Here is a 144,179-nt window from a genome sequence, read left to right as displayed (position 1 = left end):
TATTTTTTTTTAAATTTAGCTGCTCACAAAAAATTAAATTTTTTACAGAAAATTTAATTTATCGGAAAATAATTTAAAAAATTAAATTTCGACTTTTATTTCAGTTTGTATCTGTCTTCGTTTTTTTTCTTTTCTTTTTTAAATAAATGCCTTTTTAGAATGGTATTTCTAAGAGGAACGTACATCACGCACATAAATTATTTTATTCTACATACGATTTAATTACATATTTACTTATCTTAGTATGCTTATTATCTTATATCTTATGTAGCTACAATCTGTATTTGTTTTTGATGTAAGTAAATACAAAGAATGTCTTCTAACATAAATAATTTTGGGAAAATTGGTATAAGTAAATATAAATTCAGTCTCATGTATCACAAAAAACCAGAATTTGTCAAGTGTATTTTTTTAAAAATCAAAATTGGTTTTTAGTGATTGATAACATCAGGGGTGTCCACAGAATTAAATAAATATGGATGTTGTGTTTTTTTTTTTTTGGATTTTTTTTGGATTTTTTTAAATAGTATAAAATCCAAAAATTACAATTGTTTGGGAAAAATTTGAAAACTTACAATTTTTGGAAAAAAATTTGAAACAATAAACTTTTCTGATAAAAAATTTGAAACAATAAAATTTTTCTGATAAAAAAAATTGAAATTTTTATTCTATAAAAAGATTTCAAAAATTTCAAAAATCCATACCTACTCTCAAAAAATGTCAAAAATCTAGAACTGTTCACAAAAACTGGAATTTTTGAAAAAAATTCTAAAATTAAATTTTAAATATGAAATTTTTCGAAGAAAAATTTCAAAAACCCCATAGTTATTCTCAAAAAATTAATTTGTTTAAAAAAAAAAAAAAAAAAGTTTTCTTGAAAAAAAATTTCAAAATCCATTGCTATTCACAGACAATTAAATTTTTTGAAAAATTTAATCAAATTTCAAACGTATAATATTTTTAAAAATAATTTTAAATATTAAATTTTCTAGTAAGAATCAGAAATGGTTTAATTTCGGGGAGGGCTACAGGCCCTCCAGCCTTGCCCCTGCGGAGGCCCTTCACATGAAAGTTCTATTAATGCATATTTCATGCCAGACGACAGATGATTAGCTTTGGCGGTAAAAGGGAACCTTATCCAGTTATGTTTTTGGTGAGTACTATCTATGGGAAACACTTTTTAAAATGCATACTTTTTAAAGAATATTATTCATCATTATTTGCTTTGATGTGAATAAATGTAATGTCGATTTAAATTATATTCTTAGAAGCCATCTTGTGACCCCCACTATGGAGCCATTTCTCCACTAGTCTTCATATATCTTTACAACCATTCCCCATAAATTATATTCCCACGTTTTATACATCAATTAAATAAGAAAATATATGTTTAATCAATTTTCTACAGAACATTTATGTACTTTTGTCTATCTATTTTAATAATCTCCATATAATATAAATCCTATAAAGTATAAAAATCCCATTTGAAGACCTTATACTACAAATTAGTGTTGAGACCCGGTGCAAGACCGAAACATTTTCTAGACCAATTTGAATGGACATATAATCGCCTTCATTTTTTTTTTTTTTTTTTTTTGCTCTTAATATACAGCGTGTGGTTTTACAATTAAGAATTTTCGAGACCATGACATAAACATTTTTATTTCTTAAATTAGTATAGATATTTACAAATCCATATACATACAAACGAAGGGATCCTCCATCTACCTAATCATTCAATCCAACCACCCTAAGCCTCAACTTGGCGCGGAACCTGCTGCACGCCTTGATCAGGTGATCTCTATTCATATTGTTCACAGCCTCAATAATGGAGACTCTCAGAGAAGCGAAATTGTTTTGAGCACACTTGTTGGACTCCCTCTTCAAGACGCCCCACACGAAATAGTCCAAAGGATTGCAGTTCAGGGAGCTAAGGGGCCACATTTCCTTAGACCAGGACATCTCCTAATTGTCCGAAAGCCAATTTTGTACGCAGATCGACTGCCTTTTTCTTTGCTGGTGTTCCCAAACCCTTCAGACTCCTTGAACTCCTTTGCGACTTTGTTCACTGTGGCAGAAAACAACTTGAAAGTCGATTATATCTTTGGGCACAGGCCTGCATGGAGTTCCACAATGATTGCTCCACAACGGTCGTACTCGGAGGACATTTTCAACACTTTGTAACCAGAATTATACAAAATTGTCTGCTGAGTCTAATAAACTGGTTTTTAAAGCTGTACGACACAGGGTTCCAAAGAAAAATCGGTTTAAAAAAAATCTTAATAGTAAAACTGCACCTTTTATAGAGGGGTTGGATTTTAAATCCGGGAAATTTAAGGATCACAAATCTTTTGATCTTATATGACGGAACCGAGGTGAAGTCTATCACTCAAACCAACATCCTCAAGCTTTAACCACAGCCTCCAACCTGGCACAAGCCGCCTTGATGAGGAACTTCTTTCCCATAAGTAGTCTAAGTGCACGTTTATTTGACTCTCTCTTTCCATGACGCCTCACTCACCGTTCCGGCGAGCTAAGAGTCAAAATGTCAATTCGTATTTATCGTGTATTTCATTAATTTATAGTGCATTATAAGCCCAAAACGATCATAAGTTTTCCTTGCAGGTGACCCATACCATTAGAATGGAAGCCCGCAAAGAGTCAAAAGTGCTATGTGCATGTTCATTGGACTCCTCTCACAATGTAGTCTAAAAAGGTTAAAATCCAGTTACCTAGGATGCAATATTTCCTTGGCCAAAAACAAGAAAGTCTTGAAAAATTTTGTGTTTTTCGGAATAAATCCGGCTACAATTGTTTTTGGACAAACCGTACCAATTTCAAATTCTAGCATGACACCAAATATTTTAACGCCAATTTAAGCTATCTAACATTATTATCTATGATTATGATATTGAGTTCTAAACTTATTCCTGGTTTCAATCTATGGAACAATCTATTTCCTGTTTTATGAGTCGTACTCAGTTGATTTATTCGATATATTATACTTAATAAAATGACGAAATTGTACGTTCATGTTCAGAATTTTTAAACACAACTGACGTTATCCACTATTCCAGGGACGTCCGCAAATTTATGACAGGAAGTACAACATCTCAAGCAGGGGCCGGCAACCTTTTGGAGGGTAGGGGCCAAACAGTTATGTATTATCATGGCTGAGGACCCAACAGCTATCGCTGAAGTGTCATGGTAGAAAACCATGTTATGGAATATATAATTGAATTTCTGTGCGTTTAGAGAAAACAAGGATTCTATTTAACTTTATTTAAAGCCTTATTTTTATTTACATGATTTATAATTAAGAAATGAAATATAAACACAATTTAAAAGAAATATCTATATTTCCCTTCTCTTATCTGCCCTCTTCAGGTGCAAAGAAGGATATTTCTGAAGGTTCTCAACTGTCATTTCGTATTAGTATGCCTATATTTAGATTATAGTCCGTGCTAAGACGGAATGCCGGTCAAAATTCACTCGCGTGCCGGAGGTTGCCGACCTCTCATCTTAATTAATTTAATGAAGGAAGATGATAAATAAATTATATGTTCATCGATTAAATTTCTGGTTGTCTGTCTGAATAAAAGAAGAGAAGAAAATCAGTTCTACCTCTTCTCACTAGATGGAGTTTGCCTCGCTCACCATCTAATTTTCTAAATTGTACATTTTTAAGGTCCTATTAAGGGAGAGTTCTGGAGTTATTTCTTGATTTTTTAAACGACAAAAATAAATACGATCTTATTATGTCTTCTTTTGTATGAAGGGCATTTGTATTAAACATGGATGCTTCAAACATACTTCAAAGTAGAATAGAGTGAAAAATACTATTAAGTAAAATGCTCTGCTCGTTATATTTTATGTAATAATTTAATTATCTAGCTTTAAACAATGTGAAATTAATATATTTAAGCAGAGTCTCTTTCTTGGAATTCAACAAATGGCTTAATTATTCATCATTTAATACTAATAATTATCTATAAACTCTACGAAATTGTTAACGAATAATAATTATGACTCCATCGAAAATTGATTAATTAATTGTGTTTTAATACTATAAAATTAAACCCATACATTTAACTTGAATAATTAACTTTAGCCCTTAAAAATGCTGAAGATAAAATCGTTACAAACAACCCATTTAATCATAAAGTAATGAAGGTACTCGTAAGCTATTATTATTATCTTAAAGCTAAACAATGTAAAAATTTTAGAAGCTCCTAACAATTGAGGTATGCAATAGTTATTTTCTTTATAGCGGCTGTTTCTGTTATCTGCGCATAATATTCTTGTTAAAAAAACACAGAATTCTAGCAATTTTCTGCTTCATGATTAAATTAACCTGTAAAAGAAGGCAAAAGTGACCAATATATGTAATAGATAGTAATTGTTAGCTAGGAAATTCTTTTACGCCGCGATAATAGACAAGAGGAAGTTTATATTTGATTAAAAAATTCGAAAAGATAGTATTTTCCGCTCTAAGGTCCAACATTTTTTTAATTTTTTTTAAATTAAAGGCATAAGTATGTTTTCGACCCTGGTATCTCATTCCCAAGGAAGGAGTCCACTCTACTGGCCTAAGAGGTCTGGTAGTGTTGACTCTTTGCTAGTATACTCCCATAAAAAAAGGGGATCACCTAAAAATTACAAAATGGAACAAAAATCCTTGGGGATGCATACTTTTTAAATATGAATTGAATATTTTTCTATAATATAATACAAAGAGATTCCCCATTACTAGTAATTATAAATAAGTTATTAGGGTCTAAAGAAATCATAAAAAACCATTTTACAAAAGTTTTAATCATCTTACTTTTCTTTGGTGATTGTTTTATGGGTAAAAAATGACGTTCAACGATAATTTAAATAGAAAATAGAAATACAATGTAATCGGGTCATCAAAATAATGTAATCAAAATGTTTAATGAAGATATACTACGTAAATTGACTTCGACGATTTTTATCCGTTACAGTAGATTTGAAAACGTCATAACTCAATGAAATTGTAATTCATTATGAACCTTATTCTCAGAATAATAGCTAATGAAACGAAAAGAAGAGTATTTGAAATATATTGAAGCTCAAAGTTTAAAAAAAAGGCTTTAATTAAATATAATCTACATACTAAAAAATAAACCATCATACATTTCAAGTTAAATATACAAAATTAAACAATTAGAATCATATAACTAATAATAACAATAAATTATAAATACAGAATATTGAAATAATAGATTGATCCAAATAATATCTTCTTGTTCTAACATCGGAATTCAGTTCAATATGTCATAACTTGAGGTTGCAAAATACAAGCCAGACGTGGAGTTTAATCAAAAGATCATCACCTTTTTTCCTTATGTGCAAGTTGCATATACAATTGTACACAGGATAGATATATTTCTACCGATGATATTTTAATAATTATTAATAATAAAGTAAATCATAAAATAATGTTAGATTTCAATCCATATCTTCTTCCAATCTTAGTAAGAACAGCTTTTAGAATCCCACTTTCATTTATTTCTTATTTATCTATAAACATGGAAAAGTTAATCCATGCAGTCAAATTTAACTGATAAGACAATTCAGGCAACCATTCTTGACTTATTGTAGTTTTCTAACATGGCATCGTAAAGATTTAGAGCAAAAGCTAATTATGTAGTAATGTCCGGCGATATTACTCCTTATTAAGAGCATCAAAAAGATTTTTTTTTCTCCGCTATTTATGCTTATATAACAACATATATACACAATTGGTAATTATAATGCTACACCCAATGCAACTACCCCGTTGTTGTGACCATTTAAGCAGTTTTTGCCTTTTTTTGCCATTTTTACCATAGAGTTGTGTATCATATTTATTCTTCATATGTTTAGCTTTAAATGAAAAATAGAATCATATTTTATGTGTCAGTTTTTAAAAAAAATTGAATCTTACTGTGAGATAGTACAAATTTAAAAAAAGATTTCCATTTCGATATTCGTAAGTACTTTTTACTGATAACTTGATCATCATTTGGTGTGGATGACTCAAAACATTTTTATATGTATTTCTATAAATGACATCAGTACCAACATCCTCCATTAATTTAATGATGGTTCCTCGGGAAGGGATAGGTTTACCCTTGTATTTCTCCATAAATTTTTTGAACGTAGATGATTAGCAATGGATAAGGTTATATTACATGCAATAAGCATGGTTGTGAGATCAAAGTTAAAGTCTGACTTGATGTATTCATCGTCAAATTGATTTTATAGATGAATATCCATACTCTTGTTATGAGATGAGGATAATGAGTGGCGTGTAATTCTAGACATGGGACTAAAGGCACATTTATATCGACAAATCCGACAAACCATCTGTTTCTCATCCGGTAAGTATTTTCCAAATTCCTGGGCCTCCATTTTCATAAATCCAGACAGAAGGCGACGTCATTTTGGGGATTTTATTCAGTTCTCTATCGACTATCACCATCTCATATTATATTAATATTGAATAATAAAGGCGGTAATGATAACGTTCATGATTGATAGAAGAAGATGTATATTATTTAATCAATGATGCCATAAGTAATTCTTCTTTTCTCCTCGCACGCTTTTCTATTCTTACCAAAATTATCACCCTTACGTATCGGGTGCTGGCCAAGAAAAGAAGATTTTGACCAATCTAATATGACATCAATACTAAAAGCGTGGTGGATGTCAAACATCAATCGTAAACACCTTATGGCCATAGATATATTAAAGGAATAGAGTACTGATTTGGAGAAAAAAGTGAGATTGTTCAGCTGTCGAGGAAAATATTGCGCCCAAAACAAAGAAGTCGTTATTTGTACTTTTCCAATACTATTAATAATTGGAACTTTGTTATTTAAAATTCATTTATCATCCCTTATGGATTTTTGTACTCCCTGTTGGTAAGTCATTAATATAGTATATTCCTTTAACTATATGTTACGCTGATTATTTTCGCAATTTGTAGGTTTACAATGCCTATTTGCGTGGCACCTCCAGAATAGGAACCTTTTCTCAGTCCTTCAGGAAATGGAACATGATTATACTGATGTACCCGATCCTACATGCAGCATTGTAATTTTTGACTACAAGAGAGTAGTCATTACTTATGTAGCAGGGTTTGTAGTTAAAAAATTATAACAAAAAATATTCTGTGATACATGTCAAGCATCTTTATATTGTCATGACAACCAGTCAAAGGATTATGCTTTAATAAAGAGTCCGGGAAGGATTTTTTCAGACGGCATTAAAATATCCGATAAAGTTTTACAAAGACTATTGAACTCGACAAGTGATGGATGCACTGCCGAGAGACTCAAACTTAATTTTAAAAATTTATATTGCTGTAGTAAAAAATATTGGTTTTAACCAAAAAAAAATTAAGTCTTTCAATCTCTTAATGACTATGTATTTGATTCATCTCCCGAATCAAATCATTTATTTTCCCTTATAAAATATCCCTTATATCGTTTGGGCAAACAAGAAAGTGAGAAGATTCAAGGGATCCGAGTTAGAAGTATTCTCACCAATCTCGTCAAATTCAAAAATCAATAATTTGTAACATTGTCATTAATATTTTGAAAGACTAAATCATATTTCAATTTAATAAATTAATTATTATAGTAAAATACTCTTTCGAATTATGTTTATTACTTTTCTACGAAATATAAGGAAAAATACTTGCCAATTTATAGAACATAAATTTTCATACTTATTACATAATTAGGTTGGAGTCGATTCCAAGATACTTTTAACGTTTTATTGCTCATGAGGAGTTGATGCGGTTTAAGCTGCAGGGATCGTTCCAAAAGAATCAAAAAATTAATGGCATTCTCATGCAATCCAAGAGGTTAATCCTTCTTAGTATTGGAAGATTGAGTGAAAATTACCGTCCTAGATGTGCAATTGAACGCTACACAAATAGGCATTTTGAACCTAGAAATTGTGGATATAATTAGTGCAACAGGGAGTTAATGGAATACATATATAATAAGATAACTTATGAAACCTTCTATATTTAAAATAGAGCTAGTGGGGAATAAATAGTATATATATTTATTTTATTATTCATTTTTAAAACAATTTTCACTAGAGAAGGAGATGATTTTTCCTTCAGAGGGAGATGTTAACACCTTCACTATCATCTATTGGATAATAGATCTGTTTTCATTTTCTAATGGCTAAACTGTATTTTTTATCTACAAATCTCCTATTTATACAATAGACAAACAAAATAATAACTTAGGCTAAAGACTAGATTAACCTAATACTCAAATATTGACTAAAGCATGCGGTGTGTATGCAAATTCGTCACTGTTGCGTCTTGACGAGGGAGAGACACAATCTTATTTATAATAGGAGAGATCCAGGATGACCGGGAGACATGAGAGGAAGAATGACGTGGAGGAATGATACTACACTGATTATATGATCATGTGTCTTCTAAATATACTCTGATATATTTACAAAAGACGACACTATTTATAATACGTAAAACTCAGTACTTATATAAGATGATAAAAACCAGAAAGGATATATTAAATACATAACAGTCACTCAGTAATACCAGGGGTATCACCAGGGGGAGGGCTGGACCCCCCGAAGAATTTTTGTTTTTACTAAAAAAAAATAATATTTTATAAATAATTGTGAATTTTGAAATTTTTTTACAATTAATATTTTGTGAATATCTTTTGATTTTTGAATTTTTTTAGCAAAAAATTTAATATTTGAAATATAATTTTGAATTTTTATTTTGAAAAAAAATAATTTTTTATGAATAAATGTAAATTTTTGAATTTTTTCCCCTAAAAATGTACTTTTTTGAAAATGGCTATGGATTTTCAGATTTTTTTTCAAAAAATTAAATTTTTTCTTATTAGCTGTGGATTTTTGGAATTTTTTGGAAAAAAATTCCAAAAAACAAAAATAGAATCTTGCAGACGCCCTTAATACATACTTGAACCAAAAAATGAATACAATGTACAACGCAGCAGTAGAATTTGACAAATGTAGTAGTAAATTTTATATTTGAGTTTTTTTTTCTAATGGAATTTCAGGCATTTCATTTTATCTAGCTATTAACATGCTTCGTCAATTTATGACTTGCAGACGCTCAAAAAATGTTGCTCCCCCTCAGTTTGGCCAAAGTAAAGCAATGCCAATGTATGTAGTATTGTTAACAGTAAACCAGGTCTGAAATGAAATTTTGGATTAGTAACTCAATCCAACTCTATGTTTTGAGTCTTTAAAGATTTCAATACGTTGATTTAGTTTTTGTTTTCATTCAGAAAACATGTTCCTCCTTGATGTCATCGAGAAAACATTGGAAAAGTTGTTAGTAGATTTGTATAATGTAAATTACACTTTTATTGTAAAGGAAACCTTAACTCTTTGAACTTGATAGAATGGCAAAATAGCCTCATATAAAAAAGTTCTGTTCAATCGATTTTTTTCTTATAAAAGTCATCATTGATTTTTACTCTAAAATACCATAAAATTATTAGTATGGATGTAACAACTACTAAAAATTTATTAAAAACTAAATTTAAATATTATTGTTTTTTTTTTTTTGTATGCAAATAAAGGACATTATACCACCTGAGGACATTATAATTGGAAATAATGTCGACTTTGTACTATTATTATTTTGTACTCACCAAACAACGTATTTCATTTAATAAACGGTCTCGAACGATCACTTATTGCTCTCTACAATCAAGGAAATTAGAATCAAAAACAAAATTATAAAATCCCTTTTTAATCATAGAAATATATTTTTTAAATTACATGTCCTCAAAATAACCTATATCAAAAGGATTTGCTGCAACCTTGATTAGAAATTGCAATTGCACAAGGCAAAATTTGCTGAAATTTTTCATTTCTCTTCAACTTACCTAGCTACAGTACAAAAATTAGTGTCCACTGATTCTGAAAAGAATTTCTAATTTCAAGGGCAACTCCCTGACCCTAGTGCACGTCCGTCACATGTAGACCTTGATTCGTTTATAAATATGTTTGCCAATCCAACGGCTCTAATGTTACTTGTTTCTGAGCCTCAATTTTGACTTTATTTACCGCAAAAATGGGAATTGAGACTATTGAAATAATATCTTTAAATTGATTATATATTCGATTGTATTTCTTGGTTGTATTTCTAATTTTGTTCCTTTATTTTTCAATATATGTATAATTAAAATCTTTATTTTTGATGAATATAGTCAAATAACTGTATGGATTTTATATGGCCTTTTAGTCATTTATTTCCAAAAAAGAAAATGAACTGCAAATTTTATAATATTCATCTCCCAATGTGAGGTGTAGGGGCCGCATATTGTCTATCCACATATTTTAAGGGTCGAACTCAAAAAAAAAGTTTGAGAGCCACTGCTCTAGACTGAGGTTTTTGACTGTAGAAGTTCTCACGGAGAAAGTAATTTGGGAGTCCTATAATTGCTTTCAAAGAATATCATCGCTACAAGTCTAAAATGAAGAGGATATTACGAAGCTCAAAAAATGAGTTAACTCTTGCTTTGTTGTGTGTTCCTCTATTACGCAAGAAAGCGCTTGAGGGATATTTTTGTATATATATTTTAAAGGCATGATACATATCTGTATGAAAATCATTTTTCCCAAAACGAACATGAATCAAAATGAATCCCACGACTTGTCAATACTATAATATATTCATGGTATGTGAATATTAATATGTTCATTTCATTTGAAAATGAATATAATTATTATAATGAGTGAGTTAATACATGACAAAAGCCATTCTTCCTCTGAGTTACGTGAAATTAGTGTTGAGATTCTACCAAAGACCAAAGTTTCCCCTCGTTTGGTCAAACATGTTTTTTTCTAGACGGATTTGGACCGATATTTCCGTCAAGACTACAATCACAGACCGTAGACCAAAAGGGTATATTGTATAAGTTTGCTAGAATGTAATACTTTATATCTCGAAATTGGCGGTATCGACAGCGGATAGTTGAAATTGAATTATCACAACCATTTAATACAAAGGAAACTACATTGCCTAGCAAAGAATATAAAGGTTGATCTTATAGAGTGGTAACATTTTATCATTTTCAATCCAGAATCTGCACTTCCACTCTCACAATGTAGATGCTTACATGGAACTGCTGGATAAGAAAGGGCTTACCTTGGGACAGAAAAAAAAAGTTAAGGGAGCAACATTGTTTTCACTCAAGACGGAGCTGTGTTCTCTTGCCCCTAACACCAAGGCCTTCCCGAGATACAACTTTCCGGACTTTTGGAACCTCAAATTGTGGCTGCCATCCTCTCCAGGCGCAAGCCTCTTGTACTACTCTAAACAAACGCGTCTGGAGGAGAGATTGTGTGATACTCCTCGCAGGTGTGTCCAGTATCTAGAGGTTTCCATCAAGAAGGAGTGGATCAAGCTTGAGTCTGACTAGATGGTCAATGTCTGAAAGGGATTTAGGCCTCGTAGTGAGGCCATTATTAGAGCTGAGGGTTCGGCATTACCTTGATTCAATAATTGTATTGAATCAAAGTTGTGCCGAGCACTATGTACAAATGATTTTGTTCAATAAATGTACTCACAAAAAATTAAGTTTTACTCTTTTTACTCTTGAAAAATCGAACTAAAAAAGAAAATGTAAACTACAAGATAGGATCAGTCCTGTATTATTAGAGGCGGAGGAGAGAGATCTCCCCCGTTAGATATATTTGAAAGGGGGGGGGGCTAGGATTCAATATGTGGACTGAGGGATGATTGTATATTCCTATATGCCAACTACTTATTCGAGCAATTGCGACTCTTCCTACTCGAAAATTAATGTATTCTTCACTTTGCCAAGTTATTTTTTTTTTAAAGGTTGCAAAGACTGAATTTCGATTATTCGAGATAGAAAGATATGGTATGACGTTCGGGCAAACTTATAAACACAATGTTCCCGACCAAAATTTAATTTTAATCTCAATGGACCGATTTTCACCCCATTCCTGATTTATGAATTTTACAAATATGATTTATCATTATCATTATGGATGTTCCATTGCAAAGCAATTAGTTTACAAAACAAAATTGACCTCTCTAATTTACGTATAAGTCGAGAAAATCACACTTGAACGTGATCGACGAATTGACAGTCGTGTAACCCAAGCAATTAAGAGTCTCTAGGGCCACCGTCTACAATATACAACGTCAGGATGTCTGGAAAGAAAGAAGGGCTCAGGCAAAAAGGCCAAACTGTACACGGAGGAGTTATATAAAACAGCGCAGGCCAATCTCCTCAAGTTCATGAGGCCCCATGCAATAGATCTTTCTTTAACTCCTCTGGGTCCAGTTTGGTCTATTTGATAGAGCATTGCTTCTTTTCTAACGTTCTGGACTTGCTGATGGCGTAGACAGTGGTCTTGGAGAGGCCCAACTGATTGGAGTGCACGAATAGAAATTCGTCGATCACGTTCAAGTTTATTTTCCTCAACTTGTACGTATGCTAGAGAGCTCAATTTTGTTTTCTTATAACTAATTGTTTATGCTTAATTATATCAGAATATTAATGAATTTTTAACAACTGAACATTAATTAATTATTGAATACGTAAGTGTTCAGATTTCAATGGACCACCTGGTTTAGTTCATTCAATCAAGCGTTAGATACATTTGGAAGAATCCCTCTGTTTAATGTTATGCATTGCAAATGATGCAGTGTATGCATTCATTATTAATAAGTGATGCCAACAAAGTACTTAAAAGTTTTGTACGTTACAATTTTGAACAATCTTACAAGTTCCCTTTTTATGCATGCATATTTGAGTCAAACATCCGGTTAAATAAATAATATACTTATTGCACGCTTCATATTTGAAAAGAGAAAATGTTAATAATAAGAATTAACTCAAAAAAAAAAAAAAAATCATACATATATGTGTCAGGTAAATGATTTCTAAACCGTTCCATATCGGCACAAACATTCCGTAATTGGAGTATCATATGTGTTTTTGAAACAGTTTGAAATGTGAATCTTCAAATTTTTATAACATGGATTTTAGTGATGTGGCATTTAACTTTTAGCTTGCGAGTCCAGTTGTGTATTCCACAATTATACGTCCCCAACTGGATACAAAATTAGTCCGTTCCTCGTTACAATTTAAACTTTTTGTTGCCGGTGTTGCGGAATTCCGCAAAGGGTATCCCCGGCTGATGTCTTTGGTATGTTTGAAAGAAAATTCAGAAAATACCCATGATTTAATAAAGGTATTAGTTGGTATCAATGTTCAGGTTATTATTGCTTTTATGAACCATTTATCCCTATTTTGAACATTCAAACGTATAGGACAGCATGCTTTTATCGTATTTATATTGATCTCTTGTATTGTTCAAATAAATAAAAAATATGGTAACTCTGACAATTTAAAGAAAGTTTTGGAGGAAACAAGCAAGAATCAGCTGTGACAAAGGAGGTGGGGAAAGGATAAAAAAAATGACATTGGCTAGAATTATTCGATGTCGATCTCAATTATACTCTGAGTCTAACAAGGACTTACAATTACTACTCTGCAACAAATCTCACAGGTTGCTGCTCTCCGTCTTTTATGAATATTTTTTAAATAATAAACTGCTAAGGAAAATAAAATTTATTCTTCAGATTACAAAATCCGAAAAAACGGGGCAGCTAAAAAATATACAGGATTTACATCCCGAGCGATCTCTATCAGCAAATATGTCGTCCATCAAAGTTGTCAAAACATACTTTTCTATTTGATTTATACTAAGGAACATTTAGACGTTTTCAAACTCTTTAGCATAGGTAAGATTTTAACTTTAAAAAAAAAAAAGATGTTGAAAGGAAGACCACTTGATCAATATTTGTACAAGATAGGAGGGGTGTCCGCAGGGGAGGGCTGGAGGGGATGTAACCCTTCCCCAAATGAAGGAATTTTTTATTCTTACTAGAAAATTTGATATTTCATTCAATTTTCAAAAAAATCCCAAAAATTTTCATTGTCTGTGAATGGCAATGGATTTCTGAAATTTTTCTCCAAAAAATTTAATAATTGAAACTTTTTTCCAAAAAGTTCTATTTGTGTATTTAATTTTAGAATTTTTTTGCCAAAAAATTTCATTTTTTGTGAACAGCTCTGAATTTTTGAAATAATTCTCCCAAAAATTTAATAATTGAACTATTTATCCAAAAAGTTCTAAATCCGAAATTTAATTTTAGAATTTTTTTTCAAAAAAATTCATTTTTGGTCAACAGCTCTGGATTCTTGAAAAAAAAATTCCAAATTTTTTTTTTTTTTTTTTTTCTATTCTTTTTTCAAAAAAATTCTAAAACTAAAAAAAAAAATAAAATAAAAAATATATATATATAAACCTACAGACGTCCATGGATAGTACCCTTAAATTTTATAGATTTAAAATCCCCATCTTTGTTTAAGATTGTTTCTATATAATATGTAAAAAAAAAAAAAAAAAATTGCGTCAAGAACTGATGTGCAATATGAATATAAATATTGGTTTGTATAATAAGCACACAATAAACTGGCTTATTTGATAAAAAATATCGGTCTATAGTATGTCAAACTACATTACATTACAATGTTCTTTGATGAATAAAAAATAAATTGTTTTTCCTTGCCAAGAAAACATAAATATAATTTATTGATCCAATGTATTATCCGGTCTTTATAGGCAAATACAATCCTATATAAATTCGTTACAATAACATTTAGCAAAATTAAATTTCTAATTTTTCTACATTCTCAAAGACAATAAGGGCCTTTGTTAAGTAATTTCAATTACAATTAGTGATAGGACGATGAATCGGAGAATCGGACTGGCATCCGGAAAATAATATTTAATTTGCCATTCCGATTCTTATTGATTAATGGTATTTAACTATTTATTAATTTTCTAAGTTAATAATTAAGAAAGTTTTGTTAAGTACTAGAAAAATTAAATATTTGAAAATTAATTCAATTTTTCAATATTTTGTTTCAAAAATTTAATTTTCTATGAATAACTATGTTTCTAACAAAATTTAACGAATACAATCTTTTTTTCAAAAAATTTTATATTACAACTTTAATTTTCGAATAACTAATGTTTCTCCCAAAAATTTAAAAATTTATTTTTTTTCTTTAAGAAATTTGATTATTTTTGAACAGATGTGAATTTTTGAAAAAAATTTGAATATCAAATTGTATTTATGAAATTTTGCAAAAAAATTCCAAAAATTAAGCCCCCATCCACCTCCTAAAATATAATTATGCGGATTCCCTTGTTAGCAAAATGATATTTTTTAACTATTAGTTAAAATAATTAAGAATCTGAATGGGCAGCCCGGATTTTTTTTTTGGGATCGTCCCATCACTAATTACGATATACTTTATTCATGGCAGAAACCCAAAAATGTATGTATATAGGGTATATGTTGTCATTTGTCAACGTTTCCGTTTCTTTTCCTCTTAACAGCTGTCTGAACGGGGATTGGTTGAAATTGAATCAGCACTTTGTTGATATTTGTTGATTATTGTACATTATTGAGCTAAAATGGACTAACTACCAACCAGTGGCACGTGAGCCTTAGGGATCAAGGGATTAGTGACCCCCTCCCCCCACACACACGCACTTTTGATAAATTCTTATAGTTAACAAAATAGACTAAAGAAAAGTTAGTAGTTCTCACTAAGAGTATTCCATAAAATAATTTAGAGTTGCAAAAGAAGATTTTTGTCATTTTCAAAAATGTCATTTATTTTGTCAAATATGACATTTCTAAAAACATATTTGAAATTCTTAATAAAGTACATATTTTACGAACCTTTAGTTCAAAAATCCGTCTTGTTCTTTTGCATCAAGTGTATTTGTATTCATTGATTTATGGAAAAAATTCCATTTGATATATAATTTTTTTTATTTTAAGCTTTCTCCTTAAATTACGATGCAGTTTATGATGCCAGTTAAAATAATCTCTTACGATGGAGAGAATAAGATTCTTTTGTCTAATTATCCTACTTTTTTTAAAAAAACCTAAATAAACATATATATGTATATTAATTATTATGGAAATCATGCCATTTTGAAGAATTTCTTGGGCATTTTACTTTGATTATATTTAAAAATCAGTTTTAATCATTGGCATCTAAATGTATTCAACGCAGTTGTTAAGCCTTTTATATTCTTCAAGCCAACTGATGAAGTTTTATCAAAATGTATAAGACATTTATCAACCTTGAATCTCAAGATTATGTCTTCTTCAATTATTATACAATTTATGATGTTGGTAGAAATACTCTATAGAGCGTTTTCATCTCACGTTCCGTGAATGAGATCAAGAAATAAATGTATATGTAAATTTAGAGAATATTTCGTAGAGATTTTCAGTACATATTACTTTAATTTTATTATAATTTCAGTGTTTATCATTGATCGTCAAGTAGTATTCAATGTAGGTTGTAAGTCTTTCTTTATTCTTAAAGCCATTTAATTAGCCTTTTTATGAAGACTTATTGGAAAGTTGTATATTTTATGTAGTAAAATATACAACTTTAAGCTTTTCAAGATGGCATCTCCTTAAATAATGATGCAATTTATGGCGTCAGTTCTCATACTCTCTTACGATGGAGAGAATGAGATATTTTGATCTAATTAACCTACTTTTTGCCACCCTCATTGAAGAAAAATATATGAATAATTGTACAAATCTAGCCATTTTAAAGGATTTCCAGTGGATGTTACTCTAATATAATTGAAGTATTAGTGTTTATCATTGGTAATCAAGTAGTATTCAATGGAGAAAGGGCTTCCTGCTAGAATAAAGTTAACGACGTGTGTTCAAACAAAACCTTTAGCACATAGCGAGAACTTTTCAACGTGGGAATAAATATCACATAATAATAATGATACAATTATACTAAAATATACAAGAAAGGATTCTTGTAGAGCATAATGTTATGTATATATACTATAAGTACATTATTTAATGTTTTTATTTCAACAAGTTTTCTAAGGCTTTGCATGCAGGAATTAGTACATAAAATAAGATGATTAAATATTCTGGGATTGTAAATGTTATGGATTTTGTAGGTGGAAACATTTAAAAAAAAGGAAAATGAGTATAGTAACTCTTCCAATTTGATGAATTATCTGTTGTGGCATGTTATTTGATCAGCTGCGAGCAGATATAAGATAAAGGAAATAAATACAAAAGTCACACTGCATCTAGTAATGAATTATAGGAATTACTCCGAGGTCGAACTTTAATTATGTTATTGTTATGTCAATATTGATCTGTGTATCCATTAAGTAGGTATGCTTAGAGTATTATATATGCCATGTTCCTGTTAATTATCAATCGTTGTTTATATTATATCTAATCTTGCTCCCTGCGTGTCGTATGAATATAGCATAAAAAAGCTGAAAGGTCACAAGCTTCAGTATAGATGGCGCTGTGTGTGTGTGTGTTTTTTTATAATTCGCCTCATTTTCAGTTAATACCAACCTTCAAAAGACGACTGTTAAAACTTCATGAGAATCTGTGCTTTAGTTTCTTAGTTATTCTGCGAAGTGTGACTCTAATTTTGTAATTTCTAAAACAATGGATCACTAACAAATTCGTTTTTATTTAAATTTTACACTATTTCTTGATGAGAAAAACAACAATTAAATGCCGGTTTGCTGACTTCAGACGTGGTTGTAGAGACACAAATGATGGAGAACGCAGTGGACGTTCAAATGAAGCGGTAAGAACAGAAAACATTTAAAAAAATCCGCATGATTGTTTTGAATGGGCGGAAAGTGAGATTGCGTGAGTAGGCTGATATGGTAAAGATATCGAATGAATGTTTTGCATTCATATTGCATGAGCATTTCTCCATGAGAAAATTCTGTTCAAAGTGGATCCCGTATTTACTCACAGTTGACCAAAAACAAAAATATATTGTATATGATAATGAGCAGTGTTTGGCCATAATAAGCCATAACTTTTGTGTTGGTAGTTGGCAATGGATTATTCAAGGATCCATTACATCATTTTGGAATGAAAATGATCATCATCTGAGTGGGCAACAACTGGTGAACCTCGTCCAATATGCCCGAGAGGACAATAATCAGCCAGAAAGATGGCCAGGGTATTTTGGGATGCACATTACATTATATTCATACACAAACTTTAAGGAAAGGGGGGTATCATTCAAATTGAATATGATAAAGCGTTATTGGGAAGGTTGGAAATCAAATAAAACAGCCTCATTTTAAGAAGGAGAAAGGATTCTTTCACCAGGATATTGCAGAGTGTCACAAGTCAATCAAAACAATGGCAAAACCATTATTTACTTGTATTATTTTATTTTTCAAAGCAATAATAATTATTCTTGAAGAAAGAACATATTAGAATAGTGTAATATAATTTGTTGAGGAGATATAAGTAATTCCTTGTTGGACTCGAAGTAGAATTGAGTAAGGTTGTACCCTTATCGGTTTAGCGGTTCAAGCAATTCAAGCAGTTTCGGTTCTTGAGTCGTTAGAACCGGAATCGAAAAAGTTAATTGATTGATGCCCATATGGGGGCCAATATAAGTCCCTTAAATCAAATAAAGATTCAAGGAGGCTATAGTTTAAATTCTTGAGTGCGTCTATGAAAGATTCCCCTGAATGTATTAAATATTTCTAAATTTACCAAAAATTTACCAAAACTTGTAATCAAAGCCTTTGCAAACTAGCCCACTCAATATGGCCCCCTGTAGCATTAATCACAGGCTTTAAAAGTCCAAGTAGGGGGGATTGCAGGAGTTGATGACAAATTCCTTCGACAAGTTGTCCCAGACAACCACCTTGGTGGCATTCAGTGAGTCCCCATTTGGGTCTGTATTTTTTTGGTTCCTTCTCCAATGTGCCCAACACAACAAAACCCAGCCAGTGTAAATTGGGCGAGGAAGGGCCCACATTTCTTTGCCTTTTACCTTTCAACCCTCCTGGCCTTCATGACCTCTATCCTTAGGTGTCGTGGGGTTTTCATGTATGAGGATAATCCCAAATTACCCTTCATTGCCCCTTGATGGTATCAGAAGTGTCTGAAAAGTCCTGTGCGAGGCGATTCATCGATTTAGTAGGTTTTTCATTGATCTTCTTCTCCAAGCTGAAGAGATACTCCAGATTCCTCTATAAATTGTTCCTGGAGAGGTATTCTCTATCATTCTTAATCTGGGCCACCTTGAAAACCAGGCTCCTCGAGCACTTCACATAATCCTCACAACCTCAACTTCAAATTCTAGGATATCAGAAATGCGCTGAATTTGGGCTTTTTGCTTAATTATGATGACAAAATGACGCAATGTTTCTTATAGTTTGTTTTTGGGAAAAGAATGGTGAACCAAAAACGTCAAAAAATACTTCAAATAATAATGAGAAAATGAACAGTTAACGTTTTTCTGTCCAATCCTGTATATGAAGTAAAAAAATAAAATGGGGTTCTCTCTTTTTCTTGATTTGTGCTCAAGACGTACCACAAATCAATTGTACGAGAAAGGGTTGTAAATATGTTTTTAAATACACAGATATATATGTATTATTAGAAATATGAAAAGTCCATTAATAAATGTCAAATCAATATATATATATATTACACAGTGGAAAATAAGTTTGTGTATTTAGAATCAATGTACAATCTTTATGCTCCGTCTTTTCATCTTAAAATGCATTCACATACAATGACGAAGTTAGTAGCTCTTCACTATCTTGCAGCAAGGCAATGATTGGTAGTCTGCTGTTTTAGCTAATTTATATATAAGATTGCATGGATCTGTCCTTCTTCCAAAAAGAGAGTGAGGGACAGGCCCCAAAAACCAGGATCCCCCATCCCCCCAAAAAAAAAAAAAAATATATATAAACCTGGGTACACCCCTGATCAGACTTCACTGTCTTGCTCCATGGTCTTTCTTGGTAGTCTGTTACTTTAGCTTCTTGATCATTGACATTTCAGGGATCTATGTTGACTCCTCAATCCTTCTTCCAAAAAAAAAAAAGAGAGATAGAGAGAAAGTACCCAAAATCAGTTGATAATGAGCCAATTCTTAAGCGTAAATATGGAACCATTCTTCTTCTAATTGTATGAAATTGTTCACAGCCCCTTCCAGTTCAACATAGAACCGATTGTAATGTCTAAAGGGCTTTATGAAAAGACAGAATCTGTGGTCATTTGTAGGATTTTTCTTTATGAGAGGAGTAGATTAGCTCATAATTTTTATTATTTAGGGGACTTTTTTTTTTGTTTTCATACAAAATTTGGCAGAATTTTAGTCCAAAAATTTCATATATTTTTATATCTTTTGAATAACAAAAGTAATTTCTCTTACGGACATCTATTAATCAGATTTTGGAATATTAAACGTTTAAAAAGTGTATTCTAGTGGGGGAAGTAAAGTATCATTGATTTAATTTTTTTTTAAATGAAGAATTAATAATCAATAAAAATATCCTTAATTGTTACTATATAAAAATAACTAAGAAAATTAAAATTTATGAGGATTGACTTTAGTGATACCGATGAATTTAATTCGACTTCTTTTGCAGCCGGGATCCAGGACGTGTCATCAGCATTGGGGTTTTTAAAGGAAAGAGTGGCATATCTAGCAGTTGATGCCATAAAAATGCTCTAAGTTTGTAAAGGGTCATAGGATGTAAGCCTTCCAGCAATGAATGTCTTAGAGCTTAATAAAGATAAATCAATGGCTTTAGACTTTTGTAGAGACAGCTACATCCTTTGAGATAATCCAAAGAGTATAGAAGCTTTGATTGAATTCCAAGGTCCATTTTCCAGACTCTTGATGTTGATGAGGATAAATCTTTGCAGAATTTTGACAGCCTTGCAATCCACAAAACCAATAAATAAATCACAAAGGATTGAGCTTCGTCTGTTGGTTGAATAAAAGTCATGATAAGATGCCAGGGTCTAGAAATAACCAAATCTTTTGTTGCTCTTCTTAAAGGGTAGTAAAAACGACCATCGCAAAGAGGATTTGCGCCTTTAGGTCATGAAGGGTTAAAATATTTTTCCCCAGGGTTTCTTGCTCTAATTTTTTTAGAGTGTTAACATTCCTAAAGAAGACAGGCTTCTTAACCTTTCCTCGGATTATATCCAGAATATAATCCCCATTGAATCAAGGAACATCTGACCAAATAATGAGTTGAGCTGCATCCCATACTGGGTAGTGAGCAATTATTGTCTCGTTGGTGATGTCAGTAGCAATCACGAGCCTGTGGTAGAACTCGCTGTATGAAACCTGTCTCCTCCATTCAACGTCCGGTTTCATGAACATATTGATAAAAATCTTGATATATATTTTTAGAATTATATTCACTAAAAGTGCAATTCCACATCCAATGAGTAATTTCGGCCTTTTGATGGGGGTCAATAGCATTGATGAAAAAGCTTTTAAAGCCACTGTTGTTCCTCTTATATCAGCCTTATAGGAAATTGAGGCCAAGTAGTGGCTTTATGTATAACTAAGTAAACTTCTTTTATGTTTTATCTCGATAAATTCTATTCTGAAGATCAAATTTTTCTTCGGTAAATAGCACAATTTATAAAATGCCAATTCAAAATATGAGCCCCTTGACACTCCCAAAGTACCTCCAAGATATCAATTTTATTTTTATGTGAGAACTTCTTACTTTTTGATCCTCACTTGTCTTCCTTCAAAGTACCCAAAGGAAGAATGCATGTCCTTTGCCTGTTGAGTCTTAAACCAGATCTTTTCTCATACGTTTCGAAGAAGTCAGGCAGGATTTTGATTCTTTTGAGAAGCTGTAACTCTGAATTAGCTTCTACTGTTAAAGTGACATCATCTACAAAAGCATCGATCAGATGTAGTTGACAATTTTTCTATTCCCAATATGCACAATGCGCTGTGCCTAGAATTGGGATTGATAACCCGCAACTATGGAGCCTCATGCGTCTCTTTCATTCTGATACTGCAGCTTTTGGATGAAGTTAAGTGAAAGGTAAGATAACTAGACAAAAATACTTGATAATCCAAGTTCAAACCCTTTACAGTTGTTCTCGAAGAAGTTGCTCATCGCTTGCTCAGAATCACTCTTGGAGTGATAATGGGAACCTCCAAATACGGGATACATTTGTATTTGAAACATGGAATAACATCCCCGATACCAACATAGACAAAAAGAATTGCGGATTTAGAGTCTTGTTGATCTTCGAATCCACATAAAAATGTGAGAAGCTATTATTTACCATGAACTTTGTTAAAAACAAACACTGCTCACACCTCATATACGACAGCTTACAAAGATGATAGTGACTTCCAACAGACATGACTAGCAGAAACTGTTTATAAGTATCTTTTTTAAATTTCGGAGTGGCCATATGGGCACAAGTGATGCTGAACGTTTTGGACGCATTTTTGAGCTTAAAAATCCAGAAGTTATTGATAAAATCCATTCTAATTTGATGGATGACAAAAGAGTGAAGGTGTGTGAGATTGGTAGTGCTACGGGCATTTCCTGTTGGAACCTTTTTTTTTAACCCCAACTGCTGAGATGGTAGCTGGTGAATTGCCGTGATAGAAAATTCTTTTTGTGGTCCAATCGTGGTTGTATTTTTTAGAGCTCAGTTTTCAAACAGTCCAATACTGATGCATAATATGCAGTTACAATTTATTTACCTTTTTCCAGTTAGTTGATGACGATTATTCCTTGCAAATCCCAAAGAGAGTCGGCATAATCTTTCCGGTCGTTCCTCGCTTCAAACGAATAGACTGATCTGGCTGAAAATTGGTGTGTGTTATTCCAAGAGATGATACTAACTAAGCATAGGCTTTATACGCGCTTTTAGTGCCATCTCTTGGACTTTCCACGTACTTTTCAAACGTCCCTCGTATAAAGACAGAAAATTTAAGAACATTTTCTTCTCCTTTTCTTGGTTTAAGTTCAAGATTGTTTTTATTGTGTGATGTTTTGGGTAAATCATTATGTAACACGTAGGGATTGAATATCTTGATCCCTTCCTCCGCTGTTTATTTCTATGAATCTAATATGTTTTAGTGTGTATGTATGTTATATGAAAGGGTCATTAACGAGTCTGTGGTCTTTTTATGTCTTCCAATGAATTTATGCTTAGTTTTACAATGTATATTGTATGTATATAATAAAAAGATAACGACTGACAGGCTAGTCAACAGTGTGAGAAACAGGTTTTTATTTTTTAAGAAGAACAAATACATGGCTATGCACATATGACCATATAGACTCTTTTATAATCATTATTGAATATTCAGATTATGTTTACACATAATCATATCTAATTATCATACACATCACTACTTGAGCCATTGAGAGGATATGCAAAAGACTGTTCCATTACCTTCAACTGTTGATTTTAGTATGCTTCAGGGAACGTATTTGGCTTAAGCGGACATTAATTCAATAGGCTTCTGTTTTTACGGTTTTACATTACTAATGTCGTTATCTTTATTGCATTACGCAACCTTCCCGCCGAAAAGAAACAAACAAAAGGCCCAAAATCATCTGGTAGTTAGCCAAATAAGTCCATCATACCAACTCTCTTATGTGATCAATTACATTATTTCCTCGCCATTTTTAAAAGGAAATGCTTATTATTAAAATCTACATAGTATTTTATTCGATACTGTATTGTAATATTGTTTAATCATATTTAATTAAAAGAGTAGTTACGAGTAGTTCTTATATTATTTCTATAAAGAAATAGCCAAATTTCTTCATAGAAATAATTAAATGCCCAATATAATGTATAAACGACGAGGGATCAACGAGGAATTGTACTCCTGTTCTTTTTAGAAATGGAGCATACGAATAGAATAACTTATTACTTTGTTTATTAATCCAAAAGAATAAAAATTATGAAATAGCCATGACTTATCAAGGAGGAATCGACAGCTGGCAACAAAATATATTGGGTATTTCGTATTTTGGGTATCGCCGTTCACTTCCACAAAAATATACAGTGTATTTCGTTGTAGGCCATAACATAGAAGTATAGAATATAGAGTGCTTACTCATTAGAATTACGATGACAATTTATTGAAATGGTCAGCTGATGAGCAATAAAGAAACATAAGGATCAAATTGTTCAGTTGTTCTGTCAACATGAGCCTTTCAATTATCAATAATATTTCTTAAAATCTTACTAAATAAATAATTAGTGATAAAATAACCTACTAAACCTACAAAAGAAGTTTGGTATTAGGTAGGTTTATCGTAGTAGATATCATTGGAACTTGATGCATTCTTATTTTTTTACTCGGTGAGTTCAATGCCGGCTTGCATTGCATTCAATTGTACTTCAAGAAGACCGGTTTTTATTGATGCATAGAGCACGATTTTGCTATTAAATTGTGGAAGAAATGTGAACTTAACCACAATTATGTGAAAATAAGCTTTTTTCCATAAGTATTTTCAAAACTTTATGAAGCAATCATATGTTTTGCCATCTTTATTAGTTGTTACTGAATTAAATATTCCATATATACTATAACCATTTATTTTCAGATGTCCTAAAAGTCCAGTGCTCTTTTAAAGCCGGCTTTTAAAAGCCGTACTTTAAAGTTAAGTGATCTCTTGTTAGTTGTTGATGGAGCAGAGCTCCCGATTTTTGACTTTCTAATGCCTTTAAAAAAAGTGGAGTCCCATGGACGAATCTTAAAGCGAAGAACTTATAAAGAAAACTGTACTAAAAAAATGAATTCTGATGACATGATTGAAAAAAGGCCAACTGTAAATAGAGTCATTACTCGTACATATTCCCTACTTAGTACAATGGAATCCTGGGGGATTGCTGAAAACATAAAGGAAAAAGAGACCTCCTGAAATCATCAAGATAGCAGTTATATTTGATAGTTGCCATATCTGATTCAGTTTAAGAATCAATCATTTGAAAAATATCAATGATAGGTTGAAAGACTTAATTTTATTATAATTTAATATTTTGTAGAATAAATGATACTTTATTGATTACAGTTTTATTTGTCTCAGACATTCTAAAAACATAAATGTATTGAAATAAGTATTTACGAGAACAAATGAGAATATTTGGAATTCATAAGAAAAAATCAATTATGAAAATGTTCTTCATAATGCTGTTATATGCTTCATGCGATTCAAGGTGAATTTAAATACCAATCATAGAGATTCCTTTAAGAGATCATACTCCTTCCTAAGAGTGAAAATTAAGATAACAATTATTATAACAATAAATTATTTCGCATTTTCCAGATTTCATATTTATACTTGCCATTTTGATAAGATAAAAGAGGAAATATGAACTATGTTGAGTATCCTCATTATCCAATAGGCCCTTAAAGTCACATTATTACGTAAGACAAAACGACTATTTACTTTATAATATTTGAATGTTTTGACCCTTTTGTATTCATCAGCTGTCTCTCTCTTCATTTTTTCCTCAAGTAAACTCCACTCTATATTTTTATCGCTATAGGATTTAGACGTTTCTCCTTCTTTCCTCCTAATCTGTGCTCTGAACGTTGATTGGTTCAATAAAAATAAATTCTTGAAAAGCTGTTAACTATTCCAAAAATTATTGAATAATTATTCCATAGATGGAATAATTAGCCTAGAAATGTCTAGCTACCAACTGATTTAAGACATTTTTCCTGTTTATTTTCCTATGAAAGGTTGCATGATGCAAAGAAGGTAACGACATGAAGAGAGTGAGGAACCCTGAGGATTTGTTGCAGAATTATAGCTGTAAGTCCTTTTAGGACTCATAATAAAATGTGGATTCGACATCCGAGTAATTCTAGCAAATGTCCTTGTTAATATCCGTTTCTCCTTCCTCTCTTGTCACAGCGGATTGTAGCTGATTTAATGAAACGTCATGAACATTATTCTTTTTCTCCTCCAAAACATTTTGCAGATTTTGAGAGTTAACATGTTGATTTTCGGGTTTTTTTCTTTTTTAACATGCCCATTCTACACTGGATTTTCATCATTTTTATATATAGAATATAATATAATATGTTTCCTCCCCGACTTCTCTCTCATTCTGGATTCTCATTTTGTAGTTTGTGTCTAGTCAGATGCAACATTGGCGAGGAGTATGGAATCAAGACAACGTGACCTCCCTGCTGTGGGATCGTTTGCGAAGCTAGCCTTACTGTACGTGAGCAGCCATTTTTCGCCGACTTGGAGAATCTTACTTCGTCTCGTAATGTAATGCTTATGCCTCGTAGAAGGTGTAAGGAAACGTGATGACAGCTAAATATTCTTCAAATTAGCAGGGGCATAATGTTAATTTTTGGTTTCTACTTTTTTAGGGAGAAAGGTTTCGTGATATAATTAATGTAACGACATGTTTTCCTTCGGATTTTAGCATAACATCTACTTGTATACACAACACAACAGGTGTATCTTATTTATATAGATCGGAAGATATATTAATCGCCTCACTAGCTAAGCCAAGTAGTGTTGTGTCGGTCCTTATATAGTACCTAGGACTGCAGTCCAGTCCAATTCATTAAGTCCAGTCCCCTTTAGGTTAAGGTAAAATCGATTTTTTGTTATTCCGTTATATAATATAATAAATTGATTAACTAAGTAACAACAATATGTAACAATGCTTTTATTATAATGAATATAAGAATATTTCCTGCATATATGTTTAACGATCTTAATACATATCAAGGTGTCCTCTGGAGGTGAGTTGGAGGGCTGAATCCCCCAAATTAAGATTTTTTTTTTTACTATAACTTTTTTGATCAAGATGAAACAATTTTACGGGAAAATGGGGATAATTTAAAAAAAAAAAATTGACATTTTATGTGAATAGCTATGGATTTTTCAATATGAAACAGCCCCTCCAGCGAACCTTCTGTGTACGCCCGTGATTCCTGATGAATGAGTGGGACAAATTTAATTTTGCAACAAATATAACTTGATACGACGTTGTTGTAGGTCGAAGTCAAAAATTCATCTATAGAAATTGGTCTGGGCCGTATTTGAATGATACCGATCAAAACCGACTTTTTCTTTGAATTGGATCTAGCTCGAACTTTCCTTTGAGATCGGTTCAGACCGAATTTCTTTAAAAACTGAATTAGTCCTAACTATCTATTACGAGTCTAGGATTTTCAGATAAAAAAACATCACTAATATATAAGTGTATTGATGCGTTCTAAAGCCTTGAACGAAAAGGATGCTGACGAGTCATTTTGTTCAATTGTTTCTGTTGTTCATTCGTCTTCAAAATAATCTTATATGTATGAAGTGTTGTTGTATTATCCATCAAACAAAGCGTCATAATATATCATCAATAAAAATAGTAGTAACTACTACATGATCAAATAACTATATTTAGTATTGTACATCCTGAGGATATTTTTTAAGAGACAAGTATATTTACTAGAACTGTCCTTATTATTCTTTTATTCTTGATGAGAGAACAATAAGTATAAAATAAACACAAGTTGTGTGAAAGATATAGAGTAATTCTGTGGAGATATAAGTCTACTACTATTCAGGATCCAGCCTTAGCTTCATACGGGGTGGATACTAAGAAAACTGCCCTCGAGAAAATTGCCAGTGGAAGATTGCCCTTGAGAAAATTGCCCGGGAGACTATTTCCAGTATTTTGTTCAAACTTAATGAAAAAACATTATAAATTCGCTTAATATTATTAATGACAAATATGTATCTTAACATATTTGTTTGTTCCAACCTCCAAGGGAGTACGTTCAAGTGTGAGTAATATTATTGCAAGGCAATTTACTGGCAATTTTTTAAATTCAATGTAATCTTCTACGAAATGGATCGAGAGGATTCGTAAGGAAGGAGGGGGGATAAATAACTTAGGGCCTCTTAAAATATGGTTGAATACCCTCTGCCATCAGATTGGCCTGGGGATAGTGCAGGATTGCTAAAAACCACTGGTAATATATCCAAGAAACCCCTCTAATACCAAAAAGAATTCCAACACCTCTAATACCAAAAAGAATTCCAACCCCTCAGGTTGAGCGGGGTACCTGGGGTACCACTGGATCCTTAAAAACCACCGCCATTACATCCAACCAGACCCTATAATTCCAAAAAAATAGTTTAACCCCTCGGCTTGCAAATTTGAAAACTGCATTTTTTTCTGTGTTTTTACGCAATTTAACCCTTTTTTCATATGGATGCTACGGTACATGCAAATAACATTATTTCTATTTCAATAGTCATATCAATAATTGTTTTTTCTTTAAATTTGTAATTTATAATGTTTTATTATTTATCATGAAGTTTAACAATTTTCCTCCAGGGCAATCTTCCACAGGCAATTTTCCCCGGGGCAGTTTTCCGCACACGTACAGTGTGGTATTTTATGTTTATTTCCTTCATCCCACAAGTGAAAATTCATTATAGCTAAGCTGCTATCCTCTAGATTATTCCCTATTTTTTTAGGGAGATCACATTAATTTTACAGTTTTTTTTTTGTTTTTTTTTAACATTGCGGCATTTACTAATATTCGAATCTCTGAATATAAGTATATAAATATAAAAGTATATAGTTGGACTCGAAGTTTATAGAAATACAAAGTTATACCATCATTTAACCGGACTTGCAAGCATTTTTTAATCTGATGTATTTTACCGACTGCTCGGTAAGATAAGCAGATTTTGCCCAAAACCCGCAACCACTCATAGTCTATGACGTCATTATTGCTAGAATTTTCAATCTCATGTATTTTACTGTTGAGTAGGAAAAAGAGATTTTGAATAAACACGCAACCACTAATACAATATGACGTCACTAATAAAAGTATTGTGGAAATTAAACATCAGTTGTACAGGCGTTAACCTTCAGTTAAAATGCCAGCTATTCTACTTTTACAGATCGAGAGAGCAAACTCCAAGGCTTCTGTGTTTCTATTTGTAAATACCAAACATGCTCAACACTAATTATGTCACTTACTGGAGCTTGTTTGTGGAATTTCATTATGTCCACTATAAAAAAAAATGTAGCACTAATATTTTTTAGTAGTTGATTGTTTATACGTAACAGGTATTGTTTTCCTTCCTTCTAATAATTTAATTTAGTATAATTGCCCATTTGATTGAACAAATGGGCAATTATATTAACTACACATTGCCAAACGGACACTTTGCTGAATGGCTACATAGCCTAACCATATAATACTCGATACCTTTAAGCAAAGGCTCAAGCACGCTCACTACAAATGCTGAGAAATTACTTTAGTGGCATAACTTAGATCCAAAGGTCATTTGTCGACCATTTGTCATATTCTTAAGGAAAAAAATTATTCAAACAGTTTAAATAGTCAAATATATACCTATATAAATCACCATTTTATTCCAATAGCAAGCCTAAAGGGCTACAGTTGACTATTCGTATGAAATAAATGAGTCTAATCTTTCACGCAAATATTTAACAAAATGGCTATATAAAATTTATGCCTTGTCCAATGATGTAAATCCGGTGTGTGTGTTTTTTTTTTTTTGGCTGGCCCGTTAATTTGTAATTGGTAGTATAAAGAAGGAATCTTCTTTTCCTGAGCAGTTGTCATTATTATTTCATTCCTGAGTAGTAAACAACCTTTCCTAAATAGCTTCAACTATATTCAAAACCTGTTTTAATGTTCGTGTGTGCTCATAAAAGACAGAGTGTAACCCTGAGGATTTGTTGCAGAGTTATAATTGTAAGTCCTTGTTGGACTCCTCAGAGTATAATAGGATCACAATTGTAGTAATTTAAGCAAATGTCTTTGTTTATATCCTTTTCTCCTTCCTCTCTTGTCACAGCAGATTGAAGCTGATCTAATGAAACGACATGAACATAATTGTTTCTCTCCTCCAAAAGATTCTTCAAATTGTCAGGGTTACCATATTCATTTTCGGTTTCTTTTTCTTAACATGCTTATTCCACACTGGATTTTCTCCTTTGGTTATGCACGGACTCCTATAAGCATGAATCCAAATACGCTTGCAACAAGGGTCTATTGAAAAAAAAACAATGCAACGTATTTGGTAAAATAATAACTAATAACTATTAGTTACTTTGTGGACGCCATCTTTATTGTGTTTTGTAATTCCAATCATGCCCACTAAGTGTTGTGCTCCAGGGTGTAGAACGGGCTATGACAACGACCCACAACAGCCTGGTGTTACGATTCATCTGTACCCAAACAAGAGAGAACCTCTGGACTTGATACCGACTGGCTGAGAGCCATTCCAAGAGAAACAGATCTGAAAAAGACAGATAGGGAATATCCAAAGGTACAAAGCTGTGTTCCCTGCATTTCAACGACTCTGATTTCATATGTGAGTCTAAAAGAAGTCGGACCCTTGCCAAGGCTCTAAAGAAGAGGTAAGGCTGCTTCTCATTTTTGATGCATTCTATACGGATTACCGTTTTACAATTGATAATTTGTAAAAAATGTTGGGAAGATAGTATGCTTATAACTGTCCTTCTTTTACAGGTAACTCAAACTAGATGTAATACCATCCCTATGGCCAAACTCCCCCAACTACCTATCAACTCCTAAAGCGTCATCAATGATAATATTGGTTGTATCTATAAAAAAGACAAAATAATTATTGTGGTAGAAATATTTGTCATACAGAAGACCCCAACTGCGATTGCCAATGACCTCAAGATCAGGCTGATGGCCAGTAATTGCATTAAAAAGCGATTCGAACCCCAAGGAACAGTTGCTAGAAAGTCTGGGCATTGTCAGAAAAGAACAGTAAAAACAAAGACCTTACGTATCAAATTTCCTTACAAGAAATCGAGTAAGGAAGATCCGTAGTATGGCCAAGAACATGAATGTGAGCGAAGTTACGCTCCAAATCAATAAAGATAACTTGGGAGCAAATCAAGAGAAAGAAACATCTCATTATGACGACGACAAAGGAGAAGAAGTTGCTTAGACCCAAGCTTCTTTTAAATATATATAAGAACATGTTGCCCCCTGTCCTTTTGATTTTCTTTGTAGTCCCCCATCAAGGTCAAAAGACAATACCTTTTGGGAATCTGTAGTAGAGAAATATAATAGTGAGTATTCTCATTTTTGACAAAGGCAAAAATAATACAGTTAAATAACAAATAAATAAAATAATAATTTGTAAAAAATAAGGTATTCTACAAAATGATAGTTTATATGTACTTGTAATCTTTTTCATAATCGACAATTTTCTTTTTTTCTACTACCTAACTGCATTTAAGACACCTTTTGATCCGAAACAGAAACTTGCCTATAGACAAATTTCTCCGGAAATACTTTTACTGCTTCCCTACTTTTTATGTATGTACATGCTACCTGCCTCGAAAAGGCTTTGTTTTGTATTGTAAACAACCTACATAGATTTGATTACTTCATTTTGAATATATCTTTCGAATATTATGTAACTTACATATACTTACTTACTAACCAATGATCACAAGCTCTTATGCCATTGGTCAAATGTATCCTCCATTTTAAATTGGTTGGATTTTACACCTAGCAGCCATGTCTCTCAACCTACTATATATATTATTAACTAACATAATACTATTGCATTTAAATCCATTACTTACTATTATATAATGATGACTTTTTATAATGATCATGATTAAGGGTCCCTTCCCCTCATCCCTCACTGTGTCTCTGACCAGGGAAACAAGAGAGAAACAACAAAGACTACAAAAAAAAAACAAAAAAACTAATTACAACAATATTTGAATGACTTTAAATATAATTCAAATGGAACAAAATAACAGATGGGATCAACGCCCTAGAAACAATCACATTACAAGAGCATTCAGACTTGTTTTACAATCCATGTAGTACATTCATTGTCAAACAAAAAAAAAGGCATGAGTACCATAAGTACACAGATTCGCAGCCTGTGGTTTAATTAAATCTTTGTACGAAAATACAAGTAACTAATTAAGCCTTGAAATACTGTCTTAAATCGTATTATGGTTGGTATTCTTCAGGGACAATCACTTAATGTGTATGAATCATGATCCTTGGACAACGTATTTTAAGAAATAGAAGAAGAATGAGGTATAATGGATCATATCGATCATTGTTTATATTTTAACTTTTCTTGTGGTTTTATATTATCTTGGACTCGTAAATGATACAATTTATGTTGTAGATATAAATCAATGCTTGACTCTTGAGAGGAGACAACCACAGGCAAGTTCTATTTAGACTGATTGATGGCGCTGGTGTCGTGTATTTATAGGCAAGCAGCTTCAGATAAAATGAAATTGAATTCGTTGATTCTCTATTCTATAAAATCTTGTCAATAAAATACTCAAAATTGGATACATTTATTAACCCATCTCTATTTATTTTGCTATTTGGCAATAATTGCTATAAGCTACGACATGCTTACTAGGTGTATCTTCTATGTCTCCTATTCCATCCTATCCAAAAAAGACACATATTCATTTCCTTCCATCGATTTCCTAAGAATAAGGAGGAGCTGCTAATATTCAACTCGTTATTACATTCATCATTGGAGTGAAGGTCAATCACTTCTGGATTCAAGGGTCTATGCACATCCTGCATCAACTGGACTGCCTCAAGTCCAAAAGGAAGCAAATGGTGGGCATTGTGATGCCTATTGTGAAAAACTCTACTTATTGTGCGCATACTGAATCATTTCATCCAGACAGGGTTGTGCTTTGAGTATCAGAAGGAGAGGATTAATTATTCTTAAATACCTGGTGAAAGGAAGACACAGACAGTCAGTTGAGGGACTCCCCTGTAAGGACCAGAGGAACACCCAATATCAACTGGGAAAGTGCCCATGATTAGTGACTTGATATTATTGATATTTCAGAATCCTCCCCCCACCCGTATTCTAAGCCTTTTAGAGGTGATGAAGTTCATTTATAAGGGTACCTAACTGTCCCTGCCACGCACAAAGTATCGAAAGGGTAGTAAAAATGGTGACTAAAGCCTCTGCCAATTAATTTTTGCATAAAAAGAGAGATGGAGGGATTAGGGCTCCAGAAACCAACAGGAGGCTAATGTCGAGAAATGAATCAAAGTAGGACTTGAGCATCCTTTTTTATGTTTTTATTTTTGGTTCACAAAACTTGCATTCCTAATATTCAATTGTATGTTAAGTGTATTATAAGGCCGCCTATCTTAGGAAATGTATTACTATAAAACTAATAAACATACTTTCAAAATGAAATTGTTGTAGCTCAGAGTTGTCTTATCGTTTTAAAAACTTCATTCAATCCAAGGAGATCAATGTAGATTCTACAATTATAATTATGACATACAAAATTATTAAATGTGTAACATCCAAGCTCAAAGCAAATCTTATATAAAAAAGGATGCCACAAAGTAATTTGAATTTTTCAAAAGGATTTTAACATCCCCCTAGTGTTTAAAATTTAAGATTTCTTTAGATTCTGACTGGATAGAGGTTACCCTTGCAGCTACTTTTTTCTAAATGTTCCCTTAACTAGTCAGATGGAGTTGCACTGATTAAGTATAGGTAAACATTATAGGACGACTCCATCATTCCTAGGAATCTTCTTTGAAATCCATATTCATAATGTACATTGTACAATGATGAAAATCCAGTGTAGAATGGACAAAAAGAAACTTCAAAATCAACATGGTAACCCTGACAATTTGAACAATGTTTTGGAAGAGGAAAGGCATAATGCCCATGACGTTTCATTAGATCAGCTACAGTCAGCTGTGACAAGAGAGGAAGGAGAAAAGGATATTAAAAAGGGGACATTTACTAGAATTCCTCCGATGAATATCTCCAATTCTTCTCTGAGTCCAACAAGGACTTTCAACTATATCTCTGTAAGAAATCCTCAGGGTTACGCTCCGTCTTTCATGGGTACACACAAATGAACAATCAGTCTTTGAATATAATTGAATCTATTTAGGAAAAGACGTTCCCTACTCAGGAATTAGAAAATAATGACAACTCCTCAGGAAAAAATATTCGTATCACAAATTAACGGGCCAGCTAAAAAAAAAATCAATGGATTTACATCATTCATAATGTGTATTTCCTTCACTAGGAACGACGCCGTGCAAACCTACACACATTGAATTCAAGATTAAAAATTTTTTAGTGCCATTATCTATTGAGTAACGTCGTTCCACTTGATTTTGACTGAATAGAGGGCCCCTCATTCTTGGAGATCAAAACCCTTATTATTCAAAACAGACTCAAATATCATTATTTTGTTAGTGCATAGTTTTTAAGCTTCGCTGGAATCATTTTGATACCATCAGTTTCAAAATAGTAAATAAAAAATGTGATTTTACTCTAATGGCCGTCCATATGAGGGCTTGGTTTTTGGATTTTTGTGAAAAAAATCCAAAAATTAACTTCTTTTTTATTTTTATTTGACAGATTGTTTTTTTTTTTTAATTTAAATTTAAAAGATATAATTTCTACCATAAAAATTTTTGGAAAAAAGTTCAAATATACAATTTGATATTGGAAATTAAAAAGAAAAAAATCCACACTTATTCATAAAAAATTACATTTTTGGGGAAAAAAATCCAAAATCCATATTTATTCTCAAAAAGTTAATTTTTTAGGAAAAAGAGTTCCAAAATCCCAAACTATTATCAATAAATTTGAATAATTAAATTTTTAATAGAAATTGTATTGAAAAAAAATTAAGTATTAAATTTTTACTGCTGTTTCAGATGGTAAAAAAGTTTCAATTTGGCACATAGACTCATCAAGGGAGATTTTTAAAGTTATTTTTCGACTTTTAAAACGACACAGTTGAATACAATCTAATCATTTCTTATTTTGTAAGTAGAGCCCTCAGTTAGATATGGAAGTTTCAACAATATTTCAATGTAGAATAGAGTGGGAAAGACTATTAAATAATAGGTATCTTAAAATTAAGCTATGGGAATCTTTATGAATACTTTCTATTTATGAAGGATAATCCTTAAGTAATCGATATCAATCCTATACGTATTAACTTATGACCCTTCGGCCTTCATATTATATACACTTTTAAATATATAAACTACTCAAAAACTAAAGTATCCTTTAAATATATGAATGAAGGATTAAATGTAAGAAAGTGGAGATCCCAGTGAGTATAAAGCAAAAAAACAAGAAATACTTAGTCTCTAATTTAAAGGATAAAACCTAATCGACCTACTTTTGTATAAGAAATACTTTATCATAACAAAACTATTTGCGTACAAGTGGTATTTATCAATAAGCTCAGAAAGCTTTGACAATTTCTATGAATATCTAGAGGTTCGTCAAAGGCCACAAAGTTATTTTTGGGAAAAACTGGGATTTTGTTTTAATATCATCTGTATATCACAAATTACAGCTTGTTACTAAAAGTAACAAAATTAGTTAAGTAAAACTTCTATAAAAAAATCTCGTCTCTTTAAGTTGCTAATATGATATGTTATGAGTGATCAAAACTAATGGCAAATACTTTAGCCATAGCAGCTGTAAATTACTAATAAATTGATAAGTTAAATTATTAAATTATTATAACGTTTGAGATATTAAGCTAAAAAGTTTGGTTAAAATAAAAAATAACTGAAAGAAAGATTACCTATTACAAAAAATATTATTTAGAAATTTTAATAGAAGCTCAACATAGAATTTTTTTAATAATGAATAATGACAAATGATGTCACATAGAAGTTACTAATATTAAATATTACAAATGTATTCAACAAATTAGTAGCAACAAAAATAAATTATATATATACACAAAATATACTAATTATTAATAGAATAAAATCTGTCTTAATCCTATCATACTTCAAATATACTAAAAAAAAGCCCTTAAAATTATCATAAATAAATTCCACATCTACATTTTCGAATCCATGGAGCATACCCAAGTATTTATCCGAAGAAACAGATCTTAGACAAACAGCCTGCACACCATTTGAAGCTAAGAAGCTGAGACCATTCAGGCAGTTGTTCTTCATTGTTCGTAAATCCAGAATCAATTTAACTTACAAATAACAAAAATCAGGGCTGGTATTTTTTATGAGACAAAATAGGGAAACTCTTCAGATATGTTCTCCAAGAGATAGGACCAGATCCAGATAGAGAAAATCGAAGAAAGGTACTTCATCATCCATCTCAAGAGAGCAGATTTGGCTCCTTCCTTACCTTCAAGACAAAGCCGAATTCTTAAAAATCCTGATATGGCCAGGAAGATTATTGAGTCCCCATCAGCGGTATCCAGTGTTCCAAAAGGAAGTCTCTGCGGCGTACTCCGTAGCCTCTGTTGACAGAATACTTTGTCTATTAAAATGGATAAATATAAAATAATTACTGTCGACTATCTAGGAAATTCTTGGAGCATCAGGTTAATCATCAGAAATCTGGGGAATGGATTCCATGTATAAGAAATAAGGAAAGGTCAAAGTATCCTCAATCAGCCATGATTTTGGGTGTAATTACCAAGTATATTTTATGGTAACAGTCTATATTCGCAGGATTATATTTCTATAATATAATATTATAGTAGGTGATTGTATGTCCACGGATTAGCAAGTTTGTGTTAGTATTTTTAGTGTGTGCATAATAAAATAATTCGTAATAAAATATATAATACGCGTACAGCCTAGTCTACTATAATATAATATTTGTTGTATGTTATTCCGCTATTAAAAACGCATAGCCGGGGTATTTATTTCAAAAACGGAGACAGATACAGGCCTTAGACATAATTCATAATTTTAAGTTACGTACATAAGGCTAATTTTCATTCTGATCAGACCAGAGGCCTGGGCTCTGGAATGTTAGTTTTTTGCTAATAAGTTGATTTTTTTTTGCATTAAAAATATGCATTTCCCCATGTCTCAAAGTTGTTTTTTAAGGCATGGGTTGTAAGTTATAAAATGCACTAAAAAATATGAATTATTGCACTATCGGAAATAGGAAGAGTGTATAATAGATACGTATAAAAAAAAATAATTAGGAAGAGGATAGACGAGTTAGTATGTATCTTTATATTACGATCATAGTAAATACATATTCAGGTTCATGAATCAATTATTCACCAGCTGCCTGTTTCCGTATTTTTTAGCTTTGAATACACATTTTTGTTTATGCATGTATAAAATTGCTAAGGAGTTCAAAATCCATTCCAAACTTCCGATAAAAGTTAATATAAAAAAAAAACAATATAAAGCTGACTCGACAAATAAAATCATTGTTGTTCATTTCTGTGCTGTTTTTGCTTCACAGGAATTTCCTGAGTATATGAATGAATGGGCTGGTCCCACTATACGTACATATAGGTAATTATATCATTACATTGAGAAATTTAGGACGAAATGATAGGACATGTGGGCCGTTCACAGAGGAGCAAGCAAAAATGATTTGACTTGGAAATTGAAGATGGATATCATTTGTATCCTTCAAAGGACTATCGTCAACTTTTAGCAACCTTTACTTTTTAATGACCCTTGAAAGTAATCAAAATTAATTGTCACAATAATGAATGAAAGAATGAGATTTTTAAAGAAGTAAATGGTTGAAGGAGGTCATATGGGGGGTCAATATCTGTCTCTCATATCAAATATAGTTTTTAAACCAAGGGCAGACAAGGGGGAGGGGGATCTCAAAAGCATTATTACTAGAACAAGTTGTTCAGACAAATTCAAAAAAATAATAATAATAATAAAGACGGGATAAAGTACACAGAGGGATTATACAAATTTGCAGGTTTGCACAGTTGCACAGAAAATTGACTTGAAAGTAACAATGGAGAAATAACCACATTTTTAGTGCTCCATACATTTTAATTGTATCATGAGTCGTTCAAAAAGTCCAAAATGGTAGGAGTTGGGTTGAACTATATACTCTGAAACCCTTTAGTAACTTTTTCACTAAATATTTCTTTTTGTATGTTTGTTGAAATAATATTATCTATAACCGAATTCAGAATGGAGTCCATATTTATCTGAGTCAATTTCGAGTCATGAAGATTCGTCCCGGGTACGTTAAAAATGACACGAGTCAGAGCTCCATCACTGATTTATACATATTTCAATTTCCTAAGGCAAACACTCAAAACTCAGTCTTGAACTGTCTCCAGTTCAAGACTATTTGATCTCATGTCGGCCGAACCAGGGGAGAATAATAGAAAATAGCCTTTGGTTAGTTTGCAAGTTTTTTTTTTGTTTTTTTAGCAGTTAGACAGTTGAAATAAGATAAAAGGGCAAGGAGGTGGTTGAATTTCGATTCTCTAATATGACCCAGCCAGAAACCATGTTACTCTTAAGCACAGAGAGAAACTACCTTTTTTTTAATTTTAATTTATTAACAACTAAATCTAAATTTATGTATTTTTTTGTCCTATCTGTAATTAATAAGGAGATAAACATTAAAAAAAATGATTTTTTTAAATTATTTATTTATGGAATTCCTTTTAACATCATAAGGAATCGTAATAGTCTATAAAGATGGTATAGGAACTGGAATCGTCTGATCGGCACATCCCTAGTTCTAAGCTGTCATAACATCCCACAAATCAGAACTTAGTAGTTAATAGTTATAATTGATCAAAATAAGTCTATAAACTATTGGGTTGTATGTACATTCTACAATGTACAATGTAATATATCAAGTATTTTAAAATAAACTTTGAAATTATGTCCTTTTCTTGATTTTTCTTCAAGATTATTTTTATACTGACACACTAAAAATACTAAATTTTTTTTTTGAAAGAGTAATCTTCTCCAGTCCTGGTATACTTTTATTATCTATCTTCCTACTAAAGATAATGGTACATATACCTTACTTGCAACGATATTGAAGGAAAGCACACATCAGTTAATAAACTACTAAAAAGTAAAACCTTTGTATCCAAGAAACAATCAGATTATTATTTCTTTTTTTTTTTTAATTATTCTTCTTCATCTAAGAGCCCTGATTGTGGAAAACACTCTTATAAGGTATTCAGCCAAAATCATTTATCAAGGAATCGATCTGAAAACTTTCATTTTGTTTCTTAATAATAGTTTTGCTTTACACAGTTTTAAAAATCATAATCAATATATGTATAACGAGCAATGGGTCGATTTATTTTTTTGCCCATAACTTTTTGATTTTGAATATATTTAAAAACGTAGTTAATCGTATAGTCGTGTATTTAGACGGCAATCACTTCTTGATTCATAGCTCAAATCCTTGAGATGCAAAAAACTGATTTGTGTTTTGGTTAGCATAAGCCATCCTTATATGACCCCTTAAAAAATAATCGACATCCCCTTTTTTAGCCTGACTATGTTCAAAGAGGCACCAATGGAAATTTTAGCCTCCTAGGCTCAACGATGGGGGTACGGAGGAAGGCCACACACAAACTCTATTTTATATATATCTAGAATCCAATTTTAGATAAAACTTTAATTTGCATTTAAACATTTTTATTTATTGAAATATGTGTTTACTCAAAGAATCTATATATCGAACTGACTATTAATATAACAACAAAATAAGAGTAACAAGAAAAACAAAAGAAAACTATGTAAATAAACTCCAAAACAAGATCCAACTAGTTTGTATAAATAATTCTAATTACAAGCACCACAAACTTCCCCCCTCAGAATTATTTCGGTTTTAAAATGTAAAACCATATTGACTGAGGTTTTCCATTAATTTTGACAATAAAATTATTTTTTTATTACTTCTTACGGACATTTAAAATGAGTTGTTAGCCAAGATCTAATAGGAGGGTTTAAAACATAAACTTCTTTGGCCTCCATTAATCTTTCATAGATTTCATTATGTGTATAAGAATCATTTTTTAAATTGTGTATAGTGTTAAATTTAGATTTAATCTCTATATAATTAGGAAACAGTGTCCCTGTCGAACGAATTCCTTCTCCAAATACCAATTCTGCAGGAGAAACATTCATTCCTCATTTTACTGTTGTCCTAAGGTCCAGTTTGATCGTAGGCAATACATCAACCCAACTGTGGGTTGACTCCAGTGATTTGCAACGAATGGCTTCTTTGAGAGTTCTGTGTTCTCGTTCAATTAACCCATTGCTCTGTGGATGATAAGGACTTGCTTTCTTGTCGAGGTTTTTCCTAAACTAAAGAACCGAATTGTCCTCCTTGATTGGTTGTTATAATTCTTGGGTATCCCAATCTTGAAAAACAATTTTCTTTCATTTTTTAGTATATTTTCGGTGCTTACTTGGACACACTTCTAGCCATATAGTAGCACGATCAATAACAGTAAGAACCATATTATTTCCTCTTGCTTTTGGGAATGATCCGATTAAATCTAAGTGGATGTGATAAAAAATTTTATATGGAGATTTTATTTTATCAAATGTTAACTTTGGTAAACGGTTTTCCTTGGCTCTTCCACAAATTGAGCAATTCTCTACAAATGTAGAGATGATATGATAATAGAGTTCTGTAGATAGAAGGTTTCATCATAAGGATTGTGAATCATAAAATAGTCTATCTACTAACTACGTAACACTATTAAATTTTACAATAGTAATAATTCCATATACATATACTGTTTAGTAGTACATCATTTCCTATACATATGATGATAATCGGCAATTCAGTTCTATTAATCTTAGGTTTTTCTTATCTCCTGAAAAAGGGCAATTTTGTAGATAAGAGGTTTTATCATAGGGCTGACGAATATAAGTTTTTATTTTTAGTAGTCTTCTTGCATTTGAGAATAATAGTATATTAAGTATCAGATAAGATAAAAAGACATCAATAATGAAGTACAATAATAGAATCTAGATATTACGTACTTCTATCCTATCAACCGAATAAAATTCCTCATTTTCATTTGCTGCTACCTTGTAATAACATTTCTTTAATTTTGTAGGCCAATTTGTTCATTTCATGTAATAATATGTCATCGCCTCTTTTTTGCTATACCGATCTACCGGTATCGCCCACTTTAGAAAACGCTGACCTAAATCCATATCATTCGATCATGCTTGGTTATTGCCGACATTATTGTGTCTAATTGCTAAATTTCAGACGGATTTGTTCGACCGTTTTGGATTCCATGTATGATAACATCTTAAATATATACTTATAACTACCGAGTGATCCATAGAAATCGGATCACTTACTAATTCTATAATTAATTAAGCTAATTGAAATTAATTCATATTTCGATATATATATATAAGCATAAACAATTAGTTACAGAACAACACAAACCTGAGCTCCTTAGCTTACGTACAAGTCGAGAAAATGACACTTGAACGTGATCGACGAATTTCCATTTGCAGCACTCCAAGGAGTTGGGTCTCTCCAAGAACATCGTCTATGCTGTCGGCGAGTCCAAAACGTTGCAATGAGAAGAAGGGATATATCGAAAACCCTACCTGGACCTGGAGGAGTTAAAGAAAACAGTCCAGGCCAATCCCCTCCAGTCCATGGGGGTCTATATCTGAGTCTTCACACCAAACTGTCCAGAGAGCTATAAAAAAAAGTGGCTGGAAAGAGCTTTTGAGGATGGAGAGGCCGCTTTTGACCCCACCAATGAAAAAAAAATCCATCTCCTCCGTTGCAAGACTCTTCTAAAATCCTTTTTCACACTTTTGTCACCCCTACACACCTGATGCCAACACATTTGACTACACCTTTTGGGTGTTATTCGAAGGAAAGGCCTGCAGTGTCTTCTCATCCACCAAACACTGAGGCCCTCAATGCCACTGTCATCCAACACAGGGACGCTATGACTAAGGACTACATCAGCAGCGGATGCAGGTCTTCTGCCGCCACCTGGAAGCCATCATTGCCGCTAAGGGCGGCTACATTAATGATTAAGACATCTCAGACAGACATTTATGTATACTAGTATAAATTTTGTTGAAATTGTATCCTTAATTAATAAATTATATTGTTAAACTTAAAAATTTAGAGTGTTCAGATTTGACTTGACCACTCAGTATAAGATGATAGTTGTAAAGTAGATTATTAAAAGCTTCTTATTTTTTATGGGAGAATATGTATGAAAAAAACAGGGAGTGGAAAATATGTTAATTATTAATTTAATGTTGAGGAGAAACGAAAAAATGTATGACCCTTATAACTTTAAATATTGAGGAATGGGTATGGACCCCTGCGGTTCCAACCAATGAACCATTACATTTTGTACTTATCACTTGCATTATTCAAAAATATTATTTTAGAGGGGAAAAGGGAAATACATGACCATTCTATTGGCAAATAGAGCATACTTGTCAATGAAGTCGCAGAAGAAAAGGCAAATCGACTGTTTACTTACTAAATATACCAGGGGTGGGCAAATTACGACGCGGGGGATCATGTATGTAGTCTCCCAATAAGCTACGATGATGTGTTTTAAACAAAAATCAATTGAAGTTGTTATATTTAAATAGTTTTAAATCTAAATAAATAAAACATACAAATTACGTAAGAATAGAATAGAAACAAGACAACATATTCTTCTACGTCTTATATAAATTAACATTATCTTCCTCTTATCTATAGCTTAATACAGGAACCGACAGTTATGTTTGAAAAGAAGTAAGTATTAATTTATATATATATACAGGGTGTCCACGATAAATTGGAACTACTTTAAACTTCATCCAGATCCATAATGTGGATATTCGGGGTTAAATCATACTAATATAAAAGATTGCATGAACAATACACTATAACTTCCACCACAATTGTTTTGACAACAAATAATAGTCATCATGGAACAAGCAAGGAGAGACGCCATCCTCGAATTGGCTCGCGCGGGACACAAGCCCTCTGCTATCTACAAGCTCCTTAACTACCCCAAGACCACGGTGTACCGGGTCTTCAATGCCTGGGAGGTCGAAGGGAAGGTCTGCCGCAAAGGCCCACAACATGAGAAGTGCCCGAATCCGCACTCCCCCTTCCTTGAAGGCCTCCGGAATTCCATCAAGGCTTCCCCGGGGATTCATTGTCCAGGTTGGCCAAGAACCGTGGAGTGAGTAAACAGCTGGTCTCCAAGGCTGTGAATGAGGACCTCAGGTCCAGGTCATACCGAATGGCCAAACAACACATCCTCACGGCATCCATGAAGGCCACCAGGCTAACGGTAAGCGTCTCCTCAATGGCCTGAAGAGCCATGGAGGAAGAATCATCTTCTTCTCCGACGAGAAGAACTGGACTGTCGACAGAAGCTACAACGTCCAGAATGACAGGTGGCTTGCCAAGGAGAGAGAAGAGGTCACTGCTGGCTTCACCACAAAGTTCCCGGCCTCTGTGATGCCCCAGGGTGGCATCTGCAGCACCAGTGAGGCGATGCCTCCATTCTTGTTCAATCCCAAGGAAAGGTTTAACGCAATAAGGTACTGCGAAGTCATGGAGGAGTTCGTAGTCCCCTCCATGAAGGATACGGCCTCTGGGAGGGAGTTCATATTCCAACAAGACTCAGCGCCCGCACAAATCGCCATGAGGACCACTAACCCTCCAACTCACCCGACCTCAATCCGTGTGATTACTACTGGTAGGGGAAGTTGGAGAGGGAGGTATGCAAGGTCAGCCACAAGAGCATCGCGGCCCTGAAGGGCTCCATTACGAGGAGTGGAATGCTGTCGATTCCGCGGAAGTCATCAGGGCATGCAAATCCTTTAGGGACAGGATGGAGAAGATGGTGGCTGCTGAGGGAGGACATGTTGAATAAATTTATTGTTTAATATCCTGTCTAACTTTTTCATATTAACAATTCCATTTTTATCAAGCAGGTTGAATTTTAAGATAGTTCCAATTTATCCTGAACACCCTGTGTATATACAAATTTGTGTGTGTCTCTTTTATGATTGCCCTCACTGTTGGGGCCTAGGAGGTTGTTACTTTGCATCGGCCCCTCTTTGAACCTGGTCGGGCTAAGACGGGGGTGAGTTATAATTAAAAAGTGACTGCTGTCTCTAAAAACAAATATATACGAATAACAACGTTTTCTAAATTTATTCAGAATCAAAAAAATTATGGAAAAAAAAATCGGTGAAAATTGTAGTTTTTTCTTTTTAAGGTGCAATAAATGGATTTCCAATGAAATGTCGTATTCACAAAAAAAAAAAAAAAAGCTTATAGAAATTTGTATGGAGATTCGTTTGTATATATATATATATTTGACATGTAAAAATTGATATTTTACTGAAAGATCTTTCATTTTTGAATAGTTACTCTTTTATTTCTTTTTCTTCAAACGTCAATTTTTAAGAAGAAATGGGAGATAACGGATACATTTTGACATATAATAGAAAATTTTAATGCTTAATTTAAAATTATTTTTAATTTCGAAAATTTTTCATTATAGCAATATTTACGAAAATTTACCCGTTTTTTTTTTTCGACGACAATAATTTTTTTTTGTTTTATTTGTACAAAAAATTCTTGAAGGGTTGCTGTTGAACTAACTCCAGCATCTGAAAGGACATAATTACTTACAACCTTATATTAGATGTTAAAGTTTTACCATAGCCACTTTCAAAGAGACACAATACCTTAAGTTTAAAGTTGTAGGTGTGTGGCTAGAACTCAGTTTAGCCATCGTTCATTCTATTCTTGGTTTGTGTCATCTTCTTTTCTAGCCAGGAGGGAAGAAAGTAAAAAAATAGCTTGGAACTCTGATGAATGGTGAAAAAGATCGGAACAATAAGAAAAAAGAACGAAAATGGAGAAGAAAAAGATAGATTAGGAATGTAATTCTAGGACCGATCCAACAATGATTTTGAGATGTGTTGCTTTGCTTATTTGTACAATCTTTCATGCCAAAAAATTTCCGCTTATCATTTTCTGACAAACAAAATTTGTCATGAATACAAAGAGCATTTTCCCACAAATGAAGTTAACTTTGTTATGGAAACATTGACCAAATTTGCTACATTTGCTAAGCTGTTACAGCACCAAATAAAAATGGATGGTTAACCAAATTTATAATTAATTTTCTGAGGATAAAGTTTTTCTAAATGTATTAATAGAAATTGCGTGCAAATCAATGAACTATAATTAACCTTTCTGATGGTGTAGAAAGGTCACCCACCTCTATTGCGTAGCTTTTTAAGGGAATTAGGCCTTAAAAACAGGGCTGTGGAGTCGGTACATATAATGCCCTAGTCTAACTCCAGTATTTTGAATATCGACTCCAAGAGACAATTTTATAATAATATATTTTAGAGCTGATATATGTAGTAGCATTGAGTCATTTAAGTTTAGAGAGTATAAATATAGATTTAATTTATAACTATTGGTAGTTTTCATTTTACATGCAGAAATTACATCAGAAATAAATGAAGGAAAAAGGATCACGTAAAAAAATCACGTAAAGGAACATTTCAGTTTACCCCTCTCAAAAAAACTACCTAATCAATATACACATATTTCAGATCAAAAAGAACTAAATAAAATCCTTTAATATACAGAATTGAGTGACACATATCACAAAAACCAAAACAGGAGTAAATAAGAATAAAATAAAAGAAGCAATCAACCATTAAATGTACAAACAGACTCCATAGTGACAATTAATTAATTAAATTTCTTTTTAAAAGCTTTGTAAGATCTTACACTCCACTTTAAAGAGACTTAACATTTTGCCGACATCAGTGTCTAATAACTAATAACATCACCTCCATATTTCCATCCCGATCCAAAGGTGTCCGGAACTATCAAAAAGAAGGTTGTATACCTGGCAATAGCTGAGATGAAAATACGGGTAGTTATTAGTTATTTGTAGTAAATAATTGTGCCAGGTATAAAGAAAATATTTGGAATATAAGATATTTAACAAGATATAAATCTATCTACCGGGCCGTGCAAAATTATTTACCGATGATGTAAATATACTTATTAATAAGTTTTGTGGCAACCAATCTGATTGTTTTGTATTTTTACTGTTAAAATAAACAAAAATCCTTCCTGTGAGAGCGTATCAACTTCCACACGTGAGACCATGTCCAATCAGGAAACAAAGAGGATCGAAATTGCAGCCCTCCTCCGAGCGGGAGTGCCTCATAACAACATTAAGGAACAGGTTGGGGCCTCGTTGAAGACAATTTACAACGTTTCCAAGCACTTGGAGGCTGGGGGTTATCTCAAGCATTCCCCTGGGGCTGGAAGGAAGCCCACTGTTATAACAAGGCAAGTAAAGGCAGTGTTCAAGAGGACTCCCAACAGGTCAATTGCCGACATGGCCAGAAAGATGGGAACGTCGAGATCAACTGTTTCAAAGGTATTGAAAAGGGCTGGAGGAAAGTCCCTCAGGCGTACTGAACGCCCTCTGCTAACTGAACGTCAGCGAGAAGTCAGACTTGAGCGTGCCAAGAAAATCTTGAATGATATCAAGAGCTCATCTGGACGCATCATCATTTTTTCAGATGAGAAAACTTTTACAGTCGATCCTGTTTTCAACAGGCAAAATGACCGTATTGTGAGCTTTGGAGATGTTTGGAGATCCAACGGGAAAGCCATGAAGCCGGTATGGTTCCCCACTGGCTCAGATTAACAGCGGAGGATTATGTGAAGATTCAGGCGTCCAAGGTCCTTCCGTGGATCAAATCCATAGTCGGCAACTCTCCTTGGGGTTTTCAACAAGATGGAACACCCGCCCACGCTTCCAAGAAAGCTCTTGAGTGGCTCAAGGACAACATGAACTTTTGGCCAAGGACTACTGGCCCCCTCAAAGCCCAGATCTGAACCCACTAGACTTCCCTATCTAGGCGCACGTGGAGACCAAGGCCTACAAAAAACGACTCAAGAACATAAATTCCTTATAGGGCTATTGTCAACCAGGCCTGGGCCTCGATGGACGCTGATTACATCCAGCAAGTCTGTGGCAGCTTCAGACGTCGCCTGACCAGTGTCATTGAGTCAAATGGTGGCTACATTGATTAATTTTGATCACAAACTATTTTATTATTCTAAAAATGTATGAATAAATTGTTTCTCAAGTCATTCAAATGCCATTATTGTCCGCGATATGTTCTGAACAAAAATCGGTAAATAATTCTGCACGGCCCGGTATTGCTAATACATTCACATGTTTTTTAATAAAATAATTTATGTACTCGTAACCAAAGAGCAAGAGTACGAACCCCCTCTCACTGCGACGTTAGTCTTTACACTGACGTGTGATGGCATGGACTATTCACAAGACTAGGACGTAGTGAACTAGCATGACTAGTGGGCTATTCTTTTCCCCAAATAATGATTTAGATTTATAAAGAAGATTAAAAGTTTCTTAAAGGAGTTTTTGTTTGTTTTTTTGTAATTGGAAGATAAGTCTAATGGTCCTAACTTTTTTTTATGCTCTTTATCTATTTCTCTCTTCATGCAATTCAATGGGAACTTATGTGAACATAAAATGTTCTCCGTTTTTTCATAAACCGGATGACCTCGGGGATGTCCGCAGGATTATATAAATATTTAATTTTATTATTTTTTTTTTTTGGGAGTGGGCACTTGGCTTTTAGGAATTTTTGGGAAAAAATTTCAAAAAATTTGCTAGTAACTAGAAAAATTAAATTTTTTGAAAAAAAAAATTAGAAAAATTAAATTTTTAGGAAAAAATTTCACAACTCAGATCTATTCCAAAATCCATAGTTTTTCTCTTTTTTTTTTTTTAAATTCAAAATTTATAGCTATTCTGGGAAAATATTTTTTTTGGTAATTTTTTTTCATGATTTACAGCTGTTCATATTAAATTTAATTTCAATTATAAATTTTTTGTAAATAAAATCAAAAAAAAAATTCAATTTAACATTCTTTGGAAAAAAAAAATCTAAAAACCACAGCTATTCACAAAAAAAAATGTATATTTTTAGCAGAAAAATATAAAATTTTCTAGTAAAAAACAAAAATTTATTAATTTAAGGAAGGCTAAAGCCCCTCCAGTCTACCTCCTGCGGACCTTCCTGTACCTGTTTGACACTATGGATCAATACAACTATTTAGCATTCTCACGAAAATTAAAGTTTAATCAATTTTACGAGTGAAAAAACTTATCTATTTGTAAGATTCAAAGATTTTAGGACACTTTACTCAACAGACACATTTTTTTTAATGCATATATTTTATGATGGTTCATGGCAACTAGACTACTCCAATGGCAAAGTCATGGTAATAATTATGGAGTCAAAGACGACCTGGGAATAGAGGAGTGTTGATCAATACCTCACCAAGTACATAAGAGCTCCAACATATTCGATCCAAACAATTGATTTATTCGCATTGATTTGATTTATACAGCTTTTATCTTTTCTCAACCTTTTCTTCTCTTTTTAATTTATATATTTAGCGGTTCCCATGATTTTTGTGACAACTGGTCTTTTAGTAGTTCGAGCTAACGGTTGAAGCATCCTTAAAATGAAATGAATCAATTCTCAACTAAATAAATACTTAATCATAGCATTTTTTGGCAAATAATTATTAAACATTTTTTGTTGTATAACTCGTGTAACATGGAAGGGAATCATAATTCCAGCGTATTGTAGCATGAATCAAATATATATTTATTTTTAAAGTATCCGTTCGTCAAAGTAGTTAATGTGTAGCAATGTGTCTGTTTGACAAAACGCTATTTGGCAAAATTGCTTTCTTCAAAGTAAAATGTACTATTAAGTGAATTTAAAAAAAATAAAGCCTTTAAAATGTCCATAGTTTGTTCTAAATTAAAATCAGTTGATTGATAAAGATCATGGCTAGACCAATAATATTTTTTATGCTCTTTAGATTTATAATTTAAAAAGTTTGAAAAAACGTCGAAGTTCATGAAAAACTTATAACTCCATTCCCAATCATCAGCAAGGGTGTCCGCAGGGATGGGCTTGAGGGGATGTATCCCTCCCCTCCCCCAAAAAAAAAAAAATTAGTTTTTGCTTTTTAAATGAAAAAAATTTGTCATTAGGGAAAATTATTTAGCAGAGGAAAAAAAGTATTATTTGAAATTTTTTTCCATAAAATTTAATTTTTGTAAATGGCTGTAGATTTTCGAAAATTTATTCGAAAAAAATGTAATAGTTGGCATTTTTCTACTAAAAAAATCAATTTTATGTGAATAGTTATGGATTTTTGAAATTTTTTCTAACAAATTTAATTTTTCAAATATTTTTTGGTGAATAACTATGGATTTTTGAAAAGTTAAATTTCAAAAAATTTAACTTTTCAATGTATTTTCTAAAATAAAACATTTGTGGAGAATCTATATGGTTTTTTGGAAAAAAAAAAAAAAAAAATAATTTTATGAAAATAGCTATGGATTTTTTTAATTTTTTTCAAAATTTTTTTTTTTTCCAAAAAACCTAGCCTTCCCCAAAATATAATCCTATGGACACCCTGTTAAGTGTAACTCTGCATTATCCATGAGCTCACGTACTTTACAGCCACTGAGGTGATCTCTCCTCAAAAATGAAAGAATACCTATAACGGCATGGAAATTAAATAACATTGATTCAGTTAAGAACTATAAAAAGTATTTCACTCGTCTTTGATCATATTTTTACAGCCCTATGTATTTGAGAGACACAAAGATCAAGAATTGGAAGTACTACCTGAGGAGTGAGACAATCACTCCATCATGATTGACGTGCAAATTTCTGCCAAGTCATGGTCAACAGTCACGTTTATTTCCATAGCATGAGTACTGTAAGGAGCCGTAGAGGTAAATAAAAAAAGAGAGAATCTCACGACAAGATCATCGCAACACTTTCACCTATTAAATCTTTTGTACTTTTTCTTATTTTTAATTATTTTTCTCATTGAATAGGGAAACGCGTTTAACATCCGGCACACGACTTGTCTGCAAATGCACGTCATCAGCAATGCTCAATGGGATTTTAAGGATCATTATGACTAATAACCTTATGAAATATGACAAATCCTAGTTTAGTAAACAGTTATAACTTCAATCTTAAAGAGGGAACTCTAAATATTTTGAGCATGTGCTTATGAATTATAACTTAAAACTACTTATATTTACCCAAGATTGCCTCCGGCATCACCCCTCTTTTTGAAAGCTAAAAAAACCTTACAGATGAAGTGTTTCGACAAGTCAGCCATTGCAACCTTGATGGTGGACTCCAAATATCCTACAGACAAATGAGGCTTGTTGAAGGGTGCTCTTTCGGCCATTTCTTTCTTTACATGTAATAATCCGAAGGATTAGTATCGGTGGAGATAGGAGTCATATGTTCTTGGACATATTCAAAAGAAGTTTGGATTTAGATAACATCTTCTCCTTTGTGGTCGTCGTAATGCAATGTTTTTTCTTGTTTGCTCTTGATTTTGATTCCAAGTCATCTTTAAAGATCCTTTGGAGCCTAACTTTGGTCACATTCATCTTTTTTGCCATACCGCGAATTGTCTTCACTAGGTTTCTAACAACGTGGTTTTTGACACTTATAATCATGGCCTTTGTTCTTATTATTCGTCTCGACATTGCTAGATTTTCTGTGGACTCTTCTTTGGATTTCAAATCATTTTTTAATGATATATATGGCCGTCTGGCTGATCCTGATCCCATGGGGGTCTTCTGTCGTGCAAGAATTCACTGCCATTTTGTCGTCTATGACGAACCAGCCAATATTTATAAATATAAAAAATTGCCAATGATTATCAGAATATAACATGACCTTACTTATATAAAAATTCCTATCAGGGCAGTGAACATTTCTTTTAGTGTAAACTTAAATATGACGCATGGGTTACATCAAAACTTCCTTATGGTTCTTAACACAGGTGTATAAAGAAGAGGAATTTAAAGGGATTTATCATTATTAAAGCCCTTTATATGTTCGAGTATACAGATACTTTGTTACTCATATTTAAAGCAATTATTTAATAATAATTATACAATTTATTTTCATGAATAATTTGAAAATCCTTCGTCATTAAAATTATGTACAATATATGAACATGATCCTAAATTGTATGAATTCTTTGATGAGGATTTAATGAATAAAGAGCAACAACGTCAAGGAAATATGATATCGTGTGAAGAAGTGCCTTAGAGTTAATTATTTATAACTTACACTTCATTCCGTCTTTAACGATTCATAATATTTGTTTCTGTATAATTCTCCAAAACACAAAAATAATCATTTTATTTTGTTGTAGGCTATGGATGTTTACATTGAATGTAATTCAGGAGAAAGAATATTACATTCAAGAACCAATTGTGTGCGGGACAGATACTTTTTCAGACAGAAAATGTCCTCTAAAAGAAATATAAATGTCGTTTTTCCCCATTTTTTGATTTTTCGTTTTATGTTTGTTTCTCACATATTCGTTTGAGGTTCGTTTGAATAGTCGTTCCAAACTCCGAGAGATGGCACTACAGCCACGATTCGAAGTTATGTTTAGGGAGTAGTACCTCTTGGAAAAATACAATCAAAACCTTCAGCCAAGTCGGTCTTTGTATTTACATTCGTTCGAATCGAGGAAGTGGAGTTATTTTCAATATATGGACGAAAAAGAATTTCGTATGTTGATTAAAGATGACTTTATGAAAGGCAAAAAGGTCTCAAGAACCTAAAAAAAAGCTAGATAAACATTATGAGTACTTTGCACACCTTGGATTAGAACAGCTTATAAATGGAAATCGAGTGTATATTCAGCATTTAAAAAATGAATAAAAAAACTGAAAATCAACCTAGTAACCCAGATAGTTTGAAGAATGTTTTTTAGGAATTGACTATCTGAAAATTGAATTTTCCTTTTCTTTAGCTGTTTTAATTCCTTCCCTAAATAGATTCAAGTATATTCAATTCCAGACTGAATATTCGTGTGTATCCATAAAAGTCACAGAGAGTATCCCTTTTGAAGAATTGAAGAGCCACATTGGAGTAATTATTCCCAATGTCTAGGATTATTTCCTTCACCCCCTCCTCTCTCGTCAAAGCTGCTTGTAGCTGTTGCTTGTATCTAATGAAGCATTATTAATCTAAGCTGCTCTCCTTCAAAACATTCTGCAAGTTGTTCGGGTTAACATGTTGATTTCGGAGCAATGGAGCTCCTACTATCCCTAATACTAGTTAGTCAATGATAATATTAAATTACATAATATACAAAATGTAATCCAAACTCCTTTGTGAGGAAAAATATCCTAGCTTGCTTTAGTGTTGATCCTACTATAAAGAAAGAGATTTCCTTAAGTTCTTTAGTATCTCAGCCCAGCTCAGCTGGGATAACATAACATAAGGGCTGGAGTAATTCCCTCTTGGAGCGTTTAACGAGAGAGAGAGAGGACGTACATACATGATATGATGTGTGTTTAGAGACAACAACATATTATACATATCAGGTTTCACTCTGGGGTCAATAACATGATCCAACATCTCCTTATAAAATATGTTGATGTAATAATAATAATACATATAGAAAATGGCAGAAAATCATTCATTTATTTATAGAATTTTTCAATCTCGTACGAAACTTATTCATGATGTCAAATAAAGTGTACGATCAATTGCTTTTGTGGGCCTATTTGTAGGGGTCCCAAAGTGTTTGACGGTCTGTCCGATTAGGTCATCAAAAGTCAATATTTCCTAAATTTGTCCCATATAGGGTAAGAACATCTCAAATGAAGACAGTACAGGCCTTCCTTTTTTCGTTCGATAGCCAGTAGATAAGCTCCAACAACACAGAGGCCCGGACAAAACATATTAAACCATTTATAGAAGGGTATCATATAACCTGACTTCCTTGCATACTTTATTACATATTACGTGCTCTGCTCCCAATACGAGCACTGGAGAAAGAAGAAATCAACTTTTCATCGTGGTTTTACCCTCAAACAAAGGTGACACGAGAACCCTGGTTATTCTTATTAGAAAATACCTTCTCCAATGGAGCACCATGATACATCCGCGGATGATTACGAAACATCAGTTTGTCCAGAGGAGAGGGGAAAAACCTTCTCGACCTACGTACAGTCGTCAAACAAGAGGGTGGACTATAAAGTATGACATGGGTGAACAATAAATCCAGGTGATTAAAACCACACTGACGGATGTGGTCCCTCAATCGGATACACACAGCACCACTTCTTGTCATGAACTAGAGTCAAATACGAGATTTGTTCCACGAGGAACAAACAGTACTTAAAGAGACGCAGTAAAATTCTCCCTCACCACGAAAAAAGGCTACCCCCCTCCAGTAAGGCTAGCTTATCACACAATCCATTAGTAGGGAGGTAACATTGTCTTGATTCCATCCTCCTCGCCAATGTTGCGCTTGACTAGAAACAAACGGACCAAAAGATAATCCAGAATGAGAGAGAAGTCGTGGAGGAAAGATATTATATCCTATATATATTATACTTAATGATGAAAAGGCAGTATAGAATGGACATGTTATCCGAAAATAAACATGGTACTCTAACCATTTGAAGAGTGTTTAGGAGGAGAGAAAGAATAATGATCATGACGTTTCATTAGATCAACTGCGATCAGCTGACAAGGGAAGAAGGAGAAAAGGATATAAACAAGGACATTTTCCAGAATTACTCCAACGTCGATCCTCAATTCTACTCTGAGTCCAACAGAGGGTATTTTATGAGCACACACGAACGTTCAAAGAGGTTTTGAATATCATTAAAGTTATTTAGGAAAGGAAGTTCACTACTTAGGAATTAAATAATAAAGACAAACGCTATGGAAAAGAAAGTTCCTTCTTTATATTACCAATTACAAATTAACGGGCCAGCTAAAAAACAGAGCAGATTTACATCATTAATCATACTACTCTGACAGTAACAATCCTATCAGGGGGAAGGAGATCCTTAGGATAAAGAATCGTATATAAGTATCAATTTCAACGAACCCTGGCCTAAAGTTGATTATTGTATTTTACTGTTTATATTTCTTGGTTTGTTGTGTTTGATTGGGTGAGTTGAGAAGTACCTGGTTATCATGAGTCATTATTATGTATTCCAAAATTAGGAAGTCAACCACCTCTGGAAAATCAAGGCAGAATCCATTAATTTAATCGATCTATAAGAAAATCAACATCGGCTGTTAAGAAGACAAGAATTTCTTCCCGGAATCAACATTTCATTATATTCCCCATGTCATAATGCTCTCCATTATGATATTTCGATTAGTCATAAAATAAGTCTGCCTTTCTGAGGGAGACGTGATTGAATAATTGACTATTAGTATGTGGTTTTATAGATACAGTACATAACGTTGTAATAAAAATATTTATTCTATTGAAATTTCCCCTTTTATTTAGTTTATATTTGGATGGGAAATTGGTTAAGTAACTTGGAGCTGTAAGATGTTTACTATAGAAAGACAATACATGGACAATACAATAACGCTATTTTACTTCAGGTATTTGAGAAAGTGGCCATTAGGGATTGGAACTAATATATAATCATTTCTATTAAGATATTGATTAAATAACGTCTCTCTGTAGTAACTCTCCCATTGACTGAAGAATAGCTAGTCAATGACGTCAGGAGTTGTTTGACCAATAGCTTGCTTCTTTTTTTTTTTTTTAACAAATTTACCTTCTCTTCTTGTATTTTCTCTGTAATCTACTGCTTCAACTATTATCACACAAAAAGGAAAAATGTATACATAATATGAATAGTACTTGACCTTTATATAGAAAGTAGAAGGTCATGACCTTTAAATAAATATTATTTTTTGTTTAGTCATCATGTATTCCATATGCAGTAAGAAATGCTGCCCATTCAGTGAGAGTCTTCCCAATGTGTATTTGGATCTTTCACTCACATAAATATTGATAATGCATATGTGACCCGTCAATACAAAAGCAAGTACGAATGATTTTTCTCAAAATTGAATGCGGATTACATTTGGATTCACTCTAACAGGATTGCAGTAAAAAGGTTCCGGACTACATCGTTAGGGTAATAGGCCAACTCGTTGGGGATAATATGATTGCAAAACAATATTATATTCTACAATTTCAATGTAAGTATGTTATATTCGGACAATCCAACTATTTTGGTCCGAACACTTTTAGACACAGGGAAAAAACCAACGTAGACTGCATTGTTACCATGGTTCCAAACCAACAAAACGAACATGAACGTGTTGTTTCAGCAGGATGGTGCTCCTGAACTCACGTCAAAAAAGTCCCTGGAGTTGTTAGAGGACAGCTTACCTTTCAGGCCAAAGAAAATGTCGGCCCCTACTCAACAGATGCCAACTCATTGGACTTCACTTTTTGGCTGCATGTTGAGTCCAAGAACTGCACTATCCATCACCCAAATATAAACAGCCTACAGGACACTGTCAACCAGCAATGGAATGGTATGTCTGAGGACTACATCTACAATTGGTATAAAGCCTGCCATGGCCACCTGGAAGCCATAATTGCTCCCAAAGGGAGTGGGGATACATCGATGATTATGGTAGGCAAGACATTATATTAATTATTTATATTTTTTTTTAACATTTTTAACAATTTCTGGGATTAGTTAGAATACCCAAGAATTATATATTTGATTGTGAACCTTTATTTGATTTTGGATACTTAAATGTGCTCGAATATTGTCCCTTTTAAATTAATTTTTTTTTTAATTTCTCATTTGTATATTATAAAAATAAATTTTAGCTATTTAAAGAGCAATGTCAACATAAAAACAATCTTGAGCAAAAATTATGAAAAGGAGAAAATCCAAATTTATGTTTATACGTCAAACAACCCAATATTTTATAGAACTTTTTGAGTCAATTATCCGCTTATTATAGAAATTTCTGGGAGGATTTTATATAAACAAGAATTTGAACTGTAGTTTAGAACCTTTATTTTATTTAAAAGACTTATATTGTCCCCAATATTGACCCTTTTAAATAAAATGAGTCAATTTTTAACTATTGTATTATAACAATCAATTTTGGCTACTTTAAGGGGCATTTACGACACATCCAAAGGGTTAATAAAAAGTATTTGTTGATAGAAATTGAAGATAGTTTGTTGAATGTAGTCCTAGCTTAATTTTGTGTAGATACGCCACATACATCTATGAATTTTTGGCCTGTACGTATTTTCTGAAGTAAAAAAATAAATTGGGAGTTTCTCCTTTTCATAATTTTTCTTCAAGATTGTTTTTGTGCTGACCCACGACATATAAAAAAAAAAGAAATTAGTTCAAGGTGTTCATTATTTGTTGTTAATATTAAATATCGGAGCAGAGCGGATGAATCAGTGCGTTTACTGGAAAAACAGAGGCCTTTGTGCCTGTACCAAATAGTAAATAAATAGGACTTTTGAAAATAAATAAATATTAATAGATATTTTATTCTTCGAATTCTCTCCTTCATTTTCAATAAAATAATAACATGTGGAATATAATAAATAATCCTATACATGATGAATTCAAATTATAACTTGGAAAAGGTCTTTATTATTTTAAAAATGTTTAGCATTTGTTTTGTGACAATTGGTTTCCTTTGTAGGCAAACAGATTCATAGCTTAAGGATACAATATTTAAACATAAATCAAACCCAAATTATATTTATAAGTATCTTTTCTGGGATCAAATATTCCCCAGTGTGTTGCCTGGACATAACAAACCACATTGAACAAATAAAAAAAAGAAGAAAATCCCCAAGGGTGGTTCATTTAAACCTTTGCAAGCCGAGGTTGCAGAACCTTTATCTCTTCGCCGATTTTATTTATTTTTGAGAAAAACATAACATAACATAAATTGGATATTCAATCAATAAAATCACCGTTATCTCGGACCACACGTTCACAACGCCCCTCAAACGATCCACTTCCTTCTTGACGGTCCCACTGGGATAAGTCCGGAATGCCGTACTTATCCCAGGTATCAAGGATTGTGTGCTGCAGTGGGGAACTTCATTGGAAATCTGTTTAACATTTCTTCTGACAAAATAGACTAAAGGGTTCAATTCCGGAGATTTGGGAGGCCGAGAACTCGGCGGAACGTACATCATATTCTCATAATCAAGAAAATCGATTGTTCTTTTTCTGGTGTGACAGTGTGCCCCGTCTTTTTTAATGCTGCGGATATAGGGAAAGTCTTTGATAACCAGGTCACTGATATAAATCTTGTCGTTGACCTTCAGGTCCTACTTAAGGATTAAGGACGGTATAACACTGCTAAAAACTCCAAGAACCCTAACTTAATATAGGTATTTGGCCTTCATGATACTTTGGACTTTATAAGCAATCCTTACGAAGCATCTATTCTTCCTCAAGTTGTCGTTTTAGGTTTGATATAATTTTTTCTTCATCTGAGAAGAACCAGACAACATGTTTCATCGGAGTCTTCTGTTTTAACTCAATCAAAGTCTTGGTTCAGGTGACACTTTTCTCCCTATTTGACAGTGTTATAAGCTGTTCCTTCCTATGTGCATAGCTATGGTACAGTAGGTCTTCAGTAATGAAAAGAATAGGACAGTTGAATAGGAGGCTATGTTGATGCTCTCAACGATTACATTGAATATATTGTCCCAGATTCTTTTCTCTTTTCTTTTTTTCCCCTAAAAAACGCAGGACTTCAGACGATTTTGGCCACTTTCGGGTCACAGCGTTTTCAAGAAATTGTGGTCAGTGGGTTTTCATTATCCTGCTTGACACGTTTTCTGAAATTTTGGAAGAATCAAGTAGTGAACCCAACAGCTTTGGCCAAAAATAGGTTGTCTATTTTACCATTTAAATAGCACAAAATACATAAAAGACTGGATTAAAAGAAAATGGGGGGGAATGTTATCGTGATACAGCATAATAAGCAACATACGTCGTGGAGTGACATGGTTTTGTAAAGGGATGGATGATGCCACAGAACATTATCAACGTTTAAAAGAACTACCCTTCATACATAACGTCCAATATTTCAGATTTAAGTCCATGATATGCTTTTTATTCAAATTTGTGGAATGAGGATAATGAGGGGAATCAGTTAGCTTATCAATACTTGTTACAAAAAAACAAAAACCATGAACTTATTTTTTACTTCAAAATTTTCAAGGTATACATATAGTCATTGAGTTCATTTAAATTTTAATCATATGTATACAGGTAAAACCCTTATAATTAAAAAAAAATGGAGTTACGAATAATTGAGTGATTTATTAAAGTCCTTACTTTATCAATATAGCAAAAATTAAAACAGGTTTCGTCAAACAATTCCTTTTTCTTCATTAAAGACAGACCTTGAGGATTTGTTGCAAAGTCATGAATGTAAGCATCTGTTTGACTTGGAGTAAAATTGAAGTTCGACGTCGGACTAATTCTTGCGTAGTTATGTGCTTGTGTATTGCTTTATCCCCTCCCCCCGGCCTTTTCCAACTGCTTGTAGCTCAAGATTAATAGAAATACAAGATTAGACCATCATGTAATCTGACTTACTAGAATTTTCTCTTTCTTTTTTTAAATCTTATGGTTAGATAGAGTTGCACTGATTAGGTATAAGTAAACATTACAAGCGTAGTGCTCCGCAAAACACGCAGATTTTGACAAAACACTCAACCAATCATAGTCTATGACGTCACTATTGCTACAATTTTCAATTTGATGTATCATACCGACTGTTGGGTAAGAAAAACAGACAACACATGCGCCCACTCATACACTATGACGTCAATATTAAAAAGCGTGGTGGAAGTCAAACATCAGTCGGACATGCCTTATGGGTTAACCTTGTATTTCCATTAAGCTTGCTTGTGGCTGATCTAAAGAAGGGATCTGCGGATTGAAAAAACGAAATATACCGATAAGAAAAGGAAAAATGAATCAGTAGTGGGATTGTTAAAATCTCCCTCTAGAAGAAAAATCGATGGTTTAAATGGATTTAAAAAGACATAATAAATAGATATAAATTTAGAACTAATTATAATATTTTCCCTGTGCTATTTTAAATGTAGAAGGTTATCTTCTTTACAACATTAAATTCATTTTCTCCCTAAAAAATAAAATATAATAGGCAACTGATATTAACCAAGGTCTCAATTCAATAATAATGTATGTCTCTCTCCCGCATTCTTCTGGTGTTTTTACACAGATCCCATCTCTAGGCATAAGAGAAATATATAAAAAGAAGATCAAAATGACGTCATCTGTGATAGCATAAAAAACAATATCTTGCATTGGGGAAAATATAACTCTCCGACCAGACTTAGTGATGCAAATCGTGTGCATTTTTTAGCTGGACCTTTTTTTGAAATCGGTAAATAGGAGTGTTGAGACCAAAGTTCTTCTTTTCTAGATGGACCATCTTTGATTTATTCATTATATATAACAAAGAATAAATATATGAATAACCTTGAAAATCTCATATGTATATGATATTTTCTAGAACAAATACTGTATACATATAACATAAATTTATTCATGCGAGCTATCTCAGTTTAAACTTCGTATGACGTCATTGTACTTGAAGATACATATGATGTCCTTTTATAAATAATTCATCTGTAAAATCTGTCTAGCCCGATTTTTTTGGAGGATATAACTGGAACGAATTTTTCCTTTGGACCGATCTAGGCCGAACTTTTCTATCAGACCAGTCCAGACCCGCGATTTTTTGTTGAGCCGAACTAACTCGGTCCATCAAAAAGAATAAGGGTCTCATACTGGTCTATGATTTTCTTACCGAAACCCAACACTAGTAAATAGTAATAAACAAGAATCAGAATCGTAAATTAAACATTATTTCCCGGATACCGATCCGAATTCTCCACTACCGATTAAACGTCCCATCATTAGTGTTGATACAAATAAAAAGATTCTTTGTTAATCAGTAAAAAAAGATTAGTACATACAACTCAGGAAGTCGTGGTCAGAAAAATGCAGCGAGTTCAAAAAACTATAATTGCTACTTATTTTTATTACAAACTCATTGAATGTGCAGTAACACACAGATGGATTTTCATATTTGAAACATTACTGTATGTGATCTGTCAACACAAAAGCAATCTAGATAGATTTTTCTCAAAATGAAGCCTGCGTAACATGTGTATTTTTCGACAAATTATATCCAATTTTTATCAACAAATACTTCTTTAACAATTATTTATTGGAAAAAAATTTCGAAATTTTTTTAATATATTAAATTTTTTCGAAAAAAAGGTCAAAAATCATCAAACATTCACAAAAAAATTAAATGTTTAGGAAAAGAATTTCAAAAATCCACAGCTATTGGGAAAAAAATTCAAAAGTCCACAGGTATCGACTAAAAGATAAACTATTTGGAAAAAAATCTAATTTTATAAATTATTTTTTTATGTCAAGATTGTTTGTATGTTGATGCACCACATATGTAATTAAAAAATTGATCGCACCATTAAAAGAGTAAATAATTAATCGATTTTGTTTGAAGGGGACCATATCGGGGCATGTGTTGTGTGGGTTATAGCCACGATAGTAGTTCAGTCCAGAATGGTCCCAATACAAGTTGAAATTAATCAATGTTACTAGAACAAGGTTAGTCAACAAATAAATGGCATTGCAAGCAGAGCAGATATATTAAATAAATATCTCTCTTTCTATTTCTGTTGACGTCATTGGGACGACTCTTAGTTATTGATTCTGTATATATTTAAAAAGTAAAAATTTAAATAAATGAATTAATTATCATAAAAGTGGTTACTCTTTATTTCTTAAAAGAAAGATTATTTAATAAATGTGTTGTGCTTACATTCCATTTCTATTCCGCTGAACCTTTTTCTAGTACCATTAAAATTAATCACTCGTGACAATATTGGGAGTATTTTTTTTGTTTTTCCTTTTCAAAAGCCTTTGTTGTATCATAGAATAAATATTTATTGTTTTATATTGCATTATAATCAAGATATGTGCAATTTTCGAAATATATATCTCTTATATTTTATTTGCCATCGAAATTTGTAGGAAAAGTTCCAAGGACCGACAGTAAAGGATCGCTACCAAGGACAGATGGGACCACTTTTAAGCCATGACTGGACCAAATAAATAAGTCCTGATCGATACAACCCTAATTGAGACTATTCAAAAGTCTCATGTATCAAATAAGGGTTCTAAGCTATAGTTAAAATCATTGGGGTAAAGTAAATCATCTCAGTGGAGCTGGAACCATAAGAGGCAAGGGCACATTGTCTCCCACTTTTGTAGAACTATTATTATTTGAAATTTACATTACAGCATCACAAAATTCAAAAAATTGTTATTCCCTCACATTTAGGCTGGCCTAAAAAAATTTACACTAAAATTGAAAAATAAAGTGTTTTTTTTCAAATTTGGGATTTATAAAAAAAGTTATTCCAAAAGTGTGCAAAAAAAACAAAAAAACTCTCCTAATTACTTAATTATTATTTAATTTGCCAACTCCCCCCACATGCAAACTCATTCTTGCATTGATGATTTATCCCACAGATTTGAATAGTAACTCAATAGTTTACTTCATAAATGCCTATAAACAGGGAGTGTCCGCTGGGACGGGCTGGAGGTGCTTGAACCACCCTTCCTAAGGGTGGTATTTTGGTCAAATTCGAGCCCAATTCAAAAAATTTAACTTTAAAATTTTAGAAAAAAACCCTCCCCAAAATGAAATCCTGCGAATGCCCCTCATGAAATATTGGTTTGTACGTGTCACGGTGTTGTCTCACTAACACAAAAATACATTATGAATTTGATTGTCAGCTGTCGATTTCCTTGTCTCGCTTGATACATCATGGTCATTTCTTAATGTACATATTATTCTTGATAAATAAAATAAGGGATATGTTATTCTATACAAATACTCCGTTTCAATAAGGGCCGGAGTACAATTTCTTCTTTTGATGCCAGGTCGACCCAATGTTTCTGACACTTGATATTATTTCACATAATGACCATTGGGTAGTAGTAAATTACTGTAGCATTTTTCCAAAACATTGGACCAATAGTTGTGATCACATGGTGCTCACAAAAAAGGAATCCAATGACTTTAACCCATCTAACCAGTGCAAAAGAATAGCCGGGATTATGATGATTACCACCGATTTTAAGGACTGTGACGTCCTGAAGGGTACCTCCATGGTGGGAAATACAGTAAAAACCATCAGTGCCATTTATCTTTCTTTTTAGCCCACAAATCCAAGAGCTTCAAGGACTATGCCAGCCCCAGCATCTGGGCTCCCAAAAGCCCTTACTGCAATCCCTGTGTCTTCTACCTCTTGAGAGCAGTTGAATGGGACAACAATCGAGCACCGTGCAACACAGTGGCCGAGTTAAAGCAGTGCATCAATGGGATTTTCAACAAGTTGCCCTGTGAGTAGGTTGAGTGCACCTGCAATTGATTGTTACTAAGAGTGTTGTCACCTTTGAGGTGAATTCGAAGCCAGAAACTGCACCTCTCAAATAGTTTTCGAATTTTTTGATTTAATAAATTATTAAAGATTTTAAGCATTGCTTTTTTAAATTTTTTGAAATATGTCAAAAAGTTCGCGTCGACCCTCTATATATAGTAGCCATTTTACTATTTTTATACAGCAATTTTGGCTATCATACCCACATACAAATGATTTTAATAAAATATTAATAAGCAGTATTATAATACTGGTTCGAATTACATACTGTTTAGGATTTGAATATTATGAAATATATATAAATTTATTATATTTAAAAAATAGTATAGAAACAATTTGACAATGATAGTCTGACGTGATGTATTATAAAGTAAAAAAAAATAATTGGTATGTTATCTCTATTAAAAAATTCAAGACTATTTTATTGTTGACGTACCTTCATTTGGAATAGAACAATTTTTAGTAGTAACGTTAATTCCCTTCTTATCCAGGAATTAGTATTATCAGTACTTAGGTATAAAAAACATGGATGACAAACAAAATAGCTGAGAAAAATACATCATATTGTTTTCTTGTTAAAAGCAAACGAACAATAAGAAATATCAAATAGGTCTCATAAAACCATAGATATATTTATATAATATATCGCTACCTGGAGATGTACTACACTGTCAGGAACGTCCACAGAATTATAAATATTATCTTTGTTTTTTTGGGGGGAGGGGACTTGGTTTTTAGAATTGTTTTGAAAAAAAATATAAAAGTTATTTTTTTAATTATTCAAAAATCTATAGATATTCAAAGAAAATTAAATTATTTTCCAAAAAAATTTCAAATATTGAATTTTTGAAGAAAAATTTGAATTATCCATAGCCATTCCCAAAAAATTAATTTTTTTTGGAAAAAACTTAAAATATTAAGTTTTTGGAATAACCGTTTAAATATTAAATTTTTTCGAAAAAAAAATTCTCAAATCCAAAGTTATTCACAATAGATTAAATTTTTATAAAAAAAAGCCAAAAATTAAGTTTTCGGAAAAAAAATCAAAAGTCTACAGATATTCACAGAAAATAAATTTTTTCCCCAAAAATTTAAAAATAAAATTTGAAATATTGAATTTTTCGGATAAAAATTTGAAAATTCATAGCTATTTACAGAAAATTAATTTTTTTTTGAAAAAAACTTAAAATATTAAGTTTCTTAGGAAAAAAAATAGGAAAAAAAGTTTAAATATTAAATTTTTTCGAAAGAAAATTCTAAAATCCAGAATTATTCACAAAAAATTAAATTTTTATATAAAAATACAAAAATAAAAGATTTTTGAAAAAAAAATCAAAATTTATAGTTATTCACAGAAAATGTTTTTTTTTAAACTCTACCGAGCTTTACAGTTTTCCTCGCATGCATCTTTCATTTCCTCGTGCTCTCTCTACGACCCAACTTTTGCGTGCTTCCCCTAATCCTTACAGTCCTTTGCTTCACAATATCCAACCGCCTCGTCTTCTGAAACATTGTGGCTCATAAATGTTGTGTATGGACGAAGGGTTGACGAGGTGCAAATCACTTGAAAGAGGAGGAATCCATGATGACCAAAAAAAATGAGGAGTGGAATGACGTGGAGGAATAAAAGGATTGTTAATTAGGAACAATTATATTCTTATTAATACAAAATACTACTCTGATTTATATACATATAGAATACATGGCTATTTATACTTATAATGAGTATTTGTAAAGACAGTCCTTTACAAATATATATATATATATACGAGACAATATAAGGAATAAGAGAATAAGAGGGAAGGAGACACAAATACACTACAATAATAAAGTGGCATCACTGCTCTAATTTGATGTAAGCTAGTTTGTCTATCCATGAGGCTTTCCAACATGAATAATCCATCGTGTGCCTAACGATAATTGATAACAGATAATTAAGTGATTAGCACTTTTTCCTTTGGAGCCACTGCCGTGTACGTTTATTTTTCTTTTATCTTATATTTATTATTAATTAATATTACAGGATAAGGACTCAAAATTATAATCTTCTTCGAGTCCGTCTAGCCTCAGTTCTAAAAGTCTGTCAATTTTGAACTTGGCACCATTCAAAAGAACTGATAAAAAGCTGCAATTTGATGTAGCTTTGGTTTTTTGTGCAATCAAAAATGTCTGAGCAAGAAGCAAAACGGTAGAGGATGCGATTCCCTACGCGCACAAGTCGATCTCCGACAAGAAGATCTTCATAGTGAACGCTGTTCTGCAAAGGAAAATGATAACTTCTTAGCTGAAACAAGAGCTCAGATTGAGGGAACCTTCAACACCAAACATCCAGCACAAGTCATGCTTCTCGTCGTCGTCCGACGGGCGCAAGATACCTCCGTACTTCTTCAAGGCCAACGAGAAAATCAACACGTACGTCTACTACAAGGTCTTCAGGTACCATGTCTTGCCATAGTTCAAGATCACGTTCCGCAAGGACAACTATGTGTTTAACCAAGACAGGGTCCGGGATATACGTCAAGAAAGTGCACACTTTTTGCAGGGAGAACATGGCTGCCTTCAGGTAGGCAGACTTCTTGCCTTCGTCCTCACCCGACTTGAACCCCTTGGACTAGCTATTTGGTGCATCTTGGAGAGCTAGACAAACAAGACTTCTCACCCGAATGTCGATTCCCTGAAGGCCGTGATCACGAAGGAGATGAACAACTATTACTCAGACTTCATCAAGGCCAGCTGTGCTTTCAGCAGAATGGAGGGGACATTTTAATTAAAAAGTGTAGAGAATTGTTGAAATACCAACTTTTTCTTCAGAAGTTTGCTATAAAAAGGGCCGAAAATAACAATATATAGAAGTGAAAACAGGTTTTTTTTTAAATTTCAGTCCTCACCCTGTACATATTTTGTCTTTGGTTAGAACTCATTAGTCATTACATTAGAGAGATTATTATTTATCAGCTAGCTTTACCCAAGGTAAATTTTCTAAGGGGAAGCTTTTCTGGTGCCCCTCCATACAACCTTATTTTTATTGTATCTCTCAACCTTTCATATAACAGAGAGCGGATATTAACAATGGTCTTAATTCAATAATATGTACTATATGTCGAGCTCCCGCCTTCTCCTAGCCCTCTTTTTCCTTACAAACCAATCAACTCTGCTAAACAGGTACAAGAGTCAATTTCGTTCTTTGTACAACATTGATTGACTAAACTCAAATTCTCTTTATTGAAAAAGGAGCAGAGAATCCTGAAAATTGAGAGCAGACAAATAATATTGTGTCAATCCATATTTAGGAATAAAAACTGTAGTTCTATGCAATTTAATCCTGTATGGCAGTCCTAAAACTTCGATCCTTGATAACGTCACTAAACTTTAGTTCTTCTTTTTTTAATCAGTTCTATTACTGACAGTCTGAAAGACCGGTCCCAAGGAGAAATCGGGCCGGTTCTAAGACTGGCCTGGAGCGAATAAATGAGTTTGTAATACTAAATATAAGGATTGTTTTTTAATCAAAATAATCATAGATTCTACTAACAGAATCAAGGTGAAATGAATTTCCATATTCAAATGTGTAGTTACTTTAAATCATTAAGTTTATAACAAAAATAACTGTATATTGAAAAGAAATACATATAATGGTGAGACGATTCTTTTTGAATAAATTTATATTTTAATTTGAGTTCACAATTATATTCTAACTTTCATATGCTACTATAAAATTGTCCATATTCATAGTGGGAGATTTAACAACTTCTTTCTCCCCAATTCTATTTCTTTATCTTACTATACCGTGTGGTCCATTAAAATGTGAACACTTTGAGTTTTGATATACAACAAGATATAATTTGTTGATTAACAATAGAATTTCAACAAAGTTAAAACTATAAATAGATATGTGGTTGAGCTCTCTTAAACATTTATGTAGTCACCCTTAGCGGTAATGATGACCTTCAGGTAGTGGCAGAAGGCCTGGCAACCACTGTGGATGTAGTCATCTGTCAAGGCGTCCCAGTGCTGGCTGGTTGTTGCCTTTAGGGCCTCGGTGTTTGGATCACGAATGCTCCCAAAATGTGTAGTGGAAGGGGTTGGTATCAAGGCTGTAAGTTGAAGGGCATAAGTGTCAAAAAAGAGTTGAAAAGAACTCGAAAGACACATTCAAAATAGTTTTGAAAAGGAGCAGATTGGATTCTTCGATTGGTGGTGTCAAAAGTGGCCTCTCCACCCTCACAAAGGTATTTCCAACCCCCTTTCACTGGACAGTTTGGTGGGAAATAACGAAATCTCTTGCATGTGGTCCCATGGACTTGAGGGATGGGCCTGGGATGTTTTCTTTAACTCGTCCTTGTCAATTTTGGCCTTTTAGAGAGAGCCTTTCTTGATCTAAAACGTTTTGTACTTGATGAGGAGGTAGAAAGTGAGACGCCCAACTGCTTAGAGTGAGAGTTTGAAAATTCGTCGTTCATGTTTAAGTGTCCTTTTCTCGAATTGTATGTAAGCTAGAGAGCTCAGGTTTGTCTATGCACTTACATATTCAAATATGAATTAATTTCAATCATGCAATCTTAATTAATTTTTGAATTACTAAGTGTTTATATTTCAATAAACCACCCGGTAATTCAGAAAAGTGAAAACTCTTCAATTTTCAAAAAAAAAACAAGTCCCTCACATTTGTTATCTACATCTTATGCAATAAGATCAACTTTGAGTGTCTTTCATGATCTGTATCTACACTCTACAGGTTATGTCACTCAATCTTTGACTCTCCTGGAATTAAACACAAACCTGAGCCATTCAACTTTGAAAAAGTCAGTATCAAACTCCTTTTCAAGCAGATATTTTTATAAGACATTTAAACGTAGGAGTGTAGCAAATAAAGATAAAATTATTTTTAAAACTTCAGCTAATCAAAAAGAAAATAGGGAAACGACGTAGCTCAATGGACAACGTACTCTGGATAAGTTATACTCTTGAACTCAATGTGCGTTTGTTCGCGTCGTGGTCATTCCTAGTGAAATAAATATACTTTACGTATATGGACTTTAAGGAAGATTCTTAGGTCCTATGGAGTAAATATAATACTATAATATTTACTAATAGTTAATCAGTGCAACTCAAACTGACCTGGAATATTTTAAAAAAAAAGAGGAAATAATGAATAAATTGCTACGAATTCACCTTTTTTCCTTGTTGAGCAACCCAGTTTTTGTAAAAACGTTCAAACCCTCAACCCAAGCTATAATCAATCCTCCGTCTACAAAATATATTGCTGATAAGTATTTTGAGTATCTCCTCGAAAAGGAGTATAAAAAGTATACAGATATTCTTAATAGTAAAGCAGTATCTCTTTCCATTCATGGTTGGTCAAATATACATAATGAACCTACATATGTATCATTCTAAAAAAAAACACTTCATTTTCTTGCTTGAGAAGATATACATATTAAGAAAACCTCATACTGTTGAATATCTTCTCCTTTCTGTTCAAATTAATTAACAGAGGCTAAATATGATTTCAATTGTCATGTAGAAAGTGTTGGAACGAACAGTGCAGCTAATGTAAATAAAATGAGAAAATTGCAAAGAGAATCAAAAGAGCCTAAGAGCTTTGTCCTTACATAAGGATGCACAGCTCACTTTCGTTAAATATTTTCGGAATAATCACTATGCGGAGCAAGATATCAACAGGAAGGTCGTGAATATATCATCATACTCCAAGAAAGACATTGAATACAATATCAAATTGTCTCAAGTCATTAATAAGTAACTTGTCCATTCTTATGAAGATATGTGAAATCGAAAGGGAAGTGATTGACCATTAACTAAGGAAAAAAGTATCAAATTTAGACCTAAAACGTTTTGCTAAAGAATTACTTAGTCGATTGAACCTATAGCGAAAGCTCTGGATGAGGTTGAGAGGGACAAATGCACTATTGCTCATGCGTTAGACCTGTGGAAAAAAAATTATGGCCCTTTTTTCCAATTAATAAGGAATCTGAAAAGTTGTTTAAAAGAAAGTATAAACAATCACATCCTGACCATCATGATCCATCAAAAACTTCAAGGAAAAAGGCTCTATGAAAATGAAGTGATTAATACAATGGAGTTTCCTAATGAAAAACACAACTATCTTATGCCTACATATTATAAGGAAGTGTCAAGTAAGATCCCCGCCTTTCAATAATTCAAGTTTTCTGAATCTGTAACTAATAACCTGACATTCACACGTAGGCCTTGTACATTCAAAATTAAGGAACCATCTCGGTACAACGAAAGCAGCAACACCTATCTGCCTGTTTAAAATTATGAACCAAAATGAAAATATTGATTAACATTATGGAGTAGAATCGGAAGTGTTTAATTTTTATATCAATAAATGTTTATCGAACTTAAAACTAATAGAAAGTATTATTTGTAGAATAAAATACATGTATAAAATAATACTTTTTTTTGGTATAACCATCAACTACGAAGCATTTTATTTAGAGTAATGAAAATATATTTTTTTTTCTACAATTTGTTTATTGAACATAGTTTTGTTGTTGCAAAAATACTTTTGTAAATCTATGCTATAGTTAAAATTAATCGAATAACAAATTGTAAATTAAATACATATAATTCATGATCAATTTGCCGGGGCAAAAGGTCGGGAGAGTTAGGAGGCCACAAATCCTTGGTTACGACGTCATTACAGTTCTCGGTTAACCACTACATGGAGATTTTGGACACATGGCAGGGTGCTGAGTCCTGTTGCTACACCCAGGGCCTGTCTCCGGCCACCCCTTGATCCAGTCATGGACCTGGTAGGGTCATCCTCAACCATCTTCTTCACCTTGGCGACAAAGTCGGTGTCCCTGACCTTCCTGTCGATGCCCTCCTCCTTGGGTGCCTTCTTTATGGTAGCATCAACATCCCAGGTGTCTTCTAGCTTCTTACGGATACGCTGAATAGTCCGTAAATTCACTCCTAAGGTTGAAGCAATCGTTGAATTGGAGATTTCACCTCCATTATTAATCAATGCCATGACTACGGTGGACCTCGAAAGCTCCTCGTTCCACTTATAGCTCTTTATCTCCTCATATGATGACGGCATGATGCTAACTGAACTACGTATCGTCAGCTGGCGAGAATAGCTTTCCTATTTGGTAACTGGGTTTTTATTTGATAATGTCGTCTTCAAGTTATCAAGGTTTAAAGGTGGGAACAAATTGATCCCCGCTCCCTTTATAATTCATGATCAATTTGCATTCCAGTGAAAATATACATAAAGTTGATTCAAATCAGCCAACCCTGAATATAAATAATAGTGTTGAGACTCGGTCCAGTACGATTTTTTCTAGACCGATTTTTCGGTCCAGACCATGGTCTTAGACCGTGGACAAATTTGTTTTTTTTTGGTCACACATTGCAGACTGATTTTTTCGGTCTCAAATTATTTTTTCGGTCTCAAATATTATAAGACACCATTTTTTTCAAGATGAACTGTATAAGCGTCGGTGGGATCAAAGTTAAGCTGAGTTATATCCGTTTAAACTTCTTATAACGTCATTGTACTTTAAAAACATATAATGACATGTTATTTGTGCATTTATCTGTAAAATCGGTTTAGATCGATTTTTTTGGCTCCGAACTAGACCGAACTTTTCTTTCGGACCGATCTAGACCGAGTTTTTATATGACACCGGTCCAGACTGAGCTTTTTGTTGGACCAGACTAATTCGGTTCAACAAAAAGTATAAATATATCAGACCGGTCCAGGATTTCCAGACCGAAACTCAACACTAATAACTAGTAACATGACGCCGTGATCATCTATAGCAATGACCAATAGAAAAGAAAGAAAAAAAAGGCATGAATTATATGCCGAATTTCCAAATAGGTATTTTTTCACATGCAGGTATTTTGCAATGTATTCATTTATTTTCCATTTGCCCCCACCAAAGTACATAATATTATATGCACACACCTATATTACAGAGAGATCTTACTTGATAAGTATTTTGCCAAGTTACGTAGTACGAAGTTTAATAGAAAAAAGAGAATCTATTATGACGTATTGAGTTCCTAATTTTATTTGTAGGGAACTCATCACTAAGACTAGACTGTAAATCGTAGTACTTTCTTTGTGTAAAAAAAGAACCCCTACAAATTAAAGAATGTTATGGAAGAACGCAGCTTAGCTGTTATAACGTTTCATAGGATTAGCTGTGATATTAAGGCAATAAATACAACCCCCATTCATTGTCTAGTAATCATTACTCTGATGTCAATAATAAATTATGCTTTGAGTCTAACGTGGACTTATACTAATAACTTAAAAAGGGATCCGTGTAAAGGTAAAACTAAGATGCGATAAGAATGAGAAAAACGGTTGTTGCGTGCCCTCTTTCCTCTTTTCTGTAAATTATTTAATAAGTTCTGGGGTTGTTAACATCTCCCTCTAAAAGAAGAATTATCACCTATCTTTGGTGTAAATTGATTTAAAAATACATTATGAAATAAATATCAATGTATTTCAATATAATTGTAATATTTTCGCTGTACTAATGCTATTTTAATAGTAGAAGGTTCTTTTCTTTATAGCAGTTATTCTGACATTAAAAAGGGTCTTAATCATTTGCACCACGTGTTTCGGTTCCTCCATCTCCTTCCACTCGATATTTCCTTACAAAAATATCAACTCCATAATTAGTGATATAAATCCCGCCTATTATTTAGCTGGCCCATTTTATTTTTTGGGAATTGGTAATCTGAAGAATGAATTTTATTTTCCTTTGCTATTACCATTAATATCATTTCCTACTACATTCAATTATATTTAAAACCTGACTCGACATTTGCGTGTGCTCATAAAAGACAGAGAGTAACCCTGAGGATTTGTTGCTGAGTTGCCTTGTTGGAGTAGAATTCAGGATCGACGTGGTAGTATTTCTTACGTAGTCCGTGTTTATTGCATTCTTACCCCCCTCTCTTGTCACATCTCATTATAGCTGACTAACATCGTGTCAACCTATGCCACTGCTAGATAAGAAGTGGGATTTGGGCCTATTTACACGCAGCTAATTTATTGAAACACCATGACAGCTAAGCTATTCTCCTCTTAAACATTCTTCAAGTGGTCAGGTTGACCACGTTAATTAATTCCTAATTGATCAAAAATGAATAATTACGATACAAATTTAGATCAGTACTTTGATTATATTCTATTATCAAATATTAGCCTCAAAAATTGTGTTTCCTTCCATTATGATGAAATTCATGACTTATAATGTATAATATCTTAGTCAATGACAAGGTAAAAAGGGAATTACAACTTTGTCTTGATACAAGTTTTGTACAGCTTGTCATTTTGTACAAATGTAACTTGTACAAATTACAACCAAAAAATCAGAGGAATCACTTTAAATAAAGGATTAAAAGTACTTCTTAAATGGGGATATTGCAATAGTTAAATATTCATTGGAAGATTGATATTGGTAATGGGACGATTAATCGGAATTCACGAATTGGGTGTTGTTTTTTTCCTGAATCATCATCCGGAAAATAATGTTTAATTAGGGCTCCGATTGCTATATTATTATTTATTACACATAACTATTAAATACTTTTCTAATTTATAAAACAACTATTAAATATATCCGTCTAGATTTAATAAACGAATATTGTAATAAAATAATTTATGATAAAAATGCTAGAAACAAACTAAACATGAACAAAAGTGTTCTAAACAAAATTTTATTTTAGTGGAATAAGTTTTGTAAAGGGATAGCTCGCCTTTGCAAAATTTGCCTTTGGCAAGTTTGCCGTAGAATTACTCGCCTTGGAAAAAGCTCGCCGGGAAGAGGAATCGCCTTTCTTTATTGGTTGTAAATTTTATATACATACATTAACCCAGTCTCTCATGAATTCAAAAAAGGTGAATTAAAATATATATATATATTTCTTTTCTACAATGTTTTGAGAATAAGAAGAAAAAAATACTTTTCTATCTTTAAAAAAAAAAAATTATGAAATGTTGCCATCAAGCAACATAATGAAGTGAAGTCCCATAATTGCTACAAACAATTAATAACTTTATTTTAACATTCAATGATATTCATTATTCTATTCATTTAATATGAAATTTCATTTGATAAAATAAAAATTTTATCATTATTCTTGGTAGTAATAAATAATTTACTTACAATTTCCTGGACATAATTACATAAAGGTTATTTAAACTGAAAGGATTAAAACAATCGTGTAACATTCATGTCAACTCTGGTATTTCCAATGCTGAAATGCATTAATATTTATTCCGAAACATGTATTAACTCAATAATTTTTGCAAGTCATTTTATATATATAAATATATATATTTTCTTTAATAATGGAGACGATTTTCTGAAGTATTGCTTTTAGTCAACGTTATGAAAGAGTGAAAATCCAGTGTGTAATGGGAATGTTAAAAAAAGAAAACCGAAAATCAACTTGGTTACACTGAAAATTTGAAGAATGTTTTGGAGGGGAGAGAGAATAATGTTCATGGATTTTCATTCCATCAGCTACAATCAGCTGTGACAAGAAAGGAACGAAAAAATGATTTAAACAAGGACATTTGCTTGAATTACTCTGTTGTCGATCGGCAATTCCACTCTGATTCCAACAAGGACTAAACTTTAAATCAGGTTTTGAATATAACTGAATCTATTTGGGAAAGGGAGTTTACTACTCAGGAATTAAATAATAATTAAAACTGTTAAGGAAAAGAAAATTCCTTCTTTATATTACCAATTACAAATTAACGAGCCGGCTAAAAGACACACCGTATATCCATTAAATAAACATAAAGGAAGGCGATGTATTTAATCAATCGTAATTCTTCGAAATGTGAAGCAATTTTTTTAACAATTATTTAACATATTAAAGAATCCGTATTTTTAATGGAATAGTTCAATCACTAACTGATGTTTTTAAAAATGTTTTCATTTTTGACTATTTTAATACAAATGACATGTATTTAATTTTTCTATGGCACATCATAAGGTTCAAATGCCATTAGTTATTATAGTACTTATAAATACATAATAACCATGTAATTTTAATAGATTGGAATGATATTAGAAATGTCTAGTTACTAATTAGATTGACCAATGTTCCTATTAAATAATGAATTTTAAGACATCAAAAAAATCCAACTTGTACAATGTGCTTATACATGTTGCAACTCCTACAGACATTCCAATTTGTACATATCTTAGGTTCAATCTGCAGTCTACACTTCAATAAATTGTATATTTTTGAGTTCAATGATTTAAATAAACAAAATATGTCTCCTCCGATGTTTATCTGTTTTGCAAATTGTTTTCAAGGTCAATCCCCCATGTCATTTCTGTATATATGTACGAGCTATTTGATTGCAAAATAACAAAATGACAACATTTTGTTATTATTTTTGTAAGATGTTCCTGAAGTAATATATAGTGACGTATCGAAAAAAAATTTTTATCAATAATTATCCTCATATTTTAAATATTAATTACAGATGGATTCTACTAGGCCCAGGAACGAAAGCTGCCCGTCCGAACCTCATTTTTCCAAGCCTGCAAGAACGTCGCACAAACCTTCCAATCCGACAATATATATAATAATTCCTTTACAAGTAATCAATGACGTCATTTTCGATTTGACATCCACCCCCAGCCCCCCAAAAAAAAAAATCGAGCAAAATATTTTTATTTTTAAAATTTTGTAAAAAAAAAAAATTTCTTTTAATAACTATAGATTTCTGAAAAATTTTCCAAAAAAATTAACCCTTGTAATTTTATTTTTGAAATTTTTTTTCGAAATAATTTAAATTTTGAATTTTTTTTTGGTGAATGGCTGTGAATTAGTGAAAGTTTTTCCCAAAAAATTTTATATTTGAAACTTTTTTCTATAGAATATAATTTTTCAATTATTTTTTCGAAAAAATTTAAATTTTGAAATTTTTTGGTATAAAATTGATAATTTTTGGATTTTTTTTTGGAAACAGCTGTAAATTTTTGTAATTTTCTGTAAATAGTGATTGTTTTTTGAAAAAATTGAATTTTTTTAAATTTTAAGTTGTTTTAAAAATTCCTACAACCAAGTTTCCCGCCTCCTACCCCCAAAAAATATATTTGACAGGTTCGACGGAGCCGAATAAAAAAGGGATGGAACAATATTAGGTCTCATTACAGAGATTAAAATCCGGAAGTACGACAACATGAGCATCCAGAGGAAGCCTGGAAGTCACTAAGCCAAAATAATAACCTAAATCAGCTAAAACAGCAACACTGATTACAACTTAGGAAAATCTAAAAAAAAAACACTGCTCAGATTAGCAAATAAGAAAAATCTCGCACGAGTTGTCAGGTTATATTTTTACTTTTTTTTTATCATAATAGCACCAAAACTTATAAGAATTTGTTAAAACCAATTCCTCTAAGTAGTATAACATATTATAATAATATATAATGAAAAAATGTTAAAAGTTTTATTTATTCAAATAACTAAAGAGAGGGGGGGAATAAGATGGAGTTTAATAGGGAATGACTTGTAGAATTAATTTCTTTTCCCAATTATTTGAAAAAATATATAGGGAGGGAGTTATTGCATCATTCTATTCCTTAGTAGTTAGAAATAACGAAAAAGAGAAGAGAGAAAAAGAAATAGGGGATCAACACTGAGGAAGGATGACGTAATTAATCAGGGACTCTGTCCTTTTCTGTACTGTTTGTTGGTTGACAATAATTATATAAATAATTTATACTCTTTAGAGAAAAGAAAAAATATAAAAAATCAATTATACCTAGAAAAAATATATATATTATTTTTTCTACAAAAAATTGTTTTCTCCAACGCTTCCTTGCCCTACAGAATATATTACATATAAAATAGAAAAATATTTTCAAGTATTTTTAATATTATTCTTTCCTTCTTCGTAAAAAATAGATTTTCCTTTTCCCCGAATATTAATTTTACATAATATTTTCTATTTGCTTATAAGGTTTTCCCCAAACCCCAAGAAGGAAAAACCTTCATTAACGTACATATTGTCTGGCCTGTCAACATAAAAACAAGCTATTCTTCAACAATCCAATGCCACTTTTAACTAATTGGGCCAACTTTGGCATGGAACTATCTCGTAAAATTTAAAATATTAGCCTTGATCCATAGTTACGTCATTATTTCTTCTAGGAAGGGAAATTAACGTCCATTTTAGTGGATTCTAAATTTTATTACACACTCTGAATTTTGATCCATATTTCTGAACTTTCGGTACAGTGTCTAAATTTCGATCTGGGTGCATATGTGTCTAGGGAAAATCGGTCTCAATCACTAATTTCCCGATTTAAATCAATCGTCCCATCACTAGTTATAAATGTAAGCCCTTCTTGGAATCGGAGTAGAATTCAGGATTGGCATCAAAGTCATTGCCAGGTACGAGTGAGGTTCACGTAAATTCCTTTCATCTCATAAATGCTAGCGGCTAATCTAATGAAACGTCATAACAGCTAAGCTGCAAAATACTTTGTTTGTATTACCACTGGTCGTTTCTCAAAGTTTCCATATCTTTTATGTCACTCTCTCATTTTACACTCATCCCAATTTGGACAATATTCCCCTCCCAACCAATATCTTCAGTAGTAAATAATATTTAACAACTTCAATGGTCAATTCATTAGAATATTTGATAGTACATAAGGAGTAAGAAACCATTCGGATGTTGATTTTAATGACCTTATTAATATATTTTAATGTTCTAATTTACGTATTTATTTACATATATTGTGGACTGACTGGACTTCGATAATAACCATTATTATTATTATTATTACTTCACATATTTTATCCTTTTTATTTTTTTAGAGCAACAAATGTTTTCAATAAGAAAGGATTTCAAAAGATGTTCCAAGGATTTAAAACTTCTAAGTGATGTTTCTCTAAAAGTTTGAAGAAAATTAGCATGCTAATTTAACAAAAGACAGCATAATTACTCTACTCTCAATTTGACAAATGTTTGAGAGGAGAGTCATAACATTTCATTCAATTAGCGGTAATCGGCTGTGAAATGAAGAAAATAAACGCAAACACCACTCCGTATCCAGCAATGATATTGGCTGAAATAACAATCCTCAATTCTACTCCGAGGCCAAAAAGGAATTACACTTATAACCAGTGATGCTTGTTGGTATGTCATGTTAAAAAGAAAAAAACTATCAACATGGTCATCCTGACAATTTAAAGAATCTTTTGGAGACGAGTAGCTTCGCTGTAAGGAAGTTTGAATAGATCAGCTACAAGCAGTGATGACGAGGGAGTAAGGAAATATACAAGGACATAGGCAACAATTACTCGGATGTAGGTCATCTCTGTGTCCAACAGAAAATCAGGAATTAGATAAGTGAAAACGGATGATGCGTGTATCTTTTGTTCATTATTTAATAAGTTGTGGGGGTCTTAGTATCCCCCTCTTAAAGAATATTTCCCCCCTATCATTGTTTTAAAAATGCATAATAAAATAAATAAATATGAATTTAAACGCAATTATAATATTTTCTCTGTACTAATGTTTTTTTTGTAATGTAGAAGGTTTCTTATAGCAATAATTCATTTTCTCTGCAAAAATAAATTGATCACAAATTCAAATTTCATGGCTAAACAACACAAGATACAGGATTGAAACTTAAAGAATTATAATCTACAGACATTTTTAGCCTGGAATAGGCTTATTAATATTTATTTTCTAGCCCAATATTTTGTTCACACTTTTGGCAGTGAAACCGGGGTCAAATCTTTAACCAAGTCTTAGACGTTATTTTAAGAATGAAATAACAATGATAAGAGCTTTAAAAATAAAAATAAAACACGGTTGTCAACATCAACAAAACTCCTACGCTAAAAAATTCTTAGGATTTAAAACCTTGGCAATGTAATCTTGAATTAGAAGAAATTTGACTCCATCATTCGGAATATTATGTACATGTATATTAAATGTAATCATTATTAATTCTTGGGAATTATCCAAAAACATCTGAGGCTACGAGAAAAAAAAACAATAGCAAAGTAATGAAAAGTTAAGAAACACCTTTTATTAATATTAATAGTATTCCATATTTTGATGAGTTTCATTTTAAATTATTATTATTATGTACTATAATATTGAAGAGGTACTGAGCAGAGTATAACCAAAGTTCGTTGAAGAAGGTGGAAGAGGACAGGGGAAAAGGTGGTCTTTGCCAAAAAATAAAACATCTGGCATATAAATACTATTTATGTCTTATCTCTATACACATATTTTTATGTTGTAATAATTAGGTATGATGATGATGATGACGGAAAGGCCTAAAATCCAAACAATAAGAAAATAAAGTCACGAAAACTTTAGTTATTATTATTAATTTATTCATTAGGTCCATTCTTAATATATTATATAATATCCACAAATTGCTTGGTCATCATTGTAAGTAACTGGGAGAAAAAAAATATAAATAGATCACAAAAAATCCATGTTCCTTCTCCATTGACAAACTTTGAATTAAATAAGTCATATACTAATACAAAGCATTAACCATTATTTAATTCCTTTTAATAACTGTTAAGAAGGGAGAAAGGAGAAGAAAAAAAGGAGAAAAAATCCCTCATGCAAAGAGTTGGAGTGGAGTCGATTCTGATTAAATTACTCTTCTTCATTCGATGGGAGTAGCCGTAAGATAAGTGATCCTACATCCTCATAATTAATACTCATTAGGTAAAGCAAACAAGTATAAAATGAAATTGACATTTACATATTAATGGCTGAAGGAGAGTCACACAGCTATTAAAAAAAAGAAAATGGTTGACTACCATACACTGTACATTTTTTGGGGTTAACTACTACAACAACTACCTCCCCTCTTGTTCCTTTGAACAGTCGTATCGATTATTTTTTCTTTTGTGCACTCTCTTTCTTTTTCTCCCTCTCTCCCCCTCACAAAAAAAACCGGAATCTAACGGGCAGTTTGATTTTTTTGTTAATGGCGGAATGTTTTTTTACTTCATATATACACACACTCGTTTCACTCAATTCTTTCTTCTACTCTGCTAAATAAACCCAGTCGAAATTACATACATCATTGAAAGAAAAGGCAGGCGTGTAGTGTTGTAAGTGAACTGCTGCTCAGAAAAGGAGAAAAGCTTGCCCGTTTTATTTTCCTCTCCTCTTTTTCTTTTCGCTCTCTTCACCTTTTTTTTTTTTTTTATTAATATCATTGAGTCTTGTTACACAGTTATTAATTGTCTGTGGTACGAGGAGGGCGTACTGGTGATTCATTATTTTTTTGTCTTTGTTTTAGAGATTTGTTGCTTTCCTAGTGTCTATGTCTTTTTTTATATTGTCTATTAGTATAGATATTCATAGTTGGGCAATTCGATGTGAGTGCCTGGGCATGTTGAGGACATTTTAAATAAAAGTGAGTAATGGGTGGGATTTGTTGTTATTGGTCCTTTGGTTATTTAACTCTCGAGAGGTCAAGAAAATGATTTTTTTCTTCTCCTTTTTTTCTGTAAGTAAAAGGGTTGTGAAGACTGAAGAAAACTACGCATACCTACCATGGTGTGAACACACTACAAAGATTTATTTATGGGGTTTTTTGTAGTGTTCTTCCCTTCTGCCAGGGTTGCTTAAGATATAGCCCGACTTTTTGTAGTTGCAAGGTTGTTTTGTGTTCATCATGATATGCGGCTATGTTTTTTTAAGAATGACACCAAAAATGAACATGGTCACAAATTCTACTCAGAGTTCAACTCTCCCCAATGAATCATCTGTGTTACTTTTTGTCATTTAGGAACACATTTACTTTATACTATCAAGTTCCTTTCTCAATAACAAAAGCATAATGATGACAGCTTATGAAAATATGATAGAAATCTGCTCAGGTTGCAACTTAAAAAACACAATTAACACGATAAACCTGACAATTAAAATAATGTGTTGGAATTTGATATAAATTAGCTGTGAGATGAAGGAAATGAACACAAACTCTGACTACGATTCTAGCAATGGTATAGGCTGGAATTACGGGGGGATATTGGTCCTCAATTCTACTCCCACTCTTTCATGCAAATGGGGATTACTTTATACTACATAATATGTTCTTTCTTTAAGAATAAAGGAGGGAGTAATGATGACGGCTTTAGAAAATCAAAAACAACAAGGTTACAATTATGAAAAGTATCTCCCTCTTCAATTAGCTCTTTTAGATACAATCCATTAATGTAACATTATTTCAATGTGACCAAGAATTTGTGCTACTTTAAGTGCAATTTGCGCGCCCCAATAGAGCTATAAAGTTACATTTTTTATCATGATTTTATGAGAGTCACGATCCTTTTTCCACATTTTTTTACATCTATACGCATATGTAGAAATTTGAAAGACGGAAGAGTAAGACTCATCATTTGTTGAGAGTTATAGGTTCCTGTTAGACTCATAGTAGAATTGAGGATTGACATTGCTATTTGATTTGTGTTTGTTTCTTTAATCTTCTAGCTGCTCTTTGCTAATCTAATGAAACGTAATGACTGTTAAACTACTCCCATCCTAAATATTCTTCAAAATCATTACCCTGTTGTTTTCAGTTTTTTTTTTTTTTAAAGCATACCATTAGGTCATATTTTTAAAAACTATACTATTACATTGCAATGCATTACGCAACAAATAAATATTTATGGGGTCTTGTGTTTCCCCTCGGTATGATTCAAATTATCTCCATTCTTTGTAAGAGGAAATTTAAATCACAATTCTGCTAAATTGATCCACAATTAATAATGAATATTTCTTTATTTTTTAGATGCTTCATCATTGAATCTGACTGCCATAACCTAGACCCGTATGAACTCTTTAAAGATGACTTCGTCTGTTGGTTATCATCTTCTGTTGTCGAGCCTTTACCTTCTCTTCATTTCAGTAGTGGGAGCACAAGAGGCAACTAATGACTCTGGAAAAGGGAACATGTCAACAGAGGCCCTTGTGGCCGGGGATCGTAGTGTCCTTAGCTCCTATAAAGTCATCTACTCTGAGCCACAAATAGATAATAGCGTCTATTCCTCCAGGAACTTTGATTACAATCCCAAGTCGATGGAGCATTTATATTACCTCACTCATTATTTCATTGATCTCATTACCAAGGACGACGTTATTCCACCCAGTTTGGCAGAGTCCTCATCCAAAATCCTTTCTCAACCGTCTTTCATTATTGATAACTGGAAGGAATTCCTTCTTCATTACATTGGTGTTGTGACTTTGGCAATCTGTGGCCTAATTGCTGCTGTTATCATACCCATAATTGGGTTCTGTTTCTGCTGCTGCCGATGTGCTGGAAAGTGTGGTGGCTATCCCGAGCACTTTGATAAAAAATCGGATGCCTGTAAAAGAGTCATGTTGGGCGTATCTCTGAGTCTTCTCATCATTGGATCCATGTTTTGTGTTATTACCACTTTTGTGACTAATCACTATTCCCATCAGGGTCTTACTAAACTCCCTATGCGCCTGGACAATGTTACAGAGGATGCTTCCCATTATTTGGAGCACACTGGGTTGCAAATCAACTCTGTCTTTGTCACAAACTACAATGAGCTTGAGAAAGTCCTGAATGAAATAATAGATCAGTCAGGAGTTATCCTCAAGAAAAGTTTGGCGGAAGTGACTCAAGCTGTTGCCATTGATGACATTACTTCCATTGTCAATTCCCTTGGTGATGTCAAAAAATATCTACGGGACATCAAAGTTCAAGTACAGTTTATTAAAGATCATATTGGACAGTTGAGTCTTGGCTTAGAGGGCACAAAGGCTCGCCTCCTTCAAGCTTTAAAACAGTGCTCATCAATTGATTCATGTGGAAAGTTTATGGATAGTTTTAATATTGAATCGGATTTGTCTGTTGTGAGTCAATTTGAGTCTCTGAATACTCCTGCTGAGTTGGACATTGCGCTCAAAGATATTGAGATTCTGCTTAATGATGACATTCAACAAAAGGTACGACTTGGACAAAAGCAATTGGACTCTATCAATCTCTCTATTGATGCCTCTCTCAAGGGTCACAAACCCCAAATTCGAGCTGAAATTCGACGAATGGGGCAAATGATTGAGGAAAAGTCTGTAGAGATTCAAGGGGCTCTCAATGAGGTAAATCGTGGAATAGACTCCGTGCGAAGGGATCTCCCCAGCTATGTCTCATTTACGATGAGAGACATAGGAAAAAATCTCTACTACATTGGGCTTGGAATGTCCTGCCTTGTCTTAATAATTTTGATATGTTACATTTTGGGCCTATTCTATGGATTTTGCGGCAAGAGACCAGGGAACGAGTATGGGGATGACTGTTGTAATCGTGGATCTGGAGCAAATTGGATCATTGCTGCCGTCTACATGACGTTTTTATTTAGTTTTGTTCTTCTTATTCTTGCAACTGCTCAATTCATCGTTGGAACAGTCTACGAAAAATCCATTTGTCGAACCATTAAGACTCCAAATGATTCTGATGTGTTCAAAAATATAATTGATGTTTATGCTCAGCCTGAGTTAGACCGTGAATTAGCTCTTCAGTTCAAAGACCAAGAGCCTCCCCAAATAGGACCTCTCAGTGAAATAATTTCTCATTGCCATTTAAATAAGTCTGCTTATGAGATACTCAACTTGGAGAGAGTTTTTGATGTCGAAAGAATCAAAGCCTGGAGAGATGAATTTAATATCGCTTACTCTCTTCAAAATATAAATGTCCGTACAAATGATCTTAGAAAGATTGAGCTTCTTTCATCTCAAGCACGAGAGGACTTGGAGCGACTGGCCGAATCCCAGATTTCTGATATGAACTTTACAGCCTATACTGAACTAGTTGAGAATAGTGTGACTCAAATTGAGCTACCTGCATTTATTCGAAAACTTCGACAAGTTAAAGAAAAATTGAGGCCTTCTTCACTCTCTAGAGTTGGGGCAGCCCTTGAGAATGAAGCTTTGTTTTTGGACCAAATGCAAAGACTTATCGTGTCTATTCGAGTTTCTATTCGTCAATTAAAGTCTTCGATAACAGCAATTGAAAATGAAGCCAAATATGGAAAGATCAATATGCGAGAGGCGCTTCAGGACTTGATGCGAAGAACAGACAAGGCAACTCAGTATATTCGATCTGAAGGGCCTCAGCTCATTGATACCCTTTCTGCACAATTATTGAATGAAACCGTGAGCTTGATTGATGGCTATGCAAACCGAATAGTGAATAAAACTAAATCATCTATTGGAAAGTGTTGGCCAGTGTCTGAGGCCTATAATGCAACCGTACTCTCTGTTTGCTCTGATATTGCTGACCCATTTAATGGATTTTGGGTCTCCATAGGTCTCTGCTATGTATTTTATTTGACAGCTCTTGCCTTTGCTGTTGCTCTTGTAAGTTTATATAGGCAAGCCGAGCCTTATCCAGGACCTTTGGTTACAGTCAGTGCCATTTCTGATAGGAACTCTCCCTATTCTCAACAATCCTTTACTAACTTGGCGGATCCACCAAAGACATCTAATAGCAAGAAATCTGGTCCTAAAAGCCGGGGTCATCGTCGAAACCCGTCAGAGAGTTTGCCTGAGGCTGTTCATTATAGAGCTGCATATTCATATAGATTCCAAGATGCTGCTCCTCGTGTCTATGGGGGATCTTCTCCTTCAGGCGGTGGTGGTAATCGTCCTGATAGTAGTTCCAATGGACCTCCAAGATACACTTCCAATCCTAATTTGAATGCACCTGCTGTTGTTGTTAATAATAGTAGTATTAATGGGGGGAGAGGAGGAAGTGGAGAGTATGAGAGACCTCCTCCGTACTATTATCCTGGTCCGGATCCAAGTAGAAGTTAGACAGAAATACACTACTCATTCTTAACAACAACTATGTACAGCAAGAACAACTATAAAGGCAATGAGCCATCACATTTATATCAAGTTATGCTCAATAGGATGAGATTAATATGTGCTACAAGTGTTTGCATGAAGAAAGAACCACTTCTTCAGCCTCTTTTCCCTCTTCTTCTTCTTAGTAATTTTCCTCCCCTGTTGTTATGTCCCTTTACTCTTTTTAAAATATTCATTCTTTCTTCTTAAAAAGTTATCTTAATTGTTTTGAAGATAACTCGCTTTTTTTAACAGGGAAAAAAAAATATTATTACATCTTCTCCAGCCCCCTCCCCCCTTTCCCTATCTCTTTTAAAGTTAAAATGCATCATTTAAAGAAAAGAAAATTAAACAGTCTGTTTTATCATTTAGTAGAAATTCATGATTGTTAGTACTTGAACAATTGTGTTCGTTTAGATAGGTAGCCATATGATTTATAATATTCAAAACTTCCCCCTCCTCTCCTTCTTTTTTCTTTTTTTTGCGTGATTTCGATCGATCCTCCCCAATGTATAATTAATATGAATAGCAAGTTTCTTAGTTACCCTTTTTTATATAAATTATAATAGCCCTTGCTCCTACAACAGTACGCCCGTAGACGAGCATTATTCCGCTTACCCATCCTTTCCTAAACTCTCTCCTCCCTCCTCAAGATTAATTATATATATACATATATATATATATATGCTATTATATTATAATAATTGTAGGTGCTTTATCCATCATCGATCCTTATCCTTATGTTATCAGGACAATAATACTATTTCTAAGTATGTCTTAGCATTTTTCCTATGTTTCTATTCTTATATAATGATGATATTGTTTGATTAACAACATTATCAGGGATATATTATACGAATTAATTCAATGAATAATGACTCGGGAGGGGGGGGGGATCAATCAATCTATCAATCGATGTATATAATATTTAGTTAAACAATCTGTGTGTGAAAAAAGTTAATTCTAGTGATAAAAATGTTAATTCACAAAGACGAAATAAATATTACTTATTATTATACAATACGCCACATTATACACTTATTAACCCTTTGTATAAATTATTATGTATTCCGTGTAGTGCCGTAACTACAGGGCATTAGACGGATGTAACCCAAAACTAGTGCTTCCAGTGCTTTGGATTTTCCCCAAATTTTTACGATTCTCTTGGGTTTTAGTTTAGAAAGTCTATATTATCTTGGGTTTAATTACACACAATTACATAGATATTTATTTACTTATTTGATTCATATGTATTAGATCTGTTCAAATTTCAATTCTTTTTTAATATTTAACTTCTTCCCGTTCTCCAAGGTCAGTGAAATGTTTATTGGCATTGATTTGACCCCCATATCAATGCTTTATGATAAGCCATTGCGAAGCTATAGTCAAAAGAATACAAACAATACCGCTTTTTTTTAGAGCCACCAACAATCAATACTCAAGGCCCATACGGCAGGCATAGCCGGGGTCCAAAATCCAAATGACTGGGATATTTAGTTTCTATAGACCTTGGAGAACGGGAAAAAGTTAAATATTGAAGGTTTTTTTTTTTTAAACTAAAATTTGAACTGGTCTACTTTGCATTTATAGTATTCTGCTCAATATTACATTCAAGTTTGGAACACTTTTTAAAGTGGAAGTGTATAGGCGAAAAAAACCCATAAAAAACTTTAAAATTTTGTTATTTTCAATAATAATTTTAACAAAACTCGAAAATAAAGTCATAGCAAACTTGGTTAGTCAATATGACCACCTTCATCAAGCATAGCCTCTAAACGTGGCCGGAAGGCCTTGCAGGAGTTGATGACAAACTCCTCAGAGAGCCACTATAGCAGCCAGAAGTGAGTCCACATTTGGGTGGGGAGTTTCCTTGGTTTTTCTTTTCAAAGTGCCTACAGAGCAAAGTCCAGCGAGCTCAAAAATAAGGAGGGATGGGCCAGATCTATTTAGCTCTCGAGCCTCCTAGGCTTCATGACCTCAGTCAGAAGGTGGTGTGGGGTCCTCTTGTATGAGGACAATCGCATGTCACCACTCACGGCCCTCTTGATGGTCATAGCAGTCAAAGAGAAGTCGTTGTTGAGGCGATTCATCGATTTTGGGGGTGGGGGATCCCCCTTTAAATTGTGCCCTCCAATTACTGCTTTCCTGGAGATGTCTTCTCTATCATTCTTCATCGTGGACACCTTAAAAACCAGGCTCCTGGAGACTTCATCCTCTCAACTTCAGCATCTAGGAGATCTGAGATGCGCTGGCTCGTAGCTCACTTATGATGACGAAATGTTTAATCAGTTTATTGGGGATTGCTTATACACACGTACACGGAGCGTAACCCTGAGGATTTTTTGCGGAGTTATAATTAATGTTGTGTCGGTCCTTATTTATTCGGTCCATTCCAATATTAAGACCGGTCCTTAAGACTGTCGGCCTTGTTTTTCCCCTTAAGGACCGGTCCTTGACAAGAAATCAACAATAACAACATAAATAAAAGGGAAATTTTATTATTTTTACGTGGCTAAGAAAAATATTTGATATGATCAACTTATGGATAGTGATTTAATTAATTATTTGATTGATCGACTTTTATTTGGGAATCTATTTCAAGTATGTATGAAAAACGTTTGCTTGCCAAGTGGAATCCACCTATAGTCCTACTTGTATCAATTTTCCTATTTTCTCGGAAATAGTTCGTGGATGAGTTACGATTAGCTCTGATCCTCATTTTTATAGGAATTTTTAAAGACGTTCAACCCTCGGAATCTATCTCTTTAGTAAGCAAGGCCTGTCGCAGAAAAAAATATGGAAGAGCTTACATCGTTTTGGATCATGATCTTACAAGAGAATTTGAATATAATCCATTCATTAATTACTCCTGGACAGATAGTTACAGGTTATTTTCTTAAGGAGAGTTTAAAAAAGTCTTAATTGGGATATGATTTATTTCATACTTAAGATAATTTTTTTATATCCTTGTTAAAAGGAGCATTATATATTCAAAGGGAATATTAATTGTCTTACTCAAAAAAAATAAAAATATCTGGATACAAAAATATTGGCGATTTTTAAAATACACTTAAATAGTTTGAATTGATTTATTATTTTACCAGACTATTTTAATTAACAGTTATATACATAACTCAATAACTTTTTATTACTTTGTACCACAGCTCTACAAAGCAATCAAAATTAGAAAAGTACCTTCTTCATTTGCAAATTATGTTTAAAAAACTTTTAAATTTCCCTTCCCCCTCCATAAAGAAAAAAATATACTTATTGAATTTATTAATAAAATAATCATTATCATTTCAAAGTTACTCCATAATAAACAAAACTATAATTAATATCTTATAAAAATATATATTTGGCTATTTAAATTTTATAGGCAACATATCAATCTTTTAAGTTTCTATTTAATACTATTATTATGAATGATTTGCCCTGCAGAAGAAAACAATTCTTCAGAAGGAACAGACGATCCAGGAAAGGAGGAGTACTTTTTCAAAACTTTGTAGAGTTTAGGGAAGGAGTGCCGATTTTAAGTCATCCACCAAAACAATAGATTAAGACTTGGCAATACAGCCAACTCCTGTCAGAATTTATCTATTTCACCACTGATGTTGTCATTGTCAAAGGATAAATAATTTTTTTTATTTTAACTTTTTCGTTTCGTTAGAAATTGTGCTCCCGAGACACGAATCCTCTTCTTCCTCATAATAATCCTCTTCTGTGTTAGTTGTTTCACCACTTCCCCTTCCTCTTCAATTTTTGAGATTTGATCCTAAATTAATTTTTAAGAATTAAAGCCATTTCATCTTGGATCCAATAATGTTGATATATGCAAAAAAAAAAATATTTTTATCCCCTGCAAATATGGAGAATCGTCCATAAATTAATATATTGGAAATCCTTAAATTTGTTATTAACTCATTGTATAAAATAGATTTTTCTTCACCTAGAGAAGGAAAATTTTGTACAATTTTATTCAAAGAGGAAGTAATCATTTTGTAAGGTAGTATATTCAAGCTAAAAGTAGAATATTTCGATCCACTTATCGTTTTTGTTGCTTCATAAAATGTTCTTAATAGTTTTTGTGATTCCTCCGCCATCTGTCATTTGCTTGACGTCATTAACTCTTTCCTCTCGTCAAAAAAATCATATCGATTTCACTTTTCAATTTTAATGCACGTTGTGCCATAAGAAATACAGAGTTCCATCGTGTCTCACCCCACGAAACTACTTCTTTGTAGTGATCTAACTTTTCTTCTTCCAATATTTTACTCTAATTTAATACATTTTGAAGGACTATTTTTAATGGCAATTACTATCTTCTCTAGTTTCTCAATTGTAGGCTTAATTGAAACTGTTTTTTTTTAAACCCTGACTCACGACCAAAGGAAATAAATGGGCAAAGCAGGGAATACGCAGTTTACCAATTAATTTAATGGCAAGTATTAAATTGGCTGCATTATCTGAAGATATGGGAATAACTATATCAAAAATTTGATATTTATCAAGGACATTCTGAAAACAGTGAAATGTATCATTTAACTATAATTTTATCATGCCCGACTTTAATAGAAAATAAAAGTAATTTACTTAATAATTAAGTAAGCTATGTTTACGAATAAAAACTTTAAACACTATGTTAAATTAATATATTAAAAAAATACTTTAAAAAAAAAAAACACTAATCGCTTCTCCAGTATGCATATCTTTGCATTCTTGGCAAGCGAGTATGTATATGCTCTGACAGAAAATCATTCTGAAAAGAATGAGGAATAACAGAAAGAAATGTTTTTCCAACTGTTTCTGGACATTTAAGTTCTTCAATAATCTATTTTTTTTAAAATACTAATACATTTATTAAAGATAACCTTGATTGATTCTAAAATTTCTAAGAGTAAGTAATATAAAAATCGTAATCTATGACTGTATTTCTTGATATGTCTTATCCCATAAAGCTGACAACAACTTTTCAGAAATATGTTTTCGGGATGGCAACGTATATCTGGGATCCCATTCTTTTAATAAATTAATAAATGAAGGTCTTTCCACTGTTCTTAACGGCATTAAATCTTTTATTCACATTTTCAGAAGTAATTTCGTTAATTTAATCTGTCTCAATGAGCCTATTAAATAATGACTCCGTGTAACCTTGGTTAGCAGTTGATTGTTTCTTTCGGATATTGGTTTGTTGATAAAATGTTTCCTTTGTATGTAAATGCCTCGATATAGTAGATGTAGAACTTTTTCGACTGAAGTTGGTACCACAGTATAAACAGATTTTTATACTACCTAGATATTTTAAATTGCCTCAAACGTACGATCCTTTGGGTCTTGAAACCTCTCCCTTAATTGATGTATTTACATTGGTATAATTAAAACATGATGGAATAGCTGATAAAGTATCGCCAACCTAATAACTACATTATCCTTCAAAGTTATTATCCATTTAAAATAAATAATACAACTTTGGAGATCATTAAAGATTTTTTTTTTTAAATCTTAGTGAGGAACACAATTCTTAAATTAAATTATTAACAGCTTATAAGTTCTACTATATGACAATAGGTGTGGTTCTGATAAGAACAATTTGTATTTTATTTTGTCCAATGAAAAATATATAGATGACCACGGAGAGTGACATTTCCTGGTCTCTATCAATGAGGCTTTTTCACCCCTCCTGAGAAAATCGTTAGTTCCACAACAAAATAACGATTATAACTTATAAAATTATAAGTTATGCTATGACCCTCCTCAAAGATATACCTAATGCTGGATATTGAACCATAGAAATCGATGCAACATAATGGATTCGAGATCTTCCTTGATCCTCAAGAGTTAGTTTATCCATCCACTTCTCAACACATTCCATCAAACATTTTAAAATAATAATGAATGAAAGAAAAACATCTATAGATATAAGATAACACTTGGTAACAATGTATCTTTAGGACTGGATTCTTAAAAATGGATAAACTATACAGTCATCCTTTTAGATGTTCCTGATTAAAATCATATCCAGTTGTTGGGAAATTTTTATTCAATAATAATTATGAATTCCTTCTAAATTAAGTTTTCATATTTTGGGCGGGAGATTAGTAAAAATGTATTGCTTCAAAATACTTAAATTTACTAATGATTCCCCTATATTCCTCGGATCAATTTCGTTATATTTCATTACAGGACATTCTACAACTATTTTATAATGCAAATTATGATTATTTTTTTCTTCCATCCTTAAGAAAATATAAGATGCAGCTTACGCCTTGAGGAAATTTCCAGAACTGATTAAAAAAAAGAAGGAATATAGTTGAGTGATATCATCAAGAACCGAGCCTAAATAAGGACCGACACAACAATCGTTATGATTGTAAGTCCTTGTTGGACTCAGAATAGAATGGGGGATCGACATTGGAGTAATTCTAGCAAAAGTTCTTGTTTATACCCTTTTCTCCTTCCTCCCTTGTTGCATCTGATTTTAGCTGCTCTAATGAAACGTCATGAACATTATTCTTTCTCTCTTCCTAAACATTCTTCAAATTGTCAGGGTTACCATATTGATGCCTGATTTCTTTTTTTTAACATGCCCATTCTACATCGGATTTTCATCGCTGTGTGCATCTCGAGTTGGAATCCTATTTCCATTAATTTTGCTACCACAATCACTGAGGTATGAGGCAGGGAATTGTCGTGATGGAACCATACTTTTTTGTGGGTCAATTTTGGGCGTTTTTATTGCAGTTCGGTTTTCAAACAGTCCAATAACGATGAATAATATGCACTTGTATTAGTTTTACCCTTTTCCAGAAAGTCGATGAGGATTATTCCTAGCTAATCCAAAAGACAGTCTCCGTAATTTTTGAAACACTCGTTGTGAGCTTTACAATGCTTAAAACTCCTTCAGTGTCTTTCCTTGACTTTAGGGCGTACAAAATATGCTCTGCTTTTGAGACTTTCTACTTTGAGACACATAAATTGTGAACATGTTCATTCAATATGGTCCCCTCAGCAGCAATCATAGCCTCCACACGACGGTGGAAAGCCTTGCAGGAGTTAATGACGAACTTCTTGGGCAAGTTGTTCCACTCCTTCACAATGGCGGCCTTCAGGGAGTCCATGTTCGGGTGATATGTCCCGTTAGTCTCCCTCTCCAAAGTGCTCTACACAGCAAAGTCCAACGTTTTCAAATAAGGCGAAGATGATGGCCACATGTCCTCGGGCCAAAAATCAACCATGTTGTTGGCGCAGAATTTCTGGCATTTGGCCGATGCGTGTGAGGGTACACCATCTTGGGTCAACACATAGTTGCCCTTTGGGTAGGTGGCCTTGAGCCATGGCAGTATGGTGAACCTCAGCACCTTGTAGTAGGCTTCCTCGCTGATTTTCTCCCCAGCCTTGAAAAATAAGGGAGGTATCGTCTTGCTGTCGGACACCACAGCCGCAGGACCATTGTTTGGGCCAGATGTTTTGTAAGGAACACCCACTTGGTCTCCTCTGGTGATCCCCTAGCTAAAAGTGGTTTCGACGGTTCTAGACCTGGTCCATGGTGAAAATCTTCTCGTCAGAGAAAATTTTTATTGTGGATACATTTGCTTTGATTATTGCACGAACTTTCTTGCCCTCTGCAGTCTCCTTTCCTTCAGAGTGTCCATCAACAGGTGGCGTGGGGTCCTTGTGTAAGAGGAAAACCCCAAGTCCTCCTTCACAGCACTCCTAATTTTCCCCTCGTCCGCGTCAAACTCATTAGAGAGGCGATTCATGGATTTTGTGGGGTCCTCCTTGATCTTGTTCGTCAGGTCCCCCAGAAACTCAAACTCTCTTTTCAAATTATGTGCCCCACCTCCTTCTTTTCTTGATAGGTCTTTTCCATCCTTGTATATCTTGGCCATCTTGAAAATGAGGCTCCTGGAGCACTTCACAATGCCCATAATCTCTACCACCTCAATATGGCATCCAGAAGGTATGAGAAGGTCTGACTTTTTGCTTCATGCTCACTCATGATGAAAGATTTGAGAAATGTTTATTATTGTTTACTTATGCAGAAAGGACAGGAGATTTGGAATATGCAGAGGAAAATCATAAAACCTCTCTATTTTAGCATTTATTAACAGTCACGTTTTGCTTCCGAACCCTGTATGTACTCGTAATCAAGGAACGACAATACACACAGCATCTCACTGCTATGCTTCACATTTCTGTGATGACATTGAATATTCACAAGCCAAATTAATGAACTAGCACAGCTATTAGCTATAGTCTACCCAAGATAATAATTTAGACTTTAGGAGTGTTTGGAAATATATGTGAAAACTATAGAGCACGTTTGAAATTTGTTAAGTAAACTTATAAATTAGTTAACTTAATAAGTGTTTTATTCCTATAATATATAATCGTTTAGAAAATAACTTCACTAATACTCTATATTAGCCTTAGACTATAAATAAGTTTTGTTAACATAAATAATTCTATTTTTTATAGCCGGAGTCGGTACAATTTTCCGACTCCACCAAAAATGGCAATGACTCCGACTCTGCTTCCAAGACATACTATAACTGAACATAACCTCGATACACGCCAGTAGTCCCATCTCTTGGACTTGTCAAATGACCCTTGTATATAAAGAAGCGTAGTAATTTACTAAAGAAAAACCAAAGAAATATCAATTTTTATAACATACTTTGAAGTTAAAACAGTTTAATGTACTAATATTCGGTAGCTAGATGTGTGCCCGGTCATTTTGCCTTAATATTAAAATAAATAAAACCTTCCAGGTCGGTTTTATTTATGTTTGGTTAAAATGGATGTTCCCTTTGAATTTTTTAAATCAAAATATGTAATAATGGGTTGTGGAAGATGTAATTTTGCATTTTTTTGCTTTCTTTCAATGCTTCTTAAGAAGTGTTACAAGCATTCAATTTAAGCTAAATATGTCTCGTTATGATTGATAAATTGTTGCCAGGTCCGGACTATATGGCGGTTGCATAAGAACTTCCTATCCGAGCTTCCAGTGCGTTATCAAATATGTACATATTCGGCCAGACGTTGTCTTGATGATACCTTATTGTCTCTTATGAGGGTGGGGGTACCTTTGGTCAAATAAATTACTTTTTTAAGATTAGAAAAGGAAAACTCCCTCTCAAAAAGACTATAGCTTCCCGCTTACCTTGGTGCAATGTTGAATTAAATTAAATTTATTAGTCCCCTCTCCTCCAGGATTGCATTTAATTGGATCTCCATTTATACATTTATTGTTCTCCTGTTACTTGAAATATAGAAGATTCTCCTTTCTATAGCAAAATCAAGTAATATTCTTTCCTCCATAAACATAACTTTAATCAATAGTACCATATGTCTCGCTCCCGTGTTTTACTTGCACGCGCTCGATGCCCATCCTACCTATTCACCAATGCTGGCCGCTGCCGTTTGATCGCCAGTTTCAAATGGGCGAGTTTTTTCAAACGGAAATTGCTTAATTACCAATTGATTTTCGTCATTTTTCGGTTTCTTTTTGGAGGAAAGGTTGTCTGATACAATAAAGGTTATGACTTTTTTTAATTGATGAATGAATCAATGAAAATGTCATCTCAAGCCAAACAACTCACCAAATCCTAGCCATGGTGCTGAAGCATCCTTTGATATATGTTTAGGTAGAGATGTATACAACGTAGAGAAAAATATTTCCTTTTTATGATAAGAAAAGAAAAAAACGGTTGGTACTATTATTATTTTTTGTTCATTCTCTAAAAGATCATCGTGGTGTTAGCATTTCTCTCTCGCTTACTTTTGGTTTAAAATAATAATATGCATGCTTAAACTTAATTTTACAATATTTACTATATTAAATGTTGAAGTTTCGGTAGTAATAAGTTTTCTCCTCCATAATCGTATAACAGGGAGTTGATGTTGAAAAGGGTATTCATTCAGTTATAACATAAATATTGCTCCCGCCTTTTGCTCGCGCTCCCCGAAATGCAAATCCCTGGATATTGGCATTGATATTAATCAATAGTACTTTTGATCTCGCCCGTTTTTTTGTTTTTGTTTTTTTTCAAGTTTTTTTTTAGTTTTTTTGCTATCATTATATTTTAATTCTTGAGGAGTGAACGTCCTTTTCTATTACATAAAAGTTACAACCATGAAATTGTAGATACAAGGAATTATCACACATGCAGTTTAGCTTTTTTCCCCTTTCTTTCCCCTCCGTTGAAAGAACGGAGTAAAAAATGACTCAACTCCTTTTTTCAACCAATCAATCCTTTTATATTCCTCTCATGTGGGAATAAAATTCTGCATTATTATTCCAGGCGTGTGCTTTTACAAGACGGTGATATAACTTGAGGATTTGTTCCGAAGTTATAATTATAATTGAGAATCGACATCGTCACAGCTGCTTTTTTATTGTAACTAAGCTGCTCTCTTTCATAAGATTATGTAGATTGACAGGGTTACCATTTAGATTTTTGATTCCTTTTTTTTAACATGCCCAATTAAATACTAACAATTTTCATTACTAGATATAATATCAGTAAAGAGGAGATGTAATTAAAGAAAAGAAGTGCAAAGAAAGCGATTAGAAATGGAAACACGGTGGCTCCGTGTGCTCTTTCTCATTTTTTTGTTCATTATTTAATAAGCCGTTTGAGTTTTTACATGGTAGAGATGACATGTTAATAATTAAAATACTACCTTTAAAAATTAGATAAGGAAAAACGTTTGTTGCGTAAGCTCTTCTTCTTTTTTTCCATTATTTAATAGGTTGGCGTGGTGTTAAATTATCCCTCTGAAGTAAGTATTAAAACCTAACTTTGGTGTAAATTGATTTAAAAATGCATAATCAAATAAATATATATTAAATTACTGATTGATTGAAACTGAGTGTTTTTTTCTAGAATCGACATTAGGAAAATAATGTTTACTTTGTGATTCCGATTCTTATGTATTCGTATTTATTACTGGTATTTAACTATTTATTACTGTTCTGAGTTATGAAAAAAAATATTATTAAATAAAATATCCATCAAGATATAAAAAGCAACCATATGAATGTGTTAATTGAGTCTTATATTTTTGTAAGTTTTCTAATAAAATAATTTATGATAAAAAATGCTCGGAAACTGATAAGAAACAATTTGAATACAAACTAAACGTGAACAAAAGTGTTCTAAACACATTTGGTCGGTCCAGATATTGTTATTTGAGGGAATTCCGTTCTGTAAAAGGATCTAGGAAAGCTACCCTTTGCAAAATTTGCATTTTAAAAGTTTGCTGTGGGATTACTCGCTTTGGGAAAATTCGCCTGGGAAAAAGCTCTACGGACAGAGGAATTGCGATTTATTTTATCAATTTTAATTCTTAGAAATTAATAGAAAAATGTTATTTTTTAACTATCATTCTAAATATTAAAGACTTGGAATCGGCATCTGGAATTTTTAAGGCTGTCCTTTTTATAGCAGTAATTCATTTCCTCCCTCCAAAATAATAAAACAGGCAGCTGATACAAATAAAGGTCTTAATTCAGGTGTACCATATGTCTCACTCCGCCATCTTTTTGCTTTCTTACAATAACCAATCTCTAAGTATTACGAGACTCCGATTACGAGATAGATTCATGGCCTAAATATTATTTATTTTCTATTAGACACATAAGTTTCAAACAAAAACGGAGCTCATTTTCGTAATTAGAGTATCTAAAAACAATTATTTTAATTATGTGTAGTCAGATATATATGTAGACATTTTTTTTTTTTTTTAACTTTGTGTGGGTTAATATAAGAAACCTTCCCTCAAGCCGAAATTGGTGAATAAAAAAAAAGCATAAGAAGACAATAACAATAACATAATAAATTGTATTATAATAATTGAAAAGAATTAAAAAAAAATGTTTTAATGTAAGCAAATGTTTATTTTTCTTCATCTACTAGCTTCAAGGATGTTCTTCAATACCGGGTGATCCATTGAAATCTGGGCACATAATAATTACTTAAGGTTGAGTGATTTCGATATTTTAAAGACTAAACAGTTCGTTAAATAACGAAACAAACCTGAGCTCTTACTTAGCTTACGTACAAGTCGAGAAAATCAGACTTGAACATGATCAACGAATTTCCGTTTGCGCACTCCAAGGAGTTAGGCGTCTCAAGGGACACCGTCTACATTGTCAGTAAGTCGGAAACGTTTGAGAGGAAGAGAAGCTCTGTCTAACAGGTCAAACTGGACCCGGAGGAGTAAAGAAAACATCCCAGACTAATTCCCTCGAGTCCATGAGGGCCCATGCTAGAGATCTACGAGTTTCAGACCACAATGTCCGGAGAGCTATAAAAAAAGTGGGTAGAAAGAGCTTTGTAAGGGTGTAGAGGCCGCCTTTTGCACCAGAAATGAAAAAAAGAAAAAAAACATATCTCCTCCGTTACAATACTTTGTTGAAGGAGTTTTTTGAACTCATTTTTGACACTTTTAACCCCCCTCCCTACAGCCCTGGTGCCAACCCCTCGACTACACCATTTGAGTTTATGTCGAGAGTAAGGCCTGCAGTGTCCTTCATCCAACCACTGAGGCCCTCAAAGCCCCTGTCAGCCAGTATCGGGACTCTGTGACAGAGTACTACATCCGCAGCGGTTGCCAGGCCTTCCATCGCCACCTGGAAGACATCATTGCCACTAAGGGCGGATACATTAATGATTATGAGAGCATAGACACACATCTATTTCTATTATTAAATTTTTTTGAAATTCTATTGTTAATTAATAAATTATATCTTGTTGAAATTCAAAGTGTTCAGATTTCAATGGACCACTCGGTATGTTTAATGTATGCACAGGGTGCGCAAGCTATCTATCCTTCCACTTTGGCGTGCTTTCTTGTGTAAACGTTGGAAATTAGGAAGCTCCCTCTATATTTTGTTAGATAGCTTGTTCAAAGCTGCACCATTTGAAAAAAAAAAAAAAATGGAACAATTGACGAATTCGTTGTCCCAAATATTTGGAAAATACACTAAGCCCTCCTTGGAATCCACTCCCGGAGCAACAAAATAACAATTTACTCAGACTCTGGGGCTCAGTGAGACGTTCATTTGTAAGATTAGGAAGAAATTTGAGGCCTCTTCAGGTAATTTTGAGGAAGTAGTAATGTTTGCTGAAGTAATTGTTTCCAGCTTCCGGAATTCGTGGCTCCAATCTAACAAATCATAAATGAGGGCCCAGGGAAGTCCATTAGGGCAATTTTTCGAGAAGTTGTACGGTCGAAGTCACTGATCCAGCTCTGCATTTCGAAAATACTTGTGTTTTTACATCTAGAGATTCAAATTGATCCGGATCCGATCAAATGAAGATCTGTTCTAACTTTAATTGGGGCTGGTATAAGTCTCTTAAATCAAATAAAGGTTCTAAACTTTAGTTAAAATTCTCAAGTATCCACGCTTATCCAATTATTTGAATAATAAGCTATAATTGACGATGAAATATTGGCTATAGGTATATATAAAGTAAAAAAAAAAGTTATTCAGGACTATTTTTATGTTGACGCACATCATATATTAATGTTATTATAAAATAAGGAAAAAATAATATTATTTTGGTTCTAATTAATTCAAAGATGATTTTGTGGACTAGTACTTAGTGATTCGTTATTTGAACAAAGTACATATTATTAACATAAAATCATGTAATCATAAATTTTAACCCTGAAAGTTGTATTCCATATGGTTCTTTGGCGTATCCTGTCCAAGGACTTTTCTTTGGATGAGTCAAACATTGTATTCTTGTAGACGGGGTCCATAGTGTATTGTTGGTCCTTATCTAGGACTGCGGCCCACTTCCCAGTCCTTAAACGTGACCGGAAGATACGCCCTGGGAAGTTTCGCACTCATACATATATTATAGCATAAATGTATCTTTCACATATAATTTAATGTCTTCCTTTAATTCAACTTGAAGTCCTTAGTAATTAATTATGAAATTATGGCATTTGATTAATCAATATGAAATAATTGTTGTTTCTTATTATAATAGATTCGAACCTCTTTTTTACCGCTGTACTTCAGCTGAAGGAAAAGAGAAAGAAGGAACACAAACAAATAAGTTTGAATGAACTTAGACAGAGTAAGTGTTGGTACAGGGATGATTTTAATTTTACATGTTTTTTCCTAGTCTTTTATTAAAGAAGTCGTTAGACATTTTAACAAATACTGTGAGTATTTGTAATACCTTATTGCTTGTTAATAACTCTTTGGCTTGAAATGAAATAGTATGAGACTTGCAACGATCATCATCAGAATCCCTTTGACTTATACCTGCTAAGAAATGTAAAGTATTCCCCTTCTAATATTTTGCAGCTAAATCAAGGTACCTTTTTCAGCTTTTTAGTCATCATATCTCAAGACGGATTAAGACCAGGGTCGACCGTACCCTAAGCTTCCAGTGGCCATTGGATAACGTAACAAAGACGTTTTTGAGAATAACAAAGGGATTTTATATATTAATATATGGTCGTGCTTGTGAAAAACTCCATAAACCTGTCAAGGGGAGGAAGGAAAGGGTTTATACGATATTAACCAGAGTTATTCATTCTATTCACAACTAAGACTAAAATTTTGTACTGGGACAAAACGTTAGAATATAATATAAATATAAAATCGCATATTTTATGTTTTGATTTTTTTTTTGGATAATCTTTGAAACCCTCTTTCAGTATACCGATCTCCCTCAAAATAGTTATTGCTATTACGGCAATGTTTTGATTGAATTACTGTTGCCACAGGGATGACTTTCATTTTACAGTTTCTTGAGTCTTTTAATGCTATTATTACCTAGATTGTTGAGTTGAACAAAAATAATAGAATAAACAAGATACATAATGCATAAATATTCTATAAATTCGCCATGCCTCTTTACTATAATGGGAGTTTCATTTTCCATAATAGTGTGAACTCGGCCTCTACAACCATCTCGCTCGTATTTCCAATAAGTCTTTTGAGATGTTTTATAAGATACTCTATAGATGCGTTTGCAGTCATCCACAAGCTTTAGACCGCCTCTTCTCGTTTTTATAAGGTATACCATATCTCTTACTCTACTCGTAAACATGAACTAACCAGATTGTTCGTTATCGTTAATAATGTATTTGTAAAGTACTATACTATCCTGGTCCCTGTACAACATAAGTCTAACTTATAGTCAAAAACAATACATAGCAAATATTGAATTTGTGCGCTCTGAAGTAAATAATTGACTACCTTAAATTGAAGTACTTTACACAGTTATAATTTTACTATACCAATTAAATAATTGACTAGACAGTGGAAGAGGATCCCAAATATCTGAATCCATTAGTACATTGGAAATTATAAAAGTAAAGAAAAACTATGTTTTGATTGCAGATTTCAAAAATTTCTTAATACCATCAGACGTAAATGTCAGTTATACAATAAGCAAGTCAAAATGCTCCAAAAAAATCATCTGAAGATGATGAGGAAAATCCAATAATAGTTGATGTATGAAAAGATAATAACTACACCTGCATAAGTATTACTTTTGCAATTGTTCAGCAATGAAAATGAAAACAAAGTTTATTACGATTTGAACAGAAGTATCCATCTTATTCATTAAGACTCTTACAGCAACAATTTTAAGCTCCGTGTCTCCGGCTATTGATAATTTAATTACTCCGACTAGGTGGAGTTAAACATCTTTGATAAAAAATATTCGAATCTAACTCCCCACCTCTGACTAAGTCATCTAGCATTTTTGACTTTTTTTTATTATATAGATCATAACGAGATTTCTATTTAAACAATTTTATAACTGGATTCTACAAACTAATAAAAACAAGGATTTAAAAATAAAACATTTTATTAATAAACAAAACTGCATTCGAGTAGAAAAAAGTGAATAAAAATCAATACATTTTCCTAATAGGAGTCCAATGTAAACGATGCAGTTATATTTCAAGACCTAACGATGGAATGAAAAGATGCACTGTTGCATGAGACCTACTTCAACATTCCCGTCTCAAGCTATTGAAGAGTTTCATTCTAAAATTTACCAGGAGGTCCTTGAGGAGGATGAATTGAATTTAGACAATCAAGTTGAGTTAAGGGTGTCTCGTTTCCTCCAGGAGTCGTCGTTTATACGGCCGAAAAGACGTATGGGGCGCTCTCCTCCTAAAACAAAGGCCGTTCCAAGGCTATTTCCATTCCATTTGGGGCAAAGAACCGGCGGTTTCTTTTTTTTTTGGAAAATACCCTGGGCTTTATTCAGAAAAGAATCCTACTCTCCTTAGGCTTCAAACTTCAAGGCTCTATCTTTAAATCCTTCATGCAATAATTTGTTAGGGTCTCTCTAGAAGTGGAAAAATTGATGAGAACTCATAAGGTTAAATAGGAAGTTGTGACAACTAAATACTGGTCTGCAAAGAGAACGCTTGTTTTTTCAGATAGAAAAGAGGGCAAATTGCGACCCCAGACTACTTGTAGACAGAGATGTGACCTCGTAAAGGATACAATAGAAGAGGCAGAAATTGAATTTGGAATTTATTTAGTTTTTAAGAGATTATCTCAGATGAAGGATATATATATATTATTACTCTGCCGGAGAATCATTTAAATTCTCAAGAATTCACTAAGAATCTTTAAGGAAATTACATTACAACGCTGTTCCTAGCGAATTTAACTTAACTTCTCACAAGATTAAGGAATTTGGAAGTCAAAGAAATCAAATTGGTGCAAGACAGTGTGATCAAACAATTAATAGCTATGAAATTTCTAAGAAATAAACGTCAATCCTAATGAGGGAAGATGCAGTTTCCTTAAATTTTTCGTATTTTGAAGATATGAAGAACATTGTTTTTTACTGTTCTGAGAATACTTATCGTAAACTTTTGTTGCAAAAAAAACAACCCATAAATTGCAAAAATATTTTATAGCAAGACAGAGTGTTAAGCTCCCTAAAGTAATACGGATCAGAGAGCAATCCACCTGCAAATAACGAAATGAATAATCTTGAATAAATAGTTGGTGCCTGATATCTTTAAAATATTTGATTTCAATTATTAAAATATATGATGAATAAATCTAGAATGATTTTATTAGAGTTTTTTTGCTTGATAATTTCAGTTAATTCATGAAACATATGTCTAAAACTATTAATAAATAATATAGTCTCTGTTAAAATACAAAGAGGATTAAAGACGATAATTTTGTTTTTCTTGACTTAATACTCATAAATCTTTAGAAGACCAAAATACTTTTAAGAAAATACTCCTTCATTTGAATGTAATATACTGTACTGTAGTCGGGTCCATCTAATGAGGTATGATGACAGCTAAACATTCTTCAAATTGTGAGGGTTATCATGTCTGAACTTAGTTTTTTCATTACAAAAATAATATCCAAGCGTATAATCAGTGATGAAAATCCGGTGTGTTTATTAACTGGTCCGTTTTTTTGTTTTTTTTGTAATTGGTAATCTGAAGAATCTTTTCCTTAGCAGCTGTCATTAGTATCGAATTCCTGAGGAGTGAAACATCCTTTCCTAAATAGATTCAATCATATTCTATACCTGTTTGAACATTCGTGTGTACTCATTAAAGACGGAACGTAATCCTGAGGATTTGTTGCGGAGTTACAATTGTAACTCCTTGTTGGACACAGGATATAATGGGAGATCGATCGAGATCGGAATCATTCTAGCAAATGTCCTTGTTTATATCCTTTTCTCCTTCCTATTTTTTCATTATTCTTTCTCTCCTCCAAAACATTGTTGAAATCCTCAGGGTTACCATGTTGATTTTCGGTTTCTTTTTAAAACAGGCCCATTCTACACTGGATCTTCATCATTGCATATAATATTAATATCTAAGATCCCCTAGCTACACTAGAATATTTTGAGTCTAAAGAATTAATTTCTTCTAGCTTAGTTATGACGGATGAGAATCACATTTCATACATTTAATTGGAGACCGTATGAACAATGGAGGAGAATGATTGACAAGTAATACATCTATAGGCTCGAAGGAACAGTATTTCCACCACTTCCTCTTTAGTAGCAGATAATAATAATATTATGTAGAATTAGCTACGTCATCACTTGATATAATATATATTATTTCCTTTTTAACGGAAGTATTAATGATGATGATGGTCTCTATTTTTTACTTCTACAAACATTATTCCACATAAATCAGTGAGTCCCAACCTTTTCATAACTCAAGAGCTATATAGCCATGGAGATATTAATCAAAAAAAGAATATTTAAATAATAGATTCAAATAAAATGACCTTTCAGTCAATTTGTTACATCTCTAACATAAAAATATACGCCTCACTCTAAAATGATTGTGGATAAAATCGCTGCCTGGTAAAATTATCCTACTCAATATTACTATAAAATCCCATAAATACACTCCAGTCCTAAGATTGTATAGATAAAGTGCTGGGCCCAAAACAAGGAGCCCTTCTAATATGATCAAGTTGATTAGTTGAATTAGTCTTAATCTATCATTTGCAAGTCTTTGAGTACCTACATAATTCTAGTCGATTTTATAGCTTCATTTTCGAGTTGGTTAGATTCAGTTACTCATTTGTGTGCCTCAGGCAAACCCGGTTGATGTTTGACGCTTCTCCCTACTCTTGTTTTTTTATTTTATCAGTTAGTGTTACCAACCATAATCGAACAGTGCCAATCCAAATCAATTTGGCGTGCCACGCAAAATATTAGCCAATAATATGTATGTTCAATATTATACTGTTACACAAAGCTGAATATATTAATTGCTTTAGACATTTATGCCAATGCAAGATATAAAATTGAACTATATACAAAAGAAAACTGTAGACAAGTGTTACAAAATAAAAATATTACATCAGCACGAATATATGTATAGTGTATACCGTTGATGTGCACTTATTATTTTCATATTAAGAAATGCAGTTATTAATTGGTCGGAGCAGTGAATTTAGGTCGGATTGAAGCCGAAAATATAGACAAGTGATTGGGGACTAATTTTATCCTCTCACACTCTATGCACCTCCTCTCTGCCCAAAAGTCTTTCATTAATGACTCTAACAAAAATAATAATAATAAAAACAGAACCTACCTGTCCGGAGATTTTAATACTATAGACAAACTAGGACCACCTTGCGTATATCAGAGATGAACTCTCAGGAATTATTTTGAATCTTTTGAAAAAATCAGCAAAGCAATTAAAAACCAATCAGAGGCCTCTCCAAAAAAAAGATAAAAAAAATGAAATCCGACTGGGCCTGACAATTAAAGACCGACCAGACCCTAGTTTTATAGGTGAAACTTGGCCCAACTATAATGTTACAAAAATTAAGCTCGGCCCTGAAGTCAAGTTATGTTGAGTGTCACCTTTTCTTTTACCCATTGTGGCACCCCTGAATGAACGGCACAATTAGGATTTGCCAATATTGTCTATGCCACGGGTTAACCTTCCATTAAATAAGGTAACTCAGCTCAGCTACTTTTTTAAAGGAGGGAGCCTGTTAAAAATAAATTGGAGGATACTTTCAACAGAGGAGATGAGTTTATTTCCTTGTTAGTGACATAAAGGCCCCTCCATCCTCAAAAGGCTCATTCCACCCATTTTTTTAATGGCTCTCTTAACAGTGGGGTGTGAACCCCTGATTGCATGGGCCCTCATGGACTCGAGGGGACGCTGTTTTCTTTAACTCCTTGTTGTCCAGTTTGGCCTTTTTGTCAGAGCACTTCTTCTTCTCCAACGTCTCAGACTTGTTTACGGTGAAAAGGGTGGTCCTGGAGAACCCCAACTGCTTGGAGTGCGCGTATGGAAATTCGCCAATCACGTTCAAATGTTATTTTCTTGACTTGTACATAAGCTAGAGAGGTCAAGTGTATTTTGTTTTGTAAGTAACTGTTTAGGCTTTAAGATATCAAAATATGAATTAATTTCAATCGCTCAACCTATATTAATTATTGAATAAGTAAGTGTTCTGATTTCAGTGACTACCTGGTAAAGCAAAGTCTTCTTCATGCAGCGGGAGTTTCTTTATCTCCTCTGATAATTATTATTATATGTATTATGCATTATCTACAATTACTTTTGTATAATTCCTGGAATTATATATTGTCTGATGATCAAATTACGTCGGAGGGAATTGTATTTCACAATATTTATTAATAATAATGAAGTCATGAATGTAGGGAGACAAAAGACATCCAACATACAGGAGTTGGTAGCTAGAGGTACAAATAGGACGGGTATTGGTCCTGGGCATGCTATAAGTAAATTTGTATTATCCGAGACCAGAACTGCTTAGAATTATTCATAGCTGAACAATAGCTATTTATAAACCAACCTATCAACATTAATAACGCTGATTAGAAGATAAAAAGCAGAAACGTAGACAGTTGACAACACACTACTATGATTATTTTTGTTTAAGTGAGCTAACCCTGCCAATCCAGAGTGTTTTGAAGGAGGACAGCTTACCTACCATCCATTTCATTAAAATAGCTGCAAGCAGCTGTATCGATGTTAATCCTCAATTATATTGAGACTATCAAGGACTTACAATTATAACCCAGATAAAATCCTCAAGTTATATCACCGTCTTGTAAAAGCACACGCTCATTTTCAATCCGATTTTGTATACATCAATGACATGTTGTCTCAGGGAATTCTAAAGACCTGGAATAATAATGCAGAATTTTATTCCCACATGAGAGGAATATAAAAGGATTGATTGGTTGAAAAAAGGAGTCGAGTCATTTTTTACTCCGTTCTTTCAACGGAGGGGAAAGAAAGGGGAAAAAAGCTAAACTGCATGTGTGATAATTCCTTGTATCTACAATTTCATGGTTGTAACTTTTATGTAATAGAAAAAGACGTTCACTCCTCAAGAATTAAAATATAATGATAGCAAAAAAACTAAAAAAAAACTTGAAAAAAAACAAAAACAAAAAAAACCGTCGAGATCAAAAGTACTATTGATTAATATCAATGCCAATATCCAGGGATTTGCATTTCGGGGAGCGCGAGCAAAAGGCGGGAGCAATATTTATGTTATAACTGAATGAATACCCTTTTCAAAATCAACTCCCTGTTATACGATTATGGAGGGAGAAAACTTATTACTACCGAAACTTCAACATTTAATATAGTAAATATTGTAAAATTAAGTTTAAGCATGCATATTATTATTTTAAACCAAAAGTAAGCGAGAGAGAAATGCCGACATTGATATGAGAAAATGTGGATCTGTCCTATCTTTAGCTTGAAAAAGATGGAAAAGGTTTCGTCAAAAGACGACATCAACTCCGCTTAGTGAAAATAATTGATTATAATTGATGGAAATCACTCTAACATTAATGAAAGGAACTATAAGAATCAAAATAATATCTAAAGAGTTAACTTAAAGTTAGAACAGGGGTTTCAAATATACGGCATGAGAGCCAAATCCGCCTGGATGTTTGGCAAGGCTTGGGAGACAAATCTGCATTATTAAAGTAAATAAATGATTTCTATATTGTTTGCTAGGGAAGCACTGTGTTTTACTCGTAGACATCATGAAAGTAACACTGTGATGGAACCAACACCATTAGGTGTTAACTTAGAATATGTTGACGGGAGTTGCATTTCCTTTAGCCTTATACCCTCAATAGTAAAATGTATATGTCAAACATGACAAAAGTTAACATTGAGTTAACATAAGATTTTTCAAGAAAAATGGACACTTTTTTCAAAGAGGTGAATGGAAGCCCCGTGTGCTTGGTATCCTAGTAGTAAGTTTCGGTGTTTTAATATTTTAATTCGGAACCTTTAGGAAAACAGTATAGTGAAAATATAATAGCTTGCAAGGAGAACTGAGAAAGCAAAAGGTAAATGAAATGATGACGCGTCTATGGAAATAGAAATCTGTTTTCACCTAGAGTCGGGAGGCCAGTGATACTGCGGTGAAATACAGTTGACTAAATACGTGCCTAATAGCTTTATAATCAAACCATTTCTATTGATGAGGATTTCGTTAAAAACTGACTGTCGACGGCTGCTTCAATTATGTCCCTGAGTAATGACATGCAACATTAGCAAACAAGAAAAAACGTGCATAAAGGTTTTGGAACTATCGGTCGATTAGGACCATCAACTGAAACGCAGAGTGAATTTTCAGGAGCAAATACTAAGTAAGATAATTAATTGCTGTGGAAATCAAAGTGATTGAAAAAACAGTGCTTCAAAGATCCAGAATGCTGTGACCAGATGTTTCGGAATATTGTTACTATCACTGTGATCAGTTATGATACAAAACTCACCTAACTATAGGTTTACCTCATTAAAAGTGTTGTTAAAATCGCAAATACTTTTTTTAGTTCTTAGGCTTTTGATATATTTAATATACATAAAAATGCAAAAATGAAATTTCTGAAAAAAAAAAAATATGAAAAAAAAATCAATTAAATGAATTTCAAATATTAAATATTTTCCGAATTTTTTTTCCAAATTCACAGTTATTTACATATAAATTTCAAAATCCTGAGCTGTTCACGAAAAATCAATTATTTTGGAAAAACAAATTTAAAATCCACTGCTATTTTCAAAAAATTAAAAAAAATTAGTTAAGTTTTAAATATTACAATTTTTCTAGTAAAAATCAAAAATTCCTTAATTATACGTAATTCTGATGTATTTAATAAGAGAAAAAATCCTGTAATAAATGCCTTTTTAACCTTAATATTTGCTCTGATTGAATTAGAACTATTTTCTTTTAATCTGTAAACAATTTCTAACAATAATTTATTTGATAATAATTCCTTATTTGGGAAGAATGGGCAAACTACTAACAACGGAATTTGGGCCTTTTTTCTATTTAAAAAAAAATCTATATATTGGAATAGGTTGCGAATTACAATAATTGTATCGACGTGATAATGTGGCATAAAGTCGTATAATTGATTTCCCAAATTTTTATAGTATTTAGAAATATCTATACATTTTTTTTTCTCTCAAAAAATCATCGGAAAATAAAATAGCTGCTTATTTTAAGATCATTTGATAGGGGCTATAAAATATTATGAGAAGCAGATGCTAATTGTCTCAATCTATGTTGTTGTTGATGATTTTATGAAGTTGAAAATATGTCACAAGGAATACACGTCACAAAAATAAAGACACAATGTTACTAGAACAGGGTTAGACAACAAGAAAATGACTAGGCAAGCATAACAGATTTATTAAATAAATATTTCTATTTCCGGTGACGTCATTGGAAGGATCTTGGTTATTAATACTACATAAGGTTAAGAAGTAAAAATTTGTGACTAATTGATATTTCTTGAGTGATATTTTACAAAATATAATTCCAAAAGTAAGTTTTTAAACTTCATAAATTATTAAAACATAGACGCAGCTCATGTTAATAAAGAATATGTTGTAATATTTTTGATTTTTAATTTAATCGAGTAAATAAAACTAAAAGATTATGCCCAGTGACTATTTTTTAAAACCCAAGAGGAGTTTCATACGGCCGATTCACAAAAAACCTTGGATTTTGGCTTGTCGAAGAAAAGTTGAATTCAATACTGATGAAGCCATAATTTGGGCTCATCATTTTGATCCTTAGTGTTTGATAATTATTTATTAAATTTAAAAACTTACTTATGGCATTATATTTAATAAAATATCTATTAAGAAATATAAAGTAACTACTTTTATGATAATTATATCATTTATTTAAATGTTTACTTTTTAAATTTATACAGTATCACTAACCAAGAGTCGTCACAATGACGTCACCAGACATAGAAAGGAGAGAGAGATTTATTTAATAATTAATCTATTGTGCTTGTCGAGCCATTTTCTTGTTGCCTAACCTTGTTCTAGTAACATTGATTTTACTTTCAAGAAACTGGCGCACTTTTCATTTTACAAGATAAAGCTTGCGAACGTCTTCTTCTCTTAATTTTTGATCAATAATTTTTCCATGTTGACTTACTCCCATATTAATATTCATGTATCATTTTGTTTTATCAATAATAATCATATGTACTCTATACTGTAATTTATAAATAAACTACGTAATGTTAACAATATCGATGTTATTTAACTTTACAGTTTTGTTTATAATATCAGGGATTGTATCAAATAGTATATTTGTCTCTGTAAAATGAATTATGTTTACTAATATACCATCCTTGGGGAAAGTATACCACTTAGGAATATGATTATTATCTATTTACATAAAAGAAATCAAAATTTATAATTAATCCTGTAAATGTGTTGCATCGACATAAAAACAATCTTGAACAAAAATCAAGAATAGTAGAAAATTCCGAATGTATTATTTTACTTCATATATATTATGTATATTGTGCCAATATTTCATGGAGATATTTGAGTCAATTATGGTCTTATTATTCAAATTTTTGGGAATGGTTAAGATACTCAAGAATTTTAGCTATAGTTTAAATCTTTTATTTGATTTAAGAGATTTCTATTAGCCCAGATATAGCCCTTTTTAAATAAAATCTCCATTTCAATTATTGAGGGGATCCATTTTGGCTATAATTCCTAGGAGAATACAACTGTAATCCATTCTCAATTTTGAGAACAATCATTTGAATTTGTTTGTGAGTTGACCACAAATTATTTTATTTTATTAAAGAACATCCTTGAAACTAGAAAAAGAATCACTTTTTTGACATAAAATGTTTTTTTTTATTATTAACAATTAATATAATACAATTTTTCAGCAATGATAGTAATAGAACTTCCATTTTTATAACGCGTGGTAACCATGTTGTAGAAGTAGAAGCAAGGTTGTACCAGGTTCAGCGGTTCTATCGGTTCCGGTTCTTTTATTTCAATGGTTTCAGTTCAGCTTTATTGGTCCCCGTTCCAGTCTTTGGTCTCGGTACTTTTTTTATACAGGCTCAGTTTGGTAACAGGCACTTAAAACAAGGGGCGTCCTTAGAAAGTTTGAGCTACCTTAGTAGTGCATAATGCCCCAAGTTTCAGCAGGGCCCCGAAAATTAAAGTTGCTTAACACAATGTTTTTTCCAAGTGGGGGCCTCGAGAAACAGGAAAATGGAGAATTGAGGATTGCTTTCAGTCTACACATTCAAAGTACACATGTTTTGTATAAAGGGGGCCTCAGCTAAAAAAGTATTAGTGTGGGGTTGGCAAGTATAATTTAGGGCCCTAACAAGTTTAATAGCAGACCTGGATCCATAATCTACCCCACATCTTCCCTCATTTATTTTCGCCTTCTGATGCTTAAAATCCCTTTTCCAGATCCATAAGAAGCCTTTAAAATATTGGGAACACAGATAAAACTGTATCCTCCTCGTAACGTAAAAAAAATAAATGGAAAAGGCTGCAATTCCACACAAAAAAAAAACACCATAAAATTGGCTTATTGATTAAACCTCATTAATTTTTTGTGTCATATTTACAGTATGTCCAAAAATTGATGATGGTTTAAAAAAATCAAATAACGTAAACAATAAGTTGTTAGCACATTTTCATAGAGTTCCCCCTGGACCAAGGCACACAAATTTTCAATGGGAGACAAATCAGGACTGTTGGCAGATCATGTGCTTTTGCCCAAGAAAGAATCCGTGTTGCCTGAACACCACTCTTGTGCCTTCTGTCAATGTGTCTTTTTGTTTTGTAATGTGTACGAGACAAAGTTGACATCAGAGACTTACTGAGGATCTCCGTTACGTCACAGTTTGGTTTCGTGTAATCAGGTGAAGATTTGACACTGCCTGGTGGCTGATAATGGCCCAAACCTGAATTTTCAGAGGAAATTTCACAGTTTGAGTGGGCTCTACAGTCACTTTCTATCATGCGTTGGAATAGTGAGGAACGTGCGTTATCTCTCGAAAATATATATTCCCAAAAAATGATTTGACAGAATATTTTATAAAATTAAACTAATTTTAATTTAGCTCCTGAGTCTTTATTGGTCCGATATATGAAAATTAGTTCAATTTCATATATACAAAAAACGATTTTATCAATTATTTTTATTGATTTGAAATTTGCAAAATTCCTTGAACGCCACATATAATGATGATAGAAAGCTAAAATGGATGTCATAAGATTTTCTGTAATACAAGGATTCTAAATTGGTGCATTTTTTTCAAATCGGATTTATTTCAGAAAAAACAACATTTGTGAGACCTTTACAATATCGCCAACTCTTAACCACCCAATCAACTAAACATCCACAACTGTAAATTAAGATATCTTGCTAATTAAATTTTGCATCTTTTTGTGTAATAAAACTATCCCTCTAAAACTTCTTAATCATAAATTATTTAAAGAGAAACCAAAAACCAAAAAACAACAACAACACTGGGTATTAAAGTAACGAAGTTTGGTTTATTCAGTGTATGAACAATGGGAGACATGCTTACAAAAACAAAAAGTTTAAATGTGTTCTATCATTATGAAACAAAAATAAAACATTTCTGGTTTGCCTTTTGGAAAACGGAAGTTACACTGCTGCACCCTGTACATCTAAGATATTCAAGAATTTTAAACATAGTTTACAGGAGCGCCCTGTGTCACCCTCCACAAATTAAGGAATTTTTGCTTTTTTTTAGAAAATTTAATATTCGATTTCATTTTTTTTAAATTTTACATATGAACAGCGGTGGATTTTTTATTTTTTTTCCAAAAAAATTAATTTTTTTAAATACCTGTCGATTTTAGAATTTTTTTCCAAAAAAAATAAATTTTTTGTGAATAGCTGTAGATTTTTTAAATTGTTTTCCAAAAAAATGTAATATTTGCAATTTAACTTTTTTTAAATTTTTTTTCAAAAAAATTAATTTTTTGTGAATAACTGTAGATTTTTAGAATTTGTTTTCCAATAAATTTTATTTTTGTATTATTTTGTTAAAAATATAAATATAATCCTGCGAACGCCCCTGGTTTAAAATCTTTATTTGATTTAAGACTTATACTAGCCTCAAAGAGATTAATAAGAATACTCCTTTTTGATAGAAATGGAGGAATATTCATCGAGGAATACAAATGTAATCCTCGCTCAATTTTGAGAAAAATCTTTCTAGTTGGCTTTTGTGCTGACGGGTAACCAATGCTCTTTTGTCACATAAATAATAATTTATACGTGGATTAGATATCTGGAATAACAAGTTATAGGTATTTGTATGTACCTATTTTATTTGACATCTTGCAATGCACAATAATATTTTGCCAGTCGCAAGTCCTTGAAAGAACCGGACTATGACCCTATGCTATCAGAACTTTGAACAACTTTGTTTCCTTTCAAATGAAATCTCCTTCAATAAATTAGACGTTGAGCATGGAAGAAGACAAAGAAATGTGTTAATCATTATAATGTCTATGACATCCTCCTTCATTACTGATAGCCCCAGTGACATTCTAAATGTACAATGTAAATATTTAGTATATCATATGTTCATTTATCACCCACAAAATGCATCTCAGGTTCCTCATTCCATATATTATTTTGCATATACTAGATACCTGGAAGTTCCTGATATTCCTCTGCAAATTTGACCCTTTGATTTGAAGGAGTCATTGTCAACGAACATCATAGTAAAATTGATGGTTTTGGTAGAGTCTTGAGGGTTCTTTCATGTTGGATATCAATGGTTAAACAGTATAAAAATGATAATTACATAATATTTACTCTGTATGAAGGGCTTGCAAAAAGGAATAAATACAAGACGAATGTATTTGTGTAGGAGTGAAGACTATAGATATGGTTCTAAATTGTAAGCATTTTCGATATGTAAAATAAAAGAAACTCAAAATTAGCATGGTAATTCTCACAATTCGAAGATGCTGTCATGACTCTTCCATAAATTAGCTGTACTATGAAGTACTTAAAAAGTTTCACTCTGTTTCAAGCAGGAATTACTTCGTTTGCAATCCCCAGCGTTACGCTCAGACGAGGCTGCATGTGCTTGCCCCCCTCCAGATCTTGGGTTTTACATATGAGCTTGGGGTTTAACTTCGAAAATGTATAAAATCATGGTTTTTTCGTATAAAAGAATAAAGAAAACAATTTCTGCAGTATGTCTTGAATTTCAGTAAGAGCATTTTAGACTATATGTTTTCTGTATAATGATGTCATCAGTGTACATCAAAAATGTTGAGTTCCTTTGTTAAAGATCAAATACTGCAGAGAGTCGATCTGTCAGAAATTGATCCGAATAATCAAAGCAACACTAAAAATATAAATGAAGTTTATCTTAAAGGAAGGGCATCATCCCATTTAATGAATAAACTGTTTGATGAAATTACTGATAGAAAATTTAAACATGATTATTAAAAGTTCTTAGTAGAGCTATGTAATCGAATATTTAATTTTGATAAAAATGGGATAATTGTAAAGTTAAGCTTACTAGATCCTAAAGTATCACAAAACCCTAGTATTTTAGGACCATCTAATATTCCTTTTTATGTCCATACCCGTTTACTTGTACTGAAACATGCAGAAAACTTTCTTGATGATCAATAGAGGGTTTACCGTTTATCTGTAGCCAAATATTTGCAAATATCTACATGAATTTCTTCAATAAAAATAATAATTGCATCAATATTCTTTAAGCCTTGGATTTTTCCTTAAATCTTGGGTTTTAAATAGCGGCGTTGTTGAAAAGTTCACTGGCAGCCCTGCTTACAATCAATCTATTTCCAAGCACTCATACTCATAGTAACACTTTATACTTATCCCTTCTGTACTCAAGAATGAAAGAATAAAGATGACATCTTTAGAAAATAAAAAAACACTGTTCAGGTTACCAACAGTAAAACAATTTGAACGCTAAAAATGCTTATGATTAACAACCCTAAAGATCAATAATAGTTCAGCAGTGATCTTTATCACAAGCAGAATAATTAAAAATTAATGTCCGCTAAATATAGCTTAAGGGCATGAACAAATTTGATCACATTCCAAATAGTTTTTCCAGGCTTGAATCATAGATTCTGGATTTAAGGGACCATAGGCAGAAGTGGAGGAGGAACAATCACTCTGGTTACCATATATAAAGTCTTGATCATCCTTGTACTCTAAATTAAAAGGTGCGAGCCAAACAGAGAGAGAGGCGGACATCTCTCCGAAAGATATTAATTCCCCTCTTAAACGAGCTAGAGTATGAACCAGCTCCTTGGAGAGTATTGAGCCAGACTCTGAGGGACGAAGTGGGTATGAATCTGCTATATATTGAAGATCTGGTGTAACACCATAGCGAGAAACTGAGGAGAATTGTGCGAAATTGGAGCGCCAAGTAGTGAATTCTGATGGCATTTGAACCTTTGGAATGACTTGATCCGTGGCAATAAACGTCTCATCATTTGTAAGGAGTATGTAATCGAAATCGGGAATATCATTGATGATTCGTTCAAAGAAGGCCAAAGACAATTGTGGAAAGTTCTCTGTGGATTCGTGAATGTCTGAAGAAAAAACAACTACTAAATATTCATTTTGACAGAACATACAACTTTTACCTGGAATAAATATGATATCATCAAAGTCCTCTACTTCTTCCACCAATTTCGAAGCAATATTTTCATTCTTATTTATATGACATTTATTCTGAGTTGAGCGAGTGTTGATGACATTTCTTAGCTCATATAAATCCGGGACTTGATATAAAAAGGATACAAGAGGACAAGAGTCACTTTTGAAGGGAATAAACTTTCCTTTTTCATTTACAAGGGATCGGAAAATGACGATTCCATCATCTCCAAAAATCTTGTTCCAAATTAGATTGCATCTTTTCAATGCACTGTTGAAGGTAGAAAAATGGGAAGCATTGGGGTGAGAGAGTCGGACATAGCTATAAATAGATTGGAAATAATAAAGCATTTAATTCAAAATAAATTTATATGTGAATACAATCTAATAAATTGAAATACCCTTCGAATAATCGAGATAATGAAAGTTCTTCTCCTTGAGCCTTCAAGTAAACGAACCCATCGTCAGATACAGTATTTTGTAGGGACTGAAGAGTAAAATTGATATGAGAAAGAGCACCCTCGTTGTTTTTGGCCCAAAACTCCTCAAGCGAAAGAGTATAATTATCATGAAGATCAGCACCAGACTTAATTAATCCATCTATAAGCCTTTTCGAGACTCCTAGACTTATAATAGCAATAGGAAATTTGATTTGAAATCCGAGACCAAGAAAGGGTTCTCCAGGTCGAACAAGGGAGGGTTGTACACGATATAATTTAATGATCTCATTCTCATTGGTATTTACTGGAACAAAGACTTGCCATGGGTAGCAACGTGACTCTCGGATTCTCCAATAAGGATCTATTCGACATGCTGTATCACCCAAAATGAAAAAAGTACGAACAGAGTCAAATTCCATAGATTTCCATGAAGAACGAATAGATCTGCGTTTTGCAAGGTGTTCAGATCGACTTAAAACTCCAATGACGAGTTTGACCCGTGAGTTCCCATCACAAATGCTTTTGATAATGTCAGAAATGAAGGATAGGTCGATGATGTAATTGGCTGTGATGGAGAAGACAAGACCCAGTATGCAAATATTTACAAATTGATTCGGATTGCAGAGTCGTTTGAGGTACAACATCCTTGGAGTAAAGTTTAAACGGATTAAAACCTAGCCATATGTATAGATGAGCAAGAAGTTGAGGATCTCAATTTGTATTATATTTTTTTACATAAGTATTTGTATAATATTTTGAGTAAGGCTTGAGTAAAAAAATAGAAAGCCTTTCTTATATCTGCCGCTGAGAGTCTGTGTGTATGTACATTTTAACATCCTTTGAGTAAAGTTCTCTCTACCAGAAAAGAAAAAGGATAATTAATTAGGAATTCATTAAGATATCATAAGATACCAAGCTTTGAAAAATAATGATGATAATAATAATTACGAAACGCAACATTTCATATTTAATTATATCCAAGAATGACATGATTTAATAATAACGTCACGGGTCCAATGACTTGAGACGATAAAGTTTGGACTTTGTACTATATATTATTTTATTGTATGAAAAAAAATCATTAGCCAGACATGTCTCGGTACTGTATCACTTAATTATACTATATTATGCAAAACTGTGTTTGTCAAATTTCAAATCATTCCTTTAAAGAATTATAAACAATTGTAGATTCAGAAAAAAAAGACGCATTTATTTTCATTCTGTAGATGGACTCACATGAACTCTTCTTGTGAAATCTGCACTTCACTCCTATGCAATGATGAACACATAACTTTTTCAAAAGATGCTTAGACATAGATTTTTCCCTCCTCACACCTTCCTTCCTTCACTTACAAGACGATATTCCATCAACCATTGGAACGTAAATACAGTGCTTATGAGGTTTCTTTAGACATGATCAATCATGACTGAACTCAGTTTACGATTAGACTCGACACTTTGGCTAGTCCTTTATTACATGGTGTTTATTGGAGTGATTTCCTTTACTGATATCAAAGAGAATTTATTTATTTCTCGGATCGGCAACACGACTGAGAGCATATTCATCTAATAAAGCAGTAGAATGCTCGTATATAATCTTCTGATAGCCCTATATTCACTTCTATGTCCAACCAATTCAACTCAGCTCTACTCCAAATACTTTGATGATAATGTAATTGAAAGGTTGCCCCACTCTCATCTTAGAAGTCCATTCAATAATATACATATTCGTCGAACCACACGGCTTCTAAGGTAAAATTTATCTTCAAAATAATAATCATTTGATTCAAAAATATTATCAACCTATTCATTCTTTCCAAGAATATGCAAAAAATATCTTGATCCAGGAAGACTCCAGTCCTCTGGTATTCAATCCTTGGGAACCCAGAATAATAATATTTTCAAAATAGGAAGAGATGTTCAAATTTTGACATGCGTTCCAAAAGGAATCCTGGATGAGGAATGTAGTTTAACACTAAGGGATCTTCAGTCACGTACTTATATTTTCAAATAGTTTCCTGATGCCCATAAAAGGCGTACTTTTTTTTTTTTCAGATATCCCTAAATTGATCCTTGTGGTCCATCCCTTCCTTCGATTGGGAATCGTATATTTGACACATTTCGAAAAAATATGTCCATTTAATGAATTTATAAATATTGTACTCAAAAATCCAAGACATGTTTTGTCTTTGAATGAAAAGAAAGTTCATGCATTGTCAGGATCGTATCTCAAGGATTGCCAAGTTTGTGATCAAAGTAGGTCGTTCGATACATTTTTAAATATTTCCAAACTTTTTTGTCGCCTTTATTTTGTAGATTTAAACCCCGACATTATTTTAAAAATCGATGATCCCACGTTTGTTGAGAATCTAGAGAACTTTCAAGATGAATTTAATCTCAAGGATGAAGAAATGGATATGATTTGTACGGATGGTTTCCTTTCAAGGAGAGCTGAAATGGGTAAATTATTTAAGAATTTATCAAGGTTCGAAATGGATGAGTTATCAGAGTTTTATAGCCTTGATATGGAGCTCTTTGGATATGATCCAGCTCATTTTTATTCTTATATTTAGGAATGAGTGCTATTATACAAATATTGAATAAATGTTATACATTGCGTACTCTACAAGTCAAATATATTTGGCATGACTAATAATTCTAATCTGCAAACTCAAATATACATACAAACATAGGTCACTCATAGTTATATTGTTTATTAATAAACAAGTAGAATTACATAAAACTGAGTCGGTTTTTTTCATTTCTGTTTTAATGTGTCTTTGTCTTAACGAGTTAATAATACAAGTTGCATTGTGATTGAATATATCTAGCCTCTCTCCTATGCTCAAAACTGAACCCAACCTTAGCGAACTCTCTAGGGTATAGACTATCGATTAAAATATAAATCATGATCGTCGTGAATCCGTCTACCCTGGTTTTTAAAGGTGATTTCTTCAACCCTGGACGAGTCACGTCCGCTCTCACCCTATCATTCCCTCAAACATCTACATCAAAGGAGATCTTGTTCAAAATCCGAACCAATTATCATGAAGATGGACTGAGTGTGATTCCCTCGAAAGGGATTTTAAATCCCGTCTCTGTGACATCCCAACAGGTGATTTTCATCATGGAATTGAAGGGTAAGGAAGTGGATTTTGATGAACTAAGGGTTCAAATTGTGTACTACTCAAGTGGAGAGTCTCGACTCGGGGAGGGAAGTTTAGTGGAACTCTGGAGCCAGGTCCCAGGGAAGTCGGTTCAAAAAATCTTGTTGACATGTATCATGGACACTTCTTGCTCCATGCTTGATATTTTAGAGGATGATGGTATGAAAGGATACATTGGATTGATAGGGTTTCATCAATAAATGGTGTTTTTTTCTTCTTCTCCATTTTTCAGAGCCGACTCCGTCTGATAAGATTGGTAATTCAACATGCATTCCGGAAGATGAGGAGCTTATCCTTCCCCCCTCTTTGTCTGCGAATCAAACTTTTGTCAGGGATGGTTCGAGTATGGATAGTTATAGAGATGGAGTGATTTTTTTGAGTGGAATAATTTTCGTTTGGATCGTACCGTCCCTTATTTCAAGAGCATTTTACATAAGCTCCAATTATGTAATTTCCCTATTATTATAATCACAACTTCAAGTCGTTGAATGTATGTATATATTAACTATTTATCTATTTATTTCTCAAGATGTATTAAAATATAATTACTTAAATGTACATTGAGTATATGAGGGGGAGGTTGAATTTAAAAATACAACTACGAGGGTCGACAGTCTTCGTGAAAAGACTCCAGAGTTTTAAACTCTCTCCACGTGGGAGGACAATTGTTCTGTAGGTGAAGTCCACATTTTCTGCAATTCTCCGTAAAGAGTGTAACATAGCTGTGAAGATACGTCTGGAAAGAGATAATGTCATTAGATTTATTTAAAAAAATATTCAAGCACTACTCACCATGAAGGACTTGACAGACATCTCTGGGAAGACAGGAGATTGAAAATGAAGCATGGCAGCACTAGCATTTTCCGTGATTTTACGAAAAACTTGATATCTTGATGAAGACCAAACGTCCTTTCTGGATATCTCTTCAGTATGGGACTTAACAACCACCCATTCGATCATGAGACCCTTGAAGACAACAACGGATTTTAAAATTCTTTCCAAAGAAACTTCTACAATGGCATTTAGCTTGGAGCCATTAGGACGATACACATTAAAGCTCATGTCGCCATACATGCGATTAATCATGGAGATGAGATTATCCAGAGCACTATAAAAATAGAATTGAGTTTTTGTATAAAGTCAATTGTTTTTTTGCTTGCAAATTTACTGAGGAGGAACGGCGTGGCTCTGATTTTGGAGGCGCCTCCGACTCTTTGTCACCTTTCCGTATGAACGACTCAGGGGATTTTGTGTGAGAAGAGACGCAGCTTTTCCAGCATAGTCATGAGCCTTATCAAGCCACTTATAGCCAGCAACGAGATTGCTGTAAATAGGAACTGTTTCAGCAGCAGGATCTAGACTTAGGTATACACTCGGTCCGAGAAGAAGGGGATTGATAATGGGCTGTTGATTACTTAAGCTTCGTTCCAATTCCCTACATTAAGGCCATAAAATAAAGAATTAAAAATAAATTAAAATTCGTAAAAAAGATGAAAATAAAAACAACTTGATTTGGACTCCTATATCCTCCAATTTCAGTTTAAGAGTCGATAGAAATGCATTTTCCTCCCCTTCTGCTCCTTCGGAAGTGACTTTCCATAGCTCTGTACTCTTGGATCGAATATCCACCACAAGATCTAGACACTTTTGAAGGTTGTCCAAATCAGATATTTTAGAGAGAGCATTATTCCCTTTGTTGCTGGTTGTAGTGGCGACGAACACCATTCTGACCTTCGAATCTTTTATTAAACTACTTGATAATTATTTATTTCAGATACAACACAACTGTCAAGTACAAGAATAATCGAAGTATCAATCTATGTAGCCGGGATGAAAAATTCTGTTATTATTTATGTTTAAGGATTTTTGAATACGTACTAATACTATCTGGAGCAGCACAGGCTCTAATCACGCAACCTGTTGTGGTGAAAACATCAGTTTTGATAAAAAATCTGAACTTTGTACAATAATAAAACTATCCATTTATCGTAATTGTAATCTTAGATCAACATCATGGGATATTTTAAGCAACTCTTCCATTTTGGGAGAATATTTGAAATCCCTCAAAATTGTTTACAATTTAAAATCTGAAGTTGACACTTTCTTTTTGAAGGACTAATTCATCAGTGTAAATAATAACTTTAATCCGGTTTTTTTTCTTCGAAACAACCATTAGCATATATTATATACTTTGATTTTGAATTGTATACATTCAGTCAATCCATAATTTTGCTGAAGAACAATTTTTTGCGATTTCAAATATTATCCAAAATTGAAGGGTCGCTTAAAATACCACGTGATGTTGATTTAAAATTACAACTATTATAAACAAATATTATGGCATTATAATTGTACAAAGCTAGGATTAATAAAAGGGGGGACTGATCACTTATTTTCAACCACTTAAACCTCTCTACAGTTGAAGCCGAGACGATGGAATGGTAGTAGTATGTATATTACATTACTTAAGTTCCTATTGCAGGAACATTACTGTCATGACTTCTGTCCTGTTCAATGTTCCGCTTTCCATTCCATCATAAGAATAACACTATAAATTATTAAGTAGCATGAAATTCTCAGGCACAATGAACCAATATTCAACATCATATTATGCATTCCAGTAGAACAAATGAACACAATAATTCCAGAAAAAATGTGATGTTGTTTTTAAAAATATAGCTAGTAATGAAATAAAACACTAGTTAACATTCCACTAATACCTTATTTATTAAAAGAGGACAATTTGGCAGAGAACGTTTTTTTAGATTGATATATGTAGCTATTTTTTCCATTTACTAAATTTTTACTAGAAAAATTACAAAATTTAAAAGCAACTTGTGCGGCATTATCCATAAAATGATGTCTTTTATCACACTTTAATTCAGTAGGAATTATACATTCTCCACATTTTAATATGATGACAAATGTTTCCACAAATAGCCTTTTAGGACTTGAAGAACGCATTAAATCATATTTTACAATGGTTCTATAAAGAGAATGACTAAATGTTTCCCACAGCCTGCATATAGCAAGCAACTTCAATGAGTAACGTCACCCTTTCATTGGACTTGCTAATAATTTTAGCTGCTCAGAAATAAAATTCACTTTCTTCTGATCCTCCTCTTTTTCATATCCAAGACTGTTAAGAATCGTGATACAGTATTCTATTCTAGCCTGTAGAACATCTTTGGATGGAAGTGCTTTCACAAAAGCAAGCAAATTTCCGACTTGAGAAAGAGATAGAATTGTATTAGAAGGACAGATATGCTGAAATTATTATGAGCGACAATGGAATCATGATAACATAATTTAAAGGCGAGATCGTCGAAAATTTGAAGTGAATATTGAATTTGAGGGGGTAGTCCAGGAATAGCGTAAAAAAGTAAGTAGTCTATGCCTTGTATAAGATGGATTTTAGATGGCAAAGAAGACAAATCTAACTTATTTTTTTAGCTGACGTAATGAAGAAACTTTGTTTTCTTCAAAATAACTCATTTCCAATTCTTTTTGATGCTCCAAACTTCTTTTATATTTGGAAAATAATAATTGAATATTATATACGAGTCCTAATATGCCTTTGGAAGAATACACAGAAACAATAGAAATGAACTACTCGGACGGAGACATCAACTCCAAGAGTTCTTGAGTTATAAGTAACCCATTTCAGAAGACTTGAGAAATCAAAGAAACAAATAATTTGACCTCGAATCTGAAGTTGATTTTGTATTTCTCGGAGCTGGACGGGATTTTATTAATAGCGAAGGAATGTGTCCTCAAACACAGATGGAATAGTATGAGGCTTAAGGTAACGACGACGGAGAGTCGTTTCATCATTCCTATGAGGATTGGAATCAGTCCTCCACTCCTTATAGTCCTCTTATTTAAATGTTTGCAACATAATCTTGAATTTTTGTTCGCTTCCTAGTTTTTTATAGCACGAACACAACTATGAAAAATTCTTCATTTTTAAAGGGGAACCGGGGGAAAACAATATGATTATATTTGCCTCATTAGAATGCTTTGATCCACATCCCGGAGCATATGTTGTTTTAGTGACATAGAGACTAAATGTAGGGAAAATAGGTGCAGATGTCCCTCTCTCATCTTACGGCTCCATTTTTAGATCATCAAAGTAAGTGATCAGTCCCGTTTTATTAGTCACCGCGCAAAGCTTATATGAATATGAGTTACCAAGTGGAATTAAATTCATCGTACAAAATTACGTTTTCTACCAAAGAAGGTTGCGTGATTGGAGGTTGTACTCCTCCAGTATTATTTAACTTATAGGGAGTTTTGTTACTTATTTGTTTATATAAGTAGTTGGTATGGTTATTAAATAAAGTGAATAACGTCAGTGGAATGTAACTCAAAATATATTTTTATAAATTGCACACTTTGATACTCGATTTGCGAGTTTAATTTTATCAATGAAATAGTATATTTCAAATAGAATAATGCTTACAATTTATATAAGTAATATACCATACTAATTCAAGAAAAATAATATCAGTATAATATACTTTTTGGGGATTTTTAAAAATGAACGCTCATATACAAATGATGTATTCAGAGGAGTCTTGAAAATGTATTATGATATTTGATATTATATATAAATAATTATGTATAATATATTATAATGTCTTCATTAAATGAAGTGTGAATATTTATTTTCAATTTTTTTGATAAAATAAAAGCAATTATATAAAATTTGTCAGACTAAAACGTTGTGTTTTAAAACACATCAATGGTATATTAATAGTTAGTAGCTTTATAAACTATAGGTACATTTCTGTATACATACGTTCATTCATTTACAAATAGGATAATCACTCGGCAGTAGTAGCAAACTGTTTGCAATTTGATTTTATATTCAAAATTATACAAACAGAGATTAGAAGAAAGGGCTTGAGTCATGAGTGATCTAGGCATGGTTCTAAAGGAATGAAAATAGAAAGACACTAAAACATGTCCTGAGGATCTACATAGGGAGATGTATCAAGACTCAACGGATCATGAGTATCGCTCAAAATAGACTCTTCATTCATAAGAGTTTTAGTAGACCTATTATCGGAAAAATAGTAATTATATACATTGGGTGAGAAGAACTCTTTGGCGAGGCCATGTTCCACTGCGTAATGAACAACGATGGAATCTGTAGTTTGAGAACAAATGAAGCATCTTGAAGAATTGTTTGCCTCTGGGGAGAGAGATGCAATCTTCCCAGCAACTTCATCTCTTCGGTGACTTAGTAAATGTCTTCGAACATTAAATAGGCCTCGATAAGTCTCTGAGCAGAGAGGACACTTGAAATGAAGTTTATCATAGTAAGAAGGCTCTTTGTCCAGTGGAAGGGGGATTTGAGGAACAGAGGGGGTTGAGCTAGAAGGAATTGATGATGAAGATGAGGATCCCCTCCCAATATGTGCAAGATGGTAGCGAGGCATGGGAGGAGGGAGACGAATAGGGGCCAGATCCGAGTTGGTCCAATCCGCTTTGTTAAAGTATCGATGCGAGGAAAAGAACTTTCGATAAAGAGAAGGTTCTAAATAGTCTTTAATATAATGATGCTTGACACCGAAATGCCAGAGTGGAGACTTTGTGGTGACAGAGCAAATATGGCAGTGCACAACCCTGTTGGGGCCGAATGAGATCTTTTTAAGTATTTGTCTTTTGAAATGCACAGCGAGGTGGAGACGAACGCCTGAGAGGCCTTCGTACTTGTTGGGACAGAGCGGACACTGGTATCTTTCCGGCAATTGTATTTTGGTAGTTGTAACAGGGGATAATGAATTAGGCGTGAGATAGGGTTGTGGTTTGATTGGTGAGGGTAGAGGTGTCTCAGGGATGATGGGAAATCGAGCGGGTATTTTCTCAAGACCAACCATTTTCAATTGAAGGAGTTGAATGGTATCCACAAGAGATTCAAATCCAGAGTGGCTAACTGGTTCCTTGATTTTTCCTGAGTAGAGCAATCTATAGAAAATAGAAATAAATAGAGATACATTTAGGATCTCTTGACTAATATATAAACCTTAGGATGCAGAGTATGGATGGGAAGTGAATGTCCTCGTCAAGTAGAATAACTATTTTCCCATGAGAATTAACTGCTGGATCCGAGAGTATATTTTGAAAAAATGAAGAAAATGAGGCAAGAAGTGCTCTATGTGCCCATGCAATATCCCCAGAAGGACTACGAATTTCAACATCTGTGTGAGAGTCATGGATAGACCAAAGGAGTCCAGAAAAATCTTTTTTATTGTCTATTAAACAATTCTCCGACATGCTAAAAATACATACATTTGTAAATATATTAATTTGGGGATGTGGGTTAATTAAGGACTGACTAATTACCTGATTGATTGAAAGGAGACCCTGACTCATAAATAGTGATGTATTAGAAAAAACGAGACGGAATTCATTATTATTAATGTAATAGGCCTAAGCCAAGAAATGTATACATATTTGATAGTGTCTACTAACATAGATACCAATTTATATATTATTACATTGATCATATATATATATATGTATTTTATATGCAAAGCTAAGAGAGTTAACAGTGAGAATAGAGGGACAGAAATAGGCCTTTAAAAGGAGGACACTCAACCAGGGGAATTTTTATTTTGCAAAGTGCATTTGATGTATATGGATTAGAAGGAAGTACATTAGAGCAAGGTTATCCTGTCCTTTTAATTGTGTGTAAGCCGGAGTTGTAGTGAAAGGCAAGCAAAGTATGTAAGCTTGGATATTCTTCTTTTTAAGATTGTATGCTTCAGTTTTGCATGTATGAAGCGATTAAGAGCGAAGAGTCTATTCAAGTAAGCAACACTGAAATAAATATGGAACCTGCTTTTTTTTGTACATGACGGGAGTGCAAAATAATTACATCTTATTTTTTAATGTCGATATCGGTAGGGGGCTCTAAACAACCAAGATTTATAGCAATGAAATATACAAAATCCTTTTTCATTCATATTAAGAACTATAGGATCATGTCCAAATGGGCACAACAAATAAAAGGACTTAAACCTTACTAGTAACAGGAAATTAAGCCACTTTGCTTTTTATAATTAAAAAAATCCAGCCCCCTCCCAAAAAAAAAAAATAATAATAGTCCTGCGGACGCCCCTAAGTAAGGTTCAAGTATCCCTCTATTACCTAGTTCTATTATATATCCGACTCTAAAATGTATTCAAAATATTACTACATCGATACAATTTAATTTAAATAGAGTTAATGCAAAGTATCTTTTACAATGGAAATAATTAGATATTTTTCTCTAATGACTCAACTTTTTTGAATCAAAAAACAAAAATAATTGAACAAATCTAGCCATTTTAAGGGACTCTTATAAAATATTACTTTGATTTAATTCAAATATCCGTGTTCATCATTTGTATTAAGTTTTATATAATGCACATATCATGTATTTTTTTATTCTGAAAGCCATTTTATACAATTTAACAGAAGCCTAAAAAACATTTGGAATTTGAGCTTTTTACTATAATTTTTTTCGTCATTCGGGTAAATTATGCAGCAGACCAAAAAATTTAATCTTGGATTTTTTTTTCCAAAAATTTATTTTTTTTGTAAATAGCTATGGATTTTGGAATTTTTTTCCAAAAAAATAAATTTTTGTGACATAGCTATGAATTTTAATTTAAAAACTGTTATAATTTGATTTTTGCAAATTAATTCGAAAAAATTTAAAGATCTTTGAGTAGCTATGGTTTTTGAATATTTAATTTTTTGTGAATAGCTGTGGGTTTTTTTGGAAAAAATGTAATTTTTGTTAATAGCTGTGGATTTTGGAAAAAATATCTAAAAAAATTATTTTTTTGTAAAAAAATCTAAAAAACCCAAACCCTCCCCAAAATATAATACAGCGGATATTAAGAGGGTTTCTTGATGCTCATGGAAGCTGAGGCCGATAAATTTAACTTTCCCCCCACAACCCGTGGACTGGAGTGTAGTATAGCATATTAGAAGGGTTCTTTGGACCCTAGAATCGAGATGGGGGAAGAGTTTAAACTGTATTTTGGCCCAGCACTTCACCTGTACTACCTGAGAGCTGGGGTATATTTTGGTATATTAAGAGGGTTTCTTGATGCTCAGAGACTGCAAGTTCGTCTTCTGACCCAGAATTAAGCAACTTATTCCTTATCGCGTGAAAGAAGAATGCCTACATAATGTCGATATAATAAATACTCATACACGTAAAACCAAAATGAGAATGATTATTAAAATTCTATGGTCTATATTTTTGGTTTAATATTAAGTAGAAGTGTTCATAATTAATTTCTTAATGTCCCAAACAACACCGGACAAACCTACCCTAGTATATCTTTAATTTAACACAATCATTATAATAAAGGCTATGAATAAATATATGCACTTATTACACAATATGTATCCAAGTCAATTTCTACAATTTAGCGGGATTTTTCCACGAAAAATTTGATGAAATCGTAAATTAGCTCCATTTTATCTTCCTTATTAAAGACTATATTGTACATAATATATTTATTTCATTATACAAATTGGGTTAAATTAAAAATATATCGTACAAGTTCGATGTTATTGAAAGGATAATTGTTTAATTCAACTTTCTATTAAAAGAAATGGAATAGATTTGAAGTGTTAAATCTACAATTTAGAGCATTTACCATATTAATATTAATAATATGAGACATTTATTTTGCACTAGAGTCAAAATAAACGCACGCCAAAAATAGAAATCATCAATTCAGTTTTCCCGACTAGAACAGAAAAAAAAGAGGAGAAAACTAGAAAAGGAGGAGGTTTTTAATTAAAGGATGAGTAAGAATTAAGTAAACTATCTCAACGCAACCTCTCCTCCGTGATATCCCATCGTCGCCATCGAACGATCTTAGGTATCTGAGGATGGCTGCGACTCATCACTTGCTCACTCTTCAAAAGGAGCTCTTTGACCCACTCAAAGAGCGTGTTCTTTTCCTTGTGGAATGCGAAAATGCGGAGAAGAAGTCTTGCAGCCTCTGTTGCTTAAGTGACTCGGAAGAGAAGTCCAGATCACTAAATTTGAGCCTCTGTGAAGTCCGTAATACTAAAAAGAAACATTCCTGGCCACTTACGGAGCTATGTGTGTTAGATGCCATCTCCGTGGAGAGCAAGGAGTTTGTCCTGGGCTTTGATAAAACTTCTTTTGCGTATCAAGCGGATCAAATTGAGGAGAAGAACAACTTTCTTCGGAATTTGATCAATCTCTCCTCTCAGCACTTGGGAAACTTTGCAATCAAAAACTATCCGCATCAGCCTGTCTCGACCAAGAGCCTCAAGGTGTTGTTGCTATATCAAATCTATTTCATTTGACTTTTCTTTCTTTTCTCTCCGTAGCCGGATGGCCTTTCCAAAAATAATGGTGAGAATGGGGATGGTGGGGAAGATGTCTATAAGGCAATGACAGGCAAGGAAATATCGGATCTCATGAGTCTAATGAGTAAATGTGAGCATGCAGTTACGAATGCAGACGTTTTTATCGAGGATTTAAATCGTGAATTAAACGTTCTTGACTCTGCCAATGTGTATTCCATCATGGCCAATCAAGAGAATATGGATAATCTAATGAACTTGATTGATGTCTCAATCAAAGAGACTGAATATTTAGAAGCCAAATTAAATCAGTATGATGATCAATTAGAACACATTAGAGATTCCATGGATAAAATGGAAGGGAAAACAGTTTCCATAGAGACTGTAAACACAAATAACAAAAAGCTTCTCAAGTCTCTCGAAGAAATCATTGAGCCATTGGATTTGCCTTATCAATATCAACATATCCTTACGGAGTCGGATTTTACTACTCCGGGTAACATTAAACTCTGCATTGAGGCAGCTCATGCACTTAAAGTTGCATTGGATGAGTCCTCAAAGGATCCCAATTATTATAAACTCAAAGCTGTGACAGATCAAAGCAAAAGATGCATCAAACTTCGTGATCGATTTTCCAAGTCCATTTGTCGTCACTTAAATAATTTATTCATTCATTTGGGTAATGAGACAGGAGGGGACTTGGAAGGGGCATCTGGACAACTCAAATTGACTATTAGGAGGTGTATTCACAAGGATTTGATCAAATACTCCGAGTTGGTTCATTGGCTTGAAGAAATGGATCATAAAATTTTTATCCATCTTCAAACAACTTACAGATCATCTCTCTCTAAGCTCTATGAGAAGGATTTAAAGCGCTTCCTCGACTTGGCACGCATTAGGATCAGTGGTGGAAGAGCTAATGTGTCCATTGGATCAACAACAGATATCAATGCAGCATTAGGAAAGGATAATTCTAAGGCTGGTGGGAGTATTAAAAAGGGTCTCTTGGGTACAGCGGAAACGGACTCCATTAGCTCAGAGTACTCTTTATCAGAAAGAGAACGTTTTGATGATGTACTCGAAACAATGCTTCAGGAATTGGAAACCATTTGTCAGGACGAACAGAATTTCAGTATTCAATTCTTTAAAATGAATAAAATTTCATCGGGAGGCAAGGACAAAAAGGCTACTGAGGAAGCAAGGAGAATGATGTCAGAGATTTTTCCCGTCTTGGAGGGCGATTTACTAGCCTTTATATCCTACTATGAGAGAACAGATAATTTTTTCACCATGCAAGCATTGGTTCGTATGGGCAAGCACGTCCTTAGTGCAGAAGACAAGGGCTCCTTCCTAGCAATATCTTTGGGGTCTGTTCTTATTCAAGTGAAAAGGAACTTTGATAAATTCATGAATTCCCATCTCACCTCAATCCGGGACTCCCGATCACCCAAGAAATCTAAATGCGGTATTTTGCCCTTCATCACGAATTTTGAAGGGTTTGTTGTAACTGCTGAATCCGTGTTCAAAACGACAGAAAGACGTTCTGATCTCGATAAATGGTATGGAACCCTACTAAACGAAATGATGAATTCTATTGTGAGATTGAGTTTTGAGCACTCTAAAACCCCGTCCGATGTAGTTCAAATGGAAAATTTTCATCGACTTCAGGCTCTTCTATCCTCCCTCAAAATCCCATCATTAGAACAATTAAAAAAAGACGCAAAATCCAAATACAACGAAGCTCTAACCAATTATGTGACTCGTTATTTTGGGCGTCCCTTAGAAAAACTGAATGCTTTTGTGGATGGAATACAATCCTTACTCTCTGCTGGAGTTAAAGAAACGGAAATAGGTTATCAGCTTGCATATAATAAACAAGTCCTCCGTAAAGTCATAGCTCACTATCCGGCCAAAGACGTGAAAAAAGGACTCGAGAACCTTTACAAAAAAGTAGAGCGTCATCTCTCAGAGGAAAGCAATCTTCTTCAAGTGGTCTGGAGAGCCATGCAAAACGAATTCATCACGCAATACAAGTGTATTGAAGATCTAATAACAAAATGCTATCCGGGCTCTCAAATCACGCTTGACTTTAACATAGATGATTTGTTGAATTTCTTTTCGGATATTGCACGATCACACTGAGTGGAAGAATATGTACAAATTGAGAATTCCTCCGCTCAACAATCATTATTATTAATATGTCTACTTATTATTTAAAGGATGATGCTCATCCGAAGATAATTACTGTTATAATTTTGTTGATTTTACGATATAAAACTATATACCACACTTGTTACAGCTATCTATTCCTCCCCATTGCAATTTTTTTAAATATTTTAAATACATATATATATAAACGTCATAAAAATAATTAATTAAGAGTATTATGATTTCGAAGAATATATAAATATATATATTTTTAAAAATATATGAATAACGATTACTTTGTTCCTAAATGATTTCACAAATTCATGAGCAATAATTAATTAAAACATAATAAAAATCATTATCAACACCATAATGATATAAAAATATAGAATTAATAATAATAATTATACAAAATAAAATATAGTTCCTTTTTTTTTTTTTTTTTTTTTTTTTTTTGAAATAATGGTAACACTAATTTAATTGTGCCTGACTCCCTCTCCATGGAAGAGTGTTTCCGTAGTTTCCTAGGGTTCCATACAAATCATTATTTCCATTCGGGGAGTAAGAGGAGGATGAGGTCTGGAAATTTAGAAAGATTTAGTTATAAAACGTGTTGAAATGACTTCTATAAGGAGTGAGTTTTCCTAACCTGAACAAACCTCGACAATTCTTCCTGAGTATCAAAAATCATGACCACAAAAGGAGACCCGGGAACACTTTTTCCACTCCATCGCACATCTATTCTATAATCTCCTGGCTCAGTGGGTTCATATTTGCACAAAATTGTCCGATCTTTTTGAGACTCTCTCTGCATTTCCACTCGAAATGCACCTAAAGGAAAAGGGTGTATTGTGTAATCTAATGACTTTTTATTTAAAATAGGAATTAAATCAGAATCCCTCTCATACCTTTGGGTCCTTTCATCCGAACACTTAATTGACCAGCTCCAGCTCCGCGTGTATCACAAATAAAACGAGACTGGTACATCGCAAGCACACCGTGTTCAATACCGGGTCCATACACTCGAACTTTTGAGGGGTCAGGTGCACCAGATACTCTCAGATTAAACGGAGAGCCCGGTACATTCTTACCACCATATTTAATCGATAAATTATGCTTTCCAGACTCCTATGAGGAATACAAACGTAGAAAATAGGACATAAAAATAAATTATCCATTATTTTACTTGGGGTTTGATGTTTAGGGAAAATGTTCCGTCTTGATGATCCTTTAGTTCACAGTAAGCAGTTTTCCCATGAGGTCCAATACAATGTAGTGTCAGTTCTCCAGGACCTGCTTGTCTGGTATCAATAAAGCTTCGAATGTCTTTCCCCAAAGTTCCCATTCGTAACCCTTCTCCAGCACATAAGACCTGATTACAAAAACATAAATAATAATTTGAGTATAATATGGTTCACGATTTTCTACCTTGGACTCTTTTCCAGAGGACTCTGCCACAAGTTTTAAGGGGCAGCCCTTCACTTGTTTTCCTGACCAATGTACATTCAAAAGATAGGTTCCAGGGAGTGTAGGAGTATACTCAGCCTGCCAAACATTATTTCCGAGAGGCTTCAAAACTACTCCAATATCTGATTTAGATCCAGTCATTTGTACTTCGGGTTTTCCTGAATCATTTGCTGTGGATCCATCAATGATAAAAGTATTAGGCACATCACAAAATGCAGATGCCAGTCCCTTCCCTGTAAGTCGAACTTTTCCACTTCCAGGATGAGCGCCTACACCAACACCGACACTAGCACTACTGGCAACCGATGATGATGCTGACGATGAGGAGGCTGTAGCAATAATCGCTTCAGATGTGTTGGCACTCTGGTTTTGAGTGGAAAAAACCGTTCTCTATAGTATTTTTATAATCAACGCGTCCAATAATGGGTATATTTCGAATGGGGTAGCCATTCCACTTAATATCAATGGTATGTTCACTATCGTCATAAGGAGTGAAAATAACATGAGATCTAAAAAAAGACAATATTAAAAGTCATTATATACCCAATATTAAATCGAATCCTCTTGTTTAAATAAGTACTTACTTATGACCTTCAGTCTCAATTCTAGAGTCAAGTCTCCTGTGTGAAGACTTAATCTCTGATTCTAACTCTCCTGGTCCTGCTTTTCGAGTATCAAATGTAAGGATTTTCTCAACATTTTGAGTCAATTCCATGAATCCATCATAGTCCAAATGGGAATTCCAACCATTCGAGGGTATAAGCGAGGTCACATCGCATATTTTGGGTCTGTAAGTTGGTATTCTAGATATTGTTTCAGATCCATTGAAAATTATCTGAATACTGAATTCTCCTACTTCCATTGGAATAAACTTGACCACTAATAATCCATTAGAATCTTTTTCAATGGTAGTTTTTGCGTTCGTGTTTGGACCAGAAATATAAATACTTGGATCTGGACTCCCCGGTGGGAATCCACTTGTATCGATTTGAAAGGAGACCACTTCATTCACAAGTCCACTGTAAAGACCTCTACCAAATATCTTAGGCATATAATTAGCTTGACCCATGCCATAAGTTGGAGTCTCTTGAACAGCGAAGTTTAGAGGAGATCCAGGGACTTCTTCTCCGCCGTATTTGATTAAAAATTTGTACCTTCCAGCCACTTCAGGTATGAATTCAACTAAATCACCAGTTTTATCACCAGCAAGTCCCTTAACTTCAATCGGTAAATCTCCACCAAGAGGTGAAGTCACCACAACTTCCAATTCAGCAAATCCAGCATGGCGCCTTTGAACATGAAATCGAATTGCCTCACCAGCAATATTCTCTCCATCCTTGATATTTGTTAATTCTACTTTAGAAGGATCATAGCTTTGACAGTTAAACGGAGAGCCAATAATGGGTTTACGATTGTGAAGAACCTCAATTTTGTAGACCCCAGCTGTTGTTGCAATAAATTCGGGCATAAGATTTCCATCTTTTTGAATATAACAACGAACTGGAATGGCCTCATTGGGAGGTATTACGTCTGGCGGACCAGTCACAGTGATATCAAATTCTTTACTCGAGTGCCCAAGAGATTCAATCGTAAATGTTGAAGGTTTTCCGTTAACTCTGGCTTGATATAATCCAAGGCCAGATGCAGTGACGACCTTTCCAAAATTTGGATTCTTCACCTTAACTTCAAGAGGACCTGATGTGATGGGATATCCATTGTATTTAATGTCCAATTTATGGGATATAGCCATTTGAGGATAATAGAGAATTTCATATCTTCCATCCGCCAAATCTCGAATTGAATGTCTTACTTCTTGTCCAGCCGCTCTAATAATGACCGATAAAGCTCCTCTTCCAGCAGCAGAAGTATCTACATTCACCTTACTTTCTTCTCCAAGGATTGCTGTACCAACTTTAGTGACACGAATCCTCTTGGGATCAAATACATCGACTCTATGAGGATTACCCACAGTTCTAAAATTATCATCCAACATTCTAATTACATGAGTTCCAACAACTTCAGCCTTATACGTGACCCGTAATAGTCCCGTTTGTAATTCTGTCACTCTCTCAGGTAAAACATCATTTCTTGGATCAACAATGCGCACAGTTACATTTTCCTGATACATTTTACAATCCACGGTGAAAACAGCGTTTGTTCCCACAGAAGCAACCTTTAATCCATCTCCTCGAAGAACTAAATCAGAGAAAGAGTCTGTGAGAACACCTGAAGCCGATGAGTATGGATCCGCATTTTCCACAAAACACTCGAATGGGTTATTCGGAATGGATTCCTCATTAAAACTTATATTTACAAAATGCGACAAAGCTTCTAGCGGAACAAAAGTGACATCATAGAGACCTCGACTTCTTCCCTGAACCTCAGCTCTTACAGTTGAATTGTCTGTGGAAACGACCAATTCAAGGGTTCCTTCTCCAGCCTGACTTGCATCCACAGTAAACGTTATCGGTTTTCCCACAATGTTCTTTCGGGAGAGTCCAGCCACAACCACCTTACTTACATCATAGACATTACATGTAAAAGGTGAATCATTTACTTCTCGATCATTAATTAGAACTCTGATATTGTGAGGACCCACTTCTGTAGGGTGATATGTAGCCAAAATCTTGGAGTTACCACTCACTTTCACAGGAAGTGAAACATTACTAGGAGATTGCACAAAAACTGCACATTCCGATTCATCAAATCCACCTCCGTCTATAGTAAATTCAGCAGGGAAGTTGGTTGGACACATTTTAAGTCCAGATCCACTAAGGGATAAATTACTTTCGTCTCGTATCTTGCATTCAAAGGGGGAATTAGGCACAGACTCATCATTAAATTTGACACTTAGTATATGCGTCTTGGCTTCAACAGGATTGAACTTAACTTGAAACTTTGCATTTCCCTCTGAATTGACGAAATTAGGCACATTCTTTCCATTAACAGATACGATTATCTCAAGATTTCCTGCACCGGCCTGGGAGGCATCGATCGAAAAGAAAACAAGTTTTCCAATTACCCCTGAAGTTATATTGGAGACCTCTACTTTAGAAGCATCATAGGCCTTGACTGTAAATGGGGATCCTTGGACATGAAGATCCGCCATCTTTACATCAACTTGATGGTCTCCCACTGTGGTGGGAGTATAGTCTACGGCAAAATGTCCCTCAGCAAGGAATCTATAATGATAAGTAAAATATGATGGATTAATATACTTGAATGTGTGTATTTGAGAATGTTCTAACCTAATACTATTGAGAACACTTTTTCTATATGGAGATAAGATTTTAACTTCTGGATCGCCAACATCTGGAGGTCCATCGATGAAGAAAGTAGCCTGACGATGGACGGGAACTTTTTCTAGGCCATCTCCTGACATGTTTACCTTAGCTGCATCCACAACCAAGCATTTAAAAGGACTTCCCGGAACATTTTCGGAATTAAATTTAAGTTCAACAATGTGAGGTTTAGCCTCTTTTGGAATGAATGAAATGGCATAGGTATGATTACCTTGAGCTTGTGCACTAGTAGGAACTTGCCCGTTATTAACTATAAAAAATGTAATTATACATAGAAGATTAAATAACAATACCGTATGTTGAGGAAAATAAAATACCTGTTACTTCAAGATTTCCGGGTCCTGCCTGAGATGTCTCCACTAAAAACGTGACAGGCTTTCCCACAATCCCTTTTTGACACTCTCTAACTTGTATTGCGTTTACGTTATAGACTTTACAAGCAAATGGAGATCCAGGTACAGGCTCCGAGTTAAATGTTACATAAATACGATGTTCTCCAGCAATCCGCGGACAGAATTCCGCCCGGAAGCTACCACCCCCACGATCTTGAACCAGAGCAGGAACATGATCCCCAGTAGGAGACTCAATAATGATTTCAATGTCCTCCACCGAGCCATTAACATTTGATAGTGTGAAGAATGAGGATTTTCCAACCGCAGTAGCGGCAATGGCAGCACCAGAGACTTCGATGTGATTGGGATCCGTGTGGATTTTAGCTGTAAAGGGTGCTCCAGGTACTAAGTCTTTATTAAAAGTAATATTGATAACATGATCCACGGCTTCTAGAGGGACAAAACTGACTGCAAAGCGTGCTGATCCTTGAGGATGGACTTGCGTTGGTATATTTCTTCCCCGCGCAGAGATGGTTATTTCTAAATTTCCTTCGCCGGCTTTAGAGGCATCCACTGTGAACTCTAGGTTTTCTCCGATTGTGCCCCAGGGGATGGGTGAAACAAGTACATTGGAAGAGTCATATGCCTTGGCTGTGGATTTTAAAAGAGACATTCATTAATTACAATTAATATTAATTATTAACAACAACAACACTTGCAAATGGGCGAAAAGAAAATGAAGGTGTAAGTATAGTCAGATAATGTCCATATTAGGCTTGTATATATTTTGTACACATACACTTATGTACTTCTCAAGGTTAATCCTTATCATGAGCAGGTAGATTTTTTTAAATCAAATACTATACATATATATATATGTAACTATATTGTACACTAACCTAGGCTAATATCATAAATAAATCTACCTTTAAATGGAGTTCCTCCCATGGGCTTGTTATGATACTCCACATTGATATTATAGGTCCCTACTTCATCAGGAACAAACTCAGCAGTGAATCCAGACTTGACATTCCCAGTCACTCGAACAGGGATATCAGACTTGGGGCCTACAACAGAGACGGCCAACTCTATATTCGCAGTTTTATCTACATGGATTTGAAAATTGGCCTTTTTGTGAATCGGCATAAGCTCCAAATGATTTAAGGCCACCAAGATTTTGCCTGTTAAACAAAAAAATACAATTAGTGCATATATATTATGAGAGTTTATACAAAAATATAGGTATATGTTTGAACCTATAAGGAGTGTCCAGAAAATCTGTATTTCTCTACAGATTTCTTCATAAAATGAAGAAGAAAATAAATATATATAGTTTTCTATTAGAAGAAACTTTCATTTATTTAATAATATTTTAAAATGGAATTTCTAAATACATAACATAACATAATCATTCTTAACATGAATAAACAATGAAATGTGAATCATTCCATATTTTTAGCTAGACGATTATTTCTTGTAGTATTCTTAATTGTATCCACTTTGTTTTTTGTCTTAAAGAGTATTTTTGTTTCTTTCCTTAATAATATTCATAATCAAAATCTTTTTAAAATATACGACTCACGAAATCAATTTTTAAATAAAAATAATAATAAACTTAAAGGCAAGTAACCTTGCTTCATAAGCATTTCCTCAAGGTGTCAAAAGCCTTTAAATAATACTATACAACAAATAGTCTCACATATATATGTGGTGAGTCAACATAAAAACTACCATGAACAAATATCAAGAAAAGGGGGAAATCCCAAAGGTATTTTTTACCTCATATATATATATGTGGAACCCCATATTTCATAGACATATTTTGACTGAATTATAGGCATATTATTTAAATTACTGGGATGGTTTAAGATACCTAAGAATGTTAGCTATAGCTTAGAACCTTCATTGTATTTAATAGACTTATATTGGTCCCGATATTCCTTTTTCCAAATATAATCTATCAATTTCTCATTCTTTTCTTGTTACCCTCAATTTTGGTTACTTTAAGTGCAATTTGTGACGCACCCAAAGAGTTTATAAAAAGAATTTGTTGATAGAAATGAAGGATAATTTGTATCAGAATAAAAATGTACTCTACTCAATTTTAAGAAAATCATTCTAGCTTGTGTTTGTGTGACGGGCCGCATCTCCCTATAGCTATGTACAAAATATAATAATGATTTCGTATAAAACACGTTTCCCATCTTCTTTTAACTATGATTATTATTAATACAAATCCATCTCTATTATTTAATAATATGTGATATCCACTCTAGTGGATCTAACTAAAATAATTTCCTTTGAATAAACGTAAGACAAACAACAAACGTCTTCGAGGAACCGTGAAATTCCTAAAACGATCATAAAAAATGTACCTTGACTTATAAGTTTTTTTGATACTTTGTACAAGAATCTCAAATTATATATAATTTTATTTCAAATGCAGCTTTAAACACCATTTTGGCTTCTTCTTTTTTCAATCTTCCTTTTTGGCAAATTAACATAAAATAATCAGAAATTATTCCTATTCAAAATTTTTAAGTATTCCTCCAATAATTTATGAAATAATATAATGAAAATATCATAAAAAAGAAGTTCAGGGCGACGACAAATATCTTCTTCTCATTAAAAATGTACTATGTTAATGTTAATATATATGTATAACAATTAAGTGTCTTTCTTTACTGAAAGTGAAGGAGTTAAAAAAACACATTATACATCTGACGCATCAGGGAGAATCCCACAATACGGTACTTTTGAAACTATGTACTCCTATTCATTTGATTACTACTACTACTAAGGTAGATTTATCATCAAAATATTATAATATTTGTATGTATGTAGGCGTAACGATACATCACTAATTCTTAGTCCCCCCCTAGAGCCTTTTTATTTCGTCTTCTTTCCTTTTTCTTGAAAGAAGAAAAAAAATCACATAGGAATATAAAATATTATGTATTAAACTAAGCAAGAAACATGTTCCACGTTCTTTAATAATAAGAGGAAGGCTTGTTGTTATCAAGGACGGGCCTCCATATGTACAAATGTAGTACGTTAGCATAAAAACAGTCTTGAAGAAAAATCTAGAAAACTAGAAAATCCCAACTTATCCCAACATATATTGTATACAAGTTGCGATTTATTCGTGAAAAATGCACTATTTAACTACAACGTTGGCCATGCTAATTACAAAGACTAAATTGATACTATCATTTCGTTTCAATCTATTAAATTTACAGGGTTGTTATGTACTTATGAGTAATATTATAACTGAATGCATTTGAACCTTATAATGTACCACTGAATACTCAGCAAATTTTAGCAATTTGTATAAAAACAGTCAAAAATGATATCATTAATATATTCATCATACAATGAACATTCAACGTTTGCATTATCTTCATCCCAAGTACCGCGAATCCTTCATTTAAAATAAGTCATCTCATTTTGATGTTATGCACCACATCCCAATTTTTCATAGACATTTTGAGTCACTTATAGGCTCATTATTCAAATTACTGGGATGATTCAAGATATCCAAGAATTTTAGCTATAGTTGTAAACCCATATTTGATTTAAGATACGTATATTCTCCCCGCTATGCCCCCTTTTCGAATAAAATCCATCTATTTATTATTCTTTAATTGTGACGATCAATTTTGCCTACTTTCATTGCAGTTTGTGAGTCACCCAAAGAGCTTATAAAAAGTATTTTTTTGATAGAAATAATAGAAAATTCGTCTAAGAATACAAATGTACACCCCACCCTCAATTTTGAAAAATCATTTTTGCTTGCTTTTGTGTATTGCAGTACATAGGAATGTGTGCTTAGCTGCAAAAATGGGATTCGTAAGGAGTAGAATTTAATTAGATGAATTTGCAAATTCATTTCAAGACATCATCATCTTTAAAGAAAATAAAATAAAAACCGGTTATATCTGCCATTGAATGAAAGCAGTACTATTTTTTATTTGTGAAAATATGTTTATTATATAGAGATGAAATAAGTATCAGGTATTATTAAATATGGGATGGATATCCATCCATCCAGTGCGACTGAGTGAGTTAAATCTCCTTCTCTGCATTCCTTAAATTCCTGAATGAATGTGCATGAATAAAAATAGCAAATCAACTATTAGAAAAGGCTAATTTATCCTTGAGATGAGAAAATGATAGTCGCGGTATCATGATCATCACTCGCTCCGCAACGACATTTCCTTTTGCACAACTCTCTTCGAGATATGAATATAAATGTTTCAATGACAAGGAAATTCATGTATATATATGGATGTCGTTAATAAACATGCAAAATTCTGTGGATAAAATATGAATCCATTCGTGTCTCAAAAGATAATTAAAAAAGTAGCAACTGTCGTGAAGGTCCTAAATATTAATTAAGATTCATCCACAGCAGATGGACGAGAAGATAACCCCAAAAATATATTAAATAACTTATTAGAATAACAGTCTTACTTGTATCCGTGATGTGGCAAATAAAGGGACAGCCCTTAACAGGCTCGGAATTAAATTTGATGTCAATGGTATGAGATTTAGCCACTTCGGGTGTAAAATGTACAAGACAACGCCCTCCTCCAAGGACTTGTACATTATTAGGAACCTCACCATCATTAATGGAGATTTCCAACTGTCCCTCACCCGCTTGGGAAGCATCTACACGGAACTGACAAGGTGTTCCTACAGAGCCTTTATTCACATCCGTCACACGAATTAAACCTGCATCATACACCTTAAAATAGAGGGGAGAGTCTTGGATCTTTGTTCCTGCAACATAGACATCCATAATATAACTCCCCACTTCACGTGGTTCGAACTCCACACGGAAGAGGCCATCTATCTCTTCAATCCTGGAAGAGAAGAGTTACACATGTATAAGTAAGTAATATTTGCTAACCGCCTAGTGAAACATTACTTGTAAGTGATAGGAACTTTTGAGGGACTAAGGATGTTGATTTGGATATCCTCACGATGGAATCCTATTGCAGATATTTCGCAGGAAGCGACACTCTCTGCGGCAATGTGTCGGATCACATCTCCAATCACAGTTGCTTTAGTTAAACTAGAATTATTTGTTGGATCCTTCATGGTAGAGCTTTATTAGGGACGTTGATTGAATACATTAAGTAATGATTAAATATATAATGATGTAATTATTATTGAAGAACACGACATGCAGTAGTAAAACTTTTTCAATCACTTTTGGACAAAAAAAAACCCTTCTTTAGTCACAGCACCACATCCTAAAGGTTGATGAGAAAGAAAAAAACTGACTTTAATATCATTAAATCGGGCGAAGAACACACTATGTCGGTACTACTATAAATTGAAGAGAGAATCAATGCACTGCTACCTGTCACCTGAGCCTTCTCTCTCTATTTCTCCTTTGCATTTCGCTCTCTCCAGGTAAAAGTCTACACATAATGTGTGTACGTCGAATATTAGAACTAGCATGGATACTACTACTAGGAAGAATATTGATGATTAAACTAAGCAATGAACACAGAAGGAAGCTAAATAAGACCCCTTGTCGTATGTACGTAACTCTCATATTTTTAAATAGACAACCATAGCTGATAGACTGATTCTTTTCCTCTTTTTCCTACAGCTTCCAACTCAGGGGCGTCCACAGGGAGTGGGTTGGAGGGCCCGTAGCTCCCACCCACACACCCCAAATCAAGAAATTTTTACATTTTGCTAGAAAATTTTAAATTATTTATTTATTTAAATTTAATTTAGTTCCTCAAAACCCGTTTTCCAAAAAATTTAATTTTTAAATTTTTTTGTCAAAAAAATTTAATTGGATTTTTCAAATTTTTCTGCAAAAAATTTAATTTTTGAATTTTTTTTTTCAAAAGTTTTGTATTTGAAATATAAATTTTTGAAATTTTTTTGTGAACAGCTGTAGATTTAGGAAATTTTTTTCTAGAAAAATTATCGATTGAAATTTAATTTTTCAAATTTTTTGTTTACAGCTATGGATTTTGAATTTTTTTTTTTTTTTTCAAAAAAAAACCAAAAACCAAATTCCCTCAAAATATAATCCTTTGAATGTAACTTTGTAACTATATTCGACGTATGGCATAACAGGGGTCCTCAACCTTTTGGAACTGAAGGTACACTTTTGATTTTCATAAAATTTCAGAGGCACACTCCCCTAAATAAATTTACAAAACGAATAATAAACTGTGGCACTGTCAGCTTTTATGGGGAAAAAATATATTTTGCTCCTACAGGTCATACATTTATGACGTCCATTTGACAGGAGGGGGGGTTACCGATTTAAAGATATGGGATATTTAGGAGTCCCCTACATTGAGAACAGATCAGTGTATCACTCATCAACAAAACCTTTTCAATATGATATATATGAGCAAGGGCGTAGCCTCCCCCAAATATCCAAATTTCCAAACAAAATTACTTCTTCAATTTTTTTTTTTTTAAATTGAATTTTTTGTGAATAGCTATTGATTTTTTTTTTTCCAAAAACCTTAATATTTGAAATTCTTCCCAAAAAATTTTAATTTTTGTAATTTTTTCCCTCAAAAATTATGCTTTTTTGTGAACACCTGTGGATTCTTGATTTATTTTAAAAATATTTTTAGTTTTTGTATTTTGTTTCAAAAAAAATTCGGAAAGGAGATCCTTAAAGAAAAATTTCAGATTAAAAAATGTTTTCTTCTAAATTAATAATTTTTGGGGGGTTTCAGACAAACAAATTATTTGGGGCCCCCAAACCTCTTCCTGTGGACACCCATACACAATATAACACACTATTCTATGTGGGAGTCCCTGAGCCATAAAATCGATTGAAGCCAAAGGATGATGGATTTAGATGTTATTTTTTTAAGTAATAAGGAATTGTACTCTTGCTTAATTCTCTCAACTAGCTTCCATTCCTAAAAAAAAACATCAAAAGGAAAAAGGAAGCACAGTATAAAAAATTGAAATTTTTCGGGAGGACTAAAAATTTTGGTCAACCAATTCGAGGGGGTATCAAGTGTTTTGGACAAACACAAACAGGATGTAATATTATTATTTGCTTAAGCAACCGTGAGAGGAAGGAAATCAACAACAATCCCACCCCCTATATAGCTAGGACATATAGGCTGGAATTTCTCCATTGTCGATCCTTTATTCTTCTCCAAGTCCAACAACTTAGACTTACAACTCCCAAGAAAAACCCTCGTTGTTACTCCTCGTCTTTCATGAGCTAGCCCACTAGTTATTACTTTATAATTAATTTATACGTCCCCCACTCAATAATTAAATAGTAAGGACAACAGCTTTGAAAAATGAAAAATCCTCTGAAAAAAAAAAGATGCTCCCCCTTCCTAGGACATATTTTATACACCTATAGATATCTTCTATATTATTAAAGCAACGTTTGTCTGTTCCTCGGCGTCTAAAATATTTGAGCAATGCCGAGTACTACTGCTAGATTATAATAATAATAATATTAATAGCCAATATCATGCTACAACGGTAGCTAGCTAGGAGCTATCCCATTTCAAAACCGGTTTTCAATTTGACGTCACAGTAAATTCATATGATCTTACAAGCCTACTCTGCACAAACTGACCAGTCAGCAAAACGATAACCCTTTTATTTCTATTTATGTTAATTAGTTTGCTATCGAATAAATCCTCTAATAGGGTATATTATTATATCCGTACTTTGTATGAATAAATATGTATTATAACTTATAAGTCCTCACCTAATATTGTAAGTACTAGAAAAGAAGAAAAAGGCCCCGGGCCGATTTGAAATATTACAGCTTATAATATAGATAGACGAAGTAAGGGGTGTAATTAATTACATTTGTGTTCTACACTTACATACATTTATATCAAAGTACCTTTGTTTAAGTATTATAATTTGTTTAAAATCCAGGTTGATTGATTTTATATAAATGAATGAAAAAATAAATAATAAATAAATCAAGGGAGTACTTCCAAGTTTGAGCAGTAGAACCTTGCAAAACCATTTCCTTGGAATTTTTAAATTAAATCCATAAGAAATGGAAGGAGAGGATTGGTAAGGAGGGGTATTTTTAAAGGATCCAGGTGTACCCTCAAGTACCCTACGTAACCTGAGGGCTTGGAACTATTTTTTGATATTAGAGGGATTCCTTGGATGTATTTGATGCTTTGGCGGGGTTTTTTAACAATCCCGCACTACCCCTGGGACACTGGCTAGTCTGAGGGCATAGAATATTCAACCGTATCCTAAGGGGCCCTATTCCCCTCCTCCTCCTATATTGCAATAATATTACTCACTTATTAATTATTAAATGTGATATTATTCATGACAAAGTTTGAGCAAAATACGGGCAATTTTATCCCGGACAATCTTCCATTAGCAATTTTCTCCATGGTAATTTTTCAGGCGCGTATCTACCAGTATGTTTGTAAAAAACAACCAAAATTAATGTGTACACCCTGATAATTTGAAGAATGTTTAAGAGGAGAACGGCTTAGCTCATTAAATTACTCGTAGCTATGGGAGGGAGGGAATGAGTTCCTCTCCGTATCAATCTAGGACATAGACAAGAATTACTTGGATGTCATTCACCAATTCTGCTCCGAGTACAACAAGGACTAATATTTATAACGCTGCAACAAATTTGCAGTGTTACACTTTGTTTTTCACGCACGAATGATTACTTTATACTTATTGTTCTCTCTTCAAGAATAATGAAAACAGCTTTCGGAAATAAAAAAAACCATTGGGTAGCAAATATAAACTATCACATTTTTTTCATCACTGATGATCAAAACTTACATAATATAAACCAGTAGAGGGATTATCATTCTTGTTATTTCTAAGACGTATATAACAAACAACATGGTTGTGAAATCCCCAATTTGTAAAAACAATCAAAAGAAATATATATATATATATTTCTTGAAAATTTTATTTTATGAGTAAAACTTAATAAGCACAACCTTGACCTAAAAAAAAAAAAAAAACTCTTTCGAGGCGTAAGCCCATTACAATAAAAAAGGTACAATTAATGGGTACAACTATAACAATTTTTGAGGGATTGTGCTTATTATGTATGAGGATACAGTAAGATTATTAGAGCTGCATAAAATATGAGCTTAATGGGTGTGAGATGTTAAGCCTCATTTGGTGATGTATTTAAATATTTTCAAGACTCTAAAAAAACCTCCAGGAATTAGAAGCTTTACTCGTTAATCCCCAAAATATTCGTTACTTGCCCTTAGTGTTGTGTCAGTTTTTAATTAAGACGGACGACTACAGTCCGGTTCAGTTCAGTCTCGTTCCAGTCTATTTTAGTCCTACATATGAGCCATAAAGCTTTTAAATTTTTGTCCTTGATGACATCTCTCAACTTTATTCACTCTGCTGTTAATCCGTTCTGATACTTACAGTCCGAAAGACCCCTAACACACACTTTTTGCTCCCCAACAAATTTGCCAATCAAAAAATTAAAAGAATGATTGAAAGGCTATCATTTGAATTTTCCTCCGTAATTGATGTATCCCTGCTTAACTTAAAAATTAGGTTAGGTTATTTGGATTGTAGTCATAAGTGTAATTCAACAGTTTATAAACGTAGCTGGCAAATAATTATCCGGCGTTGCTTCAGCCAAAGAGGGAGTGGGAAATCACATAGACACTGTCAATGTGATTTCTTCTTAATGTTTAGACTCCTTCGGCGCGGGGAAGCATTATAATAATATAGCGCCTGTATAATATATAGATATTAAGAATTTAAAAAAAAAAGTTATTAACTTCAAATATCATAAAACTATTTATGCATGAAAAAAAATGGTCTAAATGATAAGTCCTTATTTTATTTATGTCAAAAAAATGCCAAATCGAAATTCACAAAGATCATGACAAAAATCTTTTGTGAACTAATTTTGTCTAAAGAGTAGTTTATTGACATTGTAAATTGTGACCCTCACAAATCTACCAACTGAGTTTTTGGTGTCTTTATTTCATCAACTCAAGTACCAATTGACGAACCTTGCTCTTGACACATGACTACTTATTAACCCCTTGTGTGTGACACAAAATGTACTTTAAATAGTTAAAATGGATCGTAACAACAAAATATTTATAAATTTATATATTTTATATGAAAAGGGGCAATATCTTTAAATCAAATAAAAGTTATAAAGTTAGCGGCTTCCACAAAGGGTGGCCTAGAGGACTTTATACCCCTCCCCTAATTAATGATTTTTTTCTTTTTAATAGAAAATATAATTTTGACATTTTTTTTTTGTGAACAACTGTGGATTTTTGAAATTTTTTGAGTACAGCTTTAGATTTTTGAACTTTTTTGCACAAAAGCTTAATATTTGAAGTATAATTTTTAAAAAAATTCCCAAAATTTAATTTTTTGTGAACAGCTGTGGTTTTTTTGATATATTCTTCAAAAATGTGTAATATTTTAATGTTTTTGTTCAAATTTTAATTTGTTTCCAAAAAATTGAAAAAAAAAAATTCCAAAAATTAGCCCCCCCCCTCCACAAAAAAACAACAACAACATATACTCCTGCAGACACCCTCAAAACTATAGCTAAAATCCGTGGGTATCTAAACTCATACCATCAATTTGGAAAAAAGGCTATTTTTGACTCAAATATGTATGTACGCAGTAAAAATAATACCTTGGGGGTTTTCTCCTTTTCTTCAAGATTGATTTTAGGTTGACGCACCAAAACATATTATTTATTCAAAGGACCTTGAACTCTGTTCCAATATTATTACTATAAATATAATTGAAACATTGGAGGGTTTCTAGAGTCCACACCATTAGTTATAATACCTAATTATTATTTTAGACACAATACTCAAACATGGATATTACGTGAGTTGATTTTTGGATTAGACTCACACAAAAGGATGTGGTGGCTCAGAGGCATGGTTTACATATTAATATTTATATATTTCAGACCATATCCCATCAGCGTTTCTTCATTTAAATAAGAAAAAAAAAGGTTACCTACTCTTTTAAAAGATTATTTTCTTGCTCTTATGTTAGTCCATGCCAATGCCCTTGAAGGAAGGATCCTTGATATGAAACCCTGGCGTTGAGTAATCCCATTCATTAAAATTATTTCTAATGTTTTTGTTTTGAAGAAGTGTACGAAAGGGATAATTGCGGACACTCGCTCATTCAATTGTTTTTAGTGGCGTGCTTCGGTATGAAAATCATAGACCGGTCCTGGCTATTGGTCCATAAGAATGTCACTCCTGGATTTTTTTTTCTTAATAAAAATGTTCATAGTTTATATAGCCAAATATGA

The 144,179-nt window shown here is 33.1% G+C and overlaps 8 protein-coding genes and 1 long non-coding RNA gene across 13 annotated transcripts; 4 read left to right on the top strand and 5 right to left on the bottom strand.

Annotated features, from left to right (window-relative positions):
- Positions 1–6,645: 6,645 nt before the first annotated feature.
- On the top strand, positions 6,646–7,720 carry LOC139906603 (uncharacterized). Its single transcript, XR_011782239.1, has 2 exons — positions 6,646–6,929; positions 6,995–7,720. It is a non-coding gene; the product is annotated as an uncharacterized lncRNA (long non-coding RNA).
- A 70,802-nt stretch (positions 7,721–78,522) lies between these two features.
- Positions 78,523–87,819, top strand: promL (prominin-like). Of its 3 annotated transcripts, none has more exons than XM_040721014.2 (2): positions 78,523–78,719; positions 80,100–87,819. In XM_040721014.2, exon 2 carries the CDS (start codon positions 80,141–80,143, stop codon positions 83,144–83,146), a length of 3,006 nt encoding a protein of 1,001 aa, XP_040576948.1. In that variant the 5' UTR covers positions 78,523–78,719; positions 80,100–80,140; the 3' UTR covers positions 83,147–87,819. The 3 variants fall into 3 exon arrangements, with proteins under 3 accessions (XP_040576948.1, XP_071747927.1, XP_040576949.1); XM_071891826.1 differs by having other exon boundaries at positions 78,537–78,571; XM_040721015.2 differs by lacking the exon at positions 78,523–78,719 and adding an exon at positions 78,794–78,812.
- A 22,216-nt stretch (positions 87,820–110,035) lies between these two features.
- LOC121125872 (UDP-GalNAc:beta-1,3-N-acetylgalactosaminyltransferase 2) lies at positions 110,036–113,856 on the bottom strand. 2 transcript variants are annotated; one of them, XM_040721125.2, is made up of 3 exons: positions 113,075–113,856; positions 112,664–112,995; positions 110,036–112,609 (listed from the first exon to the last, which is right to left on the bottom strand). In XM_040721125.2, the coding sequence occupies exons 1-3, from the start codon at positions 113,755–113,757 to the stop codon at positions 112,080–112,082; spliced, it is 1,545 nt and encodes a 514-aa protein (XP_040577059.1). In that variant the 5' UTR covers positions 113,758–113,856; the 3' UTR covers positions 110,036–112,079. The 2 variants fall into 2 exon arrangements, with proteins under 2 accessions (XP_040577059.1, XP_040577058.1); XM_040721124.2 differs by having other exon boundaries at positions 111,751–112,995; positions 113,075–113,757.
- A 27-nt stretch (positions 113,857–113,883) lies between these two features.
- On the top strand, positions 113,884–115,860 carry LOC121125875 (uncharacterized). Its single transcript, XM_040721128.2, has 4 exons — positions 113,884–114,865; positions 114,935–115,107; positions 115,169–115,369; positions 115,430–115,860. The coding sequence occupies exons 1-4, from the start codon at positions 114,696–114,698 to the stop codon at positions 115,684–115,686; spliced, it is 801 nt and encodes a 266-aa protein (XP_040577062.1). The 5' UTR covers positions 113,884–114,695; the 3' UTR covers positions 115,687–115,860.
- Sec3 (exocyst complex component Sec3) lies at positions 115,816–128,074 on the top strand. Its single transcript, XM_040721122.2, has 4 exons — positions 115,816–116,439; positions 116,513–116,770; positions 124,988–125,598; positions 125,656–128,074. Exons 3-4 carry the CDS (start codon positions 125,185–125,187, stop codon positions 127,771–127,773), a joined length of 2,532 nt encoding a protein of 843 aa, XP_040577056.1. The 5' UTR covers positions 115,816–116,439; positions 116,513–116,770; positions 124,988–125,184; the 3' UTR covers positions 127,774–128,074.
- MED27 (mediator complex subunit 27) lies at positions 116,770–118,256 on the bottom strand. Of its 2 annotated transcripts, XM_071891737.1 has the most exons (5): positions 118,159–118,256; positions 117,788–118,097; positions 117,449–117,715; positions 117,073–117,388; positions 116,770–117,016 (listed from the first exon to the last, which is right to left on the bottom strand). In XM_071891737.1, exons 2-5 carry the CDS (start codon positions 118,003–118,005, stop codon positions 116,879–116,881), a joined length of 939 nt encoding a protein of 312 aa, XP_071747838.1. In that variant the 5' UTR covers positions 118,006–118,097; positions 118,159–118,256; the 3' UTR covers positions 116,770–116,878. The 2 variants fall into 2 exon arrangements, with proteins under 2 accessions (XP_071747838.1, XP_040577061.1); XM_040721127.2 differs by lacking the exon at positions 118,159–118,256 and having other exon boundaries at positions 117,788–118,111.
- LOC121125873 (uncharacterized) lies at positions 120,915–122,812 on the bottom strand. The gene is made up of 3 exons (XM_040721126.2): positions 122,632–122,812; positions 122,312–122,563; positions 120,915–122,253 (listed from the first exon to the last, which is right to left on the bottom strand). The coding sequence occupies exons 2-3, from the start codon at positions 122,560–122,562 to the stop codon at positions 121,239–121,241; spliced, it is 1,266 nt and encodes a 421-aa protein (XP_040577060.1). The 5' UTR covers position 122,563; positions 122,632–122,812; the 3' UTR covers positions 120,915–121,238.
- Positions 128,022–138,361, bottom strand: jbug (filamin-type immunoglobulin domains fbug). The gene is made up of 11 exons (XM_040721121.2): positions 137,811–138,361; positions 137,354–137,745; positions 133,807–134,061; positions 132,866–133,531; positions 132,495–132,798; positions 129,831–132,428; positions 129,208–129,755; positions 128,966–129,151; positions 128,688–128,907; positions 128,429–128,610; positions 128,022–128,358 (listed from the first exon to the last, which is right to left on the bottom strand). Exons 1-7 carry the CDS (start codon positions 137,981–137,983, stop codon positions 129,593–129,595), a joined length of 4,551 nt encoding a protein of 1,516 aa, XP_040577055.1. The 5' UTR covers positions 137,984–138,361; the 3' UTR covers positions 128,022–128,358; positions 128,429–128,610; positions 128,688–128,907; positions 128,966–129,151; positions 129,208–129,592.
- Positions 128,251–129,387, bottom strand: LOC139906620 (filamin-A-like). The gene is made up of 5 exons (XM_071891791.1): positions 129,208–129,387; positions 128,966–129,151; positions 128,688–128,907; positions 128,429–128,610; positions 128,251–128,358 (listed from the first exon to the last, which is right to left on the bottom strand). The coding sequence occupies exons 1-5, from the start codon at positions 129,385–129,387 to the stop codon at positions 128,251–128,253; spliced, it is 876 nt and encodes a 291-aa protein (XP_071747892.1).
- Positions 138,362–144,179: the final 5,818 nt, after the last annotated feature.

Source organism: Lepeophtheirus salmonis, chromosome 11 (assembly GCF_016086655.4).
Source record: "Lepeophtheirus salmonis chromosome 11, UVic_Lsal_1.4, whole genome shotgun sequence".
NCBI classification, from domain to species: Eukaryota; Metazoa; Arthropoda; class Copepoda; order Siphonostomatoida; family Caligidae; genus Lepeophtheirus; species Lepeophtheirus salmonis.
Note: the sequence above shows the minus strand (reverse complement) of the source record. Positions and strands in the feature narration are given on the sequence as shown.

What these genes read in the sequence shown, in the direction of transcription:
- promL (XM_040721014.2), top strand. Translation starts at nt 80,141, where the DNA reads ATGAACTCTTTAAAGATGACTTCGTCTGTTGGTTATCATCTTCTGTTG.
- LOC121125872 (XM_040721124.2), bottom strand. Translation starts at nt 113,757, where the DNA reads ATGTTGTACCTCAAACGACTCTGCAATCCGAATCAATTTGTAAATATT. An exon ending in TTATCTCGATTATTCGAAGG is followed by an intron (nt 112,996 to 113,074) that starts GTATTTCAATTT and finishes ATCTATTTATAG; the next exon opens with CTATGTCCGACTCTCTCACC.
- LOC121125875 (XM_040721128.2), top strand. Translation starts at nt 114,696, where the DNA reads ATGCTCGTATATAATCTTCTGATAGCCCTATATTCACTTCTATGTCCA. An exon ending in CGAACCACACGGCTTCTAAG is followed by an intron (nt 114,866 to 114,934) that starts GTAAAATTTATC and finishes ATTCTTTCCAAG; the next exon opens with AATATGCAAAAAATATCTTG. An exon ending in ACTAAGGGATCTTCAGTCAC is followed by an intron (nt 115,108 to 115,168) that starts GTACTTATATTT and finishes TTTTTTTTTCAG; the next exon opens with ATATCCCTAAATTGATCCTT.
- MED27 (XM_071891737.1), bottom strand. Translation starts at nt 118,005, where the DNA reads ATGGTGTTCGTCGCCACTACAACCAGCAACAAAGGGAATAATGCTCTC. An exon ending in GATATAGGAGTCCAAATCAA is followed by an intron (nt 117,716 to 117,787) that starts GTTGTTTTTATT and finishes GCCTTAATGTAG; the next exon opens with GGAATTGGAACGAAGCTTAA. An exon ending in TGTCTGTCAAGTCCTTCATG is followed by an intron (nt 117,017 to 117,072) that starts GTGAGTAGTGCT and finishes ATCTCTTTCCAG; the next exon opens with ACGTATCTTCACAGCTATGT.
- LOC121125873 (XM_040721126.2), bottom strand. Translation starts at nt 122,562, where the DNA reads ATGTCGGAGAATTGTTTAATAGACAATAAAAAAGATTTTTCTGGACTC. An exon ending in TCCATACTCTGCATCCTAAG is followed by an intron (nt 122,254 to 122,311) that starts GTTTATATATTA and finishes TATTTTCTATAG; the next exon opens with ATTGCTCTACTCAGGAAAAA.
- Sec3 (XM_040721122.2), top strand. Translation starts at nt 125,185, where the DNA reads ATGGCTGCGACTCATCACTTGCTCACTCTTCAAAAGGAGCTCTTTGAC. An exon ending in TCTCGACCAAGAGCCTCAAG is followed by an intron (nt 125,599 to 125,655) that starts GTGTTGTTGCTA and finishes TTCTCTCCGTAG; the next exon opens with CCGGATGGCCTTTCCAAAAA.
- LOC139906620 (XM_071891791.1), bottom strand. Translation starts at nt 129,387, where the DNA reads ATGACTGGATCTAAATCAGATATTGGAGTAGTTTTGAAGCCTCTCGGA. An exon ending in CCTCTGGAAAAGAGTCCAAG is followed by an intron (nt 129,152 to 129,207) that starts GTAGAAAATCGT and finishes TTTTGTAATCAG; the next exon opens with GTCTTATGTGCTGGAGAAGG. An exon ending in CCCTAAACATCAAACCCCAA is followed by an intron (nt 128,908 to 128,965) that starts GTAAAATAATGG and finishes TATTCCTCATAG; the next exon opens with GAGTCTGGAAAGCATAATTT.
- jbug (XM_040721121.2), bottom strand. Translation starts at nt 137,983, where the DNA reads ATGAAGGATCCAACAAATAATTCTAGTTTAACTAAAGCAACTGTGATT. An exon ending in AAAGTTCCTATCACTTACAA is followed by an intron (nt 137,746 to 137,810) that starts GTAATGTTTCAC and finishes CTTCTCTTCCAG; the next exon opens with GATTGAAGAGATAGATGGCC. An exon ending in AGTGTTCTCAATAGTATTAG is followed by an intron (nt 132,429 to 132,494) that starts GTTAGAACATTC and finishes TTATCATTATAG; the next exon opens with ATTCCTTGCTGAGGGACATT.